Raw genomic sequence first — 127987 nt, forward strand, 5'->3', positions numbered from 1 at the left:
TACTTGACATGTATCACTCACACTAAAGACACTAAAGACACTGGATTTACAGAGTAGGAAGACACAAGCAGCAAAAGGTCACAAGGTCAAAGTAGAGGATGTCTGTCAGGACTGAGTGGATGTTATGGATGATGTCACCTCTGACCCTCGAGAGCAGGAAACCCAGAGGGTGTGCCCAAAAGCAGGAAGTATTATTATGAAATTAAATCACTCATCAGTGTTTTTATTCAAACAGGAAAACATGTACATATTCCTTTTTCATTATAATATTAAAATATGGCAAAGAATGTGTGCAAATATGTACTAAACCTAGAACTAGAGGTAAAAAAAAACGACAGATAAGCTGTAGTGAAACTGGCAGAAGTAGAATATCACAGAGGTTGAGAGTAGTTTTGGCAGCGTGGAGGAGAAACCCTGCGGCAGTATCAGGAAGTTATTGTTATTGTTGAGAAATACTGCAGCTGCTAATAATGGGAAACCCCCGCAGGCTCACCTGTGATTGAAGCCATGAACACATGAACACCTCTGCAGCGTGTGGTTGCAAATCATGTTAGACTTGCTGGTTGACGTTTCAGTCAATAACAACCTTGACACAATCCAGAGGTGATAAATGTGTTTGGGAATTGGCTTTTTTCTTTGGAATTGGATATTCAGGAGAGCCGATTCACAGATACCACAAACAAGAAAAGAAAGTTGTGTTTGCAAGTAGTGTTTGAGTTGCCAGATCCACCAACAGATCAAATGTTGGCAGTGTAATTATTACTGCTGGGATCATGGGGAAAAACACAGCTCTGAAAACCCTTGAAGGCATAATCTTTCAATTCAGTGACAAAGGCTTTATTGTTTTAGAACAAAAAACATCACAAATTCTTGGGACAGGGATAATTCAAAGACTCAAATGTATCCGTGCTCTTCTTTGATGCATGTTAGCTCAATATCCTCTTCTTACGACACATCAAAGAGACCTTTTAAAGATCTTATGTTCTCAGCAATGTTTTTCCCTCGGTCAAATGTTCAATGTTTGTTTCCCCGGGTCAATATGTTGAAATCACCCACCTTATAGCCGACTGATGTTATACTCCTTAAAACCCACAACCTAAAAATTTGCAGGCAAGACAGTTTTTTTTCTTACTTTAGACCATAATATCTCCACAGTGGCTGAATGGATTTTTAACCAAAGATAGCTGATACTGATCACTTACAATGAGGACCCTGGGAACATGAGGATGACCCTGTTTAGGAACAATATCCTGCTGGGAAATTAGTCTTCTTCCTCACCAACTTCAGCTTGAATCTTGAGGCAGGCCTCTTTACTTGATCCTCCAAAATGTCCACCGCCTTTAACTGCTGCTTTTCATCACCGTGGCACTGTTTAGCTCATTTGTAAACTGACTCGTCTCCAGTCGTCATCTGAGTGATCTCGGCATTGTTTGGCTCTTGCTAAATATTTAGACTTGTTTTGTTGTTGAAGATGCTTGTGAAAGTGCAGCTCTGCTATTATAGCTGCAGACTGCAGTTTATTCTCCAGCTGGACTTTTTACTAAGCGAAGGAGACAACAACTCGCCTGAGGACCTGTAAAAGGATGTGTATGTTGCAGGGCCGCCTGGTTCAGATTCGTTCGATTCGATTTTTGCATTTAGATGATGTGTTATTACATAAAGTATATTTAATCCATGACCAAAATGGTCATACATGCTGTCATTGTGTTGCTTATGGATGGAATTATAGTGAAAATAAATGAATCCTCTTTTTGTTGAGGACCCCCTTGAACCACCTCAAGGACCCCTGTGGGTCCCCAGACCCCTGTTTAGGAACCACTGATCTAGATGATCTTGCTCTCAATAAATGACTTGGTGTAAATCATCTCCAGCATGTGAAGAACATGTTCAGTTCAGCTCAAATCTGGTAGTGAAACTGTTTTTAATTCAGCACTCAAAGTTAATAATTTATTTCACATCGTTACAAACTAGACTGCAAACATACTGCATATCTTTGTTATTTACCAAAGGTTTCCCAGCACCATTTTAGTCAATACACAGTACATTTGCTGTATGGTGTCACTTTTCCTGAGTTTTCTTCCATTTTTCCCTGTTGAAAGTGTTTTTTTGGGGTTAAGTTTTTCCTCATCCGATGCGAGGGTTGTACTGTAAAGGACAGAGGGTGTCATAACTGTACAGATTGTAAAGTCCCCCCTCTCTCCCCCCTTTGCTATCATTCTCCAGCTGCACTAACAAAGGCAATAAAAGCCCAAGTGAATTGTGGCTATACAAATAAAACTGACTTGCTTTCATTGAGGTCATCTTTCCAAACTGTGCAAGAAATGTGACAGACACTTCCTACATGCTTTTCTCTGAGACATAAAAATTGTGTTGCATCAGTTCTTAATATGTATTCAACCATTAGCATCAAAAGGTGTTTTTGATAAATGAACATTAGCATTGATAATGGACCCAACTCTACCATGAGAACAGTTAGTCTGCTGGATCTTTACTTTTAATTAAATCCAAATAATTATCAGTCTTGATTCAGTATTAATATGTAAAGACTATTTGCTTTGATGCAGATTTTCCACATATTTATTACTATTCAAACCACCTGATTTGACTAGAAGAAAAGGGCAAAGATTGAAATATTTTTCTTGGAGTAACAGCTTCTTCTTTTATCCACAATAAGTCTGGTGTAGTAAGTTTTTAAAGCCTCTGAACCACACAGGTGATTTCAGTTCTTCTGGTTGATTAGACCTCTGCTCAGGTTGAATGTGGGCCAGAGCTTTGAGGGGAATTCATTCACTAATTTTTCATCTACCAATAATAATGATAAAGTTGTAATTTGTCCCGCCCTAACAGGTGCCACAAAGCCAACAGGAGACTCAGGAAGACATCCCTCCATTAGTCTGTACACACCCACATTCCTGAGAAGGTCCAATCAGCCAGATTAACTGAAAACACCTGTGGGTGTTCAGAAGCTTTAAGGTGAGCAATTGCAAGAATATTTCCCCCAAAAATATCTAAAAAGTTTGTTTCCACATGTTAATCTAGTCATTTGATAGATTTATTCATTCCTTCCAAGTATAGTTTGTATTTTTAACTAAAACAGTTAAGATCCCACAAAACCTCCAACATTAAAACGATAGTTCATGTTTCCGAAAACACCATTTATTTCAGGATTGTTTAGGTTTGACATAAAAAAAAATTACTTTTTACTAGAGATTTGCACAAATGAACCAAGTGGGAATAAAGTCTCAACACTCTGTATTTAATCTGTTGATGACATCAATCATGACTTCTGTCTAAGGCTCAAAGATCAAGAGACCAGACTTAAACTCCTTTTGTTAACATCACATTTATTTAAACAAAAGTGTGTCATTTAGGATGAGCTGGAGGCGGCCACTGCAGCACGTCTGGGTTTGGGGGTGGTGCCTTCCCTGAAACCATTCCTGGAAAATAGCAGAAAAAAAAGTGAGGTTGATGCAGAAAAATGTCATTTATGTGAAAAAAAGTCAAGTCACTATATTTAATATTCCTCCCAAAATACATATCTTACTTATTAAAAAAGGTGCTAAAAGAAATTAAGGTTGACAAATTTTAAATCATGTGGCACAATGGGATAATAGTTATGATAGTAAAACCTACAGTATGACCGCCATCTTAAAGTTATTATGAATTAGAATCAAACAGATGTCGTCTCAACGCTCCACTTTAAGAGACACCATCGTCTAATGATCCCTCCTTAGCAATGCTGCTTACCTCAGAGAAAATACTGATATCATACCGAAGTCATTTGTTCAGACATTTATTTTTCACCATCATCAGTAAGCAGCATTGACAAGTCTTATAACAGGACCATAGATGGGTTGTTAACAGAATCTAACAAAACAGCCAGCAAATAATGTGAAAAAAACTGCACTGTTACTTAAGTAAACCAGACTCTTCCACTGGAGGCACATTACAGATACAAACGTGTCTACCTGCCCCCTTTCTGATTGAGTGGAAGTGAATAGACCTGTGAGAGACTTAACTCCTACACCTGGTGGTGAAAATATGAAAATACCCTTATTGCAAAAATGAACGAGCAAGAAAAGAAATTGTCTAGTTGAGGCACACTTTTCATTGTTGACAGGCCATGTTAGTTACTGCAGATATGTAGTTTAGAGCTTCATGTTTAGTATCCCAGTAAAAAGCCATGTTAGGCAATGATAGGTTTTGTGGTTTTGATAAACATTTCTTTAAAGTTGTTTATACCCATGTTTGTTTGCAGATTCGCCATATTTTTCATGATGCAATGTCAACAACGCTGATTATCATGTGGTAATACAATCTGGCATTTTATAAACATGCTTGTCTAACATTACTTTTAAGCATTTCACATCACGGCCGGAAATCAATATAACCACCAAATATGCTAGTATCAGCTCTCTCTTGGCAGTTAAAAGTAAGATGCAGGAATCTTGCTTATATTCTGTGCTGGGAATATGTCAACACAACTCAATAGCATATCCAATGTTTGTAGTTCAAGTTGATGAATCAAAATCATTTACTCCAAATCAAGTTTACTTTAGAAAGTGTTTATCGTGTCTAACGGTTTTAGAAGTGAATTCAAGCAAACATATTTTCACTGTGAGCTTTGGTTTATCTTTCAAAGTCTCAGCATCAAGAGGACATTTCATTGTTTGTATTACCGATACCTTTCCGACATACAAAAAAAAATATTATGGCTGAACCGAAGCACAGACAGCAAACATTTTCATAGGAGCTCCTCTAGGAACACTTTAAGTTCTGCTCTGTTATCTTATGCCGGGTACACTACATGAGAATCAAGCCGTGTGGGCCAGCCTTTAGCTGAGTATATTACATGTTAAGATCTTACCTGAATCTGCGGTAGACGACCTTCAGGTGTCTCAGACGGCCGGTTCCAGTGGTGTTCCTCCTCTTGGCCTTAGCGCTCCAGTTGTCTACAAAAACAATCAGTATGAATCAAGGCAGCTTGGCCATTCGTGTCAATGTAGAGCTGCTTGTATACCTCTATTAAACAAGTACTCCTTTGCATGTTTACATGCCTATTTCAGTCAACAGCACACTTGTATGTTATGTTTTGAGTTAAAGGATGATCTAAGTATCAAAACAGGTCTTTAGGTGACTTACACTTTCTCTTGCGCTTCTCGGGGTAGCCACACTTGCCACAGGAGGACTTCTGCAGGTGGTAGGCCTTGGACCCACAACGACGGCACAGGGTGTGCGTCTTGTTCCGGCGCTTACCGAATGATGAAGTTCCCTTCGTCTACGATTACAAGAATATTAGAGAAGAGAGGTCAGAAACAAATCCTAAAACGACTTCATTATAGGTCAAAGCTCTGACAAGTCTTGTCTCAGAACAAAAAAATGAATCACAGAAAATCATATGTTCAGACATTTGTGTTTGGAAACATCACTGACAAGACTCAAAGAGGGCAGCTATCACCACTTGATATTGGGTGTTAGGGATGCAATATTGATCACTTACTAAGTATTAGCAAAACTTAACATATATAAATTAGTACAGGGGTCTGCAACCTGCGGCTCTTTAGGCCCTCTCCAGTGGCTCCCTGTGGATTTTCATTCATCATTTTTGTAGGTTTATAGTACGACAGAGTATTAAATCTGAGATTTCGAGAATGAAGTCTTAATATTAGGAGAATAAAGTCAAAGGTTTACAAGAAAAAAGTTGCAATATGAGAATAAAGTCATAATATTATAAAGTAATTGTACGTGTTATTTTCTTTTTCTCTCGTTAAGTTATGAATCTATTCTCATACTATTACGACTTTTATTCTCGTAAAGTTATGACTTTATTCTCGTGATATTACAACTTTTTTTTCTTATAATATGACTTTATTCTTGTAATATTACGACTTTTATTCTTGTAAAGTTATGACTTTATCCTTGTAAAGTTATGACTTTATCTTGTAAAGTTATGACTTTATTTTTGTAATATTACAACTTTTTTTCTCGTAATATGACTTTATTCTTGTAATATTACGACTTTTATTCTTGTAAAGTTATGACTTTATCTTGTAAAGTTATGACTTTATCCTTGTAAAGTTATGACTTTATCCTTGTAATATTACAACTTTTTTTTTCTTGTAATGTGACTTTATTCTGTAAATCTCAGATGTTTTTTCCCTCAATGTGGCCCTAATACTCCCTAGTGCATTTCCACTTTGGCCCTCACTGCATTAGACTTATATACTACATACTTAGACCATAAACTATTACCTTCATCACAATGCTCACATGTTTTGCATCTCAAGATTTATTTTTTTTCTTTTGATAGTAAAGGTTGCTGACCCCTGAGTTAGTATACCCCCAAAACGTAGCATCTCGTCTAATTCCCTCTCCCCAGCTACATAAAAGCGTCTGCAGGTCTGCCACAGTGTGTGTACAGTCAGAGGAAGCACATTCAATGCTACATGAAGCGACTAGCCGGCTAGTAAGCCATTTAGCTTGCTACCACTACAAGACAATAATAAAACTAATTAATCTGTAGTAACCTGCCAAATCTAACCGACTATAGTCAGAGTAATATCAACATTATCTGGTATTTCTCCGGCTAACTTGAGGCCCATTCTGAACCTCAATGCTAACAGCAGCTACTGAACGCTGGATGGATGCAGCAGCAAACAACCTTAATTTTATTAAAAATAAAACTTCATCTCACAAAATACTTCACCCAAACGGTTAAGGTGTTTATCCGACATCGAAACACCAACAGTCCGTGTAAGATAAACGATACATTACACAGATGTTAAGAGATTTCTGTGTGCCAGAGTTACTGCTTACCATTTTCGTCCGGTGGCTAAGGGGAAAGAGACCGGAAGCGGAGCTGGCGCCGCATGAAATTAGATCCGAGCTGCTTCCGGTGTAACAAAGAAATGTGTCCCCCCCAGATAGCATTTTTGCTAATATGCTAAATGTTCAGTGAAAAGACAGATTCATTTCCCTGCTTATGTCTTTATTTGACGCATTTACACAGCATCTTAACAACATAAACTAATTTCATATATAATATATATATATATATATATTATATATAATGAACTGAGCTGAATGGACTGTAATGCTGTGCAATATGCTGCCTTCCACTGTGTAATTGTCTGAAATATATTAATTATTTATTTTTTTTAATATTTTGATGGGAGCTAAAAGTTCTTTTAACATGGTCATGGAGCATATACTGTTTATTTGTATTCTGGGGGTATATAGTTCCTATGCAGAGTGTAGTTTAGTTTATTTATTGATTACACTGAGGGCGTTTTATATTTTAATAATTTATTTATTTATTGTGTTGAGTTGAATGTGCTACTTATTTTGTACTGTAATTACCTTGTACCTTTTCTACCTTTTTTCTTTTCTTAAAGCTAACTTGGTTGTAACCTGCTCAGAATTCCAATGTACTTAGGTGCAAATGGCAAATAAAACTCTTGAATCTTGAATCTTGAATATATATATGTATATATATGTATTTATTCTGGATTGTGTTGTTTGCGAGGCAGAAAATAAATAGACAACTGAAAAGAAAATTTTAGGACACTCTCTTTTCTAAAAAATAGGCTTCCGCTATTGTTATTACACTGAACCTCACCACATATAAAATAAAATAAAAATAAAAAGATTACGTAAATCGTAATGTTGAACAAAATTAAAAATCGATATGTACAACCCAGTGTGAACAATTTTTTTTTTTTTTAAAAGGTGCAGCATTTGTAACCCAGCACTGATGAAGGTCAAGCCATGGTACTATTGTAATATGGTGGACCCCTGTCATTTTGGAATGGTGTTGCTGCCCCCTGGGTTCAAGTTATGTTGTTCATGAGTTCAGATGCAAATAAGAAAATGCTTTTTGTGTCATTTGGATGAACTGAAAGAAAAAAAACAAGACATGAAGCACCTTCCCTTTATGACTAACAGCTACACATAGAACCACCAGTTTCAGCTTATACTAAAAGACAACAAAAAAGTGCTTATACAACTTTATTATGTTCTTCTTTTGGAGCTTGTTTCCTTCAGATAAAAATCTCCCAGTTGGGTTTTAAAGTAGCTCTTCATCATCTGATAAAATGCCACAGGAGGAGCCGAGACTGGCTGAGAGTAAGAGATGCTCAACCAGATGGAAGGTGACTGGAAGATCACCGCCTTGTTTCCCAGGTACAACCGAGTCAAACAGCAGCGTTAACTACTGTATGTTCTTATGCAATATATTAAAAAGGGGAATAAATGTGGCTGAAGAATGGAGCATAAGATTCAAAGGTGGATTGGTGTTGTGTAGGTAGGCTCGGTCCTACATTATCATAACCTTCATTTCAACATATAGTTTTAAGACTGATAGTATTTCAGTTGATATTTCACTTATATGGTGCAAAGTCTATTTTTTTCTGTGCCTTTTGGTCATGTCTCACGCCTTGAGTTTGCTAAGTTGTCATCATCATAGCTCAGTGCAGTACTACACAGAGAGTGGGAGGAAGCAGGTGTCAGTAGGCCCTAACAGCCTGTGATGATGACAAGCTCTGTGGTAGTGACATAAAGAATAAGACTGCAGATACAAGGCAGAAATGAGCTTCCTTTGCAGGGTGTCAGGTCTCTTCTTTGTGTCGAGAGGAGTGGTTGAAGTCTATTGCACGCTTCCTTTTGGAGATGTTCTGTGCATGTTCAACTAGGAGGAGCTCTAGGGCAGACCCAGAACATGCTGGAGGGACTACATATGGGAGTGCTGCAGGTCCTGAGGGCCTTGGCTTGAAAGGAAGAAGTCTGGGCTTCTCTGCTCAACCTGCTGTCTCTATATGACCTGGACCCAGATTGGCTATGTGGCCGAAAATATATTAATGGATGGCGAAAACTTACTCATCATATAAAAATAATTCAGATTTTGGTGTTTCCATCTGACGTCTAGATGATTCAATGATGCAGATTATAAAGTGACACTACTAATATGTGTCAGACTCAACAGATTTGTAAACGCGCTCGCTGATCACTCCTTGAGGTGCAAAATAGCCTATCCTCTTAAAATTCCCACATTTCAAGTGTATGCTGCTTTAAAGGTGTTAATGCATACTGCTGAAGCAGCCCAGACTGGACTTTGATGACACATTCAAACTGCTGTCAAAGTGGACACCGGCAGAAATCAATGGCACTAATGCAGTTATCAGCACCAGGCGCAGCGCTGTTAAATCCACTGACTTCTGTCAGGAGTTTGGCTGTGAGGAGGTGCTGCTGTCAGGGTTTAGCTTGCCACAATATTGCTGTTAAGGTTTTAAATTGTCCCCCAGGCTCTAAAACTGTGGTGGGAGACATTGGGTACGTTCCAAATCACATACTTTTTTTTTTTTTTTACTTTCAGTACGTACTGCAGCTGCCCTTCCAAAGTATGTATTGTTGCATGCAATATGCATACTATATTCGTCATAACATTGTGCCTTGAACTTTGACTCTCTTACTCATATATCCGCTGCACAGGGGACTGTGGGTCAGAATAGCCTGATATCATGCTGGCTTATACTGCAAAATGTTGTTTTGGCATACTGCATTTGACATACTATTTATTGGGACATAGTAAATCATTTTCTGGCATACTGAATAGTATGGTAGTATAGGTATTTGAGCGCAGATTACAGATTGAAGTTGAAATATAGCCATTAAAGAGAAGATATCATGCAGAAAATAGTTTTTCGGATAAAATGTTACTTTTGTAAAGGCTTTGTCACAGGCATCGAACTGCCTATGATTAAAAAAAAAGATTAAAACAAAAATAAAGCCCTGCAGTCTCCCTTTTGTGCCACTGTATTATTCCAGTGGGTTTGTTTTTATATTGATACCAATGCATTTTCAAACAATGTCAGAATCATGTAAAACAACTTAATCAAATCTTTCATCATATAAAATCAATCTTGTACTGCAATGAATAAAAAGCACAAAGAATAGATGTAAATGATGAGATATATAACCAGTTAAAAAATAATCATGTGCAGTGGTTTTGCAACAGCATCAGCTTTGAATACATTATAATTCATTAGAATCTTAAATGATGTAATAATCTACAGTTTAGTGGTAGGTTCTGATATAGGCTATACATGTTTACCAGCCTATAAGGAAAGGAGGTCAGGTGAATCAGGTGAATTCATAATAGGCTATTTTCAGAGAGAGCACATGCAGGAGGAGCATCCTTAAAGGAGACCATGATGACCTTGGGGTTTTTGGCAGTGTGAGTGAGGAGCATCTGAATGAAACGCCCCCAGCTGGCTGGCTGCCATACAGGCTGAGAAAAGGCGCATCCTCCTCCTCCTCCTCCTCCTCCTCCTTTTACATTTCAGTCACGCACTTTTGCTCAGATTTGAGATGAAGCATGGAGGATGTGTGTGGTTTTTTTTTCTTTCTTTCTTTCAGCTCGCACCAGTATAGCTCAATTTTAAAAAAAAAGAAACCATTGCTTTTTATCTGATTTAATATTTTCGAGATTAACTGGAGAGAAATAACCCTTTTACGCGCGTCATTTGGATAATCTGCATTGTGCTTTGCATCCATCCAACCGAGCGACTGACTGCACCTCGTCGAGGCGTCGACACAAATTCTAGAACGTCGACAACAAATTCTAGAATTTCATGCATGTTTTTTACACTAAAATACATAAAGATAATAATACTTATTTTGTCAGAATTGGATTCATGATTTTGCAGTGCAATGTTTTATCATTTGGCAGCAATGATGCTGAGCGGTCAAACAGCCTAGAGATGGTGTGATGGACAATGTTTTGTCCGGCTGGTACTCGACCTCTGCTGCGCTCCTCCTGGTCCAGGTCCTGGTCCTGAATGCAGCAGAGGACAGAGACACCTAACCGGGTGTCACCCCCAAGACCTGGATGCTGCGCCGCAGAATGGGATATGCCGACCCGTCGTCGGGCAAAGACATCCTCGGCAATAGATCCCTTTGTTTTATATTCATTTGCGCATTTGGACTCGTCACACTATTGCAACAGATTCTCTATGGAAAAAACTACATTAAGAGGTAAGTGTTGGATTATTATCTCTGTTTTATCATGAGGCCTGTAATGGAAATTCTGTCAATATTCCAAGATGAGTCCTATAATGAACGTTGAAATAAGGATCATCAAGCAGATGAAATGTCTTTGTTGTATTTTATTCTTGCAAGAAGAGGTTATACAGAGTCACACAAAGTCTGCAGAAGAGTGCACTGCAGGAGATTATTACAATGTGATTATATAGAAATCTACAACAGGGAACTGTGAGAAAATTAGTTGTTTTACTCAGACAGTCCTTATTTCAACGTTCATTATAGGAGTCATCTTGGAATATGGACAGAATTTCCATTACAGGCCTTATTGCTGTTAATAATAATAATAATAACAAGACACTGTATAAGGATAACATTCAGCCTTAAAAAAAAAGAAGCATGCATTCATTGTGTGAGACTTCAGTTAATGACTGAATGGTGATAAACATCAATAATGAATGATAAACTGTTTAAATGGGAGTAGTCTGGATGATACAGGACAAGCTTTCATGGCTGAAAAGAACAATAGCAATTAACCATCCATCTTTTTTTCTCCCAGTGGCATATAGAAAACAATTTCCATTGGATTTATGATTTTTGATATTTTTCTGAGAACGAAGCATCCCATTCATACCATACACAGTGCTCCAGCTGTGTATGGTAATGGTTTCCCCTGTTTCTTTTTATCCCCCCCCCCCCACCCCCAAACCCCAAAGATGTTTATTTGATTTCAGCCTTCTTGACTGGTCGTAGCCTACATCTTACAGAGGCATCAGATTTATATATCACAATGCAACTATTGGAGCTGATGATGATGAGTACAGATATCAACATGATAAAGATGATGTGTATTTCTTATTTGGTCTCTGTTAAATAAATCATTTCTCACCATGCAGGCTGCACACACACACACAGCCACTGCAGAGCCCTGTTTTATAATACCTCTGCAACAGTATCTGTCTCCCTGCTAATATGGGTTCTTGAGCAGGTTGGAAGTCCTCTTTTTGCACTCATCTAAAGACCAATTTATCCACTAAAATCCCCCTTTTTCTTTTTTTTTTTACATTCTGAGACAAATTTCAGTGTGAGACGAGCAGATGCTGAGAAGCCGGGATGTTTTTATCTTTAGGTGGTTACAAGGAACACTCACTCCAAACAAAAAATCTGAACGATTTCCCCCCACCTCCAGATATTTTACAGACAGCACATATCATGTTAACCTCAAAAGCAAACATATATGTGCTGCAATCTGAGAGCGTCCCACAGCTATAACCCCTCCCCTGCCACCCTGCTGGGCTGGTCTGACGATAGTGGATTCATGGCATCCCGACCTCTGCGCTGGGATGCATGAATTCAGACCCCGACGCACACCTTCCTCCGCCTGTGCCCCTCTGGGAGAAAGAGGGGGGAACAAGCCACGCAACAGAAACCAGTGGGCTCATGCAGCGGCAGCCATTTTGCTACAGTCTGTCTGCACACACACCTCAGTGCAAGTGGGGGAAAGCGAGAGAGAGAGAGAGGGGGAAGGAGGCGACGACGAGAGGGAGTGATGAAACGACTGTGTTTGCATGTGTGTGTGTGTGTGTGATGCAGAGAGAGAGAGAGGGAGAAGACGTCATCTTATGACATCTCTCCAAGCGTAAACAGCCAGGTTGTCCACATGGGTTCGACCACGCCCTGCCTCTTTTTACTGCTAAACCCGAGCATCACAACGTGCTGGCGAGGTGTTTATCATGCGCTCTATAGTGTGTCAGGGCATCACAGTGAAAAACCAGAGGCGTCTAGCGGCAGCAGGGGAGACATTTGGGTGCTTCAGAAAGCTTAGGTTTCATCGATCTTACACCAGCTCACTTTGTATACGTCCATCACCACATGACCGAAAGGGCAACGGGCTCTCCTCTAACTGTACGAGGTCGCACATTAAAGTCAAACTTAAGTCATGAACATTGTCGCACTTGGTTATTCTGGCCATTGAGTTTCCATGGAGTTATATATTATGGTGTCACATGAATCAGATCGCTGCCCGCCTTCACTCACATTAAGATGAAGTAGCGGAGAATGTAGGATGGTAAAATGGCAGATTGCAGTGAGTGACACACTTTTTGTAAATGAAGACATATAAATACTTTCACCTCCATTTGACTTGAAGAGGGCGATATCTAAAAACACTCTCAGCTAGAAAGAGTATAGCACCAAAGGCCCCATGCTGGAGCGGGTGGGTTGGTTAGGTACCATCCCAAATAAAAATGATTATCTTCATTGTCAGCTAATATGTGTTCCATTTTATTAAAGATATCAGAAAAAAAACCGTTAAAAATACCCCTCACAGTTCTCCAGAGGTCAAGGTGACATCTTTGAATCGCTAGTTTGTCTGACCAACAGTCCAAGACCAAAAAGAAACTCAATATGCAATTATATAAAGCAGAGAAAAGCAGAAAATAGAAAAAACTGGTTGGCTTTACTGAGTAAATAGTTTAGTTTTTGTACATGTGACTTGAGCCCTTCTTGATGCATTATGTATTTGGGTTGTGTCTCCACGGTTCTGAGGAGCTTTCTGTGTTTCTTTTTCAGGGCTGCACATGGATATAAAGATTCTAGCAACTGCTAGTTCATAATTTATAAGACACACCATTTACAGGAGTGGTTCCCTGTTAAAAATAGATAGATAGATACAGCAGCTTAGCAAAAAGACAAAGATAATGTGCAAAAAACTATACAATAGCTAACTTATCAATATACAAAATATAGCAACACTTATTGAAAACGTATCTGATACTTATAATGCAGAGAGGAGCTCACATCTGTTTGCATAAATATAAGCGTTGCATTTCCTGTTTTGATAAAGACAATTAAGTGTCCATCTTAAGGAGCCCTTAGTCGTTACAGGAAATACCCCTGGCCACAATAAATGGACATCAGAGTCGACGTGCCAGGCCAACCCTAAAAAACAGGCCAAGTCACAGAATCCAATATATATAAAAGTCCTTCCTGCTTTCAAGTCCCATTAACAAGGCCCGCGGGCAGGATCAGAGCACATTAGCGCAGCAGAGCAACTTTGTGCTTGTTGTTTGTCCGACCTAATGCTCAGATTACTGTCTGAACTGGACTCATAATTGAGTCAGTGGGAGATAAATGGACTCTTAATGTTTGAATTGAAGGGACTGGATTGATCTGTGCGTCAGACATGAGATTGATTAGGGTTTTATTGGTAGCCACAAAAGATATCTTTATTATACAGTATATGTGTTATCGATCAAGCCAAGCTTTCATAGTGTTTTGGTTATGATTAAGATTACTGATAAGCGACTAATTAGCGTTTCTATATAACAGCACACAGGCACACCGAGGCACAAATATCTCTCTGATTTTAACTTGTTCAGTTCTGCAGTTGCAGAGTGTTATTGAGGTGTTGAAGTGGCACTAAGAGAATTCAGATCGGTATTGACATGAGTCCCCGATGATGAATGCTCGATCACATAATGTACCCAGAAAGGCTCTTAGGGTTCAGTTTCCCAGCTGAATTTAGCACACAACGCCCACGGAGCACTCTCAGAAATGACTCACACATGAATCCTTGCATAATAATCAGTGGGTAATGGGAGAAGTTATGTATGCCCACTGATGTTTGGATGTATTTGATGTGAACAGTCTGTTCCCAATTGAAGAACTCTTAACCTTTAATATGTTAATATTAGATTTTTAAAGGATCCTTACTGTCAACAAATCCCATGAAATACCAAAACCCAAAAATTAATTGACCTCAGGTGTATCCAAAGTGTGATCCTTGGTTCCATAGTCCTCCATTGTTGTCCAAAAAACAAGTAAAATACATAAATGAGACACACCGTTTTCCCTCATTACACTGATGTATATTTTGAGTCGAGCCCCACGTCCTCATGCTGTAAATACGAGCCAACGCACAATTTACTCCTGATTTAGTGATGATTTTTGTACAGTACAGTGTCCAGTGCCCGATTGCATAATCTAATCTTTTAAACTTAAGTTTGTCCCTTTGGCAAAATATTTCCCTTAGCTTCATTCTGGAGCGTTGCATAAATTGTCTTAGGTCATCTCCTTGCCCTAAGTGTTTAGACTACGGCTCTCACTGTCGTTGCTATCATAATATGCACTTCAGTTACCATGGTTATGCGTCACTCACATTATCATCCTTTAACGTTACTTGACAGCACAATCGACTCGAAAGTCCCACGCACCAAAAAAACTCACGACCACAACATTTGGCATGATTCCTCCTAGTGTGGTGTTCAAGGTCTGGTTCAAGTCTGGTAGAGATTTTTAAGAATCTATACTTCAATCACCATAAATTCAGCCATTGTCTTATGCTACACAAATTATTGAACTTTTAAAAGACTGGTATGGTTCCCTTAGAAAAGGGGAAAATGGGGAGGAAAATGGTTGCTAAGGACCTTCTAGCAACGCATAAGGGAATTATTTGTTCAAAATTTAAGGGCAACCTTAGCCTAAGTGGTTTTATGCAACTGGGCACAGCCGTTTTAGGAAATGACTGAGCCTTTTGTAGAATAAAACTCTATACATTGATGTCTCATAGGAACCGATGGACTTGGGGCTGAGAGCCACAGACAGGCTGGAGAGCTCAGAAAGTATTAAGAGATGCATTGTTGTTGGTCTTTTCATGGGATTTGTTGACAACAACGAAAAGAAAAGTATATCACCAACCATCCTTTAATTCACATCAATTCATCCCTGATATTGTTTAAGTTTTCCCCTTTTTCTCCCTTGAGGAGACCAAAAAGATTAGTGTGCTGTGAACCAGGGGCGGAGCAAGACATTTTAAACATTATGTCAGCTAGATGCACTATTTTTCAAACCATTTGAGATAATAGAATGGCTAAAAATCTGTTTGGGAAAAACATGATAGTCACCAAAGAAGAAAGTCATCCTGTAGAGCCTACATCCTATTTAGTATCTGATTGTTCTCCAACTGTCTTCATCATTCTGAAGCCATAACACAACAAATATTAACTATTTTTTTTAGGTATAGGGTAGGATACTTAACGTAAACAGCAATACTAATCTTGAAACCTATTTTTGTGATGCTATTTTGTCTATTTCCCCAGTAATAGGACTTTTGCTCCGCTCGTTTGCCGGTGCAGTCAGAGAGACTGAGGGGAAATTACACAAAGGTGTTTTAAAAACCTAAAAGACTTTGGGGCATTTCAGAAAATACAACTCTGATTTCTTTCATCTCACTAAAACTTGTTAGAAAGCACACCAACATGAATCTCCTGCACCAAATGGCCTCCTCTGATGAATCCACTGTGATGTTATAGTGACGATATCCTGACTTTTAGTCTCTAGTGTGGGTCGAATTTAAAAAACACTGGATGCTACATTTCCAATAAAGCAGCCAATAGCATGTTTTCATTAGACACAGACACGTTTGTGTTATAAATCTGTTGTCTTCAAGTCGAGATAATCCCGGAGGACATCACCTTTATTAGTAATATCTGGCTGAAAATATGGTCCAAATCGTTAAAATCTTGGCATCTCTTACTCAGCAGTAATTTGACTTTTATTGGCAATGACTATTATTCCTCTCTTAAATCACTGGGACTTCCACATATTTTAACTAAACGTCTAACACTCCTGCAGGCCGATATTGCAGAGTGTGAATATTTGAGTCACACTCGAGTTAGTGGCGACAGCCCAGCAGAGCATAAAGGAACCATTCAAACCATGACGTCATTAACCGAAAACCCATTCTAACCATGTTTGATGTCATACTTTGACTTGTTTTTCTTGTGCCAAAAAGCTGGTCCCCCCTTAATAATGTACATATGTGTGAATGTGCAGCTTTGAGTTGGTTGTGTTTGACTTTTGCACAGTGAGGACAATAAATCCCAAATAAACTGACTCATTTTTTTACTAGTGCGCAACAGTTTAGCCGACTCAAAGGGGACGAGACAGGAAATTGGACCGGTCCCGTTAATTTCTCGGATGATGGATCTCTGAAGCCGGCCAGAAATGGAAGGAAAAGGTACCTTTCCATCGTGACTAACTGCACAACACCTCTGAGAAAAGAGAGTGTAAGACAGAGACAGAGATATAGAGAAGTTTCAATACATCACATAGTGACGACCCAGCCCTGCATGTGTGGACTGGGCCGCTGTTACGTGCTAACAGCAGATGCTTTAGAGAGAATATGCAAGCTGCAGCACATGTACACTTCTTTTGCTCTATTGTTTTTGAAACTCTGCAGGTGTAGGAAGTTAGCAGGGTGCAGGACTACAACACATAATTAACTCTAACTTAACCTGTCTGCATGTTGACAGATGTTTCCGTCAGAATTTTCAGCCAGATTCACAGATCTCCGTAATAGTCACACCCTGCCTAGCCGATATTAAGAAGAAAAAAAAAAGGTAGGACAGTCTGAAGGCATTTTTAGTATTTTCACAGAAACCCAAGAATGCCTCTTTCTTTTTCATTACTCTGAAAGGTATAAACTCTCATATTTTTTCAGTGGTGGTTGCACTTCAGATTTGCTCTTGCATGTTGTCTGATCCCGTCCACCTCGACCCCAGATCCCCCATCCCCCCTCCCCCTTCAGAAGCTGGTTGAACCACGGTCTCCTGTTGATGTACTGGCTTCTCCTCGTACGTCTGTGTCCCATCCAGCACCCATCTCCGAATGCCTTGTCCTCCTCCTCAATCTGTGTCTCATGTGTTCTGCACAGCTCTGTGTGTATGCCATGTACATAGTGTGGACACTTCTCTCTGCTCCCCCCCCCTATCTCCCCTTCTCACATCTGCATTGTCTCTCTCTGCGACCCGGATTTACCCCCCTTTTCCACTTTACTTTCCTCGTGACGATAAGACAGAAAGGTGCCAGATTTGTTTCAGCTCCAAATCCAAATTGCACCGAGCAATTAGTCTTTCTGGATTGGTTTTTGAACCAGCATTGACCTTAAAAACATGAGATGAAATTCATCTGTCTTGCTTCTTTTAGATCTGAACAGAGAACACTTGCAAAGGTTTCATCATCTTAGCCAAAACAAGCATGAATAGCCCTATTCGAGTGCCAGATATTATTATAGAAATACACTGCATCATCAGGTGGATGTAGACAACCAGTTTCATCGTTCCTTACGATTTCATCCGAGCATCTTGTTCCTTTAATGCATCCCTCCATTGTATTGCTCGCTGCGTTCTTTTCTTCTTCTTATTTATTTATTTTTTTAAAACTCGCCTCATTTACCTCCACAGCCAAAGGTAATATTCTGCAATATTATCCATCTTCCATCTTATCTATCTGATGTGACAAAAAAAAAACATTCACTCTTACAAATACATAGTGCAATTGCTGCCATTTTGACATTTAATCTAGACATCTAAAAATATATTACGAAGTGGTTTATTTTTAAACTATGATTACTGTAGATGATAAAAGTTAAATAGAAAAGTAAAATTAGCTTTATAGATTATATATAAAACAGGTTTATTTACAGAGAGAGATGACTGTCAGTTCTGTGGCCCTCTGCCCAAACCTAAAAGGAAAATTATAGATCAGGGCTAAAGAGAGAAACCCTTTGGGGATGAGACTATTGACAATTGGATAAAAAAAACTTTTGGCTGCAACTCAATGTCCATTATCATATTTTAGTGCCTGTTTATTGCCTCATGTCTGTGTACCAAAAATAGACAGAAACAATGTTGTATTTGCATGCAAGTTGAAAACATTTCAAAGGCCTTTTCAAGGTTTTCAAGTCAAGGTTATATTTTGAAGCACTTATTGTAGTAATTAAGTTAAATCTTTTGCTTTAACTTGACGTAGCAGAAAGAGGCCTTATTCTACAGTTTAGTTAAACACTTGGTTTAAATCAATTGGCGATACAAAATGATAAAAAAAGAAAATAAATGCAACAATTTGAACTGTCTTCAGCATTTGGAGAAAATCAAGTAACATTTTGCATCCGCTAAGAAAATGATCAGCTCAACTATGTGATTTTTGCAGAACAGCGGCCTCTGTGGCCACACGTGGTTTATCTGTGACACTCTAAACTGTAGTGTAACAGGAGCACAAAAAGAGTCATAAAGTCAGTAAACACCAAAAATTCCTAACTGTAATTAAACAAAGGTTTGTTTTATTGCTTATGAATTCAACATTTAATTTGTAAGAGGAAGGATGTGTTATTTTATTCTTTCAAAAAGTTACATAGTCTGCCTTTAACATACAATAAGTAACTTCACATTCACATCCACTCCAGAAATGCAAAGTGCAGTTATGAAAAATAGATTTGTTGTTTTTGGTTAATCTTTGCAGCCTAATAAAAATCTTTAAATCCCTCTGGCCCAACATGATAATAACACCTTGTATACATAAAAAACAAAGAACGTTGTTTCACACACATTTTATCCGGACTGCAGTCTGATTGTAAGTAAATACAACATTGTTCTGCAAGAAATCGGGCATCAGTGCACAGATACTTATTACTGTAACACCTTGATATGAATTTTACAATCCTTTCAACTTCCTCTGCTGAAGCATTTTGTCAAATCGCCCAAAAACACAGTCACACCTGATGATTTTTGTTTGGTTAATGTTGTCATTTCAATGTAATGATTGTTCTATGTGTAAAATAGATAAATCAAATTCTTTAGCTGTAGTTGAAAATATTAAATCTTATTGGTTATTGACATTACTTTATATAGTTTATTATATAAATCGTATATACTCACACAAAAGTAAAGACTCTCATACTCATATCCGCCAGACACTGCACTGCTAAAGCTAACTAACCTTTTTAACAAGCTATGCACTGGAATCAACCTCCCTTTATTGTTTCTCCTCCTAAATTAATCTACAGCATATTTACACATTTTAATAACAGGATACCAATCTTAACCCATGCAAGTTCTCATCATAACCAATTAAATAAGTGAAAATATGAGAGGTATTACTTTTCTTAGTTAGTGTCTCACGTTGGTTTAGACTAAGATGTAACAGAATCTGGTGCAAGTGTCCAGTAAACCGTGTATATGTGACTCTCCTGTCTGTGACGCCTAAAATCAGTTGCATCACTTCTGTCATTTGTCATCCCGCAATGCCACACTGATATTTTTTAGTATTTCATAAAGACATTTTTGTAGTAAATGTAAGCTAATTTCCTTTTATTGTGTCCTTGCAACACACAGTTTTATATATTGCATTTTATCTCTACAGTTTTTTTTGGTTTTTTTTGTAAATTCTGTTGATTCTCTTGAGGTTTAGGCCGAGGATGACTGTGTCTATCCCTCCAGGTATCTGGAAAACTACGATGGCTCATATGAATTCAACTCCACTGCATGCAGGGAGCTCAGACAGGAGATTATTGACGTCAAAGTCTTGACAATGTGAGTGTTCATTATGACGTATAGCCCACACGAGTTGTAGACTACCTTATTTAGCATAACATTTTTTTTCCTCCTAAGGTGATCCTCAAGCTCCTGTCAGGTAAGTCGGGAGAAAAGTCAACACCTGATTGATTTATGATGTATGAATTCCCTGAATATCTTTCAGATTTGAGGAAATATTAACTTCAATCCTAAATAGCAACCAAATATATTGTCAGTGTGACCTCCACACCAACGATGCACACATTTCCCATGACTCTGAGAGTTCAGCCAAATGGATTTGATGACTCTTGAGCATATGAATAAATTATTTAGCTCTGTTTTTTTTTAATAATCATTAAGTGATCAAGTGACAGAGACTCTATTAGTATCTAATAAACAGCAAGTTGCCCACTGCAAATCCCCACAATATATAAAAACAAAAGGCGAGAACAACTTGCCACACGACATGCATTTTACCGCCAACATTTTACAGCTGAAAGTGGTCACTCTCATCTCTTATTGCCAGTTTAACTGCAGCACACTATAAATAACACATTATGGAGTAGATGAATGCCCAGATTCATTATACTCCTCAATGAACCGGTTGTGCATGCTGCAATTTGAGCAGCACATTTCCTCTTTGTGTGAATGTGAACATTGTCCAGTGACCTTTTGTGCGTGTCCCTTGGGCTGCCAAACTTTAATGTCAAACGCATTGATGAAGGGCCATGAGGCAGAGAATGGCTGCTGTCACGCTGCCAGACAGTCGGAGTAATGGTGCCACCCTGCCTCCCAGAGCAAATCACATCTCCCAATCACCTCAAAGGAAGAAATGATAGTTCAAGGACAGCTATTTACAGACATGCTCGATGAGCAAGCCACTGTCTTTTTATCAGGAAGTCGAGATCCAGCGGCGTCGGTCGCAGAGTAACCTCTGCAATTTCTTCTGCATCCCCTTCCCTTGTTTGTCTTTTTGAGTCGTTTTTATGATGTTTCTTCAATTTACTACCCTTGTAGAAACTTTAATCGGAAAATACATGGCCATGGGTATCCTTCCTAATTCCACAAGTCTCTCTGCCTGTCTGCCAGGGTGAAAACCTCAGAGCTGTTTGAGAGATGGCGGAACCTGCAGGTGTGTAGGTGGTCGCAGAACAAGGAGGAGAGCAGCAACTTCAAGTAAGCACTACTCCGTCTCCGCAGAGGAAATGTACAACTGAATGTCTAGATGTTTTTTTTAAAGGAGCAGTGTGTAACATTTCGGGTATTTATTAGCAGAAATGGAATATAATATTCATAAGTATGTTTCCATTATAATTATATAATATAATAATCACTTGAAACTACGAATCGTCTTTCCGTTAGCTTAGAATGAGTCCTTCATATCTTCATAGGGAGCAGGTCCCCTTTCCGAGTCTGCCATGTAGCCCAGAACGAACAAACCAAACACTGACTCTAGAGAGAGCCTTTTGCATTTTTAAAGTCACCTGAAGACCACCGTAGTTCTCCGACACGCTTGTGAAACTGTGTGAGTCGCGGAGTGCAGAACTGCAGTACCGCCAGCTGCCGTCTGACTTCCGTTGCTCCTATAGTAGTGTTATTATGGTAAGGATGGCCGCTGAGCGCAACATGTTCTCATCCCAATTCGTTACATAATGCCGCTTTATCACGCCCCTTGGCATCACTTTATTTTTAGTATCAAAACCACTATAGTTAGTCACTTTAGCCACACCACTAGATGTCGCCAAATCCTACACACTGTCCCTTTAAATCTTGGACAATTGCTCATTTGAACTGAGGATATGTTTCACAAGTTTGCCAAATAATCATAGACGCCAACTGTAAAGCTGTGGATTTCCATATTCTCTATATCTGTGATATGCAGGACTACCCCTCCACATCCTGTATACGTCTATTCTGATTTCTGTTATTGGAGTTTTATAACAGTTTGTTCATAAGAGGTCAAACAGGGAGTTCACCCAAAACTTAAGAAGCGTCATTATGTAGAATAACATACTGTACATTTTCTTCATCTGTAAATGATGTTTCGGCAAACAAAAATAATCCATATTTGTTAATGTCCCTTTAACATATTAAACATGAAAAATGTCTTTATTTGGTGTAATAACAATAATGCTTTATGATCATTTCCGCATTTTGTCACATGTGAAAGCCCAGTTTGTGGCAAAGGGATGGGTCACTATTTCTATACTTCTTTACATAACATATTGGTTTTTAATAAGATCAGAAGAAAAGAGAAAATATATATATTCAGCGCTAAAAAATGGGTTGATTTTTCTATTAATATTACAGAATCAGGGTCCGTGAGACCCCAAACAAGGAGGTCAAGCCAAAATCAACACAACACAAGGATTAAGCTAGTTCTGGTCTTGATTGAAGTCTTATAAACTAACTCCTGTCCTTTCTTTGTTGTCTCCGTGAAGGATGTCTCTTGCTCGCTGCTGTAATGCTCCGTCCTTTCTGTTCACCACCAAGAGGAACACTCCTGCAGGGACCAAGCTGAGGTACGAGGTGGACACCAGTGGTATTCTTCCCATCACCACTGAAGTCTTCAAGATGTTCCCTGATGTGAGTCCAACAGCTGTTTATGTTCCTCTATTGACTACAGAGGCAGACTTGATATGGTCTGATGCCACTATGATAAGATCTGTTTGATTTCAACGCCGTCCGTCTGAATCTAACGAAACGTCTGTTTCATCCAGGATATGCCGTACTCCAAATCACAGTACAAGAGATGTGCTGTTATTGGAAACGGTGGCATCATCAAGAACACCAAATGTGGGAAGGAAATAGACTCGGCAGATTTTGTGTTTAGGTATACGGGATATAATCCTTCGGTGTTTGTTATGGTTGTATATGAATAAAACTTGGACTGCCAACAGAGCATGCAATCACACAAAAAGACTTATCAACATTACACTTGAACTTTTGATAGTTTTCTTTTCTCACACAGTAGACAGTTTACAATGATGATGGCAGATTTACCTTTTGAAATTCTTAGTAATATTGAAACCCTGATTTCAAACATAGGAAGACAAAAGCAGGCGTCTTTTTTCTGGCCGGCGACGGCCATTTTTGTCGGCTAAAAAAGATGTTGCTGGCCGATTTTATCAGCTATAGCTAGCTAATGAAGCTAAACGTTAACGTTACGTCCACTAAAAGTGCTTGTTTTTGCCCGTGACCAGCTGCCGTCTACAGCGCTCTCCCTCAATACTGGACCAAATTCAGAAAATGTTGTCCCTATTAATGACTTAGACACAAAAACATGGGAAAATAGAATTTACCTTTTACCCTTGGCCTGTAGAGTATTTCTGCTTGCAGCTTTCTCAAGAACCCCTCATCCAAACAACTTCACACTTGACACTGCACTTCCTTTGGTTCTCATCAATACAACCGCCAACTGTGAAGTCGATCGGATGAACCGTTGTCGAGAATCTAGTAGGACACACATACATACAGACAGAGACTCCTTCCATTTGTGTGCAGCTCACCAGCATGTCGAGTTTGTATCAAGTCAAACCAAATGTTTTTAAACTCCTTTATCAGTGGATTTGTACTTTATTTTCCACAGGTGCAACATCCCACCCATCAATGAGAAGTACTCAGCTGATGTTGGCACTAAAACAGATCTGGTGACAATAAATCCGAGCATTATTACAGAGAGGTACTGTAAATACGTGTCTGAGCGAGAAATCAGGCCTCTCTCTCTCTTAGTCTGTCTCCTTGTCTTTTGGCTTTTCACATCTTTGTGTTTCACTTCGTCTGCAGATTTCAGAAGCTGGAGAAATGGCGGCGACCGTTTTACGACGTCCTCCAGAACTACGAGAATTCCTCGGTGGTGCTTCCCGCCTTCTACAACACCCGCAACACTGACGTATCGTTCAGAGTCAAGTACATGCTGGATGACTTTGACTCCCAGAGAGGTGTGTACTTCTTCCACCCGCAGTACCTGCTCAACGTGCAGCGTTTCTGGGCGGTACAAGGCGTCCGGGCCAAACGGGTCAGCAGCGGCCTGATGCTCGTGACCGCCGCCATGGAGATGTGCGAGGAGGTCCACCTCTACGGTTTTTGGGCGTTTCCCATGAACCCCTCTGGCATCTTCATCACCCACCATTACTATGACAACGTCAAGCCACGACCGGGCTTCCACGCGATGCCCCATGAAATTTTCAACTTCATGCACATGCATACTCGCGGAATCATCAACGTACACACGGCGTCGTGCACGTGATCCCTCACTCCTCTGCTTTAACGTGGTTTACCTTTTAGTTCAGGTTGTGTTTTATTTCAGTCAATGAGACACTTGTTGGCCTTCAGAGCGTACACTTCTTTGCTCTCACTTATTCCACAAGACACAGTGAAGGTCGCTTGCTTTAATTGCCAACATACTTCTCTTTTCGACGTGTACCTTGAATTGTTCACTTAGCCAATCAAATCACTATGGTTACCTCCGACTCTCTAACCATAGGATGCTTGTTTTTAATGTGAAAAGTGGTCCTCATAGTGATGTCGTTTCTGTGAAGTTTTTCTAGTGGCTCTGCTGTACAGAGGTGTTGTTTTCTACTCAACGTTGCACAGATATTTACGCTGAAATGGGCCGCAGTGGTGGTCTTTGTACCCCCTCAGTCATTTCCCTAGTCTTCTTTCTTTATTTTGGACACTCTGTGGGTGTGACAGCTTTTAATGTTTGTGCAAAACAAAATCTGAACCTTGGTATTAAACTAATATTTTAAAAAAAAAAAAAGATCATCTAATTGTCTACTTTTGTAATGTATTTCCTATTCACCATATTCACGGGGTGAATATTTTAAAAACACTATGGAAATGGCCTGTTTTCAGTGGCCTACTTTCTCCCAATTCAAAAAAATCCTCTGATATTTCCGGTGAAAAAAAGTGTACACGAGAAGAGGCGAGGATGTTTTGTTTTTTTTTGGCTTGTCATGGTTTTGGACAAAAGCCAGATGAATATTTTGACACCACCTGAGCAAAACTTTGACTTTCAAAGACATCCAATTTGTAAAGCAACATAGTACTCACAGTACTCATGTTGAGTGACCCAGCCTCTCGTTGTCATTCATGTCTTAAGCCATGCTGCCTTATGAGATATCAAACCCCTCTATATGATATGCAATGCACCCATGTGTTTTGCTTATCTACAAAACATCAAATTAAATCTTAGTTTTTCCCTTAAATCAGAGGAGATTTAAGACTCTCTAAGGTGTAGAAATCCATGTGCGGTTCTCAGCGTATATTCTATTGGAATCAGCAAAGTCTTACTCCCTGTAAAGTCCACTCATAATCATGTAACGCTCTGCATGACTTTACTCTATACTTGGCTTTGTGTGTGCCTGCTTCAATGATCACTGAAATATGTTTACACTTAAAGCCTCCACTGGAACTCACAGTGCTGTTGGAGATGTATTCACGAACTGTTTCACAGAAAGATGAATGGATTCGTCGAATTGTATAATAGTGGATGCGGTTCTCATTGATTAAAGATGCACGAAGGTGGTTGCTGCCCTTTTGTGAACACTTTTATTACTACTGTATTGTTTCACCTCCCCGTGCACTCTAGAAAGCATCGTGCATTTACGAACTGGAAAGCTGTTTTTACTGTTTATTTTGTTGTACACTTCAAAAAGGAGACTGTAAGATAGTATTTTGTCACTCCTCTGTTCATGCTCTGTTGTGCACTTCTCCATTACTTCCTTTGTAATTGAAGGTTGCTAATAAGATTCATGTTGTTTCTTTCATCATTTATACAGACTCTTTGTGTGTTTATGCACTAGAGACCACACCAAAAATGTTTTTTGGCTCGACCACTAAATTGTTGCACAGACAAAACTGAATCGAGAGTGGAAAAGGAAGGGAACTGGTCTGTGTGCTGAAGGGAGGTAATATATAACACAGTGCTTCTTAACTGACTTTGGATCATTATTTTTAATGGTATTGTGTTTGTAAATAAACTTGTTTGGATTTTCTCACTTATGTTTATGGGTTAATTATTATTGTGTGTGTACATTTGTGAGGAGGGATAGCGGAGCACACTGCTGCACTCATTCGTTATATATTAAAATGATTAGGGCTGTCAATGTTAACGCGAAACAAATTTTTTTAACCGCACTAATTTCTTTAACGCATTAACGCAACTGGATTTTTAGGTTGTTACGCAAAATTTTGGCGAGGAAAAACTGTCGTGGCCATTTTCAAAGGGGTCCCTTGACCTCTGACCTCCAGATATGTGAATGAAAATAGGTTCTATGGGTACCAACGAGCCTCCCCTTTACAGACATGCCCACTTTACGTTAATCACATGCAGTTTGGGGCAAGTCATAGTCAAATCAGCACACTGACACACTGACAGCTGTTGTTGCCTGTTGGGCTGCAGTTTGTTATGATTTGAACATATTTTTAATGCTAAATGTAGTACCTGTGAGGGTTTCTGGACAATATTTGTCATTGTTTTGTGTTTTTAATTGATTTTCCAATAATAAACATTAATTTATATAAAGCAGTATATTTGCCCACCCCCATGTTAATAAGAGTTTAAATACTTGAATCAAGTCTCCCTTTAAGGTACATTTTGAACAGATAAAAGATGTGAGATTAATTTGTGATTAATTGCGATTAATTATGGACAATCATGAGATTAATTGCAATTAAATATTTGAATGGAATGACAGCCCTAAAAATAATTTGCCACAAATAATAACAAGCATTCATATGTTGCATGATTTACAACATTTCCTGACATACATGTTGTGCTTGTTGAGGCAACAGAAGACACTAATGCTAATATAACCGTCTCATTTCAGACCAGTTAACCTCTGGTTTTGTCAACACCTCAATTATTAAGCAGCGGTCGGTGTCAGTGTCCTCTCACTGACTGACTCAGCAGAGGATGGGCAGGGAATACAACAGATGAGATCATATCTGAGATGTGCTGGAGCTGTAGAGGTCTTCAATTTCTACCCTGTTGGCAAGCACAAGAAAGGTGAATTAATCAATTTAGAAATTGGATAGATAGATAATAAGAAACATCTGAGAAGCAATTGAAGTTTTATGATGACAGCTGGCTTAATATTTAAGACAGATTTTAGATATTAGATGGATTTAAGACAGTTAGGCATACCCTCAATTTCTGCAGGGTATGCTGATAGATTGTAGCTCAAGTAATTTGCTGCATCTCATACTCCTCTCTCTCTCTCTCCCTCATTTCCAGTCTGCCTCTACACTGTCATATGTCCCATAAAGGTAAAAATGCCAGAAAACAAAAATCATCTTTAACTAGAAAAGTGTTTCAGGGGCAGAGCTCCAGACAAATTTCTTTGTTTAATTGTCCCAAAATGAAATTGTTGTTTATTTTGTTATTATTTGTTGGTGGCGTAAAACACTATTACAATGTTGAGGGAATAAATAAGTATATTGTTTTGCTATCCCTATAGAATCAAATTAAAGGACTGCTTTTAAAATAATCCAGATTATACTTTAGTAGCAACACCACAGTGTAGAAATACTCAAGAAAAAGTCATGCATTCAGTTACGGTACAAACATATCAACATCAAAATATACTTGAAGTACAAAACATAAGAGTACCCATTATAGGCAAAATGTTCCATTTCAGAATATAAAAGTAATGTTGAAATAGGTAGCCTAAAAGTAATGGATAAATGGTTCAATTATTTCAACAATAGCTCAACTGACAGACCAGGAATAGCATAATATGATGGAGAGTGTCTAAATCACTGTCTCCACCACCATTAAAGTGAGGGTTTTGTTGAAAAGATAGATGAAAAAGTTACGATTTGGCTCCCAAGACATAAACTAATCACCACAAGCAAGTTCAGGTAATTTTGAGGTCTTATTATTTACATGCAGTTCTAAAATACAAGGGAAAAGTAGGCAAAAACATGCTGCTGGCCTACATAGGTTGATGCTCTGCAGGACAGTTAGAATTATAAAACCTTATTACATGAATGTTATAAACGTGATTAGTTAAGATTAATGCAGCATTTGGTCTTTTATGTCAGTGCACTGGGTCAAATGAGGTTTGACTCCCTGCTGTCATCCGTAGGTTGGGTAATCTGATGTTGAAAGATCAATATGACCAAACTCTGCCCTTCCCCTTGATGCCTATCAGGTGTCAGGTGGCAGCAATAAGACTAATGGGATTTGGCTCATAGGTGCAGATGTTGTACACCAGTGTGATAGAAGAACTGCAACAATAATTAGCATAGAGGAATTTGTGCAATTATAAATACAGTCTTGCTAAAGTCTGAAGTTACTCAAAAGCATTCATTTCCTCTGAACAAATGATGGGAGGGAAGTTTGATGTATATTTTTTACTTGGCACCTTGACTAGTCCTACATTTAAATCTACATTAGGAATGAAATGTCCAAAATATTAAAGTTCTGGTTACTTACTTCAGTGAGAAATTTATAATCTTGTCTCAATAAATCTGGTTAAATCATATTTTGGGGGACACAATATGGATGTAAAAACATTATTGTGCAGATGAGGGAGGGAGGTGCAGATCTAATCTCACTCTTTTTTTATTTCTTTTTTTTAATTACAGAGCAAATAAGTAGTCTTCTAATTTTCATCCATTTTTCCCTCCCACCCCCCGACAATAAATTAAGTAACCGATACAACATTAAATGTGATAAGACTTAAGGCAGTACTGACACCAAAATTAGAAACACACTAGACACATGAAATAATAAAACACATACAATATTTACATATACAAAAAAAAGATAATAATAATAATAATAATAATAAAAAATAATAGAGATTAAAAAAAACAAAAAACATAACAACGCCAATCCAACAAAACAAATAAAAAACAATCTCACTCTTAAACTCTTACATAATAAATAATGAAATTAATTCATTTAAATACAGTTGGGCCTAGGCCTACCTCATATATATATATACAGTATATATATATGTATATATATATATATACATATATATATACTATAATGGAATATATATATATACAGTATATATATATATATATATACTGTATATATATATATATAGACATCAGATAGAAATTAATAAATATATAAGTAAATATAAAACTTACTGTTGCATCTACTGTTTTATATCAGTACATATATATATATATATATATATATATATATATATATATATATAAAACGTAATGTTGCATCTACTGTCTGATATCAGTACACACACACACATATATATGTATATATATAAATTAATAAATATATAAATAAATATAAAACTTAATGTTGCATCTATACTGTTTTATATCTCGGGTAGAGACTGACCAGTATCGCTAGATGGCGCTAATGCAACATATTGGATGCCAACCGCCATTAAAACCAATGAAGAAGAAGAAGAAGTAATAGTAGAAGACAACGAAGAAGAAGAAGCTGATGATTGACAGCTGTGATTGACCGTTACTCGTTAAGCCGGAAGCTCGGGATTTGGACGAGAGAAGAGATATAACTTTAACTTTACATAACCGTCACGAGTCTGTGTAATAGAACCTCCGTCTATTTGATCATAAATAATGTAGTTTAAAAGATATTATGGTTAGTTTTTGTGTCTTTCTAGCCAAACGGCTACTTTGGTGCTAAGGTAGCAGCTAGGTGGCTAATGCTAGCAAGCTGCGGCCGTGCGCGGCTCCTGATTGGCTCATGCAGGTGTGTGGGCGGGACCTCGATAGCTTCATGTTGAGCTCACATATAAAAGTGTCCTCATCTAGTCTAACTCTTGGCAAGAAAGTAAATAAGTCTATTTTCAAGACTGTTTGTATCTTCTTACACGTATAAATCAATCCGGGTCGGTGCGTGCGTGCGTCTATGCTGTTCAGACTCAGACTCAAACACAAACTACACGGAGGCACCAAAACCGCAAGTTGTATCTAGTGAAGCCCGTCTTGTAAAACAATGTTGGCCGCGGTCGGAGGACGCGGGAGAGACCGTAGCTTTGGTCTCCAGGGCCGGAGTCTCTGCTGTACTCTGCTCCTCTGCCTGCTTGCCTTCACTCACACACTGGGCTCGTTCTCGCTCCACTCCCACGTGCATGCGCGCACACTACACACTGCAGGAGAGTTCGTTTAGCTCTGAGAATATCTAGTGAATATACAGTGGACGTTTGTGCAGAAATAAATGCTGCAGCTCTTCCAGACCAACAGAAACGGTTTCCCGTGTCTTGTGAAGTGACGGGGCTCTGCAGCGAGAAACGTTATCGTCTCCGACAAAAACTCCGGTGTCTCCCCTTTTTCCTCCGGCCGCGGTCCGGAGGCTGAGGCAGGAAAAGCCAACACTAGGATCAGCATTGATTCATGGAGAGACCTTCGTCTGGTCAGCTAATATTACAGCCAAGCAGGTGAAATATAGAGTGATATTGTGGTTTTAGCTGATGTGTGTCGCCTCACTGTTTTGATCAATACTCGTTCATGTCTATGTAGAGCGAGCACAAGTTTGCCAAACAGTCCCTTTAAGTTTGCTGAAAGCATCCAGGAAAGAAATAAATCATTGTTGCATGGATGTTTAGCTTACGTTACTCATGTATGGTAAATCTTAAGGTACGGTCAATATGTTGCCAGTCATGCGTTTCTTTTATTTAAATGTGATTTATACACATTGGTACACTTTGTTCTATCAGAATAAACAGAGAGGAGTAGTTGTAAGGGAGGGTGAGTTTGTGTATGTGTTAATGCATGTGTCTGTCTGTCTATCTGTCTGTGTGCGTGTGACTGCAGGTAAAAGCGAGACGCCCCCGGCACGTAAAGCGATCCTAACACCATGAATAATGGAGAGTGCCGTGGCAGAGAGGATAAGTTCTCTGTGCAAGGCTCCTTTTTCACAGGGCTTTCTCCCGTGGGTCACGTGAGTGCTGAGGTGACAGTAATTTTTCATGAGTAGTGTGTGTTAGTCATATGGCCATATACTGCCCAGGTAGGAGACGTCCAGGTAGCCATTGCATCCTCTGCGTGTCCTGAGTCTGTCTACCTGCAGCAGCACACACCCACGCTGCTCTGAACCCCACGATCCCACAACCTCTCTGCAGCCAAGGGTCAAATGAATTGTCTTACACCATTAGAAACTCAAGGCAGCACTTACGAAACTAAAGGCCAGGGAAGTGGATGAATAAAAGATGCCGTCGAAACAGAAAAAATCCACAGCTTCAGAAGAAACCGAAGAGGTCGATGACGAAGTGGAGGAAAGAGAGCCAAAATTAAAGGAGAGGAGTGATGGTGTAACCCGGGGGGACACCACAAAAGGAGATAAAAGTCGGAAGAAACACAAGAGCGCAGAGAGCTCTGAGAATCAGGAGGCCCCAGAGAAAGAGAAGAAGAAAAAAGAGGGTGACAAAGTAAAAGAGAAGAAGAAGAAAAAGAAACCAGATGATGATGCTGGTGCTGTGATTGAAAATGAAGCAGAGGAGGGTGAACAGAACAACAATGACCCCACGACCAATTCAAAAAAGGATAAATCAGAGAAGCTCAAAGAGGAAGTGACTGAGGGAGCGAAGGAGGAAAAGAAGAAAAAGAAGAAGAAATCCTCCACAGAGAATCCAGAGGAAGAGGAGGAGATGGGATCCAAGGATAAGAAGTCGAAAGATGGAAAGAAGAAGAAGAAGTCTCACGATGATGATGAGGAGCCTTTGATTGAGGAGCAGGAAGAGGAGGAGGACTCAAAGAAAAAGAAAAAGAAGAAGGCAAAGAAAGGATCGGCGGACAGTGACGAAGATAAAAAGAAAAAGGGGAAAAAATCCAAAAATAAACAGGTGGACTATGGTGCGATGTACCAGAAAGAGCTGCTGGACTACCACACAGACTCATCTGATGGATACGAGGATGAGTACTACAAAAAGAAAGGTAAGGATATGACATTGTAGAGCACACACATGTTGTATTACAGTCTCAGTGACTTGACGTATGTATTTACCTGTTGGAGTGTCCCAACTGGTCAAGTCTTGAATACAGGTTCCCTTGAGCTCGGAGCAGCAGCACCCCGGGGGAATCCCTCTGTGATTGTTCTTGGGTGAAAGCTCAGTTATGTTCCACATGAATGGAGCCAAACAGAAGCTCGGGGGCAGACAGGTGCTGGGTGCCGTCCCAGTCTCCGGGGCTGGGAGAACCACCGGCGGCCAGAGGCAGGGCCGGGAGCCAGAGGAGCTGTCTTAAAGCACATCAGAGGTTTTCACACAGGGGGGAACTAGATCCTGCAGGAGGCTGCAAAATAGTTTATCTTTGTTTGGTTAGGAGTAGGGAGACCACCGGATGATTAATTGTATAAGTAAAATAAGATATAACAACCTGAATGATGAACATCTTGACACCTATTTGTTTACGTGACAATATTGAGTAGAATAGAAAAGACAAACCTGGTAAATACTAAATTATTTTTACTAAAGTAACTTTAATGTCACATTGGTTCTGAGCAACTCAGTTGTGTAGGAGTTACATAATCATCCTATGAAAAATTAAAAATCTTAAAGGTAGGGTTGGTTAAGATTTTAGAAAAAAAAATTGTTATATTAGTTGAAATTCCCATTTCATCTCGACAGCAATTAATAAATCAAATGCTCTGACAAAAAAAGAAAAAAATGCGGTATCTGTGGTGGTCGCAGGACTGTAATAAACCCGCCTGCCTGTGTGCACTCTGCCCGTCCACTCATTGCGCGTCACCAGAGTCATTCCACAAGCTGCTAACTCGACAGCTGTGAATACTATCAACAGCCATGTTGGTTGTTTACGTTCATTATGATAATTTATGGATTTGGAGGGAGGCCTGAAGAGACGTACTGTCAGTATTGATTCTTGGTGACTTTCTCGCTAGACTTGCTCGCTAGACTTTTGGAGCTAGTGCTGCTAGCTATTTTCATTGGAAAAGACGTGGCAACACTGGGCTCGGTTTTTCAGTTGGATCATTTTTTAAAATCGAGTGTACTCTTGCTAGTTTCTCAAGATCACCGACCCTGCTTTTAACTCAAATGTCTACCTTTTCCTGATCTTTCAAAAGCATTTCGCAGTTGAAAGCCCCTGCAAAAGCCAGTCAGTGGACCTTTGAGTTTAGACTATTCTGTTAGACTCCACGCTCAAAGCATGCCCATAAATAAATTATGCATTTATACTACTAATTTGCAACAGTAAATGTTTTTCGAGAGAAACATAATCCCACTTGATAACATAACATAATAAGGAAATGTTTTTAATCAGCAAAGTCGCAAAATGTTCATACTCTTCGTATCTAAAAAATGGTCCCAACTTTTCTATTCTATTTGTTTTTCTGACAATATCTGCTCTTGCAATAGAATATCCACTCATTGCTACTATGCTATGATGATGTCGATTTTTATGGTTTGCCTACGGTTAGAGAAAGATTGTGGTCTAATATTGAAGGAGTCAACCTTGAGTTGAAGCACGAGACAGGATGTGTCTTCAGCATTAACATTAAACCGAAACCACACTCTTTCCTTAATCTTAACCAAAGTGCTTTTTTTGCCTAAACGGAGGAACTAAAGCAAACATCTCTGGCATCAAAGTTTTTTCTTGGGAAACATATTATGAGACCTCTTATGACACAAGGTTACCATAGAGGACCGTTTGGAGAGTGCAGCACTCAGCTGTATTCAAATGTGTTTTGAATGAGAAAATTGCACATAAAACCATCTGAACTTAAAAGCTTTTTTTATGTCTTTTCCCCCATCATGTTGACAGAGAGAGTGCTGTAAATGTGACATTTCGGTGTATTTTCTAGCATTTTGACTGCCAGATAATTGCTACCATTAAGTAGCTGACTAAAGCGAATGTGCTTTCAGCTTCTGATCTTTGTGCAGATTATGAAAGGAGTATCATTATTTAGCATCAGTAGCAGTGATGCATGCCTGCTGTGTACAGGTCTTTCTTACTTCACTGGCTCACCAAGGAGTTAATCGAGGCTCAGTGTCAATCTGATTTTATCAGGTGTCTCTCTTTCTCTTTAATCCGGCTTTAATAGCTCTGTTCACTGTTAATTAGATATCCATGTCCCTATCGGATCGACTTTGGTCAAATTGGTCTTTATCAGGTCTCTGCCTCTCCTCTCCTCCTCTCCTGGATGTTTTTAGGTAATCTGTCTGTCTCTGCTTCTTCTGCATGTCTCAATTTATCCTCTACTTCTACTTTCTTTATGCATTCCTTGATGGATGTTTTTAATGAATCTAAAATTATTCCAACATATTTACTCCTTCAATCCACACTAACTTTTCAGTCTACACCTGTTCAGACTGGACACCACTTTATTCTCCCTAGACAGTGTCCCATACCTTCCAGTCTATCTTACAACACCACAGGAGAGAGGAGTTTGCACTTGCGTGCAGTAATGCAGCAGGACTATAGAATTACCACTGTATAGGCCCAGCTATTGTCACGGCAACAGCCAATCGCTGACTAATCTCCTACTGAAGATTTAATGTTGTTACGGTAACTTAAACACAGACTGTTTCACAGGTGTTACTTTCAAAATCCTCTCCAAAGAAATACAGATTCTTTGTATGTGTGTGTTGGGAAATGGAAGTAATCAGCTCATTGGATTCATGGTGACAAAAGTTGAGTGAATAGCGACTCACACAATGTGATTATATACAGACCACGGTGCATGTTTGTAAGTAAAAACAGCCACATGCATAGGCTACCCACATCATCTTATAAGACTAGAAAAAAAGATATAGTACCAATACATAGTATGCCAAATGCAGTATGCCAAAAATACCAGGTCCTACTACATTTGGTCGCATTTTGCAGTATGCAAGCCAGCATGCTTTTCTGGCTATACTGACCACAATCCAAAGAGGGTCAAAGTTCTAGGCACACTGTTATGACGAAGTAGTACGTCCCAATTGTATGCATACTGCATGCAACAGTACGTACTTTGTGAGGGCAGCTGCAGTATGTACTAAAAGTAAAAAGAAAAAGTATGCAATTTGGAACGTAGCCTAAGTCTGAAGCCATGCTAGCAGCTCTGAGGCTGTACATCAAGCCCCGCGGAAGAGCGCCGGTTGTTGAGCCCCAATTTTCATAGTGGCCAAATGGCGGTACTACAACAACTTCCATGTCGTCACATGATGCCATTGGGCCCAAAAATACTTTTTCCCATAGACCTACATTGGGAAAAAGACATCTGTAACTCAGCGGATAATTTTTTTTGAACACTTGAATAGCCCTTATTTAAATCATTAGGTCCTAAAAGTTATAGTAATATGTTCCCCATCTTAGTTATTTTAGCATGCTAACATTAGCCAATTGGCACTAAACACAAAGTATAGCTGAGGCTAATGGGAATGTCATTAGTTTTGCAGGTATGTAGTCATAAACCAAAGTAATTAAACTATAAAATACACAAATTGAATGCCTTTGCCCAATTTCCTGACAATCCTTCCAATAGTTGTTGAGATATTTCAATAACAAACACAAATATGGCACTCGAGGAAAAGTCAGCGGATCAACAAAGTCAGTATGGCTTCATCCTCTGGGAACCATCAATGTCTCAACCAAATATCATGGCAATGCATCCAGTAGATGTTGAGACATTTCAGTCTGGACCGTCAGAGCAACATTGACATCCAAATGTGTAAATAGGCTGTGACCTCAGATATGTGTGTGTCCACTCTTCTCAAATACCTTAAATGACACAAACTTGAGTTTCATCCTGTTTACCTTCCCGTCAACTCAGTGGCTTGATCAGACGACGAGACACATTTGTGAAATGTGAGAGAGGCTTGGCTGGTGTATCACACCAGACATGGATTCGCTGCAGATTCGCCGCATTGAATTCCCTGGCATCGGTGCATGGAAGGAAACATAACGCTCCCTAATGTTTATAGATTATTGGACACTGTCTGAGGATGTGACTTTGTGTTTGTCCTTTTATCCAACCTTTACTAAGTCCTTGTTAGACCTCGTAGAATTTATTCCCTGTACGTGCTCTCATTATTTCAGACTTGTGATGTTTATTGCAACGTGGGCAATGGGGCAAATGTTTCCTTCTCTCCTTTCTCTGTCTAATCTCCACTCTCCTCCCTCTTTCAGTGTATGAGGTGGTCACTATTACTGGTGATGTAAAGGGAGCCGGGACAGATGCTAATGTGTTTGTCACCCTTTTTGGAGACTTTGGCGTCACGCCCAAGGTTCACCTGGCGAGCAAGTGAGTTGAAAAAGGGTTTGTGTTGATGTCATTGAGTTATAACATGCTTTGATTAAATATGTAAGACTCTAAGGCCCAGTTTCAATCCGGCCACTACACCCTCCCACTCTGTGACAGAGGGAGACTAGACAAGGGTATATTTGATCCTGTATACAACATACCCTTTAAGTTTGTAACATCTGTATGACAATATTAAATGTAAATTTTAGTTTGAGCTGTCATTTTTTTGTTTGTACCGGTAGTCGCGTGTAACTTACATTTTTGTACAAAGCGTGTTTCATGACGAACACAAAACAGCGTTTTACGTCGCCATTAAGGGCTGATGGTCGGCGTCGTTGCAGACCTGCAGTTAAAGGGTTTCATAACCCACTTCCACGCCTCGCTAATTTGTTTGGGATGTCACTAAATATGGCGGACCTTCCACGTGAACGCACAAACTGAGTGGGAGTGGGTAGGGAGAGGGTGTAGGGGCTGGATTGGAGTTGGGTCTAAATCAGGTCTCAGTGACTCACTCTGCTCTGACTTTTTATTTCACTTATCATATCAGGTTTTATGTGTCGCTTAGAGTCAATTGGATTCTGTTTCAGTTTATATAATTAATAAGCTTATGTAGTTTAATACTTTTTCAATGTCAGCTGTTAACTTTTAACCTTGTCTATTCCTTTCTGATCCTTCAGCACAGAAAAGAGGTATTTTCTAATCAGTCTGCTAAAGGATGGTTATGATTCTGTCCTTGTGTTGAGTTGTATTGTGTATATAACACTGTATGGGGGGGCATTCCTGCTCAGCATCCCGTGGAGCCCATGAATCATGACCTGTTTGTCAAAAACGGCATTAACCTGAAACGTAAAAAATCCGTTGATGTCAGAGCATGTTCATGAAGGCTCGGTTGCGGTGCAGGAATCTCTCCTCTATACAGTCGTTCAAAACGTCGGACACAGAATATCTGGAGTAAGGAGGAACTATGTGACATGGCCGGTCTTCTTTTCCATTCAGATGCAAATGAAAGAAGACCACGATGTCATTTCTGTGGATGATCAAATGACTCTCAGGGGATCTTATCAGCAGCAGGCTCCCTTTATCTCTGCACACATTCATTGACAGATAGGCTTACCTGTCCAGCGTATAGGATATACCAACTTATTGAAAGCCACACTGGACCATGTCATCCACACCTTGTGGTGGTCTCTTTCAACCACGTCCGACAGCATCAACATGCTATGTATTCAGTATCTCCATGCTGCGTGGCCATAGTGTTACTCAGCAGAAATACCATACATGGATGTTGATGAGTCGCTTATAATAAACATATTGCATAGTTAGGAGTTTCACCTTACTCCGATATATATTAGGTCCTGCCTGTATTGTGTAATGATTAAAACTTTATAACATGATACAGGTAAGGGAGGGTTTCTATGTCTATAAATATATTTGCCCGATTGCAGATCGGAGCAGATTAAAAATGCAACTCTTTGGAAATTCATTGTGATTATAACAAATTCAAATTGCATGAATTCCAAAGTTTGCGTTGGGTTTGCTTTTCCACATAATCAATCTCTCCCCATCAGTGTCTTACAGGTGATTTCACACGGAAACAGAGAATGAGGGCATGTATTTATATGGAGTATTTTTAATTGTTGGCAGCTTTTTTATAAACACCGTCCACTTTAATTATGCGCGCTTTGGCATTGCCTGTGGTTTGAATATTGCAGGGAGATGAGAACAGATGGAGATGTGGGTCAGAGACAAAGGCAGGTATTCTCTGTTAATGGAAAAAGAAGGTGTCTGATTCGCTGTGGTTGGCAGAGGGGGGTCCTCTTTGCACACAGCTCGGCTCTGTGAGGGGTAGAAGTACGTGAGTAGGAGGAGAGCGTTGAAATGGCCGAACCTCGGGAGGTTTTACATTATACAACTGCCATGAGACCATCAGAGTTCCCTAAGCCGAATCAGTCAGGAGATGTAATTTACTGTCCTAGAGTTCAGTTCAGTTGACTGTGTTTCTTCAACCCCAAATAGAGCATCTCTCTCTTTCTTTGTCTCACACACACACATACACTCCACATACATACTCTCCCAAATTCTCACATTTTCCATTTTTCCTCAATTTACAGAAGCAGAACTGCATTTGAGAAGAATAAGACGGATGTTTTCCGTGTCAAAACACACAACGTGGGGCCTATCAAGAAGCTGAGGTACTGTACAGCAGATGTAATGTGACAGAAGAGCCCACAGCGCTTACTGTGATTTGTGTTAACTCATATAAAAATATATATACTACATTATATACCCAGAATACACAGCTACGGGTCACTGACAACATCACGGTTTATGCTTGAGTATACCTCGCGCAGGATAACAGCAGCTTACAGAGAGGATCACACAGGAACATTTCTCACTTATTTTCCAGCTGTGGCGCTGGCCATCAAAGGATTTCACCCAGTGACAGAAGGTTAAGCCCCATCTGTTGGGAGTTAGTGTCTTACTCCAGAGGAGGCTGAGTTACATAACAGCCGCCACACATGAACAGTGAAACGAGGCGGCAGGATACAGTTAGTCAAATATTGCAAAAAGTAGAGATTCTTCAGAAAATTCAGAACTATGGAAGTGTTGCTTTCCCCCCCCAGCATGTTTTATAATGTTTTGTCAAAACAATCCCAACTCAAAGTACAATTTCTAGCATTTTTTTTGCTCTTTTACAACTGATACTGCTGACCATCTCCATGATAACTGAGCAAACTACATCTACTGATCAAGATTCCAGAAATGGAGTAGACCTTGAGTTGCGATTGTCAAACTACTGCATCCAAGATTAAGATTGCTTCTACAATATTGTTGTCAACGATGCCAGAAGAGCGTGAATCTATTCATCAGGGGTGGAAGAAGTACTCAGATCTTTTACTTCAGTAAAAAGTAGCAATACTACAGTGTAAAAATACTGTGTTACAAGTAAGCACCAAATGTAAAAGTATTAATTATGCAGAATGGCCCATTTTAGAATAATATATATTATATAACTGGATTATAATTGATGCATTAATGTGTTCATCACATTAATGTTGTAGCTGCTAAAGGTGGACTATTTTTTATTATTTTATATACTGATGCGTTAGCTTAATCTATAATAATACATCATCATTTATTAGATTTATTAGTTGATTTATATTTTATTAATCTGAATCATAGTAAATGTACATTCCACCGAGTAAATCTGCTTTCCACCACTGCTCTCCATTTACTCAAATTCTATTTCAACAATGTAGTAGTAGCTAGATGTTATAAAATCAGACAAGGGGATACCAAGGCTGTTCACTCCTCAAGTGCAATTCAGACTACTAACCTAAAAACGGACCATTTCTAATGCTGGATAGTACTGGAGACTTTTCTACTATAAACAGCAGTGATCCTCAAACAAATTAGACACAGGCCCGGAAGTTATAGGCTCAATATAAATGCTTGTATGTCTACATTTGATAGAGCAGTTACTCATAAATTGAGTGCATTATTAGGGGTCCAAGCACAGCTGGTACTCTTGGAACTGTCCGGATTAATTGTGCGAGAGCTGGCAAGCTTCTATTATTCTCCTGTTTGGCCGTTTTTCTCTCTTTATTGTCTGAATGCTGGCAGAAGCCCATTTTTGGCATCAAACTACTCCGAAATTATTTTTGCAACAACAAATCTAATGAATATCAAATCTGGTTTGAATCCAGCTCAGGAACATTTGTGTGTGAATCACATGGTGTCTCTTGTGCTTTAAAAGTTGTTTAATCCAAATATGTCTAAACAATTTCAGGGTTCTTACGCATCCTGGAAAACAGTTGAACAACAAAATAGTCTCCATTGTTTGGTATTTACCACTGCAGAAATTCAAACAAACTAAAAACGAAATAGGCATTGGTGCATGTGATATGGAAAACTCATTTGTGATTGCCTGCAGGGTGAATTCATATCACACTATGACTCCCCAGGATCGAGCACGACAACACGGGGATGAATGCCAGCTGGTTCTTGGACAGGGTCGTTGTGACCGACATGAACCGGCCCCATCTGCGCTTCTATTTCGCCTGCAACAACTGGCTGAGTCGGGAGGAGGCTGACAACCTGTTTGTCAGGGACCTGCTGGGCAGCATGAACCCCATGGACGTCCCGAAATGTAGGTCACTCTGGGACAAACATGCAGCACACAAAGCAGACCGACACGAAGGTTCACAAAGGTTGAAATGAAATAACAGTTGATTAAAATTCCAAATACCTCCACTACATTGCAGAGCAACCGCTGGGTTTGAACATTTCACCCGAAAGACTACAGTTTAAGATAAAATACAATATACATAACCTTTACCAGTCAGACCAAGATCTCTAATACTTATGCTAATGTCACTGTCTCCTTAGAATCAATATATATTAATAATAATAACTTTATTTATATACCACTTTTAAAAACAGAGCCTACTAAGTGCTTTGACAGACAAAGCAAGCAGGATACAAGCCAACAGAAAGCCAAACAAAAAACTAAGGTAAAATTTAAACACAGATAGAAACAATAAAATCATATCAATTAAATAAATACAAATAAAAGAAATAAAACAATACAAATACAAATCAAGTCTATAAAAATGGGTTTTAAGAAGTGATTTAACAACACAAAAAAGGTGCACTATTAGACGGGTACTCTTTTCCAAATTAGAAATGTATAGCCACGACAAATTAACAGAAAAACATCTTTTTGTTGAAACCCGACAATGTGTCTGGCCACTTGTACACAAAGGTGCCTGAGAGCCTCTACGGTTTCATTTTGTAATTGAATTCCAACAGAGTATAATCCTCAGGTAAACCGGCCCATGTGTCCTCTGTTGCAATGTGATCTAACATCTCAGCACCTGCAGCCAGTCAAGCAGAGCGCCGTGAAGCCAAGGCTCAGATAAAGACATGAGGGCACTGTGCTGTGAGGGAGTGGTCAGAATAAGATGGCTGTTACTCACACACACACACACACACGCGCACACACACACTGTTATGAATATTTAACCTGGAAACCATCTCAGTGTGGATTTGTAAGTTACCTGCCTAATAACAATAGAAAAGTCCAACTAATACTGATTAAATAGTGCTACTAATTAGAAAATTGGTTCTGACAGATACTGATAATCATCATTTACTACACTGTGAACTATAGGGCTGCAAATAAGGATTATTGTCATCGTCCATTAATCTGTCGATTATTTTCACGATTAATCGATCAGTGTTTCCCAAATCCCAAGATGACGTCCTCGAATGTCTTGTTTTGTCCACAACTCATCAACATAGAGAAGTAAAGAAACCAGAAAAATATGCACATTTAAGAAGCTGGAATCAGAGAAATGTAACTTTTGTTTTTACTCCAACCGATTAATTGATTAGTTAATCTAGCAGCTCTACTGTTAGCCTTTCTGCATTGTTTATATAAATAACTGTATCCTTGATTTCCTGTTTTGCAGTAAATAAATACATAGTGAGTGTCTTCACTGCTGACATGAAGGGAAGTGGAACTGATGCTCATGTCTTCCTAAACATCTTTGGAGAGAATGGTGACACAGGTAGAGATTTTTTGTTGTTTTTCACAAAGGCTGGCTCCAAAAGCGAGTCAATCTCCATAGACCCTCATGTTAAAATGCCCGACTTTACAGCAGAAATAAAGCTAGCTGTCTGCTCTGCTGCGTCACCCAGCCTCACCCGCCTCAGCTCCACCGACGATCCACCTCTTTGCCCATTTTTGGATTAGCCGGGAGTTAGGCTGCGTCGTCACTGTCATGAAGGCGATGGCTGGAGCCGAACACTTTGTGCTTCACAACTTCAGAAACCTTTGGGTGACGTCACGGAGTCCAAAAGATATTAAATTTACAATGATGATGATGACACAAGAGGCTCTTATTTAACACCAATAGCCGTGATAAATACTATTGTATATGTATTATTACAGTAATGACTGTAGCTACGTCTTCACTGTGATTCCAATGTGTTTGACTCCCGTTCCAAAATGCTTTGTTTATTATGAAAGGAGAGAGACGGCTGGACAGCGACAAAGACAACTTTGAGCGCGGGTCAGAGGACAAGTTTACGATAGAGGCGCCAAACCTGGGAAGGCTGAGGAAGATCACCATCGGCCACAACAACAGAGGTTCATCGGCTGGATGGTTTCTAGATAAGGCATGTTTAAATCTGGTACACGTGCATGCATAATATTTACAGACGTGCACACATGCATAAAAATACTCTAACATGTCTCTCCAGGTAGCGATTGATGACATGGGGAATAAAGAAGTGTACGAGTTCCCAGTTAATCGTTGGTTTGCCATGGACGAATGTGATGGCAAAATACAGAGAGATGTGTTGGTTGGATCCGTGCAACCAATGGGTGAGGACAACACAAGCCACTAAATCACGGCAGAAAAATAAATAAAACTTAAAGAACCAGTGTGTAGCATTTCGGGGATCTATTAGCAGAAATGGAATATAATATTTGTAACGAATCGTTGTGTTTTTGTTAGCTTAGAATGAGCCGTTTATATCTACATCTTTTTTTCCCTGCATCTACTTAGGAATCGTATATAATGTACAAGTGATGACCGGGGATGTGAGGGGTGCAGGCACCAACTCCAAGATCCACATCGTCATGCACGGCTCCAAGGGATTAAAGAACAGCGGCAAAGTATTCCTGGAGGGTGGCGCTTTCGAGCGCGGTCTCATCGACATTTTCAACGCGGAGATTTGTGACCTGATCAGCCCGCTCAGCAGGGTGACCATCGGGCACGACAACGGGGCTGTTGGTGCTGGATGGTACTGTGAAAAGGTACTGCACCTCTGTTTTTGGTAACAGAGTGATTCTCAAAGTGTCATTCACCCACCAAGCACCCGTTTTCCCCTTTAGGTGGTAATATACTGTCCATTCACGGGCATCGAGCAGACTTTCCAGTGTGGGATGTGGCTGGACGAGGACGAGGGGGACGGACTGATTGAGAGGGAGCTGTACGAGATGGTCTCTCTCAGGCAGAAAAAACAGAAGAGTGGGTGGCAGATCTCTCCTCGTTGAAAAAAATGCAAATCACTCATTTTCTCTATACCAACACACAATTGAAGTTGCGTTTTATTGAATTATATCTGAATCTGAAAACACGTTGGCTTCTGATTACTCTTCTTCTGCTCCAGAGTACCCATGGTCCCTGTGGATTTTGACATCAGATGTGAAGGGGGCAGGGACAGACGCCCAGGTGTTTCTGCAGATCTATGGAGAGAAGGGCAAGTCTGATGAGATCAGACTGGAAAACAACTCGGACAGTTTTGAACAGGGCCAGCTTGATAAATTCATGGTATCATCTGCTAAACTGAGCACATCACAGCTTCTTCCACTTCTCACACTGATCCTAAGATTGTTTTAAGTATCTGTCGTTATTTTCACTGTAGATTGAAATGCCAGACATGGGAAAACTGCTGAAAGTGCGCATCTGGCACGAGAAGAGACACCCATTTGCTGGCTGGCATTTAGCGAAGGTGAGACCCATCGATCTGTCTGCCTGATGTGTCAGTGTAAGCTGTTAAATCCCCTCTTGGCACTAAATTAGACACTGACTTAGAGTTTAATGTTGCACCTGATCTCAGAAGTAGAGAAGAGAGACTATATGTAAATGCAGTGGTGGAGGAAGTACTCAGATCTTTTACCTAAGTAAAAGTACCAATACCACAATGTATAAGTACTCCATTACAAGTAAAAGTCATTCTGAAGTAAAGTAAAATATCAAAAGTAGAAGTACTTGTTTTGTGAATGATACATTATTATATTTATATTATATTACATTTTACATCAGTAGTTTGGTTCAGTGGTTCCCAACCCTGGGGTCAGACTCCACAGGGTCATAAAATAAATCTGACGGGTCGTGAGATGATTAATCAGGTAGAAAAGAAAATTGAAATTGAAAGTTTTGATCTGCCGTTGGCACTACATGAAAATTAAAGGTTCTCCAAAGTGATTCAAATCCATCCTAAGAGTGAAATTAATGCGCCAAATTTATCATCAATCGATCCGATAGTAGTTGTTGAGACATTTCACTCAAAACCACAGCTGTCAACCTCATGGCGGCGCTAGAGGAAAGAGTCAGGGGATCAACAAAGTCATTAGGATACACCGTCTAGGAAACACGAATGTCTGCAACATTTCATGGAAATCCATCCAGTAGTTGTTGAAATATTTCAGCCTCGACCAAAGTGGTGCAACGACCGGCAGACAGACAGACAGACAAAGCTATCTCTGGAGCCGTGGCTAAAATCGTTCTGCTACACAAAATTCTATTAATACTTTGGACTTTGGACTTTTATCTAATCTTTGATTTTTAGTGAAATGTTGGAGAATTTGATCTTTTTGGGATTCAAACAGTTATTTAAATGAAATTATTGAAAAATTTGGGGCGCCAAACTAGAGCAGCCACTGGTTTGATTTTTAACAAATAGTATTTTAATAAACTGATTGTTTTTTTGTAACTAGTAACTGTATCTGTCAAATAAATGTAGTGGAGTATAAAGTACAATATTTCCCTCTGAAATGTAGTGAACTAGAAGTATAAAGTAGCATAAAATGGAAATGCTCAAGTAAAGTACACAGACCTCAAAATTGTACAATACTTGAGTAAAAGTACTTAGTTACTTTCCACCACTGTGTAAATGAGGCTGTAATTCAAATGGTTTTGCAGGAAAAAAAAAAGTAAACCTTTTCTCAGTTATACGCTTTTTGAAAAAGCTTCAGTCTTCATTTGTCTGAAGGTTCGATCATAAACCAGAGATGAAGATGATGACACATGTGGCTTTGACTTTCTGCAGGTCACTTTGCTCAAAACCCTGACGATGGAGGAATATTCCTTTGAATGTGGCCGTTGGTTGGACATCAACGAAGACGACAATGAGATCGTCAGAGAGCTTCCAGCTACCGGAGCGCTCATCGATGAGCCGTTGCCCTGTAAGAAACGCACACAAATATGCTCCTGGATACCCACAATTCTCTGTGTGAATGTAGGTGATTCATGGAATATAACGTGTGTCCATCTCTGTTTTTCAGTAATAAAGTATCGTGTTACTATCTGCACTGGCAACGTCGGTGGCAGTGGCACCGACGCCAGCGTCTTCCTCAACGTTATCGGTGACCTGGGCGACACGGGGGAGAGACTCATGTTTATGAGCAAGAACAACGTCAACAAATTTGAAAAGGGCAATGTAAGTACATTATTAATACAAACAAAATAAGTCTGGGAAATGCACTGCAAACACCTTTAACTGGCTTTCTCTCTGTCTTCCCTCAGCACGATGAGTTTCTCATCGAGTCCGTGTCCTTGGGCCAGGTGCGCAAAGTACGTGTCGGCCATGATGGTCGCGGTGGAGGCTGTGGTTGGTTCCTCGATAAGGTGTTGGTCCGGGAGGAGGGCCAGCCAGAGTCTGTGGCCATTGATTTCCCCTGTTTCAGGCAAGGAAATAGTACTTTACACATGACTTAAAGGAACAGTGTGTAAAATTTTGGGGGATCTATTTGCAGAAATAAATCAATAATATTAATAACTATGTTTTCATTCGTGCATAATAACCAGAAACTAAGAATCATTGTGTTTTCGTTGGCTTAGAATGAGTCATTTATGTCTACATAGGGGAAAATGGTAAATTGTGTTTTTGCAGGAAGGCCTCCAGTCTTTATGCCAAGCTTCTGGCTGTAGCTTCTTATTTACTGTACAGATATGAGAGTGGTTTTGATCTTCTAATCTCGCTCTTGGCTATAAAACAAATAAATGTTAAATTTTCTTCTTAATTATTTAAGTCTAACCCACCAAAACACCAAACTGCTGGAAGCCTCATAAATCAGCCACGCTTCCGTTTTCTAGTTCTCCAGTGGCAAGTGTTTAAGTAGTTAGGCAGCTGATGGATGACTTTGCCACTACAAATGGGAACTAAATGCACAGTGGTGAGCCAGCTCTCTCCTTCAGTAACTGGAGCCAAACCGCAAGGCGGAGGTGCAGTGTTACATCTCTGTCTGTCTGTCTGTCCTGTTAAAAGGGAAAGGTTTGGTAGCTTCCAATGCAAAACAATGTAGAACAGTTGTTTGTTTTGTGTTGCTTTAAGTGGTTATGTTCTATTTGATCTTTTTCAGATTAATCACATTAATCTGAAGGCTAATGGTGATTTAATTTCCTCACAATGATAAATAATCTTTGGCTACGTTAAATGTGAAAATGTGATTTGAAATGGAAGCTCATGCATTAAATATAAACTTGGCAAGACCTGACAAATGCAATTGTTATAATGCATAGCTCCAGCCAATGTATTTTAATATTTGGGTCTTACCTTTTCTCCCTTATTCCTTGTGTAAACTGAATATGTTTCCATGTTTATAAGTTATAAATTCTACTTTACACACATTTAAATATTCTAGGAGGTTCGGTGGGAGAGTTGATCTCATCCTTTGTTTACTGCTGTAGGATTCAATTTGTCTGTTTTTCTTCAGGTGGTTGGACCGTAATGAAGATGATGGACAGATCGTCCGCGAGTTAGTCCCAGCTGGAGATGGCGTGCAACTCTTTAGTGAGTAAATAAATAACATTTTAAAGGGATAGTTTGGGTGTTTTGGAGTTGGGTTGTATGAGGTAATCATCCATAGTCAGTGTATTACCTACAGTAGATGAAGGTTGGTACGCTCCCAGTTTGGAGAAGCAGACAGGAGTTACTGCACGTAACCAAAGCAATGTACTGCTCTGGACGGGGCTTATCTTATTTTAGCCACCTAAAAGAATCAATTTCAGTTTAAGCTGAAAGGGCTGTCTGATGGCAAGGTAAAGTGGTGAAAATATTCTAAATATAGCGTACATTTGAACTGATCATTTATTTAGGTGGGCCTTTCTTTTAGGTGACTAAAATACATTTTCCTGCTGCCCCTGTCCACAGCAGTACATTGCTTTGCTGCCATGCGGTAACTCCTGTCTGCTGACCGCCATCTACCGTATGTAATACACTGACTATGGATAAGTACCTCATACAACCACACTTCAAAACACCCAGACTATCCTTTTAAACCAAGGATAGGTTAAGCAAACTAAAAAAAGGACGACAAATCGTATTAATGCTTGTGTAAATTACATTAATTCCCGTCCGTCCATCCTCCCAAGATGTCAGCTACCACGTAGCAATCAAGACAGGCAGTGTGAACGGGGCCAGCTCGGACTCCAGGGTGTTTGTCAAGCTGTACGGTGAGAAGGGTGACACTAGCAAGATGATACTGGCAGTCTCCGACAACGACCTCAGGAACTACTTTGAGACGGGACAGACCGACATCTTTACCATTGACACCTTTGACATCGGACAGGCAAGTTCTTCAGACATGAGAACACTTCACAGAGAACACAGTTTATCTGTATATCTTATGTCCTCCGTTTTTACAGATCAGCCGTCTCCTGATTGGTCACACCAATGAGGGTTTGCGCGCCGGGTGGTTTCTGGACAGCGTGCAGATCTCTGTGCCAGTTCATGGAATGCAGTACATGTTCCCGAGCCACCGCTGGCTCTGCAAAGACGAGGCTGATGGGAAAGTGGAGGTTGAGATCTATCCCAGTGAGATCCTGGAAATCGAACGATGTAAATAACAACAACATTGAAAGTACTGTACAGTCAGAATTCATCATTTTAAACACAGTAACAGTGATTATTTGCTCTGCCTCTTCTTCTCTAACAGTGATCAACTTTGAAGTAACAGTGGTCACAGGGGATGTGCGTGCAGGCGGCACCAACGCAAATGTCTTCTGTCAGATCTACGGAGATGAAGGAAAAACTGAAGTCATCGCTCTCAAGAGTCGCTCCAACAATTTTGAACGTGGCACCACTGAGATCTTCAGGGTGTGTATGAAGCCTGTGTCCTGTTATGTCAATGTATGCAGGAGATTTAAGTTCCTGCTTTTAACCGCCGTTTCACACCTACAAACCAGATTGAGGCTCAGGATGTCGGTAAGATCTACAAGATACGCATCTACCACGACGGGAAAGGCATCGGCGACGGCTGGTTCCTGGAGACGGTGAACATCAAGAGGCTGACGATGGCTATGGTGCAGATCGAGGTGGTGAAGAAGGAGGACACCAAGAAAGACAAGAAGAAGGACAAGAAGAAGAAGAAGAAAGAAGAAGAGGTGGAGATGGAGATAATTGAGGAGCTGCAGGAAGTGGTGGAGGCGTTTAATTTCCTCTGTAACCGCTGGCTGGCCAGGGATGAGGAGGATGGGGAGATTGTGGTTGAGCTGCTGACTGAGGACAACGAAGAGCTGGAGGGTAAGTAGAGCATGAATGTGATGTGAAATATGAACATTTGAGGTTAAAAAATATTGTTTCATTTTGTTGACATATTAGGGTCGAAGGTTTTACTGAGGGGAATTTTTACATCTATTTTTATCACTCTATAAATCAGAAAATACTGTCAACAGCCATAACATGTTATATAATTCAGGCTATGAATAATATATGAACAAAAGCCTCAGTAAAAACCTTCTGAATATACTAGGTAGTAATGAAACTGGAAAGCTTGGCGGATGTAAGTGCTGCTGAAGTGGAGATTTCTGGTTCAGAGTCTGAGTGAAAAAACTCATTTTGAGAAAACAACCTTTAAAGATATGTATTGTTAAATTTCATACATTTTGCAAGACACTTCAGGTGAATAGGGTAACAAAATCTAACTAATATTTATCAACATGAAACTTCCCCAGTTGATTACTCACATTAAGACAATATTCTTTTGTATTACAAATTTTCTGAAATGTTATGAATATGCAAATGAAGCATCATCTGCTAGCTTTTGGTGAATTTAGGATAAATCTGCAGACGCAAATATGTAAAGTGAAGTAAAATAAACATCCATATGTGTAGTTTGGATGTTTTCTTCTTTCTTCTTTGGATGTTGTGGAAGTAAAATAGCCCAAAATCTCAAAATTGACCAGTGCATGATAAACGATAATATTGACTGGGGTGTTTCCCCTTCATTGGGACATTTCGAATTAATGTTGCATTAGGTCAGTGGTTCTCAACCTATTGTCTTTGAAGCCCCCTTGCTTGTATCTAAGAAAAGCTGAGCCCATATAGGTTTTCGACTGCAGTGAAAATGTTATTGAAAGGCTAAATGCCAACAGATATGGACTGAAGCAGAATATTTTGTAAGATTTAGCTTCTAAGTAGCAAAAAAATATATAATTTTAAATAGTTTTATATACAGACTTTTGCATAATTATCCAGTAAGTGTGTTATTATGATTTTATTTATACATTTATACAGGGGGCCCAGACCCCAGGTTGGGAACCACTGCTTTAGGTAAATCAAGTGCAACGTTAAAATATCAGTCATGATGTGCACTTTGTAACTGTGTTTTCCTCCCAGTGAACACATATGAGGTTCATGTGTTTACTGGGACTATGTGGGGGGCTGGGACTGACGCCAACGTTTACGTCAACGTCTACGGAGAGACCGGCGACACGGGGGAGCGACGGCTCAGGAAGGCAAACAACCTCAACAAATTTGAGAAAGGCCAGGTGAGCTTTGTTTCTGTCAGTTCTAGATGTGCTAGATATTATTTTTTTCTGTGATAATCTGAGAATTAATATAAACTTTTGTTTGACATTTTGGGAAATATGCTTATTCACTTTCTTGAAGAGAATTAGATGAGAAGATTCATACCTCTCATGTCTGTTTGTTAATTATGAGACACTTAGCTTATAACAAGTGGATCAGGGTGAAAACAGAGGCTTCATTCTTCCACTGTTCATAATGTATTGTAGATGTATTTGTTTGACCTGCTGCATGGTCATGTTTGCTATAATTGATACTGTTTTCCTGCCTCTATTGTCAAACCAATGTTTGGATCTAAGTTGCCTTGCACGTTAAATACAGGTCAGATAAATAAGTAATGAGGTTCTCTGCTAAGCTGAGACCTGTGACATTTCTTGACCCTTGTGTCGCTGGTTTGTTCTCGTGTGACCCAGGAGGACATTTTCAACATCACAGCGGTCGACTTGGGGACCCTGAAGAAGCTGAGGATCCGACATGACAACAGTCAGGCCAGCGCCGGCTGGTTTTTGGACAGAGTGGAAATCGTAGACAACAAAGATGACACCACGTAAGCCATGACGATGCTAGAGAGACAGCAGAGATCCATTAGCACTTAAATTCAGATGTGTAACTGCATCTTCACACAAATCCCTTGAATAATTTAGCCAATTAATTACAATAAATATAGTTAATCATTTATTTCATAGATAAGAAATGATTCACACTTTGCTGAGTCATTCTAGACACCAAATCATTGCAACAGCTTTCACAAAACAGCATCATCCTGCATACCAGGCAGAAGCTTTGCACATAAAATGTCTGTAGAGCTCCACCGTGTGGTGTCAAATGGTTCCTCTGAAATATTCTGGTTAAGCGACAGCCTGTCTGTGGAGACTTGGGATCAATCTAAATAGAGATGGCCATTTGATTTTTTTGGACACAAGAACATTTGCCAGTCCTAAACATAGATTATTGTATTGCTACTATGCAGACTGTACACTGCACAAAATATATATTTATCATATATTGTGTTTTAGGTATTTTTTTCCCTGTAAACGCTGGCTGGCCATTGATGAGGATGATGGACAGCTCGCCAGGGAGCTAGTTCCTGTGGACGAGGCCTTTATGAAGAAAGGGGATGATGATGATGAGGAAGACTCTGATGCCACACTTGGCCTGGAACAGAAAGGTGAAAGCAACATTATGGCTGCCCTGAGAAAGAGAGAAACACTGTGCTGAAGAATCAAAAGCTGGGTTTCCACCAAGAAGGTCCCGGTAATTTTAGTCCTCGGAGCTACTTTTCAAGGAGCTGAAAGGTTCCTTCAGCCCATAGTTGTCTGTGTTTCCACCGCTCGCAAATTAGTCCGCTGACATTTGAAAAAGGAACATGACATGGAACGAGGGCTGCTGGTGGTTGCAGGGGTAAACACACTCTGTAGCTTGCAGTTTGCAAAAAAACATGTTGAAAAAAAACACCCTGAAAGTTTCTGTTCTTTCAGAAAGTACAACCCCCGACCAGGGTCTTATTTGGGGGTAAAATGTCCACTGAAGTTTATTTAGTGACCTCTGGAGAAGACATTACGCTTTTAATAATCACAAGAATGCCTAATATTTAATTTATTCTGGTTTCTTATTATTACAGCAATGTCAACAACCTACACAATGAGGATAAAAACTGGTGACAAAAAGTATGCGGGAACTGATGCTAACGTTTTTATGATCCTGTACGGCACCAAGGATGACACAGGTAATATTTCAGACTATACTGAATTTATATCTGTGTGCATTTGTATTTTAAATTACTTTATGATGTGTGCATCTGCAGGAACAATTAACCTGAAGGCTTCAAAGACTCATAGGAATAAGTTTGAGCGGGGTATGATCGATGAGTTCATTGTGGAAGCCGTGGACATCGGACCGCTGAAGAAGCTGCGCGTTGGACACGACAACCGCGGTACAGTAGGACAGATTTCCCAGCCTGTGCAGTGAGTCATACAAAATTAGTCTACATGTGTGATCACAATAATTTGTGTTAATGTTTAAGGCGGAGGATCAGCAGGCTGGTTCCTTGACTGGGTGGAGATTGACGCCCCATCTCTGGGACTGAAGCTGCACTTCCCCTGCGGTCGTTGGCTGGATAAAGGGGAAGATGACGGCGCCATCGTCAGGGACCTTTTCCCTAATTCTCTTCAGACGGAGCATTACACACCATGTAAATCATCACTGCATGACAGCCTAGGTCACATCACACTGATATTTGTCATTTGATGCACACAATTGGTTATGTTTTTTCATTTGTTTTCATTTTTTTAGTTGTTCCTTACGAGATTAAAACTTCCACGAGTGACGTGTTCGGAGCCGGAACAGATGCAGATGTCTTCATTGTCCTGTACGGGCGAGATGCAGTGTGCACCCAGCAGAAGTCTCTGTGTGTCAACAAGAGGGAGAGGAGGATGTACTTTGAGAGGGGAGCTGAGGACATGTTTATTGTTGAGGTATAATAACAGTGTACAGTCATAAATAGATAAATAAGTAAAAGAGGCAGTGAAGAACAGCAAGACCATCAGTGTATTTACTATAGTAAATACTGGATACAATATTCATTTAGTGATGTTTTTCTGCTCTCTGTGCAGCTTGAAGATGTGGGGGATGTGATTGAAAAGATCCGTATCGGTCATGACAACCGCGGGGTCAACCCAGGCTGGCATCTGGACAGAGTGGAGATCAGACGTCTGCTCAGGAAGGGAAAGGTACTGCAGTACTAGTGCAAAATAGAAATACTCCATTACAAGCAAAAGACCTACATTGAAAATGGCACTTGAATTAATGTACGCATTATTTGCAAAATGTACAAGTGGCCCCAGTGAATGTTGTACCGGAGGTGAACCAAGTCATTGTTTTGCAAGTCATAAGTAAGTCTCAAGGCTTTATACTCAAGTCCTGAGTCCTGAGTTATTCCTTAGAGGAGTTCGCTCCCTGTATAACACATTTTAGTTTAAAAAAAAAAAAAAAAAAGAATCTTAAAAATACATAATTCCCCGATGCTTTGGCCCGACGGGGAGTCATCTCAGGCCCAGCGGGCCGCCGGGCTTGCAATAGGCTCACGGAAACCCTGCAATGTATCATATTTTATAAGATGAATATGTTTTGTATGGAAAATCTTAATCTGTTAATTAACTAGTAATTAAAGATGTCAAATAGATGTAGTGGAGTAAAAATTAAAATATTTGCCTCTGAATTGTAGTGGAGTAGAAGTATAAAATAGCAATAAATGCTAATTAAAGTACAAGTACTTCAAAAAACAGCTGATATTGATTTCAGTACTTGTACCTTAATGCTTTACAAGTATTTGCTATAGAGGACTTGCATTGTCTTTGTCAACATCTTACTTCTCACATCTACTGGTGATACACAAGCTCTATTTTTGGTCAGTAGGTGGAGATGTTCTCCTCACAGACAGATGAGGGTGGTCCAGCATTGTGATTTCAGAGACTCAGACAGAGACAAGACACTGTCTTTACCGATTCTTCTCTAACACACAAATGAAATAGCCTCTCTCTCTCTCTCTCTCCCTCTCTCTCTGTAGGGTTCAGAGACTGTCATCTTCCCGTGTGAGGACTGGCTCGCCAAGTCGGAGGGTGATGGAGAAACAGTGGGAGAGCTGGTGCCCTCTGACATCATCACTGAGAAACTTTCACGAGACGGAAGCCTAAAAGTCACCGAAGTGGAGGTGGAGGATGCCCTGGAGGGTATGCAAACACATGCAGACAAACAATACTGCACTTATACACACACACATGCAGAATATATGTGCAGGTGGTCCTGTCTTTCCCCACCTTTTCTGAGCACTGAAACAAGACACTTTTCACTTCAGGTCCTCTCTAATCCCTGAGTGAGTCTCTGTTATTTCAGTGGCACCTAACAGTGATGGAAAATTGCTTTCTTTTCACTCTATTTTCTGCCAATTGCACTCCAACCGATCCCCTGTGTCCCCCCCTTGTCTGTGATCATCGTCCCCCACTGCAGCTCACACATACAAAGTGTCAGTGATGACAGGTGATGTGTACGGAGGCGGCACCGACGCCAACGTCTTCCTCACAATTTACGGGGACCTGGGGGACACCGGGGAGAGGAAACTCAGCAAGTCGGAGACGAACAGCAACAAGTTTGAACGGGGATCTGTAAGAAAGCATTTTGTGTGTTATCCAATGAAGTGATAATTAATCCTGAATTACAGAAAATATATAAAACTACATGATTATACTTGTGTTATTATTTCACCAATGGTCCCGTCTTATCTCCCCAGGTGGATAAGTTCACTATAGAGGCCGTCGACCTCGGACAGGTTTTCAGGATAAAAATCCGCCATGATAACAGTATGATGAGTGCCGACTGGTACTTGGACCAGGTGGAGGTGTTTGACGTGGATACGGAAGAGGTCTTTCTCTTCTTATGTGAACGTTGGCTGTCCAGGAAGAGGGAGGACCGACGCATTGAGAGAGTCTTCTATGTGAAGGTAGCGTGTGTGTGATAGTGTGTAGGAGGTGCCTTAAAGTCATGTGTACGAATAGGGAAAGAGATATATAGTAGAAAAGAGAATATAAATAGTAAGGTTCCTTTTGGATCAGCTCACCCAGATTACAAAAAGACAGTATTTTTTCACTGACGCCTCATTGTATCTACCTGACATAGCCTACTGTAGATTTATGTGCTGAGGATTTAAGTTATCGCCTTCTTAGGTTGTTGGTTTCCACCCTATTACAGCGACAGTTGTTTGGGGTGCTCACAGCATCGACAAATTACAGTTGAACATCATTCTGCAGCTGTTACGATGTAGTTAGTGAGTGTAGTGAAGTGATAAGGATTAAGGTTTATTGTCTGGAAGCAGGGAATGAAGATTGATGTGGGGAAAGAATCCAGCTGGTGGTGGCAGAGGTTAGTGGGGAGTTGGGTGACTGGAGAAAAGAGGCAGAGCAAGGGGAGGTGGCTGGATGGGAGCGTGGCGAGACAGCAGGCAGCGGGCCACAATTCCTTGCGGCTGCAACTAGCATGGGTTTGTCTGCATCATTGTGTGTCTGTGTGTGTTGTGTTGTTTCAGGGTTATGAAGGAGTTAGAGAGAGCCTAAACAGTAAAAGAAGAACTCGGCCCTGACGGTGAAGAGTGTCGACAGCAACATGAACAAAAAAAGCAAAAAGAAGAAGGAGGAAGAAATTGAGCTCCCGAGTAAGAAAACTCTCCATCATTGTGTTACTGGGTTCATCCTCTGCTCTGTGAATGTTTGTCATTAATATTCTAACACAGACATCTTTACACAATCTCTGTGAATGAATAAGTGCTGTGCCCCTTCCTGTGCAGTCATACCATACCACGTCACCATCTGTACTGGACTGGAGCGGGATGCGAGCACCACCAGCAGGGCTTATGTGATCATTATCGGGGCCAATCACGCCCAGACAGAGAGGTTGTGGCTGGACCTGCCGGACGACAGGAAAGGCTTTGAGGCCGGCTCTCTTGAGAGCTTTCAGTCAACCTACGGGTCAGATGTGGGGGAGATCAAAAAAGTCGAGGTGAGGGAAGCTTTTAGAGTTTCAGTGCAGCATCCACACATACACACACACACACACACACACACATGAACACGCAGAGAAATACACCCACGTTGCTTGAAGTGATTGTTTCTCGTCCTCCCTGCAGCTCGGTCATGATGGGGCCACTCCTGAGAGCTGCTGGCTGGTTGATGAGCTGTCTGTTGCTGTGCCAACCAAAGGGGTCAAATATATATTTGCTTGCAAGTGCTGGCTGGCCAAAGATCGAGGAGATGGTTTGACTTCTAGAGTATTCAACGTGCTGGATGCAGAGGCCATTTCCATCTCCCAGCAGGTATGTAAATGTCTCAGGGCTGAGAACAAACATCACAGTTAAATGAAATTACTGCAACAGACGAGTGATGATGAGTCAATTTCTATCATGTTACTAATGAATCCAATAGAGCTATTTACTTTAGGGAAATGGTGAAAATGATTTCCACTTAATACCTTCAAATCTGGTAAATCTCTTGGTTTAGATGGGATTTTAAATTAATTTGAGTTCCTCCTCATATCCTGGCTGTTTTAACTGTAACACACTTTCCATATACTATTCACTATTATTTTATGGATGTTTGCAGCATCGCTGTCAACCTCATGATTGCAAAAAATATAACTATATCCTTGTCTAATGATGCTTTAGAGGTAATACTGCTTGTGGGGGATGGGTACAGTATGTGAAGAAAATATTATGAGTGAAATGTCTAATATAATATGATTTCATGTCAGATTATTTACGAGGTGACCGTGGTAACAGGAGACGTGCAGAACGCAGGAACAGACACCCTGATCTTCATGTCTGTGTTTGGAGCCAACGGCACCACAGAGGAGATGCTGCTGCAGAAGAATGAGGACAGGTAGTCACACATGGACATCAGAAAATGTAATTTAATTTAATTGAATAATGCTGCAGATGATAAACTCTGTGTTGTTTGTGTGGTGGACAACAGGTTCGAGCGCGGTCAGGAGGACACTTTCAACATGGAGATCGATGACATTGCTCCGCTGAGGAAAATGAGGCTTCGTATTGATGGCTCCGGCAGTCGACCTGACTGGTTTCTGGATCAGGTGGGCTCATCTTAAAGGAGAACTCTTTAGGAGTAGTACTGAATCTGTGAAAAATGTTTGTGGCTCCAAATAACAACAGATCTGGGGGTGTGGAGTTAGAAAGTAACAAGCTTACCAACCGGACCTCTGTGGCCCTCTGCTCAGCTCTGCTTGAGGCTAGAGGCTATATTAGTTTACCTTGCATAGCAGCATAATGTCACGAGATCACGCGAGAGAATTGCAGGATCACATGAAAATCCATCTTGTCAGGCTTCAAGTAATGTGTTTGTTTCTGGCACGCCAGAGCACGGACCAATCAGCGTCCTGTGCAAGAGTTTGATTGACAGATGGGTCATCCAATCACCTGCCAAGTATTTTTTTTAAAGTGCCTGCGCTTTTCCAAACAGTTTTAAATGATGTCTTCTCAGGTGTTTCAGTGTAACAAAGGTTATATATCAGCCGCTACTAGCATAATACACCCGAATCTCCGACCAAACTGTCAGCGGACAAGCTGCATTGTGGCTAAGGCAGGCACCAGGTATTGACAAAGAAGAACAATGCGTGAAATAAGAAAGACAATATCTCTGGACAGTTAATTTTGACTATTCTATAGTAGTGCAATTCTAAATCAGTGGAGTTCTCTTTCAACTAACCAGGAAAAGTAGACGTGTGTGTTCAGGAGACATTTGCATGCAAAGAAAATTGTCAAAGATTACAGCAAAAGGAAAGCTCTAAGCAGGTTTGAGTCTCCAGAATAAACTGATCATGCACAGGTTTCCTCTATTCTTGTTAAGGGCTGATTGGATATGAAGAGGACACTGCAGATCTCATCCATAAAACATAAAAACCAGGGGCATAAAAAGCAGAACAGTTCTTCCAAAATCAATAGTACAAAGCACTCACAGGTTTGTGTTTTTTTTACGCTGGCAGTGTATGCTGTAGGTCACAGGATCATTCAATCTATTATATCACACAGCTCACACACACACACTCACACACATCTATCCCTGCCTGCAGGAGAATGGTCAATGATTCACCCACCCACAAAGACACAGACACACACACAGCAGGGCTCCAGGTTCCTAGAGTGAGCATATTGACCCAATTTTATTCACCATGCTGTTGTTTCTGGCGTCACACACACACACACACACACAGTAATGAGCGCTGTGTGTGTTTTCAGTAGAGAGAAAACACTGAATTCCTTTAAGTGTGAATTTCACATATCACCATATTTTAATGCATACTCCAGCAATCTAATCAACAAAAATGGTTCAGTACTTTTTTTCTCTTTGGGTGACCCTGTGAGGACAACATCACTGCTCACCTCCAAATCCAGTCTGATGTCTCAGGCCAAATGCTTTGATGAAACCGAACACATTTCCTATGCAAATGTCTCCTCTGGTAAAGTCACCATGCCTGCGGAGCAGCAGAGCAGTCAGGAACAATACCAAGCCCTGTCCGTCCGTGCCTGGGACTCAGCGACTGCGAACATCTCCTTGACTTGACCCTGCACAGAGCCCTGTGTGTTCAGCATCACAAGCAGATGTGCTGCCTTTATGGATCGCCGGGTCCATGTATTGAAATGGACACAACAGTGCACCAGGCGGACTGCCAGCATAGTAATCTGCCCAAATAAATATGCAGAGTGGAGAGGTAATAGGAGGGTGGCTGCCTGTGCTGAGTCTTTGTCTGATAATAAGTTTCCCAGGACTAGCGATCAGAGATCCTGGGTGAGGCAGTGTTTGTGTTCATAACACATTAGTGTCCATAGTATGACCAATCATTGGTTAAATCTGCCCTTTTAAAGGTGTCTTTCTTCTACTGATAAGATATTCTTGTTAGGAATGGATCCATATTTATTGCACAAAAGCTTTCTTAATCATAGAAAACATGTGCATTCATACACTTTTGGTGTCATACTTTTTATTTCACTTATGTCAGGATTCTGAATGATGATTATTGTGATTTGAACTCTGTGCATCCAGGTGATCATGCGTAACCTGACCACAGAGGAGGTGTCTGTGTTCACCTATGAGGAGTGGCTCTCCAGGACACATGGACCCAAGAGAACGATGATCTGCGAGATGGCTGCTGTGGTAGACGAGGAGGTGATGGTGGAGATCACCACCTATATAGTCCAGGTCAAGACCAGTGACAGTGCAGGTAAGTCCTTAATACTCATAAAAAATGTTTTGTTAAGTTTATTACCCATTGAAAACTGTGAATGTGCAGCGACCTGTCCTGCTGCAGTCAGAGAAGGAGCTTTTTCTTTCACTATCCCTATGAAAATGAGTACATGGCAGTAATTGCAAACCTTCATGTGAAACTTGGGCATATATTTAGTTTACATTATCAGACAGACATACTGCAAAGCAGTGATTTTCAATCTTTTTAAAACAAAGACTTATAACAGGTTGCATATGTCAGTGTTTGTTGTTTAGTTTTATTATGATTTTTTTAGGAGCCTGAAGATGTAGAATTATTGAGTAATTCACAAACAAAAATCAAAGATTAGGGGGGAAAAAAAGTCTAAATATAATTTTTTGTGCAGCGAAAGTTCTCACTTTCCTCTACTGTTAATTATCTAATGACCCCTTGGAGGGTCCCGACCTACAGGTTGGAAACAGTGGGCTACCTCGTGGTCTGAGAATTGAATCCAATGCAGAAGTGAAGACTTAACCTGCATTCTTTCTAACAGCCAGCAGGGGGAATGAGGGAATGAGCCTACTTCTCACTTGATTTATTACCTCAGTAAACATTGTAAACATGAGTTTATGGTCTCAATCGATAGTTTCAAGTCTTCTTCAATACAGCATGATGTTCATTTAGTAAATTATGGTCCCATTTAGAGTCAAATAGACCATAAAGCAGGGGATGCTTTAGGGCGTGGCTACCTTTTGATTGACAGGTCGCTACCACAGTGTTGTCCGGTCTGGGAGTTGTCCATGTTTTTGTCTTAGGACTTTAACCCTTTCACAGTTTGTTTTCAGTTCATGAAAGTTAATTATAACATTTTGGTCACCTAAAAATGTCTTATTCAGCGTTCGGTTGTACTTAGCTCCACCCTCTCGTGTCACTTCTGGTTGGCGGCGGCCAAAATGACGAACTCAAGGCTTCAAAACGGCAGTCCACAAACTAATGAGTGACGTCACGCTGACTACGTCCACTTCTTATATACAGACTGTGGTTGGAAACCACTGATCTAAAGGGTCTGTGAGGAAGAGGAACTGAAGAGTTTGAATATATTCAACAGATGAGGGCGTCCACAACAAGTCCACTTGTTAGACGTACCAACATCATCTATCCATCCTTTCATCTGTGGGTCAGCGTCAGGTCACATCCAGACTGAGCAGAGCAGCTCAGACATCCTCTTTCATCAGTAACAGCTTCCAGCTCTTCCTAGGGAATCCTGAAGGACTCAAATGAATGTCAGATGAGGGTTTTCATCTGTCAAGTCGTGTCCTGGGTCCACCTCGCCGTCTCCTCTCTTGATTGTTTTCTGAACTCTTTCAAAATAAGACACTTGAGGGTAACCCGCAGGTGCTTAAATGGTGTTCAAAGCGGATGGTGGCTTTATATTTCTCAGATGAGTGAACTCTTCACCCTGTAATGCCAAATTAGCGCTACAACCTTGTAGAGGCTGCTTATGTTTGGAATCTCATTCTTTGAACCACTATCCAAAGCTCAAGGCTGAGTTCATGGATATGTGCGTAGCTCCTCATCCTCATTTGACCCACCCTTGTGCAGAGGTTTGTGTTTTCCAGGAGGAGCGGAGCTGGAATAATTCATGTTTTACTCCGACGTGGTAATGAAAGAAATCCTCTTCTGAAGCCGTCCACGCGGCTTTGCTCCCTCTTTTCTTCATGCGGCATTTTCTGTAGCTCAGTAGTGCTGCTGATCAATACGATAGCGTGGCGAGAAGTCTGAGCCGACTTCAAAGGGCTGCTCTCTGCCCTTGGCTGTTACTGGAAGCTAAAATGTAGCTCTGCTGCACCACCACTGAGGCTCTGGGAGGAATAATGAGCCAGTCTGATAGACACATACACACACACACACACACACACACACACACACACACACACACACACAGACACACAGACAGACAATATCACATAGGCGATGCTGTCCATAAGGTAATAGTCTCCTTTGGGATCATTATGGGATGATCTGCATGTATAGTGTGAAGAGGCACTGAATGTCAATTATGTAGGGAGGTGTATGAAAAGAAAAGGTAAAAGCAACCTTCTAAATTTTGCGAACACGCATATTGCTCATTAAAATCACAGGGCTGTTAATTACAATATCAGATTTCTAGTTTAGTGTACAGACACGTATGTAGAATTAGGACGCTGAAAAAAATGCTGCAGACTGAGTGAGTTTTGGGCTCACCATCGCCTAATACACATTCACTCAGTGTCTAACGCTCTGTAATAAAATAATAAAGCACAGAGGGATTATAGATGTCTGAGTCTGAGAACGCAGCTTTCTCTGCTGCTCATTTTACTCTTTGCATAGCGTGGCTGGTTGTTAGCTGATCAGTTTCCTCAGGGCTTTGCAATCTCAGGATCTATTGGCAATTCAAGAAATCTCTGCAACTAGTTGAGCTGCATTGCAGTTTAAAAGATCTACAACAAAGTGCAAGCACTTCAATTCATAACATCAAGTGCATTTTTTTGTAGTTAATATTTCACAATTCCGTATTCACCTTTACAGGAACCATGTGTTACATTAAGGGGGATCAATTGACAGAAATGGAATATAATATTTCTAAGTATGTTTTTTTAGTGTATAAATCACCTGATAATAAGAGTCGTTGTGTTTTCGTTACTTTAGAATGAGCCGTTTATATCTACATATAGAGAGGATCTTCTTCACGCCATGTTTCTACAGTAGCCCAGAATGGACAAACCAAACAGTGGCTCTAGATAGACATTCACGTTTTGACATTTTCGCGACGGTCATCGTAGTTCTCTACACGCTTGGCACACGGGAGAAGTTTCAGTTAGTTACAATCTGCGACCTCACCGCTAGATGCCACCAGATCCTACACACGACACCTTTAATTGACAGTATATTGCCAAGCTCACAGTTCATCACATTTTTCTTTGTTTGATCCAACATATTTTTGTTCGAGGGGAAGCAGAAATTCAGATAAATGTTTCTAAATGGTTGACTCTCTCCTGTCTCCTCAGGGGCAGGCACTGATGCCAACGTGTGGATCATCCTCTTCGGAGAGAACGGAGACACGGGGACGCTGGCACTGAAAGAGTGCAGCAAGTCCAACAAGTTTGAGCGCAAGCAGGTGGACACCTTTCGCTTCTCGGATATCCTCAGCATGGGAGAGCTCTCCAAAGTGCGAGTCTGGCACGACAACTCAGGTTAGCCGTCAGATAAACAGATAGACTGTGCCTGCGTGGTGGGCTGATTAAATCTGCTCTTTGTCACTGGCTTTGTGAAAAGTGCTATAAATGAAGTTTACTGAAGTTCACTGAACCGAAGATGAATCTGGCCACAGATTTTGTAGTCTGACATCACAGAAGATGTCTGAGTCACCACTCTGATTTTAATGAAACCTGAACAGTTGATGGCTTAATGGAGCTGCAGTCCAACGCCAACAGACTGTTACATCACTGTCTGGCTTTGAGGGAACCTGAAGCAGTGACGCAGCTTTTTACTCGTTGGCCTGAAAGATTCCTGCATCCATTTAGTTTCATCATTCTTGACAGCGTTTTTACTCACTGTCTTTTTTTGTTTCTTGATCCCATTACTCACAGGTCCCGCTGCAGGATGGCACTTGGACTATATTGATGTGAAGGATGAGACCATGGACAAAACCTTTCGTTTCCCCTGTGACCGCTGGCTTGCCAAGAACGACGATGATGGACAGATAATGAGAGAACTGGCGTGCGCTAACAACGACTACTTGGACCTCAACGAGAAGACGAGTAAATCCAGCATATACGACACATTTTAATGTTGTAATCCTTAAATTTCAGTCCTGGTTGACATGGCGACACCTGCGGTTACAAGTGTGGATTAATACTACAGGTCCCAGAATTCTAGAGGCTGCAAACACTCCTTGAGTAGCGACTGTGTCAGTAATAAAATTAATGTATCTGTTTATAGTGCAGCCAAAAAGACAAACATTGTTTTAAAGAGGACCTATTATGCTTCTTCCCTTTTCTTCAGTGTGTTTTTTGTGCATAAAAAGATCTGCTAAGTTACAAAGTCCAAGGTCCACACCAAAGAGAGTTACTCTCCACAGAAACACTGCTCCTGAACTGCCTGAAACGCCTTGCTTGAAGTCCTGCCTTTTCTTCCGTAATGTGGTGATGTCACCAAGTAACACATTTGCATAATACCGGCCTAGAATCCCCGACGTAGGGGTCTCTCATCGACCTGAAGGGGATTCTTTCACAACAATGACCCACTAGCTGTACATTATCCCGTTTATTACACAGCTACTTACCGAAGAAATCAATATTTTGACACAAAAACGATCCGCCAGAGTCCGACATCAGAGCTGCGCCCATAGCAACGGTCTGCTATACATAGCAACGGTCTGTTATACAGAAATTACAGACCGCAGAATGCCGTGTTTGACCAATCGTAATCGAGTATTCAACACAGCCATGTAATAATTTTAAATAATAACTTATATTTCAGTGCTATGCCATCTTTATGTATGCTTTATAGTCTGTGTGGAAACGATGTATGTTTGTGGACAACTGAGACCATTTACTTTTACTGTCCATGTTTTCTCTAGAGTACGAAATTTGTATCACAACTGGGGACACTGAAACCAAAGAAAATGCCTGGATTGTGCTCGAGGGGAGGAAGGGCCGATCAAAAGAATTTGTAATGGAGAACTCCTCAAAGAAGAAGAGGTTCTTGCGGTAGGTACTTGGTGCAAGATTAACTTAATGGGCTGCAACCTGTTTACATGAAGAATGTGCTTTCTCCATGCCTTTACACTTATTATGATAATCCCAGCAGCACCAAGCACTTGAGCTCAGACCAATGCTGCAATCCACTATGAATGACATTACACCATCCAGAACAAAGTGGCAGTGACATGAATTTAAAGTATGTGGGCCAATTTAAGCGAAAAAGCTACTCACTCTGGCGTGCTTATTTCCCTCTCTTCTTAGAGGAAATGTTGACAGGTTTGAGTTTTCGTCCAAGAATCTGGGGGACATTGCTGGTATCTGCCTCGGCCACACACCCAAGGATGGAAAGAAAGTAAAGGGGGAGGTTAACTGGCACGTGGCGGAGGTCGTTGTCACTGAAAGGGAACTGGGAAACAAGTAAGACATCAGTTACTGCTCAGTGAAGTCATTAATTTTGCTCAAACCATTTGATGTTAATAAATCATATTCTTTCTTCTTTGTATCATCACCTCAGGTACATCTTCAGTTGCAATGCCCTCATCCCTCTCTCTCCAAAGAGGGACGATTTCTTGACCTTCGAGTGCACAAAGGCCATCGAGAGCTTCGCCAGTAAAGCCCGAAGCCTGGTGCCTGTCAAGTACGAGATCATCGTCATCACGGGCGATGAGAAGGGAGCAGGTACAGACGCCAATGTTTATATCGCCATCTACGGCTCCAATGGAGATTCGGGTCGTCGGCAACTGCGGCAGAAGTTTCGTAACCTTTTCGAACGCGAGCAGACGGACCGTTTCCTGCTGGAAATGCTGGACATGGGCGAGCTGCAGAAAGTTCGGGTGGAGCACGACAACTCTGGTCTGAGCCCGGGATGGCTGCTGGACCGCGTAGAAGTCACTAACACAGCCAATGGCGTCACCACCATCTTCCTGTGTGGGAAGTGGCTGGACACTAAGAGGGCTGACGGGCAGATCGCCAGGGTCCTCTACCCGAAATACTAGAGGAACTATTTATTTATACAAACTTCCATTGCAGAGATCTCCCCTCATGTTTAAAAGTTATGACCAAAGAGATTCTGCTCTGGCAAGTTTTACATCTCAGGAACTGAGACAGATTTTTACATTCATACTGTAGTTTTTTTTTATTATTATTATATTATAGTTAGATATTTAATATTACCTGGGTATAAAGCCTTCAATGAAATACTGTGACAACATCTTCTTACATCAGGAAACTGAATGTGCCATTCTTTTTAAGTTTCATATGTCAGGGATGGTTTGTTCAGTTGCTTTGTTATAATTAAGGTTTTATAAAACATTAAACTATTTTGCAATACTCAATACAGCATTCAACCTGTTTGACTCACTGGTTGGTACTTGTAATCAACATCCAAACCTACAGAGCTATATTTTAAAGGTGCTCTATACGATATCCAGAGCATTGATATAGCCGCCAACAACTATTGTTTATGTGAAGATATAGTGGAGTAATGGCTACCTGAGCAGAGAATGAAGTCTCTCCGCTCACAGCCACAGCTATGTACTGCTCTCATACGGCGGTTACAGCCGTCCCGACCGACGGTGCTATTGCGTAGCAAACAGCCTCCGATTCCCCCCAAACTTAACACTGTTAGCTCTGTGCCGTAGTTTTCAGTGTTGCCGTAGTTTTCACTGTCAGCGCCGTTAGCTCCGACTCAGCCAACGCCATATTGACAGCCGTGTGGAGGCAATAGTAACGCTCCCAATCTCGCATTTATCACCTTTAAAGGTGCACTGATCAATACCTTTGTATTAACTATTGTATAAAGAATATGTGTTATGTGGAATGGGTCACTCATCGTGACGAACTCACAGAGAATTTTCAACTGGCTCTGCAGTTCATTGCAGCTCAATGGAGCTTTTTAGCATCTTTAAACTCAATGTTTTGGTTCACAGCCTGCAGCTTTTAATGTTTCGGTTTACTTCCACCACTCTCATCAGTCTGTTTCCAACAGCAGACAGCTGTTTTCAGCTCTGATAAACCCCCTTTACACTTCCTGTACTGCACCAAATGGCTGACAGACACCGTTAGTGACTAGCTGGTGAAATACAAAAGTGGAGTATTTAGCAGCTACAGAGATATTTCCCCTAAAAACAGACCAAAAGTGAGCTAAATGAAATTAGCATTCAACTCCAAATGAATGCTAATGATGCTCTGTGTCTGTTGGGTGTGTTAAAAGGGAACTATTAGCTAACACATTAGCCTTAACAAATAATTGAACAATAATTGCTGGTTTAAAGTCTAGTGGCAATACTTAAATTACCAAATATATCAAGCAAAATTTTACAAAAATGTGTATCAATTGATGCTCAATACATTTCGATATTTCTACAAGTGAAGAATAATGATTGCTGTATTTTTACTTTTTTCTTATTTTACCAAATAACAGCTTCTTAAGTGTCCAAATGTCAAATTAGAACCACATTTTATCATCCGGGGGAAAGTCACTGAGACCATGCATGTTATACCAGAATATAAGACATAAAACAACTACTTGTCCATTTTATCCAATTTATTACAAAAAGAGCACATACAAAAGGATAATATACAAGCCATGAAATAAAATTAAAATTAAAAAACAAAACAGTTTGGGTTTAGCAATGCAACTTTTGAAATCATTATCATTATTATTAGTAGTAATAATAAATAAAGTACAAAATTCCACCACATGTGAATCTAACATTTACCCATAATATGCTCATCCATTTCTTCATCAACACACTCATCACCATTAATGCGCTATTGCTTTAATATTAATGATAAATAGTTCTATTTTCAGATAAAATATCCTATATTGAAAAACATTGCGCAGTCACAGCTAAACAGCAGAGTTTCATACAAGGATGGCGGCAGCCCTTTCACTGGCACTTTTTGGGATATTTTCTCTTCAGTTTTGTTTTTCAGTGTCAAACAGCAACAAAATTATTTTTTTTTCTGATATATTCTTTGTATATATTTTCACCATATACTTTTAAACCATTGAGACTATATTGAAACCTGAGAAAACATGCATTTTTAGAAAAGGTTGTGCTTTAAAATCCGTGCTTTCCTTTTAGTCTGTGAAAGGAAACAGGATAGATTCTGAGAGGAGAGATGGACGGTAAAATAAAAAAAAAGAAATGGGGAGTCAGCGATAGAAGATAAACAGAATCAAAGAAGGATTACTGAAGTATTTGTAAAGCCCACAGTGAAACATGCCTCTTTATAGTCAGAACTATTTCCACAAAATGTAACGCTCCAGTTTTAAAGACCAACAGCTAGTTTGGACTTCAATTTCGAGGATAATGGCTTTTGTAGACACCTGTCAAATGTTGTCTTAGCTCCTTCACGACTCACTCTTTTAATTAATTATGCAACCAATAAGGCATGGTGGCTTCATGGATTGATTGTTATTAATGGTTTCAGTAATATGGAAATATCTCCTAACACTTGAAGCGAGGCACTTGTTATGCTTAAGTCTACAAACTGAAGAGAAACACCACAGAGATGAAAATTAAAAGATCGATACAAAGAGTTAAAGCGAAGGAACATGCTTCACAGATGATCGTTATTAAGACCCATAGTGCATTGTGAGAAGCAGAGCATAAAAAAAAACAAAAGCCAGAGTCCTTAGTGGTAATATTAAATTATCTAAACTAAACTTTTTTTTTTGCCAGTGAGAGGGTTCCCATATTCAAACAAGTGAGTGCAAAACAAAAACAAAAATCACTTCATTGCAGTTTGTCCACTACATCACAGCATGGGGGATCAGAGAAATTGCATTGAATGGAATGTAACCAAGATCCACAGCACCACATGAGAGAAAGAGAGAGAGAGAGAGAAACCGATTAAGAGAGAGAGAGAAGCCCCTTTTCCACCACAGGAACTTTACCTCAGAGCTAGGAACCTTTTGAGGAACTCATTATGTTTCGACCCCAGGGACCAGTGTCTAAATTAAGTCCCGGGACATTTACTTGGGACATTTTACCCCCCAAGAAAGCCCTGGTCGGGGGGTAGTACAGACTACAATGGGCTGCAGGAACCTTTTAGTTCCTTGAAAAGTAGTCCCGGGACTAAAATTACCAGGAACTTCTTGGTGGAAATGGGGATAGAGAGAGAGAGAGAGAGAGAGACTGAAAGAGAGAGAGATGGAGAGAGAAGCCCCTTTTCGACCGCAAGAAATTTCCCTCGGAACTAGGAATCTTTTGAGGAACTCATTGTGTTTCGACCGCAGGGATCAGCGTCTAAATTAAGTCCCGGGACATTTTTTGGGGACATTTCCCCCCCCAAAAAGGCCATGGTCTGGGGTAGTATAGACAACAATGGGCTGAAGGAACCTTTTTGTTCCTGGAAAAGTAGTCTCGGGACTAAAATTACCAAGAACTTCTTGGTGGAAATAAGGCTTGAGAGAGAAGCCCCTTTTCGACCGCAAGAATTTTCCCCCGGAACTAGGAACCTTTTTAGGAACACATTGCGTTTTGACCGCAGGGACCAGGGTCTAAATTCAGTCCCAGGACATTTTGCAGGGACATTTTACCCCCCAAAAAGGCTGTGGTTGGGGGGTAATACGGACAAAATTGGCTAAAGGAACCTTTTAGTATCTTGAAGAGTAGTCCCGGGACTAAAATTACCAGGAACTTCTTGGTGGAAATGAGGCTAGAGAGAGAGAAAGACTAAGAGAGAGAGAGAGAGACGGAGAGCGGGCTCAGTAGCTCAGCCTTGGACAGTAAACTTTGCACAGCCAGCTTGTGGAGATCAAACAGCAGGGCTCTTTTTTTTTCTTTAACTTTAGTGTTCCAAAAAGTACAACTGCATGCAAAGCATTCCCATTTAAAACAATGCAAAAATGAGGTAATAGTTTTTTTCATAGCATTTTTGTGTTATTTCTAAATAAATAAATTATGATTCAATTGCCCTCACCCCCCAAAAAAACTATATAAAATTAAATACATACCCACAATATCTACAGTTAGTAATAAATTATGATTGTTAAATACTTAAGGCATCTCAACTGACAACACCCTGTGTAAACTATGAAAACTTCATCACAGATGACTCCACTACAGGAGGAGGCAGTGTCGACACTGGCAGTGCACAAGACAAGTGAGAAAGTAATCTGAGTTAATTGATCCTTAACCCACGAGGCTAAAAAGAGTCTCTGGGCTTATCCTTTATTATCACAGTGCATAGGACAGTGAGGGTCCTAAAGGCATCCTGTAGAACTGAAGCCGACACAAAGGGGGAAAAAAAAGAAGTGAAAACTGGTCAGGCCGAGTCTTAACAGCCTGATTATTTTCCTGCTGTTGTGTCTGTGTGCACTGCGAGAGGGAGGCTGCCTCCGTCTCACCACGTTCTACATGTTCTAGCAATACAGCATAGCAACCAGCATAGCAACCACGAGGGGAGGTCTGTCACACAAATACACAAGATCAATACGCAAGCTCCTCTCTCTGCTGAAACACTGCATGAATCTATACCTAAATATAAACCAACGCAAATGCAATACCAAGGATAAAACCTTTTTGTTGCTATAACTATTGTCACATGTGCTTGTTCTTTAGGCAATAAGGTAAACATCAAACAGAGGAATCCCATCGTTGCCACCAAAGGGGACAGGATGAACACGCGCTACAAAGTCAGGGGAGCAGCCACTGACACCGCTTTTTTTTTTTTTGTTTGTTAGTGTTGAGAAGATAGTCACAGCTCAGATCAACTAAGTCATGCAAAGCCATCTCTGTACCTTTTTAAATTGAAGAAACGCTACCAAAGCTAACAGCCCAAGTCAACAATGAAACATGCATTTTTAGTACACACTGTTCTGCCACTGGCCCTGCGCCAGATGAAGATACAGGTACAAGGGCAGCTAAAAGTCTTCCTCCCACCTTACTCGTTCTGCGGTTTCCTTTTTTTTCATCCCTGTTTTTTTTTTTTTGGCTTTGTGTTGTATAAGCACTCCAGTGGCCATGCTGTTAACCTACAGTGAGTTAACATCTAGGTGATGCCTCAAACCCCTTGAAACACACACGCACTCTTCTTAACATCCACACATTTGTTAGACACATTCTTTAAGTCAGACACACAGCAGGGCAGAGCACACACACACACACACACACACACATGAACCTGCGCGTCAGGTTCAAGCTACACTGTGACAAAAATGCATTTTGGTAAAAAAAAAAAAACACTTTCTACCTATTTTTTAAAATACACAACGACTCGATCACTGGGCTCCCACGGGCGGTGAAAGAGACCTACTCACACGACACCATCTCACATGACACCAACCCAAGGTAAATGTACAACTGTATTGCAAAATGTCAAAGCTGCATGATAGAATTAAAACACTCCTGGTGCTTGTCCCCGCCTACGAAGGCGACACCAGATATCACTTGTTGGTTACTGCTACTCTACTACGACCACAAATGATCTTTAGGTAAACATGGCATCAGAGCATTTGTTAAGCTTTCTCGAAGTGGCAGAATATTCATTTTTGATTGAAGTGTGTTTGAAAAGAGAGAAATATATATATTTTTTTTATATATAGAAAGAGAGAGAGAGAGAAAAAGAGAGAAAGTAGCCAGCTCAGTGTGGGGTTATGTGTTCTCCACTCTTCAGGACATTAAGTCATGGCTTTGAGGACATGCTACACAGCCCGGGGCTACCTACAGCACAACACCACAACAGCAACAACACCCCACTTACGACCAGCAAGCTACAAGTAAACCCTGTGTACATGAGTATGTGTGTGTGTGTCTGCGTGTCTTTTGCCTCCAGAAGGGATGTGCTTCTATATAAAGAGAGTCCTTTGCGGCCTCTCGTGCAGTTAGTTTTCCTGGCTTGGCTCAGTAAAGCGGGAGTCAGAAGGGTGGTGATGTCACATGAAGTCTGGAGACATTTGGCAAAGCACCCAACAGGAGGGAAAGGGGGATGGGGGAGTGGGGGTGGAAGAAAGCAGGAACCACACAAGGGTGATTGACAAGGAGTGGGGGGTTGAAATCTCATCAGCTGTCAGGGTTCAGCTGTGTTTCGATGTCAACTCGACAGATCGGACACTTCCTGCTGGTGGCCAGCCATTGGTCCACGCAGCCCTGGTGGAAGAGGTGCATGCAGGGCAATCTCCTGGAGGACAGAGAGAGACACGGGGTCAGTTTTGATTCACAAAGCAATACGGTTATGTGCTTGCAAAGTACGTCTGGAAGCAGCAGGGAGTTAATTTTGTTCATTCAGGCATTCGGAGACGACTTCTGTCGAGTCATCAATCCTGTCTGCCTCTCAGACAGCTGCTGTAAACTGACCCTCTTTACTCATTTTGTTATCCCCTGGATTTCACACCCCAACTTAGTTTGAAGTGCATGTGTAGGTGCACGTACTCATGTCTTTTTGCTTAAAGGAATAGTTCAACAATTTTGGAAAATATTTGCTTAAATGAGAAGACCGATAGCACTCCTTAAATATGAAGCTAGAGAGTCTGAACCGTGTAGCGCAAAAGTGGAAACAGTTAGCCGGGTCCTGTCAGTAACAGTAACAAAATCCGCCTACTGATTATCTTATCTATTGTTGTGACAACTGCTTCGAGCTGAGTCAGGCAGATTAAAGCTGGACGTGGTGTAATATGGAGTGACCCTTTATGTCTACTGTGAGCCAGAGGGAGGATTTGGATATTAGTTTAATGGTTTGTGATAATATATTTAGCATTTGCTGACAAATTGATTTAACAGCCGAGGGTTCATTGAGTTGAGAAGTCTGTAACTTGTTATGTTAAATATTAGGACTGTCCCGAATACCAATTTTTTGGGCTTCGAGGCGTGATGCAGCGCAGCAGACTGACATGTTGTTCTGTCTTCATCTACTACTGTACACGCACCTCTACACACAACAAACAGCGACATCCGTTTGAGAATAACTAATAAATAATTAGTGTTGAATATGAATAATGTTGTGGGATTATTCCTTATTTCATGGGCTATTTGGGGATTTTTTCAATTACCATTGGCAACGGTCAAAGCTTCGAAGCATTTGGGTCAGCCCTATACAAAATACATCTATATATTTAAAGGAATAGAAATGTCTGTTGAGAGATCGATACCACTCTCATATTTGAAGTGGTATCAATCTTCTCATCTAACCCTCCACCATCAAGCATATTTTCCAAAATGCCAAACTTTTATTTTCAAGCTTTTTTAAAATGTCCTTTAAACAAAAGTGATGTTTTTGTGGAAAAAGTAGATTGGAATCAGTCCTGACCTGACGTCCTCTTTGTCCTCCAGCATGGACAAGCAGATGGTACATTTCTCATCCACATCCGTTTCCTCCTCCTCCCCAATCTTCAGATGCAGGGGCTTCCTCTGTTAGCAGGATCAGATTACAAACAGACAAATGGTAGGGGTCAGAAAGGGTCAATAGTGTCAATAGTGTGTTATTAACATCCAGTTATCTGCCTCACCTTCTTGTATTTGTGTGGAAAGGTGAATCTCTCTATGGTTGTCTGGACAGCTCCTCTATTGACACTCCCCAGCCGGTCCTCCAGCTGCAACAGCTCCTGAGGGAAAGTGCGTATACAGTTGAGTATAAAGAAGAAGAATATATAATAGTAATACAAATATAATAAGAGAACAGCTACATCATGAAACTCAAGATGAGATTGTTTTGGAAAACTGATGATTTCAAGGTCAAGAATGAACTCAAATGTTAAGCCAATATGGACAAGAAGTCCTTAAAGCAGCAGTAGGTAGAATTGGAGCACTTGAATTACAATACGCTGAAAGGTTGTTATGGCATTTTTGCCCAATGACGCCAAAAACGTTCTGCCTACTGCTGCTTTAAAGTGCACGTTTTTGCAACATCTACAATTCCATGACAACTAAGCAAACTCCATCTGCTGAAGAAGATCATGTGATGTGATCAAAAGCACCAGAACAGCTACTAAATGGAGCTTGAGGTGAGATTGTTTTTGCGACTAGAATAGAGTAGTAGACAAGAGAGTCCTGGCTTTGATAGACGGACGGGTGGAAGTGCATGTAAAATTTATTTATAGAGAAAGGTTTACCTCGTAACTTTCTCGCACGGCGGTGGCGTGCCTCGAAGGATTCAGACTTTGCAGCGCCAACAGGTGCAGCTGGGGGTACGGGTAGTTTCTGATTTCATGCACAACCTAACAGAAGAGAACTCTTCATCATATTGCAGCAATATAAAAGTATTCAAACAGTTTTTTCTCCGTTGTTTTGATGCATTGTTGGAAATAAAAGCACAAGGTTTTTGGAGAATACTGAAGGTGACATAAACAACAAAACTGTTCCAGTTGGTTGAAGGGCATCAAATCAATAGAGAAAAAAACCTTCACATATAGAGCAAGATATCTTTGGAACACAAATAATGATGTTAATAAAATTCAGATTAAAAAAACAGCAGGGCGACCAGCATACCACTTGTGCAGAGGATGTGTTCCTGGGGAAGTGGTGCATTCGAGGCGAGGCCAGGTAATGCTGATAGTGCTGCGGAAGCTGCTGGAGCTGGTACTGGTGGTGGGGGAGGCCCGCATCAACACTGAGATCCCTGCAGGCACACAGACAGGCGACTAAATCAACATCATCACCCATGCCAGGCAATGTGACAGACGGACAGATGGGCTCAGAGATGAAAGGGCGGGATCGTTTCTCGACTCTACAGGACCCTCGTTAATCTCCCACGGTGACTCACCAGTCGGTGCCTTCGGCCAGGTACCGCTGCTGCTGTGTCATTGGCTGGGGGACGTGGAGGGGAGGGGAGAACTCGTAGCCTGCGCGCAGTCGGTGAGGGTTCAGGGGAATACGCTCCTGGGTTCTTCTGCAATGAGATATAAAGATACACCCCATTCGACTGTTACCAGGCCATTAAATTGGTGTTATCAGTCACTTTAAGCACCATAGCTGTGGGTCATTAGGGGCCTACTACGCCTACTACATTGTGAAAGTAAAAGTTAAACTTAAAAGCAACACATTGTAACATGAATGAAAACTGAATGAAACATTACATTTTGAACAAAAACAAAAAGGCTTCTTTAGGTTTAGGCAACAAAACTACAAATTCTTTAGGTTTAGGCAAAAAAACAAAAAGATTTAGGCAATAAAACTACAACTTCTTTAGGTTTAGGTAACAAAACTTCAACTTCTTTAGGTTAAAGCAATAAAACTACAACTTCTTTAGGTTTAGGCAAAAAAACAAAAACATTTAGGCAATAAAGCTACAACTTCTTTGGGTTTAGGTAACAAAACTACAACTTCTTTAGGTTAAAGCAATAAAACTACAACTTTCTTAGGTTTAGGCAACAAAACTACATCTTCTTTAGGTTTAGGCAAAAAGACAAAAAGATTTAGGCAACAAAACTACAACTTCTTTAGGTTTAGGCAAAAAAAAAAAAACACTTAGTTGAGTTTAGGGAAAAACATTGTGTTTAAATACTGTATCTTACGAACGCAAAAAAAACTACGCATTGTTGGTTTCACATGGGGTGTGAACTCCGGTCTTCTGGGTGGAAACTCTGTGGTTTGTGGCTTCTGCTTCTGCTCCTGTCATAATTATTACGGTCGCTAGAGGTCGCTGTTGTGTTCTTTTATACCTATTTTTGGTGATAGATGATAAAACCTATTAGTGGGTGTAGTAGGCCCCTATTGACCCACATCTATGGGGCTTATAGCGACTGATAATGCCTATTAAATAGCCTAACAAGATTCTAATTGGCTGAAAGACAGAAGGCTGATAAAAATGTCTGACTTCTGTTCACGTGTATCTGTATTTGCATGTGATTGTACCTGGAGTGCGGGAGAATCCTGCGGTGCTGCGCTTCAAGAAGCTGCTGCTGGATGAGGTATTGCTGGTGTAAGGCCTGAGGTAGGAATGGAGGCCCCGGCACATCCTGGAACTGAGGGGGTGCAGGCAGGGCAGTGAGGGGCGGGTGGTGTGCCGGGGTCAGGTGGGTGGCCAGGCCGGTCTGAGGCGGCTGGCTGGCGTGTCCTAGAGGGAACTCTGCTGAGATGGGCGCCTGGGGAGCGCCCAGGTGAAAGTGTCGGCAGGAGGTAGCATGGCTGTGTTGATGCCTGGTGAAGTGTGCTCCTACGGGAAATAAATGCATGTGATCAGATTTGAGCCGGATAAGCCGGGGGTCACTTTAGACGAGACACCACAGAGAGACCCAGACAGTGAAGAGTACATATTGACACACAAAAATAAGCACATTCTGGCTTTCTCACACACACACACACCCACACACAAACATTTAACAACCAATCACACGGAGATAACATAAAAATAGGAGGGATGTGACACAGGAAGAGACAAGACAAGAGAGACAAAACAGCAGATGGAGGACGCAGACATTGAGACCCCTGTGGAGCGCCATCTAAACCCACACAGATTGCACCTAGTGGCCTGCCTCTCCACTTGCCATAGAGCAGCCAGCAGGAAGGATGGATCTTCACTAACAGCCTGGTGTGATTCCAAGAAGATCTACAGCACCGAAGGTTGTCTGCGGTCCACTGCTAGTCAATTTAACAGATTCAGCCTCTGTTTTATGTCTGACGTTTGAAGGAACATATATTTAAACTGTAGATTTCTCATTTGTTAAACCCCTTCCACAGCAACTGAAAAGATTATCCGCCTCCATTTCTACCCTCACCCCACCCATCCTATCAGAGGCGGAGGAGACGAGATGAGATTGTGTGGTAGTCCCACTGAATCACCCTCGCTATCAAGTTGCACAAAACAATCAATACAAATTACTCCCGAGCTCAGAGAGAGGAGGGCTGGAAGGAGGGCGAGGTGGGGGACAAACAGTTACCCATTACAGCTTTCTAGCTCTCTGGAACAGGAAGCAGACAGAAAGGTCTGGTCTGGAGGACGGTCTGTGCACTGTGTATAATGAAGTACCGGAGTATCGTGCGTTTGCATGATTGGAAGAAATAATTGTGTCGTCTACTGTTGTGTCATCTAGCTGAGTGGGGCAGATTAAAGCTGGGCTTGTTAAACAGTAATATGGAGGGAGAATGTATGTCTAATATGAAGAGGGGAGACGATTTGGCTATTAGTAAATGGTTTGGGATATACAGTATTTGGTGATGGCTGACAAATCTAATTGACAGTAGATGGGCCACTGAGCCGAGATCTAATTAACACATTTTCAAGACTAACATTTTTTTTTTATGTAAACACAATATCCCTTAAATACATATATTTTATTTGTTTAAAGGAATAATACAACAATTTGGGAATATGCTTATGTCCTTTCTCTCTCTCTGAGAGGTAAAATAGAAGATCAATACTGTTCTGTTCTGCCCAAAGTCAGCCCGCCATAAGGTTCAATTTCGGCTGCCAGATGTTTCTACTGAAAAAAATGATGATATGAATCGCTGTTTATGCTGTTTTATTTTTTTGTGAGGTAAAAAATGCTATTTAAATATGTCGCATCTCTATTATTATTATTTTTCATAATCTGAGTGACATGCAAGAAGTCAGTTTGGCACGAGTGAGGTAAGAAAAAAACGGAGAGGCAGAGACAAAAGGCATTTCAATTAAAGGGAATTTGGGATCCTAGTACTATTTTGCATTTTAACAATACAATAAAATACAATAAGTGTTTGCTTTTGGCCTGTGACCCACCGTTAAGTTTCAGTTTTGGTCCTCCAAGGGAGAAAGTTTGGGCACCCCATGCTTAATTTAGCATAAAGTCTGGAAACTGGAAACGCATGGCTCTGTCACTAATAAACATGTTGTATTTTGCTTGTCTAATTGGTGGTTATTACTGGTCCCAGCCAAGACATATCACTTCGGTTTTTGTATATATTAAAAACACAAGATGTAACATGTTAATTAGTGAGCTTTCATTCATTTTGGACAGAGCTAGGCTAGCTGTTTCCTAGTCTAATCTAAACTAAACTAAGATTTAGCCTTATATCTAACAGACAAGAATGTGCAAATAAGCATATTCCCCAAAAATGTCAAACAATTCATTTTAATTATTGTTAATATGACATATTTGCATGGCTGTTGTTTTGCTCTGTTGCATATAGCCTCAGGACATAAGAAAGCCAGTGAACCCTGAGAGGAGCCTTGAGCAAACTGAAAACAACATTTGGCTGAGGAAGTAGAGCAGAAATGGCAGACTGCTGGTTTGGTTTGGATTGGTAAAGGGGCTGAACATCATCACTTTTGTATGAAGCCTGTGACCCGGTAAGAACTGGACTCAAAGAAGTGAAGCTTCGAGTAAATATCAAATTATTTGTCTTCTGGGCCTCTTTCGACAGCACGAAACCGCTGACATTAATATTTGACATATTGCAGTGCCGCTGCCAGCCGACAGCCCTGATGTTGTTATTGTTACATCTGTGCTTTCGACTTTGACTTGCAGATATAAAAAAATGCCTGATTGGTGCAGAACAGACCCCCACCCATCTACACACACGTATGCAACACACACACACACACACACACACACACACACACACACACTCGTCCACTCCCATCCACCTCTCCTCACCCCTGAGCTGCTGCACAGGCAGCCCCTCCCCCACGGTGTGGCTGCTGCGGCATGGTGTCCCTGCCTGAGTGACAGCCCGTAAGCCCTGCCCAGCCGCGACTGCAGCAGTCTGACATCAAACCTGTCTCTCTCTCTCTCTCTCTCTCTCTCCCTCCCCCCCACCTCCTGCTTCCCATCACTGCAGCTTTACAATCGCACCTCCCCTCTAACATAATCCTTAGTCTTCTGCCTGGTGCGGTGGTCTTCCATCATGTGACGCCTCATTGTGAGCCTCCTGTATGCAGTGTTTCATTGAAACCACAACCAGCTGATATCACTGATTGGCACACTCCCAATCAGAGTGAAGGACTAATGAGTGAAATCAGCTTTTATGTTACACAGCTGGACTGTAAAAATCTGCACACAAATAGCTCTTACATGCTTGCACACCACTCACTGACCTTGATGCCCAAACATCATACGTCATATAAGGACAAAGGTAGGTGCAGGGGTGGAAAACAAAGCATCTGATATTAATGTGCAGCTATACTGTGTGACATAACTTATGCATTACAGCTGTTGAGTTATTTAAAGGTCTGTTGCTGTAGTCGGAGGAGAAAGTTGCCGAGCACACATGGTGGGTGTCTGAGACAAGACACACCTTGTGTCAGCACATAAATAACTCTGACTATTTCAGACACTGTGAACAGATGTAAGGCTCAAGTGGCTGGAACGTGACAGTAAGAAGTGCCAGGCTTTAAAACTCTTTAAATTGCTGAGTTAATGACACCAGAGCCTGTGCTGTCCTTATAAAGTTTCCACAGAAGCAAATGGCAACTCTTAAACCGAGAGAGCCTGTTAAAAAGAATTTAAGGAAAAATGAGAATTTGAAAAACAAATTATTTTGTATGTCTAATATAAACATGCAGAACTTGAAGACTTTTTGTAGACTACAAAAAAGTAAATTTTGTGATTTAATGATATTACTGACTTCCTGCAATAAATAATCAAAAGCCATCTTTGCACTTGTGCTGTTACCACAAGCTGGATCATTTGTAGGAATTCATTTTTAAACCTGAGTAGCAACGTGCTTCTGTCTGTGATTTTATTTGTATAACTGTGTCAAGGTCTGTGCTACTATTAATAATAAAAAGGAGTGGATGAGCGAGGATACAGAACAAGATATAACACTTCACAGATAAATAGTTGCCATTTGGAGATTGAACCAAATTGATTTCTCATTAAATAATCAATTGATTGTTGGACATTCTCAAAGATAGATCCATACCACTCTCATATCTGTCCTTTGGTTAATCCATACAGAGATTACGGGTGGTTATGCGCCAGACTATTTCTTGGCAACTATTGCAAAACCAAGAAATAGTCTGGCACATAACCACCCGTACAACTGCAAATTGACATTTTTATACTTTTGCACAAATGAGACAAACAGGATATAACGTGTTAATTAGTGAGCTTTATAGGTGCTGGTGGGTCAGGTGGTCTTTGTTACCTTTTAGACAGAACCTGTCTAGATGTTTCTCTCTGTTTTCAGTCTCTGTGCTAAACTAAGCTCAGGGCTCCAGAGTGCGACCATTTTATGCGCCCAAAAATCTGTTGAGTGCGACTAAATATTTTCATTGGGCGCGCCAGTCTGCCTGACATTTAACAGGTCTGTCTGTGTGTGTGTGTCAAACTGTGACCTGTACTCTCAACCAAATCACAACCATAAAACCAAAAGAGAACTATTGATTGTTTTTGCGCTGTCCCTGAACGGCCCATCGCAGACCCGACATGTTCGGTGGAAGTAACCGCTCCACCGACTGTCTCCCCGGTAAAAGGTCTAATCCTGAATATGGCGCCGAATTAATTTCTCTCGTGCGGCAAAATACAGCTTTACAAATGTGTATTGGTTTACTTTTGTTTTTGCCATGGTATCGTATTGGTAGAGAATTGTGGAATTTCACTGGTATTGGTATCAACTACTAAATTTCTGGTGTCTTGACATCCCTCGTATAGGCCTAATTTTTTAGGTGCACCTAAATGAAAAAGCACACCAGTGCAACCAATGTAAGTAAAAGTAAAAGTTTATCTGGAGCTTCATGTTTAGTTTAAATCATCTAAATCTCTGCCAGAAAGCGTATACGAGGGTTTCACAAAAATGTTGAACTATTCCTTTAATAACACACAGGACAGACCTGTGCAACCCTACAGAAAAATGTAACCCAGTGTTTAATGTAGGGATGCACTGATACCAATAGCGACATCTGGGGTTTGGGGTATCGGCCGATACCGAGTACCGATCCGATACCAGTGTTTAATTAATAAGCTGTGTGCCTCACTGTGTGGAAGTGACTGGGATCGTTATTTGTGTGTAAAACAACAGGCTTTCCTAACTTTGTAAAAACAAAATGTAACAAATTAATACAATACAATACAGTTACTGAAATGTTATTTAGCTATATTAAAATAATAAATCGTACACCAGCAACTTAAAAACGTAACGTAAAAAAATCTTTAAAATTAATAGGAATTACATTTGAAGTGTAAACCTTTTTAATGGAGCAACAAATTGGTCAAAACTTAAACAGAAATTAAAATTCCAGTATATAATATATGTAGAATATAAACATAGAATTGAATTGAATAGATCGGCTCCATTGTCACCGATACCCGATCCAGCTATTTGAGTCAGTACCGGCTCGATATCCGATCCGGTATCGGTGCATCCCTAGTTTGATGTATATGTAATGAGAAGTCTTTTTGTATTAAGAAACCAAGCAGTCAATACCTCGAGGGAGAGTTGGGCGATATCACGATATATACCATGAGACCATTCATTTGTCGTTTATATACCGTGGTGTGCAACAGTTTAATATCTCTGGGTGTATTAGACCATTTTAGGCAATGCTGCAAATCAATATTGGATTTTTTTTTTTTTTGATTTTTGCTGGATTAGCCAAAAAGAAATACACTGTAGTTTTGATTTTTTGACAGACTGTCACCATATATTGACATCAAAATACAAAATGATATATACCTAGACAGAGGATTTGATCCATATCGACCCAAAGTTGTTCCAATGTTATCTCATCACCAATGAGCACCAATGAGTGGATGTGAGGGAGGCTGTGCTTTTGTTTTAGAAACAACAGTGTATGGATTAGGAGGAAATGACAGCGTGTAACATTAAAATATCAATGCCGGTGTGTTTCAGCAAAAAACATGCTTTTTTTTTTTTTAGAAATTTAGTTGCCCCTACTCCAAAGTAAGCAGAGCAGCGACTTGAGAAGAAAACTCTGTCAAAGACAGCTGAGAAATGAGAGCACATAGAGAAGAGTGAGGGGGACCGTCTCAGTGACAGCACAGTGTGGAGGGAGGAGGGGAGGAGGAACACATGGAAATCAGCAAAAAGCACACTGAAGGTTAGAAAGAAAACTACAGTCTTTATTGGAAAATATTAATATGTGTGGCACTGTGTGATAATAGTAATAATAAGAGTAATAAACCCTACATAACCATAATAATACCATGCAAATAAAGACCAAAGGCAAGGCCCGACCATGCTCTCTGTAGGGTTAACAGAACAGAAGCAGCATCCAATGAGTAGATGTGTATGCTTACAGCACATTTCAGTATAGCAGGGACATCTCTACACAAAGTTTACATTGGAATCTGCTGTTCAATGTGGAAAAACAAAAAGTATAAAATGACCATGCATTAGGATCTAATACAAGAACATAAGGTAGAGAAAACCACAACCAAAGAATAAAAAGACATTTTCATTCTAAAAGGAGATCTACAGCAGTGCAGGATATACACATCCCTGTAAAATGGATAGCATTCTGGAGGGGGGGGAGAGGGCTGTGATTGATAGTGGGGGGATTTTCAAATGGCGAGATGAGTTAGACCGGAGTCTCGTCAATTTATTGTGACCGACTAAATCAATTCAGCTAGCGGGAACAAAAGGCTTTCACACATGGATGGGGTTATGCCGTTTGGATGCCACTATAACAGGTGCAGCGGACCATTAAAGGTGGAAATAACATCACACAAATTGCTGTGATTTTACAGGTATTGGCCAATTGATGAATGATAGGATAGCGGGGTCAAATTATTTCGAAATAGGTGATCATACAAAAGCTGTGAGTGCTGCAGGGATGACGTGTTTTTGTAGGCCCAACCAGGAAGTTAGCATCGCCCTGGTTCCCTCGACAAAAAGCCAATGGGATCTTTCCATTGGGTTATTGTAGAAAATAAGCTCTGTGGCAAACAAACGTTTACGATACTTACACGTTTTGTTCCGTAAAATAATCTCCACAAATGGAACGCCACTTTTAAAGGCGCACTAGTGTAATTTAGCCACTTGTTAGCAACCGCTAATATGTAAAAGCTTCAAAATTCGCAAGTAGTGACGCACTGATACCGATACTGGATTGGAGTCAAATAGCTGGATCGGGTATCGGAGACGATGAAGCCGATCTATTCAATTCAGTTCTATGTTTATATACTAAATACTGGAATTTTAATTCCTGTATTTGTTTTGAGCAATTTGTTGCTACTCTCGTTGCCCTGAAGGGGATTCTTTCACGACAATGATCGGCTTGCTTATCCCGCTTATTGCACGGCTACTTAACTTAAGAAATCAATATTTTAACACAAAAACTGTCCGCCAGAGTCCGACATCAGAACTGCGCCCATAGCAACGGTCTGCTATACATAGCAACGGTCTGCTATAGAGAAATTGCAGACCGCAGAACGCCGTGATTGACCAATCAGAATTGAGTATTCAACACAGCCGTGTAATATATTAATTTATATATGTATTTGTCACATGTTGTTTTACAAAGTTAGGAAGGTAATGTTTAAGTCAAGCCCGATGTTTCCTTACAAATAAAAGAATGATCCCAGTCACTTCCACACAGTGAGTCATAAAACACTTAAACACTGGTATCGGATCGGTAATCGGTATCGGGACTGAAAAAGTCGGATCGGTGCATCCCTTTTAGCAAGTGGGATATTTTAAAAAACGTTAAAATCTCTTCAGCTCGTGTTATTCCAGACGTTTAACTAAAAAAACATTGACTTCCGGACGAGGGAACCGGAAGTGCTAAAATGCTAACTCCTTCCCGGGTTGTTTCGGACTCATTCTTGCAGCACTCACTCTATGCACATTCGCAAAATAGGGGGGATGGAGACAAAAATGTAGTTTGATTAAGCCTGGGCTGTAATCGAAATCGAAAGGGGGCGGGGAGGAGGATCAAAATGTATCCACTTTACAGAAATTTACAGCAGAATGTAGTCTATCCACACTGAATGGGAGAATCACAATGACAGTTTTGTAGTAAGGTCTAAATGCTACAATGGGTTATTCACTGAAGAAGCAACATGACAGTTTTTTAAAAAAATAAAAGACTTTTTCTACAGAAAGGTGTTATTCTTTAGTCTGTTACACAGAAGGATACGGTAGGTATGAGTGGGAACTCAGGTTTTTTTTAATGCCAATGTCGTCTTCAGATGGAAAGAGGAAATGAGGAAGAAGGGGGGTTCACAATACAGCTAGATGCAGAGAACAGGCAGAGGCTACGGCAGACAGCAGCAGATGATCAGTTAGCTACACAATGGAGGGGGACAAAGGTCTGAGAAATGCGGAATGTAGAGCCAGCCTCGATACTATGGAACAGGAAAAAAGAAACACAAATAAAAGCACAATGAAATCATTGGTGCTACTTTGCATATGTAGGCTTAACAATCAAGTTATTACCACTACTATTATTATTATTATTGCATAATCAACACAGCATAGCCTTGCTGAAAATGGAGGATGATTATCCCAAATTATCAGCGTGTGATTATATTCATATTTTTTTGCTTATGTTTAGGCAAATTTTGTAGGTTTCATTTTTTTGATTTGGTTTAAGGCACCATTTTATACCATTATTGTGAGCTATACGGCCATTACACTATCTGTAATGTGAGATCACTTATATTGTAATTTAGGGGTAAAAATGAGAGCAGGGGAAATCAACAAGACTCCATGCCATGTTGCACACAAAGGGGACAAACATCCCTTGTCATGTTATCAGATTCATGCTTAATGACAACAAAAGCTGGTGGATATTATTAGCTGGAGCTTGAGCTAGTGATGAAGCTACTGGTTTTTGTTCAGCTTTAGCTTTAGCTAACGCACAGTGAGAGATATATAAATCAGACGACGCTAGCACAGCTGAGGATAAAAAGAAAAAAGAGGTTTGACAGCTGCTGGTCATTTTGGTTAAAGGGGCCTTTAACATCCTAATTTTTTTTTTTGCTAGCAAGGTTGTCAGCTCTTGTTTACATCATTTTAAAAGGATTTTTTTTAAAAAAGAGAAAAGAAGAAATGTTGTTAGGGTTATTAGGATTAAAAGAATATCGAGATGAGTCCATACCTCTGTTTCTAACTGAGCCGAAGACGGGGAGAACCAGATATCCAACATGTACTAACACCATCCTGGGTCCTTTCTTTCTTTGTTGTGTGTGTGGACGCAGCCAGTGAGACAGATGGTTCCATGGAAATGGTCCCCCCTCCAGTCAGTCCCCCTCCAGTCCCCACACAGCACATTCAAACAGACAGGCTGCACTGCGAGCAACACACGGACCCGGGCAGCCAATCACGGGACGCCCTCCGACCAGGATTCTATGGCTCAACCAATGGGAGGAGCGCCTGGGCGGAGAGGGGGCGGGGTTTGTGGATAAGCCCCGCCCCCTCCATGACTGAATCCTCAATCCAGCAGCCCAGATAAGGTACTGTACTCAAATAGACATCTGCTGGTTAGATTTCACCCCCAGCGAGCCACATTACTAATTATTTACAATTTGGCATGCACTGCTTTTCAAAAGGAATTAAAAATGGAGATTAAATATTTTCCAGTATTTATTTATTTATTTGCACATATATAAAACTGCACAAAATCCAGTCAATGAAAAAAACAAACAAGAAATGTGTCAGGAGAGGTCAAGAAGCCACAGGTTTATACAGAGGACCTCCCCCCCAACCCCAAGAGAAAAAGGAAGAAAGATCTAAACTAACATAATTTAAAAAAATACAACAAAAGTTAAACTACAACAAGAAGTACACAAAATGTGCAGAAAAACCTAACCAAACAGTGGAAAACAATCCAATAAAAACAATGAAATACATACAAAAAACAGTACAGAAAAAAATAAAATATATCTAAATATATATATTTATTTATTTATTTATTTATTTGCACATATATAAAACTGCACAAAACCCAGTCAATGAAAAAAACAAAACAAGAAATGAGTCAGGAGAGGCCAAGAAGCCACAGGCTTATACAAAGGACCTCCCCTCCAACCCCAAGAGAAAAAAACAATAACAAAAAAGGAAGAAAGATCTAAACTAACATCATTTTAAAAATAAAACAAAAGTTAAACAACAACAAGAAGTAAACAAAATGTGCAGAAAACCCCTAACCAAACAGTGGAAAGCAATCTAATAAAAACAATGAAATACATACAAAAAACAGTACAGAAAAAAAGAAACTATATCTAAACATATCAAAAGATAATAAGACATCATGAATTAAATGTGATGATAATTTCCTTTTAAAATGTTCTAAGGATAACGAGCTCTTGATAACATGTATTTTGGTATTACATATTTGTACACCACGATATCTGAGGGAGTACTGGCCATGTTTTGTTTTGTAAAAAGGCAGGTGAAGATGATTAACCTGTCTATCAACTCTGAGGGAAACATTTACCTTGATTTTTATATACAACACATATGATCGATTTATTAGAGCTGCAGCAATTAATTGATTAGTTGTCAACTATTAAATTGACATCTATTTTCATAATCCATTAATTCAATTCAAACTTTATTTCAGACACACAAGAGGGTCCATAGCAAGAAAAGAAAAGAAAAGAAAAAGAAACAAAAAAAACATAGAAGATAAGACCACAGCAGTTCATCATTCAATTCATATGTAAGCTATCTTGCCAGTGTTTTCAGCGTTTTCATCTATAAAGTCAGTGTTTTGGCTTCACATAATATGGAAATATCATTATTTACTATCAATCTATCTATTTATCTTCTCCCTAATGTGCAAAATAAACCGAACTGAAACCGTGACCCAAAAACCACAATACAAACTGAAAAGTGGACTTGTTGAACTGTTGCACCGCTACTTCTCACTGACGAGTCCTAGTTGGGACAGATGATCCACTGGGTCTCAAAAGCAGGAACAATAAGATGAAATAATTGAATACGCTGTTGTGAAAAAGTAACTATGCACATTTACTCAACTACTGTACTTAAGTACAACAGTTTGTTTTTACTGCCACTCCATTAGGCCTACATTTATTTGCCATGCCAGTTATCTTGATTTTTACATACAAAACATATATAATATGATGCATTATGTAAGATTTAAGGTCACACAGGTGTTTTCAATCCATACACAAAGCCACATTTATGGAGACCTTTTTAATTTAACTTCAATGTAACTGCAAATAAATATCCTCACTGGTTTAATTTCCCTTTTCCTATAAGGACATTGGACAACTGACACTCCCTTTCAGTCCCAACACATGAGCACAGACTACATAGCCTGTGTGTAATAGAATTAAATTAAGTTTAATCTTATTATTGTTCAAACACAGCACATCAGGGAAATGTAGCTGAATAATCTGCTACAGAACATTAAGTAAGATTCAGTTGAAAAACAACCTCATCTTATTTTCCTAGAGCAGAAGTGCTCAGAAGTGTGTGTGTGTGTGTGTGTGTGTGTCCTGGAAACGTCTCTGCCTTCAGTGTTAAGCCTGAAGGGTGAAGGAACAGATGGGCATGGGGAGGCTGAGGGGGTCACAAAACTCTTAGTCCCATATGTCCTCGTCTTCCACTTCCCACCATCTTAATGCTTTAAGCCTGCCGTGCCGCACAAAGAGCCTCTCACAATGCTTTACTCTCAGTGCAGGTCAAACCCTTTGCTCACTAATAACAGAACTTCAGTACTAACTTTATACTACCAAACTTTTATAATATATAAAATGAAAACTGTAGCAACTGCAATGTTTGATTTTCTTTAAAAAAATGACCTATTTTAATGCAACAAGCTGTATTTTCAGAGCTGCAACTAACAAATATTTTTTATCATTGATTACAATAAATCATTTATATGAAATGTAAAAAACAAAGTAGTGAAAAATGGCCATCACCACTTCCCAGAGGCCAAGGTAATATCATCAAATGTCTTGTTTTGTTTCACCAAAAGTCCAAAACCTAAATATATGACATTTACAATGATATGTGACAAAGAAAATCAGCAAATCCTCTCATTTACAAAGCTTGAATCAGAGAATATTCAGCTTTTTTTTCATTATTTTTCTTGGAAAAAAAACAAGAAAACATTTTTTTTTAGCTAATAATATATCAAAATAGTTGCAGATTATTTTTCTGTCGATCTACTAATAAATTGGTTTACAAATCAACAGAAATTATTACGATCCATGATGGAAGGAAGTTGGAATTAAACGATTATTTTAATTGTTGATTAATCTGTATATTATTTTCACCATTAATCGATTAGTTGTTGACATCCTCAAATGTCTTGTTTTGTCCACAACTCAAAGACATTCAGTTTACTGTCATAGAGGAGTAAAGAAACCAGAATATATTCACATTTAACAAGCTGGAATAAGAGAATTTAGACTTTTTTTTTCTTAAAAAATGACTCAAATCAATTATCAAAATAGTATAATAATGAATTTACTAGTTGACAAATAATCGATTTAATCATTGCAGCTCTAAAATTGTGAATTATTTTTAACAGAGCATGCAAGTAAAACTTAGAAGTCGTCACATGCTTTATGTTTGCTGGTGTAAAGCCCTCTGGTGGTGGCTGGAGCAGTCACTAACAAGTGAGCTGTCATTTTGAATAAACCCGGAACAGCACTCGTACAACACAGAATCTAAAGCTGCGTCACTCACTCTAAAAAGACATCTGCAAGAGGAAGGACACTTATTTCTGTCTCTTGAGAGGGAGCCAGCACACTCGCTGCTCTGTGAGGCCTCCACTGCCATGTACAAATTAGCATACAGCTGATGTTCTGGCCCCGAGAGTGAAAGGAGCTGGCTAAAGGGCTCCTTTGGTTTCAGGAGCAGGGCCCCGCAGACTGCAATCCTCCACTCCCTCATTGTCCTCTTCATGTGAACTCCATATGTCCCCCTAGCGGCAGGTGTCGCAGTGTGACCTCTGACCTGGCATGACACGTCTGTGGGGTGAGGGTGACGTTGTATTGTTCGCGCCGAGGCATTTGTCTAGACTCTTTGGCAACAGGATGAAAGGAAACAATGAGATGTGTCATTAAGTATTGTACCTGTGATGTGCTATTATTCTCACTCGTACACACAAAAAACAAGAACATACTTGTGCAACACACTTTTTTGATGGACAGGACTTTGGCATTTTAGATTAGGGCTGTCCAATTTGTTTTAACGCCGCTAATTTCTTAAACCCATTAACGCAACTCTGCTATTTTTAGGTTGTAGGGGGGCTCAGTTTTTTCATCTCGTGGGTTAGGGTAGTGTTAGTGAAGATAATGAAAACTAGAAAACCTAAAGAATCTATTGGTACCAACCATGTCATACTAGCTTGTCACATAGGAGGTTAAATAACGCTCCAAACGTACACTAAATTTTGGCGAGGAAAAACTGGCATGGCTATTTCCAAAGGGGTCTCTTGACCTCTGACCTCAAGATATGTGAATGAAAATGGGTTCTATGGGTACCCACGAGTCTCCCCTTTATAGACATGCCCACTTTATGATAATCACATGCAGTTTGGGGGCAAGTCAGCACACTGACACACTGACAGCTGTTGTTGCCTGTTGGGCTGCAGTTTGCCATGTTATGATTTGAGCATGTTTTTTATGCTAAATGCAGTACCTGTGAGGGTTTCTGGACAATATTTATTGTTTTGTGTTAATTAATTTCCAATAATAAATATCTACACACATTTGCATAAAGCAGCATATTTGCCCACTCCCATGTTGATAAGAGTATTAAATACTTGACAAATCTCCCTTTAAGGTACATTTTGAACAGATACAAAAATGTGCGATCAATTTGCAAATAATCAGGATTAACTACGGACCATCATGCGATTAATCTCAATTAAATATTTTAAGAAATTGACAGCCCTAATTTAGATACATTTATCAGTGTGCTGCCCTTATTATAATATTTAAAGTTGAGGTAATATTTAAGTAACATTGTTTGCTAAAGTTGTCTGAAAGGATGAAAAACATGTAACAAACGTCACCGTCTTCAGTTCATAGACTTCAGTCCCAATTAGACTTCTTTTGACAGCCACTTTTACAAGTAGACATTGATTAATCAGACTACATGAAACAAGAAAATGTTCCTTCCCTAAGTGACACTAGACATTTGACATCCCAACACAGTCACAGAACAAAGACTACACGTCCTGCTTGAATCTGTGTTTTCTTTAGACAAGGAAATAAACTGCTGTACAACAGGCTCATTAAATAACGCTCTATTTATTTAGTTTTAAAATAGTTTCTTTTTGTTCTACAGACATAATTTCAAGGAAGTCAAGGACTTGCAGAAGCAACAAAATAAAACACCTTTTTTTTTTTGTTAATTTAAAATACTGACAGTAAAATAAAAACAATAAGAACAGAAGAGCAAAACTAAAAATTACTGGTAATGAGGATAATAATCTGACTTTGAGGTTAAAGATGTGACCAAACATGCTATGTGCAACCATAGTCGAGCATCGCCGCCGTAATGTTCTACCAAACCTCTATCACTAAAAGACAGGAGTCTTACTAACATTTCATTATAATTCTAAGAGAACAATAGCAAAAATGGATTTTGCAAAGCAGAAGTGGTCTGGTAAAAGAATCGTCATTACAGTGGTAGCTGCTAGTGGAAAGAACTGGCCAAAGGAAAAAACAAAAATATCACATTATACTAAACTGGATCTTGAGTTTGAAACAGAATTCAAGTCACCTCATTTCACAACAAATGCATTGACTTCCAAATGAAAAGATTTAGACTTACAGAGCAAATAAAAAAAAAAAAAAACTGGAAGCAAGTTTCAAATCCAGAAAGAAAAAAAACATAAATTCCATTTAGACTTTGGTTTAGTTCCTCATATTTAGGATATTCCCTTCCCTTCTGTGACCAGCAGAAGTAAAATAATTTGATTCTACAATTCTCAAGCATCACTTAAGGAAAGTAGATGTTATTCAATATGAAATAAAATAAATCTGTTAAAACAGTGTGTGAAGTTGGATACAAATTGACCAGCCTAACTGAAGTACTGCATGAAGACAAGAATAAGACCACAGGGAGAGAGAGAGAGAGAGAGAGAGAGCAAGCAGCCCTGAGGATCATCAGGGTAAAAACAGTTCATACAGTAAAAGGTTCTTCTATAAACGCCCCGACATGTGGGTACAAACTCAACACCACTTATACCTTTTTTATGTGTGTGTGTGTCTGTGTGCTAAAATTCACATCTATTATTAAAATATGTATTGTTGAGATAGCAAAATCCACTGCTTTGTAAGGTAAAAGAATATACGATTCTAAAAGAAAATAGTGCACTTTTCAAGGCATTCAGGCCATTCTCGCTTTGCAGTATTCAATGGAAGATACATTTTCTTCAGTTGTTATAGTAAAAGGGGTCCCCAGAGGTTTTTAAAGGTGTTTGCATCCACTCGTGAAAGATACGCATGCAAACAATATGTGCACCCAAGTCAGCACTGCAGGGTCATACATTCACTGAGGACTACGTCACCCGGGACACTACTCAGACTCTGCGGCGTCCAACATAAAAATATATGTTTTAAAAACAAAAGACACAGAATGTCTATTGCCAATACACCGCCACATATATATATATATATATATATATATATATATATATATATATATATATATATATATATATATATATATATATATATATATATATATATATATATATATATATATATATATATATAGAGTCACGCTGTGGTTGAAATGAGTCAGATTTTGTAGTGTTTGTATTTTTTCCTTCAGAGTCTGAGTTTAACCTGCGTTTTTTTTTTGCGTTGTCACAAAAAAAGAAAAAACTTATTGTAATATGGTTGTAACAAAACAAAAGCCTTGGATTTTAATCAAAAGATATTTTGGGAAATACACTTAGAGTGCTACAGGAATGAGTCCTAAAACACGGAAATGAGATAGCATTTTAGCACTTCCGGTTCCCTCGTCTGGAAGTCAATGGGTTTTTAGTTAGATGCCTGAAATAAGGTCTGTGGTTAACACAAGCTGAAGAGGTTTCAACGTTTTGTTCTATGATGTAAAATAGGTCAGTAAATATCCCAATTTTGAAGCGTTTGTGTGTCTTTAAAAAGGCGGTTGCTAACAAGCAGCTAAATGAGACTACTAAACGTCATCACTCCGACTCGTCCTCCTTTACAGCCTCGTGGTGTTCCGTTGTGAAGATTATCTTAACGTTTGTTTGCCACAGAGTTTATTTTCTGCAATAATCCAAAAGCCAATGGAAAAAATCCCATTGGCTTTTTGTTGAGGAAACCCAGGGCGATGCTAACTTCCTGATTGGCCATCAAAAATACGTCATCCCTGAAGCACTCTATTCGCTTTCTGGTGAAGAGATTTAGAGCCGTAAAGATGAATTGATTAGTTGTCAACTATTAATCACCAACTATTTTGATATTCAATGAATTGGTTTAAGTATTTTTTTTAAGAAAAAAAAGTCAAACTTCTCTGATTCCAGCTTCTTAAATGTGTTTCTGGTTTCTTTCCTCCTCTATGACAGTAAACTGAATGTCATCTTGGGCTTTGGGAAACAACTTATCAATTGATCGAGAAAATAATAGACCGATTATTCAACAATGAAAATAGTCGTTAGCTGCAGTTCTAGAAGAGTTGATGCTAGATGAGAAAATCGATACCACTCTTGACCAAAAAGGTGGTATCAATCTTCTCGTCTAACTCTTGGCAAGAAAGCGAATGAGCGGTAATTTCCCAAAAGGTCAAACCATTTCCTTTAAGATAAACCAAACCCTTCCTGACAGCACCAGAGCATAGGCTGGACCTATAGCGGCACATAGTATAGTGAAGCAAAGCTAGCAATGCAGACTGAACTAAATGTGAAACCAGTGGTGAGACTTTTGAAAACAAAAATGACCCTAGACCGGCAAACTTTGGTGGTCTACTCTACAACAGAAAGTGTACCAGCTGCCTTGACCCCAGGTGACTACAGATAAAAAAAAAATGCCGAATCTGAAAAATCTGCACGTTCAGATTCTGTAGTGAAGCAGGTCAACAGCCGCGTCGTGATACCGACCTGCTCTTGAGCAGCAACTTTGACGTTTTCACGATACAGCTTGCACAAAATGCCAACCTACGTCCGTTATCGAGGGGTAACTGAGGTATTAAATGAAGGTAGGATATTGCTATCATTAACAGATAAATCAGTCCACCTGCACTTGAAGTGCCGTGCCATTTTATTACAACTAAATTCAGAGCCAAGATCAGGGAATCACGTCAGTAGAATGGCTTCGATACATAATGATTGTTTAAACAGTAAAGTTAAAAACAAACAGTGCTCCGGAGCGGGGAAGTGTCCACGAGCGCTTACAGGCGAGGCCGCAACTATGGGAAGGATTTCAGCCGTAACATGGAGGCAAGGCAAGAGGGATGAGGAGGAGGAGGAGGAGGAGGAGGAGGAGGAGTGAGAGGGAGATATGAGGAGTCTTCAGTGTGTACAAGTTGTTTTAAAGTAGGTATTTGTGTCCGGCGTCCTCGTCCAGTGTGAGGTCCACCACTTCAGGAGGGGACGCCCAGTTGGGCTGAGGGGAAACAGTAGTCCAGAGCTGGGGTTGATTTGTGCTGTTTAACTGCTCCACTGAGTTCTCCTTCCAGGTGGACAGACTCTTTATCACCCCTCCGCATGGGTGGGCACATCTGGATTTAGAAAACAAAAGAAATTTAAGAAGTTGAAGTAATTTGTTAAAACAATTCAAGTACAAATAATATTTGTTTTTAATTTAAAAGTAGGACTGTCAAAGTTACGTCACTAATTTCTTCAACTTATTAACACAATTGATCTTTTTGGAAGTTTTAGCCACTCAGTTTGAAAGCTAGAGTGAAGATACTGGTTATCATATGAAACTAGAAAAAACCTAATGTATCCATTGGTACCAACCATGTCATACTAGCTTGTCAGGAAGGAGGTTAAATAATGCTCCAAACTTGCGCTAAATTTTGGCGAGGAAAAACTGGCATGGCCATTTTCAGTCCCTTGACCTCTGACCTCGAGATATGTGAATGACAATGGTTTCTATGGGCACCCACAAGTCTCCCATTTACATACTTGCCCACTTTATGATAATCATATACAGTTTTAGGGCAAGTCATAGTCAAGTCATCACACTGACACACTGACAGCTGTTGTTGCCTGTTGGGCTGCAGTTTGCCATGTTATGATTTGAGCATATTTGTTATGCTAAATGCAGTACCTGTGAGGGTTTCTGGACAATATTTGTCATTGATTTGTGTTGTTAATTGATTTTCCAATAATAAATATTATTAGTAGTAGTAATAGTATTATTAATATATTAAATACTTGACAAATCTCCCTTTTTGAACAGATAATAAATGTGAGATTAAGTATTTTAATCGATTGACAGCCCTATTTAAAAGTCATCCCACTGAAAGTATTTACCGTGCTTTCTCTTGCACTCCGACTATTTCCACCTCGCTGTCGGAGGAAGCAATGTTAATCTGGCCCTTGTTGTGTTGAGAACTTTCCTTGTGCGACAGCGCTGCCTCCACGTGGCCTGAAACAAATAAAGAGGAACAGAGTCACACATTGTGAGGAGGACCCCAGAGCGGTAGAGAGCTGCAGGCCTCGCTGACACATAAAGACTGCAGCTGCTTTGACACAGACAAGAAGAAAGACGGTGATGAATCTGACACTCTGTGTGTTTTGAAAAGCTGACTGGATAGCATGGAGCGACACACTGGGACAAAACAGAAACTGTGGACTTTTATATTTTTGACAATGTCGGCTAGTCAGTCGTAAAGGGTCTTTTGTCTTGAAGCAAGGCAGCGAGAGAGTTTTATAGCGCCCAATGCAAGCCAGTGGTGTGTGGGTTGAAGGCAGTACTTCCAAAAAAAAAAAAAAGGGCATCTTGCTGCGACTAATAAGAGCATTTCCCCACATAGCAAGTTGCCACCCATGCCTCTAACTGTCCTGTCTTCTCTGAGAGGAGTGGAAATTATCAGTTTGGATTCAGCGGGTTTGTAACTGACCTGAGATAGAGCACAGAGCTCTTATACACCCAGAGTGAGCTGCCATATCCTGGCCTCTGTGTGTTTTTAGCTCATGCTTTATCACCGTGGGTCGGACTGTATCCACACTCATACTCTCCTGGTTAGAATCAGTGTCTGAAATATCATAGTGACCCACTACTGGAAGCCCGTCTGCGGAACACAAAGAAAACACTTCATTATTCAAATCATGCTTTGGAATCGTAGGATTTGTTTGAGACTGGACACTGCATCCGTAGTCCTGCTTGCTGCAGCGTGCGTCTACAATATACACAAGATAACACCCTGTTTGTTTTTTTTATATTATAAGAGTAAATAAATAAATAAACCTTTAGCATTTATTTTCTCTCCATTTATTGCTTTTAAAATAACAGCCATTCACATAAAAACTACACAAGAATACAGTCATTACAAAACACTTCAAAATGATCTTACTCAGTGAATGAAATGTAGTGGGATAATAACAGCCAGACAACAGAAGAATAACTCTGTGAGGAAGAGCGGGGACATGTATCTTTGTTCTACCCTGTAAAAGGAGTCCCTGGGAGAGAGACACACACAAACACACTGCTATCATCCAGACGTATCCGTGGGTGTGTGTGAGGGGGTTTCGTCTGGACAGCATGTACTATGAGAGCCTATGAATAGCTGATTGGGCTGAAACAGGCAGGTACCAGGGTTACCAGAGAAACCGAGGACGTGCCGATGTAAAGGCCGTGTATTAAAGATAGAAAAAGGACTAATGTAAACCAGGAGAGTCTCTTTGGTAAACAATAGAGTGTCCTTAGTGTTTGTTTTTAATGCACACAGTTTGGCTCCCTTTACCATGTCGACAAAAACAGTTGATTTAAAGGGTAATTTTCAGTTCTAACAAAAGCAGGACAGCAGTTGTTGGATTCATTTAAACCCAAATGTAAGTAATTATGCACCAAAAACACCACACAGTTTGAAACAAAACCATTAGGCCAACAAGAGAAAACAACTAAATAGATAAAATGTTCTGTCAGTCACCATTTATCAGCATAAGCAAAGCTATACCTTGCACACATGCTGCTGATGAAAACTAATTTGGCCTTGCACATTCTATATACTAATATAACCACATGCAAACAGGTGGGGAAACGATGCCTCCAGCTTCATCAGTCATAGGGGCGACACATACACATACAGAAAATGTTTTTTTGTTTTTTTTTAACTCATCCTAACTATAAATATGATTAGGCCAAAGATTCCTTCATCAATGTCTGTGATGGTTAGACAGTGTTGAGAACCGTGACACAATGATCTTCTACGTCAGTAAAAGTGAAAAGAGGGTTAAGGAGGAGTGCTTCCACCTCAAAGACCACAGGATCTGAACCAGAGAAGGCCACTTGATCACTCGGATCAGTCCGTTTTTAGGAAATCAGTAAACATTGCCATGCACCATACTGCAGCTGGACTACTGCGGTATAATTGTTAGTTTGACGCCTGGGTTTTCAGTTTAAAGTCAAGCTGCGGGAACACGCGGCGGCGCCTTGTGGAGACACAGGCCAAGCTGGCAGACCAGTGCAAATAAAAAATGTACTTTTGGTGCCTTCAAATGGGGTCGTGTTTACCGTGTTCACGAGGGGGAACGCCCCCCTCTTGTGGTATTCGCGACCTCGTAAGTCAAAAGTTTCTGAAAGCTCCGGGTTCACGAGATGTGACGTGTTTGTTGACGTTGTCAGAAATGGCGGAGGCCATGGAAGTTAATTTTTCGGTACATAATAAGTTAATATATTGTATTTTTAGTCGTATATTGTTTTTCTTCGTAATTATATAATATGTCTGAGGAAAATGTTGATATTGCCAAAGGCCTCATCTTTTTCCTCTGTCATTATGCCTTTGCATTTCCTACATTATGTTACCCACTTGCTAGCCTGCTAAATTGTTAGCCTCTGTGGCTTCTAGATGCCAACAGTAAGGTTAATATTGCAGTTGCTTAGCAGCGGTGTTCTCACAACTTAACCACTTGAACGGCAAGCACACTGCGTACACGACTTCCCCTGTTATAAACACAAGCTCACGAGTTTCATTTGAAGGCAACATATTATACGAATGGTAGATTTGAGGCCCTTGACATCGCAGCTAATAGCCACAACATAGGAACCCATGCCTTATATGATGTCCATAATCTATACATAGGATACTAAAAATAAACATTGGGAGTCACTCCTTCCTCACTAGTTTCTTGTTACTGCACAAAGGCAGCAATAGCAGCAAATGTAACAGAGAGGCAAATTACAAAATGTAAACACATCTAATCTAATCTAATCATAGGATTTTAAAAAGCAAGAAATCGTGTGGGTTAGTATATTGTGTTTATATTTATAGGCAAATCTATATTGTTATGTAAATGTTTTGATGTTAGTAAAGCTATACCACCAAAATAAAGGTTGCCACAAGATTTAAAAAAAAAAAAAACATAGTTCAGGAGAAAGAAGGGTAATGTAGTGTTGAAACTAGAGCTGCAACAATTAATCGATTAGTTGTCAACTATTAAATTAATCGCCAAATATTTTGATAGTCGATTAATCGGTTTGAGTGATTTTTTTCAGAGACATTCTCTGATTCCAGTTTCTTAAATGTGAATATTTTCTGGTTTCTTTACCCCTCTATGACAGTAAACTGAATATCTTTGAGTTGCGGGCAAAACAAGACATTCAAGGACGTCATCTTGGGCTTTGGGAAACACTGATTGACATTTTTCACCATTTTCTGACATTTTCTAAACCAAACAACTAATCGATTAATCAAGAAAATAAGATTAATCGACAATGAAAATAATTGTTAGTTGCAGCCCTAGTTGAACCTAATTTCTAAAGAAATAGTAGTATGATGCTCTAGCTATCATTCCCAGCATGAAGTCAGAATGACAAGGCACATGCTATTAAGCAGCAGCACCCCACCTGGCACTGTCCTGATGGCTGTCCAGGTGCTGTAATGCACAGTCTGTTACTGTGTGAATGACATAATCAGCTTCTCTGCGTTTGTGTACAGCTGGTACACATAAACAAACGAGCCATAGGATAAGCAATACAATAAGAGTCCTGACTCTTGAGATATGCCCCGTGTCCGTGTCACAGATGCTGCAGAAATCAAACGGGCGAGTTGAATTATTCTGAATGTCAAATCTCACAGTGATTCAGTGCCAGCAGATGCACTGGGCCTCAGGTCAGCACAGAGTCGTGTTCAAATGACCAGCTCAGGCCCAGCTGCTGTTGATGGTGTATCCGTTTAGTGACCTCGCATCATTTACCTATTAATACCCATTGCCATGCGTTCTGCATCAACTAGTTCTACACTTGGTAAGCTCAGAGTATGTAGAAGTGAAATCTAGACATTCAAGAGACCGGGGTCTGGAACACCTAGATTTCCATTCTGAGTGGCCACTTCAGGTAGGATGTTGTTGTTGTTGTTCATAGGGGTGGAGGTGAGACTGTTGTTCTCTCGTGCCAACATGTAGGCAGCCATAGTCTCAGAGGACTCTGACGATGGCAAAAAGGAACTGGGCGGGGATGGGCGTACTGCATGCTGCTGCCCCTCTACGGCGTCACTTGAGCGTTTGGACGAGTCGTTGTCCGAGTCGAGGTGTGCAAGCTTTTCCATCCAGATGCGGAAGCGCTCCTCGGTCTGGCGCTGCATCACGGCAAATCGCGTCATGGCCTCCTCCAGAACGCTGCCGATGCCGTTCCTGTCCCACGAACTGGTGTCCAGCAGCCCATGAATCTGGGCGCCCACTCTGGATCTCTCCGTAGCACGTCTGAAGCCAGCTTTAAAGACATTGAGGCCAAGCCATAAGAAAATACAGTAGCACGTTCATGCTTCGGAGGTGGACTTTTGTATTAAAGAGAAAATGACAGTTTGGTTTTTGGTTACGTGCAGATCGACTCTTTCATGCTGATGGACTACATCATGCAGTTGAAGCACTCAAATCTGTGTGCGGGATGTAAAAATGGTTGAAAACAGTTCATGTAGTACGGATCCCTAGAGGGAGATAACTGGATGTCTCGGGCGACTGATTCAGTGACCGTGGTTAGGAAAATGTGTTACCTGGAGAGACTTTGAGGTAAACACCCATTTGAGGCAAATTCAGGGCAACAGTTATGTCTAACTACATTTTCAGCTAAAACCTCAATCATCTGTAAAATATGCGGCAGGGTTAGTACCAGCCAAGATAGGCACTTTGTATAATACCTCTATAGTGCTCCTGGACTAAAATCTAAGACTAGATTAACTAGTTCCACTCTGTAAACACACTGAGTGATCAAAACAACAATGTATTAAACTAAAAACCTTGACACACCACCAGCTAATTCTGAATTTAACAGAAAAGAAACACTGTCTATCAGAACCAACCCAAAATATTATATTCTATGAAATGCAATCACAGTGAACAGATCAGCCTAAAGTAAATGGAGTGACTTCCAACAGAAGCAGCAGGCCTGTAAATAAATACCACCCAGCTAGTAGCTACTTATGGAGAACTCAACTCGCCCAAGAGAGTTCTCCAATCATCAGGAAACATTAGATTAACTAAAGGAACAAACATGGGCCAATGGGCAGACAATACTGCCAGTGTATATTCGTATTATACACTTCTTAGATTTCAGCATACAGCCATACTCAGTCAGAGCTTTATATGCATTAATATGTTCTAGTCGATGACACAAGAGCTATGTGACATGTCAAAAAGTGCTACAGTACCCATTATAAAGAAGAGAACCACCTGTTTGCAATTCTAAAAAGCCTCTTGTGTAGACAGAGTGACGTGTATTATAGACATAAGTAACAGTGCTTATATTTTTAAGGAAAGTTTGTTGTTTTGAATTTCTTGTAATCTTAAAGGTCCTGACACACCAAACCGACGGTCGGCCATCGGACAGTTTGGGGCCGTCGGTGAGCGTCTGTCGGCCTAGTTTTTGCAATGTCTTCCGCACCGTCGACTCTAGTCTGCCCGTGTCTGAGGATTTTTGGCCGATTCAGCATGTTGAAGGCAACGCAACAGTTGGCCTTCATCGCCGCTAGTTCTTTGATGTCGGCTTGGTGTGCCTTAGGGAATATTCAAAAGCTGCAGAAAAGCACTCAATGCCTAGTCTTTGGGTGCTATAGACATTCACTAAATATACGTCTTTAAATTTGAATTTTCATTTCAAGCATTCTATCAAAATGGCACATTAAAGATGATTTTGAGTCTAAATTTGCATATACAAGATGCCAGATTTCTACCAGCACGCCAATGCTGAACAGTAACTGCAGAGTCTTGCAACTCAGACTAACAGCAGTGTGATCATACACCATTCATTGTCTATTTACAGCAAAGGCTGAGGATATAAATGGCTCACTGGTTGAATTGCAGAGCTCGCAATATAGGTTAGATTAACATTATCACTCCATGAGTTGAAGAATGTTCACTAGACTTCCACAGCATGCAAACAATGAGACAAAGTTCTAATAAAACATATATTATATTACTACAACTGATTGGCCATAGGCCCTCCTAAACACACAGTCTATGTATCTAAAAACAAGGTGAATGAAGAGAGATGATGAGTGAGGAAATAAAAAATAAAAAAGAAAGTGATTGATAAAAACACAAACAAAGCAGTGCTTGTACTGATCTGATATTGCAAATGTTTTGTACAGCCCCATAACATGTTCTTACTATATGTGGCAATGTGTTTGACTCTGATGGATAGTCATCTTTGATTATCATACACTGTAGACCTATATGTTTTTCTATCACTATGTGATGCAGTGTTTTACATTGGATATCTAAGTGGCTGCTACTGTTACCCTGTACTACTACACACTGGTAGTAGTACTGTGCTATAAGCATGTGTTGTGAACACTGGATGTTACCTGAAATATCTGTCTTGATTGTCTTGCTACCTCCTGAAGTGTCATCATCGTCGTCCTCAGAAGAGCTTGTGCTGGAGTCGCACGTGAGCTCGCTGTCACTCGTACTGCTGTCCTGCAGCAAGTTGTACTTCTTCCGTGCTGCTGCCTCCCGTTTTTGCCTCAGCAAACGCATTCGCTCCTTGTGTTTCTGGCTCCGGTGACCTTTCACTTTTGCCAGCTTGCCATTGGTTTGTTTTTCCTGCCCTCCCGCTGCTACCAAGGCGGGCTGGCAGCGGTTTTTCTTTGCAGCCATTGCATTGGGCGGCATCTCGCTCTCTGAGCGTGACCGCCGAGACTTCCTCCCCCCTGCAGCCGTAGCAGATGATTGCCTTCCTGCTGCCTGCCCAGCATCATTTGCAGCTTCCATGTCGCCCTCTTCCTCTTTTCCTATGGGAGGAACAGCACCTTCTTCCCCTGAGGAGAGTGTGTCTGAGTCAGCAAGGTGGCCGCTGGATGACGGGGAAAGCATGCAGGGGTTTGAGGAGTCACTCTCATAGATATGACGAGATGCAGGCTTGTCACTCCCTGTAGAGGCATGCTGGGACTCTGGGGAGTCTCGGCGGAGCTCCTTCATCAGGCATGGCATGGAGAGGAGACTCTGCTCTCCCTCTGTATTCAAGGGGCTGTCTTCCTCCTTTTCCCTCGGTGGTGAGCTGGTACTGGTGGTGGTCTCTGTTTTCAGATGCTCATCGGCTGTGGCTGATTGTGCTTCATCAAGGCACTCTGGGGGGCACTCAGCATCCACAAATTCCTCTGCCTTGTCTGAGTCAGCCATCTTCATGCTAGTTGAGCCCACAGCCCAAAGGTCCAACAAACATGGACCAATGTGCCTGGACAGAAGCTCACCTGCTGGAAGAAAAACATATCACTGATTCACAGTCTGAAATCTGTGCATTAGTGCAAGAGGCTGTATGTCTGACAGCATAGGTAATATTTAAGAGTTTTATTAAAACAGTAGGCATTCAGAATTATTATCACAATGCCCCCAAAATGAAATATTTCTATTTTAACATGTAGATCGCCTGTTCAACTATAATGGTAAACAATGCTAGCCTATTCAAACTATTTTCCCTCCTTTACAAACTCGCTGTTTTAAACTTATTCTGTGTATTTTGTACTGTGTTAACATGTTGCACAACTACTGGACTGTTCACATAGCAATACACAATATGTACATACTACATTTATTTATTGACGCACTGTACACACTATGTTCACCCATTCACTCTGTATCTTTTATATCTCTATTATTGTTTTTATAATTTTTGTATACCTTTACCTCTCCTGTGTTTCACTCTGTTTGCTGATGTTGCTTCTTTGACACCTTAATTTCCCTCTGGGGATTAATAAAGGTTCATCTTATCTTATTGGTAAACAATTGTAGTTGCATAACTACTGGACTGTTCACATAGCAAGAAACAACAAATAATCGCATTATATTTTATGCAACAATTTGGCCAGAAATTACCATTAAGCTAGCTTCTAAGAGCAATGAATGTTACATTTATTTTGATTTTTATTCTACTTTTACATCTCAAAATAGCCTGATAATGATTTCATAAAGGTCTGTTAAACCTCCTCAGCCACATTAAACCAAGTATGTGCACTATGAGACATTAATTAATGGTAAACAATGCTGGCATATTCAAACAATTTCCCCTCCTTTACAAACTCACATAAAACGCTGTTTTAACTTATTCTGTGCATTTTGTTCTGTGTTAACATGTTGCATAACTACTGGAGTGTTCACATGGCAAAAAAACAATAAATAATCGCATTAAAATTGATGCAACAATTTGGCCAGAAATGAACATTAGCTGGTAAGAAATTACCATTAATCTTAGCTTCTAAGAACAATGAATATTTAGATTTTATTCTACTTTTACGTCTAAAAACAGCCTGATAATGATTTAATAAAGGTCTGTTAGCCACATTAAACCAAGTGTGTGCACTATGAGACATTAATAGGTGACTGAATTAATAGTTAGTGGTGTCTGTGGCCAGCTAGCTGAAGCTAACACAGGCTCCAGGATCCAGACACTACTTTTGTAGCTGCGTAGTGAAGCTAACCTCGGTCATAACCTTACACTCTTCTGCAAAAACTTGGCGACAAGAAGGCGACAAGTCATGGGTAAATGTTCAGGTTGCAGGACAGCTGCTTCACAAGATCCTATAAATGGAAAGCCGTATCTAGATCTAGTCACCCAGGGGCGTCACAAGCAGGATAATGTCAGCTAGCTAACGTCAGCTAGCCAAGGCCAATGAAAAGGAGGCTTGGACGTGTGGGGTATTGTAAATGCGCAGTGTAACTGAAGCTGCGGACGAGATTCTACTGCGCATGCGTATTAACACACAAAGCTCTGACGCGTCACCTAACCTCCTTCAATAGTCCTTGCTAACGGCTAACTGCTCAGTCAAAGCAGTTAGCCACATTAGCATGTTTAAATCGGCTAAGCTAGTTTACAACTTACCGCGGCGGTTACTTCTATTCTTCTTCTCCCAGACTTTTCAACATCTTCGGTATTTTGTAGCCTCTTTGATTGACGATGCGTGAACTGTTAAATATACTTTACTTTCTTTACTAACTTGTAGTAATAACGTGCTTTTGGCGCAGTGCGCTCGCACCTCAGCGGAGCTCCCTGTTAGCCGTTAGCCGTTAGCTGTGTGTTTATTTTAAAATGTCTCCATCAGCCAGTCCGTCTTTTTCACAAAGCTGCATGCGTCACTTCCGGTGTTATCTTCATAGTCGAGCGCCCCCTGTGGGTCGGATACTAGTGGTACTGCAGGAAGGGGAAATTATACCGCAGGATATCATGTCTTCCACAATACAGTTGTAACTAAGTACATTTACTCAAGCACAGTGTTTAACAACTCAACCACAACAGATATTAATAAAAAAAAATAATAATACATATATTAATTCAATTTCAAGCAATGTTAATGCAAGGCACCTAATACGAGAAAATGTAGACATTTTATGAGAAATAAATAAATTACCGCAGGACATCGTATGTCTTCCACAATACAGTTATAGAGGCATGAATCTGACCATTACTGGTGGGAAGTACATTTATTCAAGCACAGTACAACTCTGAGGTACTTTACTTGAGTATTTAAATGTTATGCTAGCCTGCTGTATTTAATTTATTTATTCATTAATATCATTATTATTATTATTTTTTCTTCTATTTTTATATATATGTGTATGTATGTGTGTGTCACTTTATTGGGGATAACCAAGATAGTAATAATAATAAAAGAAAATGCCTGGATCACCCTGATGGCACCCATTACTGTAATATGTTTCTACCATAAACCATAGCCATAATCTGTATTTTTGGTGCAACTTTAATTAAATTATTTATTATACAATTATTTCAAGCGATATATATATATATATATATATATATATATATATATATATATATAAACGACTATATACATATATATAGTCACCAAAAAAAATGTTTTTCAAAATATAATGGTGTATATATATCTGAATCAGAATGGTGTTTATTGCCAGGTGTAAGAGGTATACACTAGGAATTTTCTTTGGCTTTGTTGGTGCAAGACAAACAGTATAATAACAAAAGAATAGATAAAACGTTAGAATAAAATAAGAATAAAAATGTACAATTTACAAAATAAGCTATAAACAAAAATAAAATAATAAACATGATATAAATATACACACCATTATATATTTCTATATATATACATAGTCACCAAAAAAAAATGTTGGTAATTGGTATTGGTATATATATATATATATATATGCACACCATTATATTTTTAAAAAGACAATTAAAAAAGCATAATAGAAATAAAAACAATAAGTATTTTACTTTGAAGTGCTTCCGGGTCACTGTGACCTTTCTACAGATCGGTTGCCGTGTCCGCCGCCATCCTCCTTCTCTCTCTCGGCTCCGGGAGCAGGACAACAGACCCAGGACACCACAGACATGCTGTCAGTACGCGTCGCAGCGGCTCTTGCCCGCACTCTGCCTCGACGGGCTGGACTTGTAAGCAACTCTAACTACTTTTTGTGTTTATATTCATGTCGAAAAATGACGCATTTACTCAGATAAGAAGTCATGGCGGTGCTGTCGGTCTTTGCACCGGAGGACACCGGGCCCTTCACTCTGCCTGTCTCTGAACTTCAGCAGCTGACAGACAGCAACGCACCAGCTAGTACTGTGCGTTATAAAGGCTGGTTAGACTACACAGTTAATCCCTGAGCTATGTGTTAATGCAAAAGCATTAATGATGAATGTAAAGTTGTATTGAAGGTCAGGTTTGTCTTACTTTAGCTTTATTACTAGCTTTCATTGCAAAATGCATTATGTCAGGTCTAAATATGGTTGTTTCCAAGGGGAGACATTTGGATGGATGTTATACTTTTCTGTGATTGTTGAGGACTGTCCTGTGACCCTGCAGCTTGTATGACCTGCTGGGGCCCTTCTCAAATGTACACCCTGTAGACTCATGTTGTAGATATAGGAATAGATAGATAGATAGATAAATAGATAGTAACTTTATTGATCCTGAGGGAAATTCAAGTTTCCAGCATCACAGTTCCATAGTGCAAAACATGTTAGTAAAAAGGCAGTAAAAAAGTTAGTAGTGCAAAGTACAAAAAAATATACCAGATATAAAAATACAAGGAGATGAAGAAAACTGTTAAAACTGAATATAGTGCAGGGTAACAGCTGTGATACAGGACTATTAAAAAAGTGAATATAGTGCAGAAGAGACTGTTAAAAATGAGTATAGTGCAGGGTAACTCCAGTAGCTTAGTCTATGAAAGTGCACTGTGTGCGTTATTTGTCCTGCAGAATGTCCTAATATAGGTTTTAGTTGCTAATAGTAATTTACAATGAAGTGTGAGTTGATAATGCCTCCTATCAACTCCTGGATTTGTGCCTCATGTACTAATATTATATATGCATATGTTTCTCCTTCTTCTGAAAAACCCAGAAAGTGTTTCCAAAATCCCCAAAGACTCTTCTACCAATCTGGATGAAAAAATATTCTGTCTGCTGCATGATAAGATTTATAACCTGTTTTTTTTAAGTTGCAGCTCTGTTTCCTATCCAGATAGGACATAGTGTCCTAATAAATATTAATGCCTTAGGCTTTAATCGGGTTAGTTTTCTTAGCACTATGACGAGTCACTGGGAAAGTCAATTAGTATTCTTTATTTTGTTATATTTTTCTTCTCATCTCTTTGCTGTGTTTTGATAATAATGCATTAAATTCAACAGCACATTTCAGTAAGTAATGCATTAAGAAATGTGTAAAGAAAAGAATGCAGAAATAAGTCAATTTGAGGAAATGAGTAAGGGGTGAAATACAAAGGGGAAATCGTGCAGAAAAACATAAATAAATACAATAAATATAAAATAAATAATAAATGCAACAATAGATACATAAATTAAATATTAAATACAAATAAATGCATAAATAAATAAAAGGGAATATTAAACTGAAGAATAAATAAATAAGGGATTTAATACAAAGATATACAAATAAAGAAGCAAATTAAAGCAGAAATATCAATTCTGTCATATTTTATCACTTAACTACCTCTACATTCATTTTTAATATTATTTTTGCTGCATTTCATAACTTATTTATTCATTTATTTTTGATTTTGGCAGGTTCCCTCCTCCCATACATTATAACCTTCATGACAGGAAGACTTATTGCAGGGCTGTTGCATTAGTTTGAACTGGATGTACCTAATATATTTGCGACTCATTTTATATTTGATTTTGCTGATTTTAAACAAGTGATTTAAATTTAAAATGCTCCACTTATTTGGTTTGTATAAAATTGATTTCTATACTTGTACCCATTGTCTTGTTTTAAAGGTATCGAAGAACGTTGCTGCAGCATGTGTAGGAGTCAACAATATACACACCGCCCGTCCATGGCTGCAGAAAACAGGTGAGTGTTTCAGGAAACCTGTATTGGCCTTCTGCGTGAGTTTAAAATAAATAAATTAATACCCAACAGTGTTTCCAAAGTTGTTAATTAGTGAATCTTTACTAACATTAAAGGCACAGCCGAGGTGTCCTCCATTCTGGAGGAGAAGATCATGGGAGCTGACACCAGAGCTGACCTGGAGGAGACTGGTCGCGTACTGTCCATTGGTGATGGTATTGCCAGAGTGTACGGTCTGAGGAACGTGCAGGCTGAGGAGATGGTGGAGTTCTCCTCTGGTCTGAAGGTAAGACTGATGATGTTTTTTTCTTGCGATTAATTTGCACACTAATATATTTTTTTGAACTGTTGTCATGAGTACTTTCACTTTAAAGAGGCGAAAAAGAGACAATTCTGTTCGGAACAAGGCCGATTTTCTGAGCTTTCGCACTGTGAATAAAGGCATCAACCAATCACATTCACATCACGGAATGGACATATTCAAGACATACACTAAGGCACAACAACACGGAGGCTGTGTAGTCCGAACCGCAAACTTTATTACTCCTTTCAACCTTGACAAAGGCAGCGCAGGCCGATCTACTCCTACCATTCTTACCTTTCACAATAAAAGCGCTAGACATATTAGACTGCGTAATGGACCGTACAGACGCCGAGTCAAAAAAACGTGTGGAAACCGCCAGCTGTGCCGCTTTCATCCTTTTATCCAAGGTGCTTGGGAGGTTGCGCTACTGTCGGCGCCTACCGTTACTAAGCAACCAAAACCTGCACGCTGCAATGACGACAGTGAAGTTGAGGTAATTTAGCAAAGTCAAAACAAAGATAAATGGAATTCCAGCACCGTAAATCCCTCACACTAATTTAGCTTGGGCTACAAAAAAAGGCAGACGCTGCTTTGCATTTCACTCTAACCAGCCTCTAAATAATTTGTAGTCAGCGGTAAGTAACAGTTGTTTCCTCTCTTATCCAGGGCATGTCTCTGAACTTGGAGCCTGACAATGTTGGTGTTGTGGTGTTTGGTAACGACAAGCTGATCAAGGAAGGCGACATTGTCAAGAGAACAGGTGCTATTGTAGATGTACCTGTTGGTTTAGAGCTCCTGGGCCGCGTCGTTGATGCTCTGGGAAATGCCATCGATGGAAAGGTAAATGATGATAATAATAATAATAATAATAATAATCAGTATTTCTATAGCTAACACAAAGTGCTTTACTTAAACACAATTAATCATATTATTTACAACATAGCACCACCAGTTGCACTAGTTGATAGTACTTTTTGATCCACTATTTTCCCCACAGGGCCCCCTTGGCTCCAGCATCCGCAGGCGTGTGGGTCTGAAGGCCCCAGGTATCATCCCCCGTATCTCTGTGAGGGAGCCAATGCAGACTGGCATCAAAGCCGTGGACAGTTTGGTCCCCATCGGCCGTGGACAGCGTGAGCTCATCATTGGAGACAGGCAGACTGGGTGAGAGGATTCTGCTCAAAGTGAATACTTGAACACAGGGCAGCATTTGATGTTATTCCTACTGGTGCCATTTAAATGCTGTTACAGCAGTGGAAGTGCTGACAAGGGGCGGCAAATATACAGTATTGCAATACATCGTGATAACGGTTGTCAGGCAGCCAAGACGGTGTGTGGCTGCTTTAATTTTGAATATTAATACATGAGCGCAAGAACTTAGTCTTTTTAAATTTGTGTTGCAGCAAAACCGCAATTGCCATCGACACAATCATCAACCAGAAGCGCTTCAACGACGGAACCGACGAGAAGAAGAAGCTGTACTGCATCTACGTCGCTATCGGCCAGAAGAGATCCACGGTGGCTCAGCTGGTGAAGAGGCTGACCGATGCCGACGCCATGAAGTACACCATCGTGGTGTCTGCCACCGCCTCTGATGCCGCTCCGCTGCAGTACCTGGCTCCCTACTCCGGCTGCTCCATGGGAGAGTACTTCAGAGACAACGGCAAGCACGCCCTCATCATCTACGACGATCTGTCCAAGCAGGTGAGGTTTCATTTAATCGGATTGTTTAACACAGAGAAAGCCAGTTACGTGACCTGATGTTGGTTTCTGCATGACGCTGCTACATGTACAGTATATATACATCAGATAAACAACAACCTTGTGTGTTTTCTTTCTGCAGGCTGTCGCCTACCGTCAGATGTCCCTGCTGCTCCGTCGTCCCCCGGGTCGCGAGGCTTACCCAGGAGACGTCTTCTACTTGCATTCCCGTCTGCTGGAGAGAGCCGCTAAGATGAACGACAACTTTGGCGGCGGCTCCCTCACAGCCCTTCCTGTCATCGAGACACAGGCCGGTGACGTGTCGGCCTACATTCCAACTAATGTCATCTCCATCACAGACGGACAGGTGACTGTGCGGCTCGTTGACTTGCTTCATCCCAAGTTATGAATGAACCCAGTTATTAAAACGCTACTTTCTCTTCTCAGATCTTCTTGGAGACTGAGCTGTTCTACAAAGGTATTCGTCCTGCCATCAACGTCGGTCTGTCTGTGTCACGTGTCGGATCTGCCGCCCAGACCAAGGCCATGAAGCAGGTTAGCCTTTCTTGTAATCACCCATCTCACAGCTTTTATCACAATGAATGTCTTTGATTCTGACTCCTTGATTTCTGCCCATCACCAGGTGGCTGGTACCATGAAGCTGGAGCTGGCCCAGTACCGTGAGGTGGCTGCCTTCGCTCAGTTTGGTTCTGATCTGGACGCTGCCACTCAGCAGCTGCTGAACCGTGGTGTTCGTCTGACCGAGCTCCTCAAACAGGGACAGTACTGTGAGTATTTACGTTAAATTCCCCCCTCAGTAGGCATCTCTCTCAGAAAATGTATCCATTCTACAGTTTCCTTATGTATTGTGATTGTATGCTTTCACGTTTCAGGTCCAATGGCTATTGAAGAACAGGTAACAGTCATTTATGCAGGTGTGAGGGGACACCTGGACAAGATGGAGCCTAGCAAGATCACCAGGTTCGAGAAGGCCTTCCTGCAGCACGTCCTGAGCCAGCACCAAGACCTGCTGGGGGCTATTAGGTAAGTTAAAGAGCTTCTTGACTAGGGTTCGGTACCGAAGCCTATTTGACCACTGATCTACCGGACCGAATGGCAACGCAGATTTTGGTGCCTCATTTCAGTGCCACTTAAATGCCTGAGCCCCATCTGGCTCTCCGAAACGGACGTTAAAGGCAACAGAAGCGTGCCATCGCTAGTTAACAACATTGCACTCGCTAACAACATTGCACTCGCTCGCAGCGGCAGCAGGTAGCGTTCAGTCATCTTGTAGCTATCTTAAAGTTCAAACATGGTTAAAATGCCTAAAGCTAAAAGGTCTAAAAGTGAGACAGTATTTCACTCGAAAGCAAAAATGTATTGAAAAAATATAGATGTAATCATTTCCTAAATTCACAACATGTTTTTATCTAATGGAATATTCTGCTTCAGTCCATATCTGTTGGCGTTTAACCTTTCAAAAACAACATTTTGACTGTGTATGCTCTCTGTCTTGCCGCACACAAAAGGGTTGAGAGGGTTTTCTGTAATTAGTAATTAGTCAGGAGACGTGTCGTATTTCGTCGGAGGAAGTAAATATGATAATATTTCTGCAAAAGAGTTGCTGAAGTTTGAATTTGGAGTTTCTAGATTACCAAATTATTTTGCTGTTATTAGTACTCTAAATGTTATTTAGTGTTAAATTATTGTAGTTGGGTTAGGTGTTATTTATTATGTGAATTTTGTATTTATTTCATATTTATAACCATTGATGTCTTGGAAAAAGAAACAAAAAACGTAGTTTTGTGCATTATTATTATTTTTTATATCGGTTCAGGCAGGTTTTATCGTTTTAGCACCGGTATCGGAAGAAAAACAAATGATACCCAACCCTATTCTGACCAACAGCATTATAATGTACGTTCTATACATTTTGTAATCGATCTCTTCTTGATTGCAGGGCTGATGGCCAAATCTCTGAAACATCTGATGCTACACTCAAGAAATTAGTGTTGGATTTCCTCTCCAGCTTTGAGTAAAGGGATGCTTCTTGTTCTGGTTGTTTTCATGTTCACATAGTGCAACGTCAGTTATACTTTCTATGAACTTAAAAAACAAAAAAAGTGGCACTTGATCTTTAATGTACAGATATCTCATAACGGAGAATAAAGTATTCCAACTAGTTGACTTGATCCCCTCTTTTTGCTGATCTAGTGCACAGCCACACCTCTAGACTATTTCTTTCTTAAAATCCTGCCTCTCATTTGTTGAGCAGAGCGATTAAGAAGCAGATGTGCGCTGCTGTTTCAGTTGGTGTGTCTTTTCTGCCTTTGATGAAAGCAATGTAGATCATCAGATCCTGTTCCTTTATGATTTTAATGCTGCATTCTTTGCCTTTAACATCATTATTAAAGTGCTAATCTATGAAATCATCCTTGAAATCTTCACAGTAACTTGTTTTTATATGCAGCATGAGAGTATGTGCACAGCTTGAGAGCTGGTGACTTAATTCTCTTATTTGTCTTTACCAATTGATTTACATAATGGACTGAAATGTAGGAATGGCTGCAGTACTGCATGACGATAGAGATGACAAGCCTTTGGGTCATTATACTTGGCTAATCCCAGATCAGTCACATTTAGGTGACGCATGTAACTGATGGAGTGACTCACCATCTTTAAGTGGGTTCTCTGCCATCCTCTCCCGAGGTTGCTATAAGTTGCTTTTATGGCTCAAAACTCTTCCACGTTCCAATTTGTGAGTTGTGATGGTCAACAAATCAAAGGAAGACTGTCTTAGTGGGTTTTTTTTTTTATTTTAAAATGGCTTGTCTAAGGCATCCTGATTCTTACTTTTTCTCTATATTGTATTTATGACAAGCAACCATCAAGCATTAAATCAGGTTACCTCTCTTAATACGCCACAATGTAGTATAAGCCTACAGTAAAGGTTCAATATCATCAGTTATCTACTTTACAGATACGATTAATCGATTGTCAACTATTAAATTTATTGCCAACTATTTTGATAGATGATTAATCAGTTTGAGTAGTTTTTTAAGAAAAAGAAAAGTCAAAATTCTGATTCCAGCTTCTTAAATATGAATATTTTCTGGTTTCTTTACTCCTCTATGACAGTAAACTGAAAATCTTTGATTTGTGAACAAAACAAGACATTTGAGGACGTCATCTTGGGCTTTGGGAAACACTGATCGACATATTTTTCATCATTTTCTGACATACTATAGACCAAACAGCTAATCGACAATGAAAGTGGTAGTTGCAGCCCCGAATCTACTTGCATCTTTGTCTGTTTATACCGTGTGTTTTACAGGGTAGAAATGTAATACAGAAGCTTAAACCCATCAAACACTGAAACGACAGTATCCTCTGCTGGTGAGGAGTAGCACATGGCAGGTGTCTAAATAAAAAAAGAAATCCTATTAAGATGTATTGATTAACCTATGAATATGTTTGATGGTAGAGGCCAGTACCAACAGGCAGTTTAAAAAAAAAAAAAAGAGTAATATTGCTTGAACCTAGGGGTGATGCGATATACTTTTATTAACGATAACCGTGATATTTAAAATTTAAATTGATATGTTAACAGTATAATAGTAAATAATCCGGGTCCTCTTAAATCATTTTATATTTACAGTTATGGTTACAGACTCTCTTTCCACCTCCCTATACTCGTATTTTCAGTGTAATAAATTTGCCAATAAAGAGAGAAAATGCACAATAAACAAAGTTAAAGATGAATTTGACTGATAGCATTATTCAAATTTTCAATAGATATCACAATAATATTGTGAATTCTTGTGGCCACGGTAACCGTGAAGTGAAAATTATATTTTGACAGCCCTAGTTGAACCCCATAAATGTTTTTTTTCTATTCACTGTAATTTGCATGAAGAAGCACTTAATTCTAAATTAGTCTTTATTACTCAGAGTGAATCAAAACATTTAAATCAATAGCAGTGAATATAAATCTTAGTGTGAATGTTTATGAAATCTGGCTGAACAGCCCTGTTAACATGAAATGGTGACTAATTTAGATTTACACAAGTGAAGAAGTGCGTAGTAAATATTTCATAATAACTAAAGTGAAGGCGTTTATAGTCAATATTTCAAAATTTGAACAATTTCATTGGCAGAGTGACATTCTTATCAAAAAAACGTGTTCATTTAGTGATTACTAGTGAGACAAACTGAAGACTAAAACATTTAATTTAAATAAAATAATTAATTAATTAATTAAATAAATAAACATTAAAAAGATCCCACTGACAGCCGGAACATCTTACACCCAGTACTGTTTGGTGTGCACTGCAGGTCTGTGGTGTTTCTGTTTGGGTACATTGTTCTGTCTGACGTAGCAGGGGTCGTAATAATCCCACTCCAGGGCTGAAGACAGGACGCCGTTAGACAGATCGTCACTGTCTGCCGACAGGATCCGCAGGGAGACACCTGAACACAAACCATGTCAACATTTTCTTTATATAATATTGCAGCTATATATTACATAGGTGTACTTGGCTAGATCTGTTTTTTTTTATTAATCCAGTGCTGTAATAACAAATGTAAGTGTACATGAATGTCTAACGTGGACATTTCCAGAATTATTTGCCTACAAAGAAGCAGATTAAAATGATTTGCAGAAGTCTGAAGGAGACTGAAGTTTACCTGCACTTGCACCAAAGTCGCTGTCCAGTCCAGGACCCACTGCAGACGTGTTGAGATAGGACGCCTCTGAAGGCGGGTTGTTGAAGTCACACTCCATGTCCACTTTGTCAAACACAAGCACCGCAACACCTGGATTCACATCTGTCAGCATCTCGTAGGAACTGCTCCGATGAAGATGACCCACATGTTCTGTCTCCTGTTGTGAACAAAAGAAATTTTTTTTAGACCTCACACTTTGAAATTGAAGTTTAGGCTTCATACTGGAGGTTAGATCTTGGGTTTTTGTTATTTTTAAAGTAATAATTGGACAATTTTGTACAGGTGACTTGCTGATTATCGTAATATGATATTGACTTAAGCTGCAAGTTAATGAAAGCTTTTACATTTCCTGTTGTTGTTTTTTGTAATTAGTATTTTATTGATTTTTTACATGAACATTGTCACATTTTGGTCAACAAATCAAATAACCTATATGGAAAATAATATAAATATAAATATAATAATAATAATAAATAAATACAAAATAATAATAACAATATCTACAAAATCATAACATACAAATAAAATACAAAATAAATAAAATTAAATAAATAAAAGACACAAATCAAATACATATTCTCATATACTGAGAACATATAGCCTCAGACAGAACTCAAAGTTGTTTTTTCCTGCTGCTGTTGTGTAAAGCAGTGGTTCCCAACCTGGGGATCCCGACCCCCATTAGGGGTCATCAAAGCTTCACGGGGGGGGGTCGCAGGCCTTCTTGATTTTAAGGAGTGTAAGATCACTTTTTAAAATATATTATTGGTCTACATCTCAGCATTTCATTCATTTCTGTCAAGAAAACTAAATTAAATTGTTATTTTTAAAGTTTGTATTATTATATAGATAGCACAGCCTCGTCCCGCATTAGAAAAGAACAATGGCCAAGCGACAGGGAGAAGAAAACACTGAATTTATAAAAAAAAATATGATTGATTGTTAAAACTAAAAAAATACAGTGAATTGTATTAAAAGTTTCAGGAAATCTCATCTCTGATGTGATATTCACAGGAAATAATCTGCTCAAAATTCATCCAAATCTCTTGTTTTTATACACAAACTTCCAGCAATATACGCTAGGCCTGTATTTATTTATTTATTTATTTATTCTCTATAATTTCACTTAAAACTGTTTTGTTGATTTTTTAATATGGAGCCCAGCAGTTCATTTTTGCCCCAGGACCCTCAAGTATATTAATCCGGCCATGCTGTTTGAATACAGTTAACAAGAATTGTGCATCACTGGCCTGCAGCATTGACAAAATGTGAATATTTTTGTGTTATGCATGTTTAGGTTTGTGTTGTGCATGTTTAGGTTGTGTTTCCTGCATATGTTCTTGTTCCCTGGACTCACTACCTGGTTCTGTTGAGTTATTGTGGACCAACTCACCCATGGAGAGTTTGGCGGAACTAGGTTCACTCTGGTTTCAGCCTCTGAATCACTGCTCTGCGGTAAGAGCGGTGCGCTTTTGCACCACCCAGAGCGCAGGTCAAGTCTCGGAGAGGAGGAGGAGGTGACCCGGATGGTGCTCGGTGCCCTCAGGTACCCTGATCCGGTGGCACCATCTGGCCTCAGGAGCCGGATCCTGTGATCCAGCTCGGCCCTGGATGAAGCCCTGGAGGAGGTGACAGGATGGTGCAGGACAGGCTCAGACAGAGACATGTAGGCTCTCCTCCTGTCTCCGTCCTGCAGCGAGGGGAAAACCGTGTCTGACCCCCTCCTGACCTCTCTCTGCAGGGTGGACCACAGCAGCATCTCCTCTGCGTCCTCCTCCCTCTTGTTGCCCCTCTTCTTGGACAGGATCAGGAACTTGTAGCCCAGGAACAGGCAGTTGAGCAGGACCAGGATGACCACACAGGGGATCAGCAACAGGACCACTAAAGTCAGGCTGGTCACTGGATAACCCTCAGTCACACCGGATGGTGTGCTCTGACTTATCCCAGACATTTCATCCCAGAGGACATGGATGGGAGGATTTTGGAGAATTGCTGATCTCAGTTGAGATTTCACCTCGTCTCTGCAGAGCACACAGGTGCACAGGTGAGTCAATCAATGTGGACTATACTTTGTGTTTTTTGATCTAATAGCAACATGCCAGCCTGATCCTCACATGCACACTGTCTCCTAGTGGATGTGTTGTCTTTCACCTCCCTTGTCTTCATCATTGTAGACTCAGTCAGTGTTAACAAAGCAAAGGCTTGATCTGAGACACACTATGCATGCAACTATAGGTGCACTCAGCTGGCAGCCACATATAGATTACAGATCAACAGGTGTGTCCTATTATGTGCAGGATGTTTGGTGATGTAGTTGCAGCCAATCACCGCTGGATGGCAGCATGTGGCCAGACTCTTACAGCCCTGCAGTGGTGATAAGAGCCTTTTTTAGCAAGTTAGAAAGCAACTATGCCATTCACCATGCTCATACTTATGGAGGATGGAACCTGCCAAAATACAATAAAATAAATAAATTGCTCAATTAATAAATAAATAAATAAATATGTCTCTAAATGTAGCAAAAATAAATAATATTAAAAATAAATTTAGCCATTAATTAATTGATAAAATGTGACATAAATTGATATTTCTGTTATAATTTGCTTTTTTAGTTATCTATTTATCTTTGTGTTAATTCCCTTATTTATTTATGTATTTATTTATTTTTATTCATTTTAAAATGTATTTAAGCTGCAATCAATCAATCAATCAAACGTTATTTATAGCACCTTTCAAACAAGTCAAATGCAATTCAAAGTGCTGTACAGACAATTGACAAAAATGTAGAGTGTTAAAAATGGATTTAGAGACTAATGCACACCAAAACAACCAATATAAAAGTTCATTGAATAAGAAAGCAATAAAAGATGTCTATTGAAGATAATAAAAGATAAATACAATACAAGGAAATAAAAATAACAATAAAAATAAATAAATAAAAATTATGAAACTACACAAAATAAGGAGATTGTATTAAAATAATGAAATTTAATCAAAATAAAATAGAATAAAAGAGATAATAATGATCAGCAATGAAATGTTGATTAAACAAAATAGAGTATAATAAATACCATAATGTTGATGATAAATAAAATAAGTATAAACAATAAAACCATAAAAAAAGCAGTGGAGCAAATATGATTAAAAAAGTTATTTTTTATAAAACGGTCACTATATCCTGACAGTAGTGCATGAGACAGGTAATCTGAAAAAAATCATGTGCCTCTGTGTCCTCTGGTTCTCCTAAAGCCAAATTCAATATCTCAGTAATTTATGAAAATATCATATTTTTTACAAATGTTCTCTTTTCATGACATTGTAAATAGGCTATAAAGTGTTTAAATTTAAATTTAAAGGTCCCATATCATGCTCATTTCCAGGTTCATATACTTGTATTTTGTGTTTCTACTAGAACATGATTACATGCTGTGAAAACCCTTTATTTTCCTCACACTGTGTGCCTGAAATATGCCTGTATTTACCCTCTTTCTGAAACGCTCCGTTTTCGCGCATTTCAACGGAATTGCAACGGAATTGCGTTGCTAGGCAACAGCTTGGGTTCATGTTAACTTCCTGTAAGCTGATGTCATTCACATACACTGCAACTGGAAATAAACACATTTAGCATGCTTATGTTTAAAACTGTGAAATGGTTTATATATTGTATATTTGTGACATCACAAATGGACAGAAATCCTGACGGCTTGTTTCAAAGTTACAGTTTCTGAATACAGGCTGTGTGTATTTCTCCGTGGATTGAGCATTTCGATACTTTCAAAGTATTTATATAGCACTTAAACCTGCTTTATAATAATAATAAAAAACTTCACTTTTTACAATATGGGACCTTTAAATTATACTTTTTTTTAGCACAGAACAAGGTGTCCCAACTGTCCTTGGTAGGCAGAATTTAAGGAAGATGCATTCCTTGTACATCTAACAAAATTGCTTTCACATTTGGGTTGGACTCTAAAGAAATTCTTAAAAAATTATAAATTGTTAGCAGACACTTGTATCTGTTCATGGTTCAAATTATTGTCATTACTGTTCAAATAGTCTGTGAGTAATGGAGGGTTATTTGGTGTTGGTCCCCTACAATGTACATGTTTATCACAAAGAAGAGAAGTCAAAGTATGTTTTTTTTTTTTTATTTATTTTTCATGCTTTCCAAACATGGCAGGTAATAAATACATCAGCTGCTGGCTCGTCGCAGAATATAATACAAACATTTCAAATAATTCAATAGAACATTTGACAGATGAATCTCTCTTAGAGACAATATTGTTGCATTTTGTACACAAAGTAGATCCTTGTACACAAGTAAAATTTGCTATTGTAATAAATCAATGCAAAAGATCAGTCATATGAGCACCATATAACTATGATAAAGTTGTTTCTTCACACTACCATTCAGGTTTAAGAAAGTCTATACAGACTTGAATAGCACACTGATATCCTGCTGTAGGTTTGCAAGTATAACAGTACAGATAACCTTTTCATTCAAGAGAAAGGCAATGGACGCCCTCAGATACTAAAGACGCCATTCATCAGCTCTGAAACTCTCTGCTCAGGTGGCATTATGGTTGTTGTGCGTCATGCCTGCAGAAAAGTCGTCTCCTCGCCGAACTACAACCCGCTTAAGCTTGCCATTTCCAACCACAATAAGAGGTTGTGATTGGTTGTGATATTAGCACCTTGGGCAAGGCTGTGTTTGTGAATTGATAACAACATACACACATGGTGAAGCTGTGTCAGTCAGAAAAGGCCGGCTAGCACTGGGCCAGGCTGTGCTTGATGATCTCGCGGGACTGTGGCGGGATCCTGTCGGGGAAGAGCACCTGGAACTCCACCACCAAGTCGCCACGTTGGGACGGGCTCTTGGGCATGGGCAGACCTTCGCCACGCAGCCGCCGCACGGCACCTGGTTTGATAACATCGCTGCACGGTAGAGGCATCATCCGGTTGTCAAGTGTTGGGACGTTAACTGTGCAGCCGCAGAGAGCCTGGAGAAGAAAAAGGAAGAAAAAGATTAGTTCTGCGGACCAGTTATAAATAGAATAAGTTTCATAATGCTTCCGGTGTGGCTTATGACTGGAATTAGACACACTTCAAAAAATCAAGTAAATGCCGATCTTTAAAAGTGTCAAGCTACATAACAGATAAATATGGAGCGTCTGTCTTTCTGTGTTATGCAACAAAAACCAGTGTTACAGATGTTATATTCGCCGCCCTATTTACAGGCCGTGTGTGGGAGTTAAGTGCTTCAGTGACTGAAGATGGAGGGAGCTCTTTGAAATGCCACTCTGTGTGACTGCTACCCTGCTAATCTGTGTGTGGGCTGCTCGAAGTGAGAGCCAGAGACGGGGCGAGCCAGAAAAGCTCGTAGAGGTCTGCAGCACACACATAGTGGCTGAGAGGGAAGAGTGAAGTGTGATTCGTGGGGGCTGTCAGCGCCGAGGCTATATTTAGCTGCTGCTTTCTCTCGCTCTACAGGGGCCGATGAGGTAACGGAGGCGTTGGCAGGCTGCTGCTGCTGTTCTGTTAGCGGGGGTCTGTCAGCTCATTGTAATCTGGGGGTCTCAGATGTTCCAACAGAACGCCATGTTCCCTCCTATACACTATGAGCAAAGATATCCCTGAATTTGGCAGATTTCATACCTTCCGGCTCATTGATGCCTTTCAGTAATCGATTCTCTCTGGTATGACAGAGAATGCATCATTCTCGTTATGTAAAGGATAAGAAGTGATGGGTGGATGTTGGCGTTTCTCTGAGTAGGTGTAAGCTGCTGGCAATTACATAGTATATCTACTTATAGCCCCACCATATGTTTCATAATAGATATGATGGCCTCTGTGGGAGACCTTTAACGTAAATGCACCAAACTCACCTCCTTGAGGGTGATCTTGGCGGTGAAGACGATGTTGGAGCCGTCCCTCTTGTACTGCGTGTGCTCCTGGTCCCTGAGAATGAAGGTGACGTCCGCCGGGGTGTTGTCGGGCGTCTCGTCTCCCTCCCTGGGGAAGGTGATCTTGGTCCCCGCTTTCCAGCCTTTCTTCACCACCACGTTCAGCACCTTCTCCTCGGAGCGCAGGCTGCGGCTGTCCGGGTTGAGGCGGCTGCGGGTGATTTTGACGTGCTTGGTGCAGCCCTGCATCACATCCTCCAGGGTCACCAGCAGGTCGTGCACCACCTCGTCGCCCTGCAGCCGCCGCTGGCCCCTCCGCAAGCCGCCCTCGGAGAACCCGCCCACGTGGCTGAAGGGGAAGCGCCTGAAGGGGTTGAAGAGGTCTTCTTCGGCGTCGGCGTCGTTGCCGGAGAAGATGTCAAAGTGGTCGGAGCCGTGGAAGAAGGAGGAGAAGGTGGCGTGGGGGTCGGTGTGGAAGTTATTGCGGAAAGCGTTGCCTTGGCCCGCCATTGACATTCCATTTTTAAGACCTTAAAAAACAAAGAAAACAGAAAGAGTTCATTAAAATGCATTCAAATCTGCTGCTTATTCTAATATTGGTGCTTCTTCATGCAAATTCTCCCTCTAGAAGGTTTACTAAACATCAGCTATTTAGGAGTTTTCAGGAAAACTCTACATTGCTGAATAATTGATCAACCCCACAGCTGTCTAAGCTGCAAATGTTGATCTAGTTTAATAGTGCACATCAGTATTTAGCCTTAATGAAGGCATGAATAGTTAATGCACCAGCCTATCCTACAGGAATTAGCCAGATCAGTCAGTTCCTCTCACCTTCTTCTCCAAACTGGTCATAGATGCTCCTCTTTTTGGGGTCAGTCAGGATCTCGTAGGCCTCTGCGATCTCTTTGAACTTGTCTTCTGCGTCCGCGTCGCTGTTCTTGTCCGGGTGGAACTTGAGAGCCATCTTCCTGTAGGCCTTCTTGATCTCGTCTTCGTTGGAGTCGGAGGAGACGCCCAGGACTTTGTAGAAGTCCTTGCCGGTGGGTTTGATGGCCAGGCAGGGCGTTTCCTGCTCAGACTTGGTGCTATCCTGTGGAGACAAGAACAATAAAAACCTGGTCAAAGAGTGTACTTTTTTTTTTTTGCATATGGCAATGGTGCATGCTGCAAGAAGGCTGATGATGAATAACTAATGAGCATGCAAATTTAAATATTCACCCCCCTAGAATACAAAACAGGATGATTCATGTATTGGCCATCCTGCTGCACATCAATATCTATATTAATATGCAGAAAATCAGCCCCCCAGGGGAAAACACCCATAGGCTATCTCAGTGCTGCTGTGCAGCAGCTTATGTATTTTATAAGCTGGTGCACAAGTCGTGAGGGGGAAACGATTTCCCCCAACGACCCAGAGTCTCTGCAGCTGATTGGCTGAATGGGAATCAGCGACTCTTGGCATTTTGAATGAACCCACAGCAACAGCAGATTGTCTACTATAATATTATAAATTATTCTAGCAGTATGTGGTATTTAATCATTTGAGTATTTGATGATTTCACAAAGGACAGAACAATAAAAAAATAATATATATATATATATTTTTTTTACTTGTTCTGTTACAGCAACAGCAGAATGACTAATATAATATTATAAATTATTCTAGCAGTATGTGGTATTTAACAATTTGAGTATTTGATGATTTAACAAAGGACAGAACAAGTTAAAATATATATATATATATATATATATATATATATATATTTGTACTTGTTCTGTTACAGCAACAGCAGATTGACTAATATAATATTATAAATTATTCTAGCAATATGTGGTATTTAACAATTTGAGTATTTGATGATTTAACAAAGGACAGAACAAGTAAAAAAAAAAAAAAAAAAAAAAATATATATATATATATATATATATATATATATATATACATATAAAATAAAAATAAAAATAAAAATAAATACAAACATAAGTAAAACATAAATAAATATAAAAGTGTACTTACAGCTGATGATGCTGATCCGGAGCTGTCACCTCTGTGCATAACTCGCACTTTGCACTTGACATTAACATTTTTGTGCTTAACACCGAACTGAGTCCAGATGAGAACCATGGTGCTGCTGGTGCTGGTAGGTAGAGTAGAGTAGAGTAGAGTAGAGAAGAGAGTAGTGAGTGTTGTTGGGCTACTAGTCGCTGTCCTGGTGCTGAAACTGCTCCGGTTGCTCCTTGCTGCTGCTGCTGCTGCTGCTGCTGTCTGTTGTCTTGCTGCTCTCCGGTTCTCTGTTAAATAGCACCGCGGCAGCTCCTCTACTATCCTCTCTCTCTCCTCCTCCCACGCAGCGTGACCGAGCTTTCCCCGGGTCCGCCCATTTCCTCGATGCGCAGCAGGGGATGCCGGTGTCCTCGCTGAGAAGCTCATTGGTGCTCCATGCGGATGTTGCAGCCTCTCTCTCCATCTTGAGACTCGCTTCCGGAGATCTTGAAGGCAGAGCCGAGCAGACAGTCACGACACAGACTGAAGAGAGAGAAGAAACCAGACATGATGCAGCTCTAATATTATATCCTGCAGGCTGCACAGACTCAGTGCAGAGTAGACAGACCTGCTCACTGATGGAGCCCCTTGTCCTCAAATGACTCTTTATAGGTCCATTTCCTACATCTGAACTTGCATATTGTGCACCCTCAGCCTGGAATTTGCTCCAAAATGACCTAGAAATCAAGGAGCTGGTATCATTAAACATTTTTAAATCTCAAATGAAGGCTTTAGAAGCAGACTCTATGGCATGCCAATGTTTTTAGCCCCCTTGTTGTACAGCTGACTCACAGAAAAGTTCCTTTTTGTCCCCCGTTTGTCTTTAGATAGTTCTTTTTTAATGCAAATTTTAGTGCTTTTAGTGTTTGTGAATTGTATTTGGTCTCTATTTGTGTCTGCAACTTTGTGTTCTTGCTGCTGACCGTCTTGACAAAGGTCTTGTCCAGAATAAGTCAGAGAGAAAATGTGTTTTTTTAGGTGATGCAGTCGTGTTGCTTCTCGTATTTCAGCGAAGATGCAATGAGGAAAGTGTGTGAAATTTAGGAACTTATGAAATTGTACGCATTTTTATGAATTCCACATTTTGTTGTACCTTTTATTTATTTTTTCATTTATTCAGCCATGAAGTACATGTCCTAAATTTGAATCAGACTTATCAAATATATATATACAGTATATATATATAGTCCGCCATGTTTCTCTGCCATGTTTCTACAGTAGCCCAGAACGGACAAACCAAACACTGGCTCTAGAGAGAACCTTTCACGTTGTGAAACTGCGGTAACGTGAGCCGGAGAGTGCAAAACCGTGGTACCGCCAGCCCCCATCTGACTTCCGTTGCTCCTAAAGTGGTGTTATTATGGTAAGGATGGCCTCTGAGCGAGGTGAACGGCGTTACCACAGTTTTGCACTCGGCGGCTCACGTTACCGCAGTCTTGGAAAGAGAGGTGTGAGTGGAGGGGTACTCAGTTGGTTGCATTATGCAACCACACTGCTAGATGCCACCAAATCCTTCACACTGTACCTTTAAAGTATCAAAAGTAAAAGTGCTCATTCTGCTGATAAATAGCCCAGTAACTGATATATTATTACGTATGACATTGTTAGATTGTTAATAGGGATGCATCAGATGTGTAAGTAACTGTCAATTAAATGTAGTGGAGTCAAATTAACATTTCCCTCTGAAATGTTGTGGAATAGAAGTATATATTAGTAACAAAATGAAATACTCAAGAAAAGTACCTCCAAAGTATTGTACTTAACAACCACTGAATAGCACAGCAAAAGATAAGACCTTGATGCATTGTATTTCCACTTCCCTAATATAAATAAGGGGTGGTGTTGAAAATAAAAGTGTTCCTCATAATTAAGCATAATCCAAAACAAAAGTGCAGCAAATAACAACTTTAAAAGTTTCCATTGATTGACACTCTAAATGTGTTCGAATTTAAATTGGAGCCAAACTGTTCTCGCTGAAAATGTCAAAAAGCTTTGCACAGGCTGTATTTATTGTCCATTAGATTGTGCAGGTGTGCATGTAACTGCGTCCGCCCCCGCAGTTCTGCATAGCAATTATGTTTAGTGCCACAGACAATGAATGCGAGCCAATGCAAATGAGCCAGTTAATAGCCAGCAGCGGTGGAAAGAAGGGCAGCTTCGCGTTATGTAATTGGAATGTGTTAAAAACCTTGTGCTGTTTGGTAAGTGTTCACACATCTTGCTCCTGTGAAAAATCAAGATATCACCTTAAAATCGTGTTGACTGACAGGAGGACTGACTGGAGGCTGATTGCCTTGCCAGAAACAATAACTAACATTTTCGGAGTCCATAATAATACAAGATTGTACAGAAATGATTGGGGTAGGGAGATGGGTTGAACCTTATATTTGACTTTTTTTAAAAAGTTAACAACTTGGCCCTGTTTTAAAGTAAAATATGTTAATGGAACAATGCTCTTTACAAAGCGCAAATAACACTCTAGGGGCGGAATTAGCAATTGGCAAAAACATAACAAATTTTCTTCCTGTTGGCAGAACATTGAACAATTCAACAGCTACTAAATGAACAGTTACCACTGAATAAGTGAGCAGAGCCTCAGCCATCAGTAGAACAGGTTGGGTTGTTATATCATAGGATAACACTTTATGATACATTGAACTTTACCGGAGTTCTGTTATGATGCAGAATGAAGTGAAGTGAACTGTTGGTATATAGATAATGTTTAATCCCTATTAGTTATTAAGATTGTTCTACTAGCAGCTATACGGTATAGTTCAATGTATCCTCATACAACGGTTCGTAGGATTTCTTACGAAAAGTTATTCCTCATTTTTTGTACGTTTTCCTACGATACTATGTCCAGCAACATGTGTCAATTTCTGCCCCAGTGTTTTCAAAATAAAACTACTTAATTAGGTTTACTTAAAGATCAACCTGGTTAGATTTAGGCAACAAAACCACTTTGTTAGGTTTAGGAAAAAACTGCATGGTTGGCCTTAAAAATACAATGCTTGTAAAGTGAAAATGAAACTGAATGGGACCCGAAAGAACAGCTAATTGTAACGTTATGAATGGGTCACGAACAGCGGTCTCCTTGATGAAAGCCTTGTGTTTGTTGGACCCATCCACCTCCCCACCCTTAGTGTGTCTTTTCTCTCTTTAACTACGTCACCACATTCCCGGCGCCCTTTCTCGCAGCGTTTACTATTGCTGCGGATGGGTTTACATTATAGTTAATGGAACGCCGCCGGTGGAACATTGACAAAGGCCATGACAAAGCCTCAGTATTTGACGCCCTTGAAATGAGAATGGGCTGGAAAGTCCGGTATTTCTTGACCCACCCATCCACCCCGACCACTTCCCTACGTGGCATTTGTCGCTCTTTAAACTTCCTGGTTCACGATTACATGGATTATATATGAATAGATTACGTGGGATATATACATGTGTATATATCCCACGTAATCTATTCATATAATATATATATATATATATATAGTTATATAGTTATATGGTTGGCCTTAAAAATACATGTAATAGTTATAACTACGAAACGTAATGCACTGTAATTCATATGAATTCATATGAATTACAGTGCATTACGTTTCGTAGTTATATATATATATATATATGAATTACAGTGCATTAAGTTTCGTAGTTATAACCATGAACGATGTCCATGGTGCACACAAAACGCATTTTTTGGACTTAAATAATTTGATGCCTTTTTTTCAGTAAAACTCACAAGAAAACGATGGAATAAAATATAATTTAGGGCAAGTAAAAAAAACAACAACAACTATAGACCCTTCCCAGCGCTCCCAAAACCAACAGAAAACCCTCCTTTCAGCCAAAGAAAAATTACATAATCCCTCCCCTTTTTTTACCCCACCTCCCCCCCTAATAATTTATGTACAGTCCCTAACGAGGAAGACACTTTGTAAAGATAAGAGAAGAAATTGGGGAAAGTCTTTTTTATCGGGGCTCCTGTGATCAAACAAATCTAAAAATATCTCACAGACCCACATTGACTACTCATCACTACACATGAAAGCCACGCTTTTGATGAAATGAAGTCATCTACTTGAATGCCGCTTGAAAAGGAGTGTCAAAATATTTCTATTTAGAGATCATACTACCAGGATTATGACACAGAGTGGAATCTACAGCCGGCAGTGTAGCCATCACAGGGAGCGTACATACATGGTATGCTTCCTCCTCTGTGATGCTTCACACATCCAATAGATGATGGAGTTTCCTGGGGATTCTCCTTTCGTCTTACAGGAAACGGCAGACAAATTTGGTTTGAACATGTTGAGCCCGGAGCGTCATGCAGGAGATAGCAGCTCTTACATACTACTCACAGATTGAGCGAGCTAGAGAGTGAATCACAACAGCCTCTTTCACAGCGCTCATTCTCTCCCTGCCCACGGGAACAGTCTGTGTGTTTGGCCTGATTTTCACACATTCACGCTGTCTCCCTCTCGTAGAAACACATCTACAAAGTTGCCTGTCAGTCTCAGAGAAAATTATACCAATTAAAGTGGCGAGCAGCACTGACACTGTTATTGTTAGGCGGAGAGATGGTGGGCCGCTGACATGCAGCCTACTGTTCTCGTGGTGTTGCTTGGTCTTCTCACATACTCAGTAGTACTGTAGATGCAATGAACAGCCACTATCGCTGTGCAGCTGACATTATCGGTGGTTATGCTAATCCTCAAATGAATATTTATGAGTGCTTTTAACTATAATTATACAGTGCTGTGGGCAGATTTTAACACATTATAAGTATATTTATAAGGCATTATGGGCTTCATGGAAACGGCTTTTCTTTTCTTTTTTCTGGAACATAATGTGGCAGGTTATATACATGTTGCTGTCAATCACTAAGAGTATAATTGTCCCACACCTGTGCACACACAGAGTGGGCGGATCATTATCTATTTAAGATCAGTGTTGTATGAATTGTGAAAATGTTAGAGGGACCGAAACTTTAGTATGATCAATAAATTGTGGTAATGAGCAAGAGCAATCTTTTTTTTAAATAATATGGAACATAAGTCAGTAGGATATTCCCCTTATTGTCTGCTTATCCCAATGCATACTATGCCCATATATACAACAGCATTCACCAATCTTGTCCAAGGGAGGTGTGAAAACACAAATCCATTCAAATTAAGATACAGAATGAAGAAATAAAGGAGGTCAGTGAATTCAACTTTTTAGTGCTTTTGGATCCGCAGCTCAGATTTGATATGAAAACGGTTAAGATCAACCTTAATTGTTTCAAATTAATCAGGCATTACATACCCACTAAATTTTTTTTCCCCAAATTAGTTTTAAAATGTGTTAACAGTCCAGCCCCAGAGCTTTTTTTTCCAGATATATCCAAAGATAAGACAGTAATAGAGTAACTTTAGGAGCATGATGAACGGTAACTGTAAAATACCACATCGTAGAACTACATTTGGACAATCAGCTTTCTCCCTAAAGGGCTGTCAACTCTGGAACACATTGAAATCAAATGAATTCCAGATATAAAGTGCTGGCTAAAAGCAAAACAGAGCCGTATCCATTTTTAACAAATTGTACTGTAAATTACCAAGGTGTATTGGTGTATACTGTATATATTAGTGTATTGTGGTAGGCTATGTGTCTTGCATGATGTATATTTTATTGTATTTCCATATTTGCAGTGTATTGTGGTTTTATCATATAGAACGCTGTATATTTTAATTACACTGTAAAGCCCAACTAGGGACAAGAGTTGAAAACTAGCTCTAAACTCTGTCAGTCACTCATCAGTTTCATGCCCTGCATTGGAACTATGTTAAATTGAATTGTCCCTATCAAATCAAAATCAAATACATGCAGACTCACCTACATGGATGCATGCATGCCAACTAAAAGAAATATATATAAGTAAATAAATAAAACGCCTCCAGAAAGAGACAAGCTTTAGCCATGATTTTAGGAAGTTTAGGAAGTTCCAAGCAGACCTATGTATTAAATATATGGATTTTTAGCCTTGTGAGTGGCACGACTTTAGGGATGACAGTGTCGGTCTGTCACTCAGACCGAAATATCCCAACAACTATTGGAGTGATTGCCGTGAAATTTGGTGCAGATATTCACGGAGCCCAGAGGATACTGATTTTTGTGATCCCCTGTTTTTTCATCGATAGTGTACATTAGTGTTGTCATTGTGAACATGTTAGTATGCTTTAGCACGTAGCTCAAAGCGCCGCTGTGCTTCAGTGCATTGTCAGTATATGATGAGCTGGGATGACAGCGCGTTGGCTGTATAGAGCCTCCCAGAGAAACTAGATCTAAATATGACAGCTGCTATTCTCACTTGGATAATGTGTGGTTTGATGTGCCATCATTAAATATAGCAGTAAAACTACAATCATTATTTTTTCTTATAGGCATAGTCCCACATTGGTACACTCATTTAGTAACGGAACTTGTGAAAGTAAGGGATTTAATTTACTAGCAATGGTTGAAATAGTCTGTATTCAGAGGTTGGACATCCCCATATCGTTAGTATAAACTCTAGGTCTTCTCACCCTGTTCTTGTGCCACTCATGCTGTTGTTATTCTGTTGATAATGAACCGTTTTCAACAACACTTATAAAACACTTTGGCCTACCTTGTTATGTGAGACTTGCTGTCCTTAACTGACAGACACCGGAGCAGACAAGCAGCCAGTACAGAGACACAGATGCTATTTCTTTTCTCTGCATCTTGTACGTGACCGTGTGTTGAGGTTTCAACCCCGTCTCTCTCTTCTCTGTGATGTTTTGTGGGAGCAGTATAGGAGCTGCTTGCCTGCAGGGGACTCTGGAAGGTGAATCACTCTGCTGTGAACACGGGGGAAGTGACACCAACCTCATCTCACACCATCCCACTGCCAGCACTTATCCTGTCCTTCAAAGGTTGCCGGATGAATCAACGTTGTGTAAAAGGCCACGGAGAAATCCACTGACTAAGGTCACTCTGACCTACAGGCGCGGTGCATTAGAGAAAATATACAGAGGAAAGTTTCCCTCTGTAATGACTTTTAGAATATTAAACGGTTTGATTTGAGGAGTTAGTGGGTTCAAATGCAGAGCGAGAGAGAGAAAAAATGCACATTAGACATTCAAGAAACTGTCATAACAAGTCATATTTTATCACCAGCCAAGAAAATGAGATGTTCTCATTTTCAGTTTCTCCCCCTGCCCTCGTCTCGCACCTTCTCCCCCGATGTACCGCACACCCGCACATGTCTGGGAGTGTGACTGTCTCTTATGTGTGGCGTCGGCTAGACTGAAGCCATGTTGGTGCACCAGATACACAGACAGGCAGATGGCAATAAATACCCAGAAAGGTTTACTCATGAACGATGCAGACAGAAACCCAGACAGAGCTCCTTATATCAGCTGGTGGCTTCTTTTCACAAAGAAATCTTCTTGCTTGAGGGGGAAAAAGCAGAAAGGTTGTCCTCAAAAGGGGAAATGAGGACAGGGGACAGATAATGGCAGCAGAGGGTATCTGAGGACAGGGCAAGAAGAAGTAGATAAGCAGAAAGGGGTTTTTAAAAACATGTCAGACCGAGGGAGAAGCACCAAAGGAGAGTTAAAGAGAAAATGATAAGAGAAAACGATCGGACCGATTGTAGTGCAGACAGCAGTGATGGATTATGGGCTGGCAGAGAAAAAGAGTGTTTTTGCTGGGGGAGCACTTTATGAAACCTCCCCTACAGCTCGCTGTCTGCACTGATGAGATGCTCCGCTGCATTTTAAATCAACTCCCAGCAACCACTATAACTGTGCTGTTTAGACAGGAGGAAAGACTGTTACTCTCTGCTTTGTAACACAACACTACATTACATT

General features: G+C 40.1%; 8 protein-coding genes and 2 non-coding genes across 18 annotated transcripts; 3 read left to right on the plus strand and 7 right to left on the minus strand.

Moving 5' to 3' along the window:
* Positions 1-3324: 3324 nt before the first annotated feature.
* On the minus strand, positions 3325-6969 carry rpl37 (ribosomal protein L37). Its single transcript, XM_037753506.1, has 4 exons — positions 6817-6969; positions 5143-5278; positions 4868-4952; positions 3325-3437 (listed from the first exon to the last, which is right to left on the minus strand). The coding sequence occupies exons 1-4, from the start codon at positions 6928-6930 to the stop codon at positions 3368-3370; spliced, it is 405 nt and encodes a 134-aa protein (XP_037609434.1). The 5' UTR covers positions 6931-6969; the 3' UTR covers positions 3325-3367.
* Positions 3741-3819, minus strand: LOC119478860. The gene has a single exon (XR_005204521.1). It is a non-coding gene; the product is annotated as a small nucleolar RNA SNORD72 (small nucleolar RNA).
* Positions 5359-5438, minus strand: LOC119478861. Its single transcript, XR_005204522.1, has one exon. It is a non-coding gene; the product is annotated as a small nucleolar RNA SNORD72 (small nucleolar RNA).
* A 3370-nt stretch (positions 6970-10339) lies between the features above and the next one.
* st8sia5 (ST8 alpha-N-acetyl-neuraminide alpha-2,8-sialyltransferase 5) lies at positions 10340-26392 on the plus strand. 3 transcript variants are annotated; one of them, XM_037752550.1, is made up of 9 exons: positions 10340-11031; positions 16949-17056; positions 17352-17438; positions 20316-20408; positions 21480-21566; positions 22832-22976; positions 23111-23223; positions 23980-24072; positions 24177-26392. In XM_037752550.1, exons 1-9 carry the CDS (start codon positions 10886-10888, stop codon positions 24637-24639), a joined length of 1335 nt encoding a protein of 444 aa, XP_037608478.1. In that variant the 5' UTR covers positions 10340-10885; the 3' UTR covers positions 24640-26392. The 3 variants fall into 3 exon arrangements, with proteins under 3 accessions (XP_037608478.1, XP_037608479.1, XP_037608481.1); XM_037752551.1 differs by lacking the exon at positions 17352-17438 and having other exon boundaries at positions 10342-11031; XM_037752553.1 differs by lacking the exons at positions 16949-17056; positions 17352-17438 and having other exon boundaries at positions 10342-11031.
* A 5157-nt stretch (positions 26393-31549) lies between these two features.
* On the plus strand, positions 31550-65023 carry LOC119478064 (lipoxygenase homology domain-containing protein 1-like). Its single transcript, XM_037752468.1, is given in 42 exon segments — positions 31550-32273; positions 36468-36582; positions 38694-38774; positions 40548-40732; positions 42057-42155; positions 42617-42765; positions 42850-42973; positions 43158-43408; positions 43487-43622; positions 43765-43925; positions 44020-44106; positions 45427-45562; positions 45662-45816; positions 45903-46063; positions 47093-47169; positions 47751-47947; positions 48024-48216; positions 48314-48474; positions 48564-48900; positions 49996-50147; positions 50598-50731; positions 51201-51352; positions 51806-51910; positions 51989-52117; positions 52208-52375; positions 52477-52658; positions 52797-52913; positions 53750-53912; positions 54190-54344; positions 54470-54679; positions 55262-55292; positions 55295-55387; positions 55520-55731; positions 55859-56044; positions 56479-56606; positions 56700-56817; positions 58785-58962; positions 61992-62177; positions 62574-62744; positions 63566-63695; positions 63951-64106; positions 64204-65023. Coding segments are annotated over 42 exon segments (7266 nt in total). The 3' UTR covers positions 64685-65023.
* A 1196-nt stretch (positions 65024-66219) lies between these two features.
* rnf165a (ring finger protein 165a) lies at positions 66220-83871 on the minus strand. 3 transcript variants are annotated; one of them, XM_037752471.1, is made up of 10 exons: positions 83616-83856; positions 82653-82860; positions 80228-80316; positions 74489-74789; positions 73398-73523; positions 73124-73253; positions 72748-72852; positions 72145-72240; positions 71946-72046; positions 66220-70820 (listed from the first exon to the last, which is right to left on the minus strand). In XM_037752471.1, the coding sequence occupies exons 3-10, from the start codon at positions 80247-80249 to the stop codon at positions 70703-70705; spliced, it is 999 nt and encodes a 332-aa protein (XP_037608399.1). In that variant the 5' UTR covers positions 80250-80316; positions 82653-82860; positions 83616-83856; the 3' UTR covers positions 66220-70702. The 3 variants fall into 3 exon arrangements, with proteins under 3 accessions (XP_037608399.1, XP_037608398.1, XP_037608397.1); XM_037752470.1 differs by lacking the exons at positions 80228-80316; positions 82653-82860 and having other exon boundaries at positions 72145-72237; positions 83616-83871; XM_037752469.1 differs by lacking the exons at positions 80228-80316; positions 82653-82860 and having other exon boundaries at positions 83616-83868.
* Positions 83872-91692: 7821 nt separating this feature from the next.
* Positions 91693-102184, minus strand: c19h18orf25 (chromosome 19 C18orf25 homolog). 4 transcript variants are annotated; one of them, XM_037752675.1, is made up of 5 exons: positions 101956-102173; positions 99446-100330; positions 93548-93718; positions 92958-93072; positions 91693-92197 (listed from the first exon to the last, which is right to left on the minus strand). In XM_037752675.1, the coding sequence occupies exons 2-5, from the start codon at positions 100263-100265 to the stop codon at positions 92008-92010; spliced, it is 1296 nt and encodes a 431-aa protein (XP_037608603.1). In that variant the 5' UTR covers positions 100266-100330; positions 101956-102173; the 3' UTR covers positions 91693-92007. The 4 variants fall into 4 exon arrangements, with proteins under 4 accessions (XP_037608603.1, XP_037608602.1, XP_037608605.1 ...); XM_037752674.1 differs by having other exon boundaries at positions 99446-100333; XM_037752677.1 differs by lacking the exon at positions 93548-93718 and having other exon boundaries at positions 99446-100333; positions 101956-102170.
* Positions 102185-103359: 1175 nt separating this feature from the next.
* Positions 103360-121145, plus strand: atp5fa1 (ATP synthase F1 subunit alpha). Of its 2 annotated transcripts, none has more exons than XM_037752912.1 (11): positions 103360-103506; positions 105358-105433; positions 105547-105716; positions 106401-106574; positions 106732-106898; positions 107138-107438; positions 107578-107802; positions 107883-107990; positions 108079-108223; positions 108329-108505; positions 121136-121145. In XM_037752912.1, the coding sequence occupies exons 1-10, from the start codon at positions 103447-103449 to the stop codon at positions 108481-108483; spliced, it is 1581 nt and encodes a 526-aa protein (XP_037608840.1). In that variant the 5' UTR covers positions 103360-103446; the 3' UTR covers positions 108484-108505; positions 121136-121145. The 2 variants fall into 2 exon arrangements, with proteins under 2 accessions (XP_037608840.1, XP_037608839.1); XM_037752911.1 differs by lacking the exon at positions 121136-121145 and adding an exon at positions 109396-109622 and having other exon boundaries at positions 108329-108479.
* On the minus strand, positions 111215-114422 carry hwa (huluwa). Its single transcript, XM_037752914.1, has 4 exons — positions 114275-114422; positions 113554-114181; positions 112122-112317; positions 111215-111905 (listed from the first exon to the last, which is right to left on the minus strand). Exons 2-4 carry the CDS (start codon positions 114109-114111, stop codon positions 111739-111741), a joined length of 921 nt encoding a protein of 306 aa, XP_037608842.1. The 5' UTR covers positions 114112-114181; positions 114275-114422; the 3' UTR covers positions 111215-111738.
* zgc:122979 (uncharacterized protein LOC641576 homolog) lies at positions 116293-120408 on the minus strand. Its single transcript, XM_037752913.1, has 4 exons — positions 120084-120408; positions 118898-119156; positions 118049-118596; positions 116293-117163 (listed from the first exon to the last, which is right to left on the minus strand). Exons 1-4 carry the CDS (start codon positions 120189-120191, stop codon positions 116930-116932), a joined length of 1149 nt encoding a protein of 382 aa, XP_037608841.1. The 5' UTR covers positions 120192-120408; the 3' UTR covers positions 116293-116929.
* Positions 121146-127987: the final 6842 nt, after the last annotated feature.

Source organism: Sebastes umbrosus, chromosome 19 (genome assembly GCF_015220745.1).
Source record: "Sebastes umbrosus isolate fSebUmb1 chromosome 19, fSebUmb1.pri, whole genome shotgun sequence".
Classification (NCBI taxonomy): Eukaryota; Metazoa; Chordata; class Actinopteri; order Perciformes; family Sebastidae; genus Sebastes; species Sebastes umbrosus.

Excerpts from the sequence above, each read along its gene's own strand:
- rnf165a (XM_037752469.1), bottom strand. The coding sequence starts at position 83,676 with ATGGTGTTAGTACATGTTGGATATCTGGTTCTCCCCGTCTTCGGCTCA. Across the intron at positions 74,790-83,615 it reads CGGCTCAGTTAGAAACAGAG|GAGCACACTTCACCAGGCAT; the intron begins GTATGGACTCAT and ends TATTTCCCGTAG. Across the intron at positions 73,254-73,397 it reads CTGGCCGAAGGCACCGACTG|GGATCTCAGTGTTGATGCGG; the intron begins GTGAGTCACCGT and ends GTGTGCCTGCAG.
- rpl37 (XM_037753506.1), bottom strand. The coding sequence starts at position 6,930 with ATGCTATCTGGGGGGGACACATTTCTTTGTTACACCGGAAGCAGCTCG. Across the intron at positions 4,953-5,142 it reads CGAGAAGCGCAAGAGAAAGT|ACAACTGGAGCGCTAAGGCC; the intron begins GTAAGTCACCTA and ends TTGTTTTTGTAG. Across the intron at positions 3,438-4,867 it reads GTCGTCTACCGCAGATTCAG|GAATGGTTTCAGGGAAGGCA; the intron begins GTAAGATCTTAA and ends GCTATTTTCCAG.
- hwa (XM_037752914.1), bottom strand. The coding sequence starts at position 114,111 with ATGTCTGGGATAAGTCAGAGCACACCATCCGGTGTGACTGAGGGTTAT. Across the intron at positions 112,318-113,553 it reads TTCCGCCAAACTCTCCATGG|GAGACAGAACATGTGGGTCA; the intron begins GTGAGTTGGTCC and ends TGTTCACAACAG. Across the intron at positions 111,906-112,121 it reads CGACTTTGGTGCAAGTGCAG|GTGTCTCCCTGCGGATCCTG; the intron begins GTAAACTTCAGT and ends GTTTGTGTTCAG.
- atp5fa1 (XM_037752911.1), top strand. The coding sequence starts at position 103,447 with ATGCTGTCAGTACGCGTCGCAGCGGCTCTTGCCCGCACTCTGCCTCGA. Across the intron at positions 105,434-105,546 it reads TCCATGGCTGCAGAAAACAG|GCACAGCCGAGGTGTCCTCC; the intron begins GTGAGTGTTTCA and ends CTAACATTAAAG. Across the intron at positions 107,803-107,882 it reads TCTCCATCACAGACGGACAG|ATCTTCTTGGAGACTGAGCT; the intron begins GTGACTGTGCGG and ends TTCTCTTCTCAG.
- st8sia5 (XM_037752550.1), top strand. The coding sequence starts at position 10,886 with ATGCTGCGCCGCAGAATGGGATATGCCGACCCGTCGTCGGGCAAAGAC. Across the intron at positions 20,409-21,479 it reads GACGTCAAAGTCTTGACAAT|GGTGAAAACCTCAGAGCTGT; the intron begins GTGAGTGTTCAT and ends CCTGTCTGCCAG. Across the intron at positions 22,977-23,110 it reads TCTTCAAGATGTTCCCTGAT|GATATGCCGTACTCCAAATC; the intron begins GTGAGTCCAACA and ends TGTTTCATCCAG.
- c19h18orf25 (XM_037752675.1), bottom strand. The coding sequence starts at position 100,265 with ATGAAGATGGCTGACTCAGACAAGGCAGAGGAATTTGTGGATGCTGAG. Across the intron at positions 93,719-99,445 it reads AATCAAGACAGATATTTCAG|ACGGGCTTCCAGTAGTGGGT; the intron begins GTAACATCCAGT and ends TGTGTTCCGCAG. Across the intron at positions 92,198-92,957 it reads GGAGTGCAAGAGAAAGCACG|ATGTGCCCACCCATGCGGAG; the intron begins GTAAATACTTTC and ends TTCTAAATCCAG.
- zgc:122979 (XM_037752913.1), bottom strand. The coding sequence starts at position 120,191 with ATGGTTCTCATCTGGACTCAGTTCGGTGTTAAGCACAAAAATGTTAAT. Across the intron at positions 118,597-118,897 it reads TGACCAGTTTGGAGAAGAAG|GTCTTAAAAATGGAATGTCA; the intron begins GTGAGAGGAACT and ends TTGTTTTTTAAG. Across the intron at positions 117,164-118,048 it reads CCAAGATCACCCTCAAGGAG|GCTCTCTGCGGCTGCACAGT; the intron begins GTGAGTTTGGTG and ends TTTCTTCTCCAG.